Source organism: Antechinus flavipes, chromosome 4 (assembly GCF_016432865.1).
Source record: "Antechinus flavipes isolate AdamAnt ecotype Samford, QLD, Australia chromosome 4, AdamAnt_v2, whole genome shotgun sequence".
Lineage (NCBI taxonomy): Eukaryota > Metazoa > Chordata > Mammalia > Dasyuromorphia > Dasyuridae > Antechinus > Antechinus flavipes.
In genome coordinates, this window is record NC_067401.1 from 67,030,906 (window position 1) to 67,175,084 (window position 144,179).

Genomic DNA, 144,179 nt, shown 5'->3' on the forward strand with positions numbered 1-144,179 from the left:
TCTTTCTTCACTTAATTATTCATGTGGTTCTAAATCTTCTTCACTCCTCTTGAAATAACTGTTGTTGTTGTTGTTTGTCCTTTCTTTCTGAAAAGAACCATGACATCAGGTAGGTAATTCCATGCAAGTAATTTGGATTTACATCAGAGAGTGCTTTGCAAAGTCACCAAGCTCACTTTCTTCATCAGAGCTATCTAGTTCCAGTGGCAAGATATAGATCAGGATGATTAGAAGTTGCCCTGGATGTAGTGAGAGATGTTGACCTTTTTTTTTTTTAAACAGGTCTCAGTTTGATTGAGGAAAAGTCCAATCAGTGATTAAGGCTAGGTAAGAAATGAGGAGGAAATTCTCCAATTCATAAATGATCAAAGCATATGAACAGACAATTTTCAGATGAAGAAATTAAAACCATTTATAGTCATATGAAAAAAAATTCTAAATCACTATTGATCGGTGAAATGCAAGTTAAGACAACTTTGAGATACTATTACACACTTTTCAATTTTGTTAAGATGACAGGAAAAGACAAGAATACATGTTGAAGGAGATGTGGGAAAATGGGAAACTAATATATTATTGGTGGAGTTGTGAAATGATCCAACCATTCTAGAGAACAATTTGGAACTATTCCAAAGGGCTATCAAACTATTCCTTTGATCCAGGAATGTCTCTATTGGGCTTGTATCCCAAAAAGATTATAAAAAAGGGAAAAGGACCCACATGTGCAAAAATGTTTTTGGCAACCCATTTTGTAGTGGCAAGAAACTGGAAACTGAGTGGATGCCCATCAGTTGGCAAATGGCTGTATAAATTATGGTATATGACTATTATAGAATATTATTGTTCTTTAAGAAACGATCAGCAGGATGATGTCAGAAAGGCCTGGAGACACTTACATGAACTGATGCTAAGTGAGCAGAAGCAGGAGATCATTGTACATGGCAACAACAAGGTTATATGATGATCTATTACAATGGACTTGGCTCTTTTAAACTGAGGTGATTCAGGCCAATTCCAATGGTCCTGTGATGGAAAGGTATATTTGTACCAAGAGAGAGGATTGTGATGACAGTATGGATCACAACATACCATTTTCACTCTTTTTGTTTTTGTTTGCTTGCATTTTTCTTTCTCATTTTTTCCCCCTTTTTGTGCAGGATGATGGATGTGGAAACATGTATTGAAGAATTGCATGTGTTTAACATATATAGGAGAGAGGGTGGGGGAAGGGAGGAAAAAATTTGGAATACAAGGTTTTGCAAGGCTGAATGAATTATCTTTGTATAAGTTTTGAAAATAAAAAGCTTTACTAATAAAAAAGAACTAAAAAAAATAAAAGTTTGCACAAAAAAATGAGGCAGGGATCTATTTAACCTATGAAAACCAAAACTAAAATCAAAACAATCTATCTGGGAGGGAAAATTCTCAGGGTTTCTGGCCAAAACAGAAGCTATTTACATCTACTCTGAGCCTATGGTACCTAAACAGTGATGGAGTAGGGACTGGCCTGGGACTTAATTTTGGGCAATCAATGAGACCCAGAGTAATTTGGGCTTAGGCGTGGTCCTAGTCATAAATCCCAAGATATCTTGTTAGCTTTTAGTGGTCAGAATTTACATTCCTTTGGGGCAGAGCAGGTAAGAATATGATGTTCTATGTGGATAGAGAGAAGGGAATGAAAAGAAGAAAGAAAAGGAAAGAAAAAAAATGAAGGAAAAGAATTTTCCCAACTGGCTCAGTGTTGTCTAACTGGCCAGTCCCTATTGGGTCCCCAGGAAGGCAACTCTTCCTCCTGTTCTCAGAGGTTGTTGTTTGTCCTTCATTCTAAAAAAGGATCTTGACATCAGAGAGATAATATAATGACATGCACTTTGGACTATGACCATGAAATAATTGAAATCAATCAGGCAACAAGAATTTGTTGAATACCTACTAGATGCCTGAGGTGGTTAGATGGCTCAATGAATAGAATACTGAGCCTGGAGTCAGGAACACTTGAGTTCAAGTTACTCAGGTACTTATTAGCTTGTGACCTTGAGCAAGTAGTGACTGACCACTTGCCTTAATCCATTGGAGAAGGAAATGGCAAACCACTCCAATATTGTTGCCAGGAAAACTCCATGGACAAAATGGCCCATAGGGTCATCAACAACCATATGCCCAGATGTTGTATTAAGTAATGGGAACATGAAGACAGCAACAAAATCAGAATCCAGACTTCTGGGCAAACTCAAATAAGGCCCAAGGGTCTTATGCTTAAGCGTGATAGATGAGTGTGTGCAAGCATCAGGATGGCATTGTGCCTCAGGAATATTTGGGAACTCATGGCAAGTACAAACCTGACCTGGTAATATTATGTCCAAGGAATCATAGTGTCCAAAAGACTGTCCTCAGAGGAACTCAAGTTGAAATTTGATGGCATTAGTTTTTTTTAATGATTCTAAATTAATCTTGACTATAAAAACAATTTTAATTTAATGTACTTTTGGGCATCTAGATGATGCTTTAATATTTGAAGAGTCCTTTATACATGTTATCTCATTCTTTCATCACAACCTTGTAAAATAATTAGCTACAAATATCTAACCTTATTTTATGGATTAGAAAATCGAAACATTGAATTTAAGGGACTTTCTTAAGGTTATAAAAGTAGTAATTGTCAGAAGTGGGATACAAATGCAGTTTGTTTCTGACTGCTAATCCAGCACCTCAGTGCTTTTGCCATTTTTACACATTTGGTGATAATGATACATCATGATCTCAGATGAATACAAAATTCAGGCAAACCAAAGTCTGGCAAAGTTTTAAAAACTCTATGGTGAAGGTCAATGAATTGGGTTTGCAACTAAAAATGCTAGAAAAGGAACAAATTAAAAACCCTCAGTCAAACACTAAACTTGAAATTCTAAAAATAAAAGGTGAGATCAATAAAATTGAAAGTAAAAAAACTATTGAACTCATTAATAAAACTAAGAGTTGGTTCTATGAAAAAACCAACAAAATAGACAAACCTTTAGTAAATCTGATTAAAAAAAGGAAAGAGGAAAATCAAATTGTTAGTCTTAAAAATGAAAAAGGAGAACTCACCACTAACGAAGAGGAAATTAGAGCAATAATTAGGAGTTACTTTGCCCAACTTTATGCCAATAAATTCGACAACTTAAATGAAATAGAAAAATACCTCCAAAAATATAGCTTGCCCAAACTAACAGAGGAAGAAGTAAATATCCTAAACAGTCCCATCTCAGAAAAAGAAATAGAACAAACTATCAATTAACTCCCTAAGAAAAAATCCCCAGGACCAGATGGATTTACATGTGAATTCTACCAAACATTTAAAGAACAATTAACTCCAATGTTATATAAACTATTTGAAAAAATAGGGATGGAAGGAGTCCTACCAAACTCCTTTTATGACACAGACATGGTACTGATACCTAAACCAGGTAGGCTGAAAATAGAGAAAGAAAATTATAGACTAATCTCCCTAATGAATATTGATGCTAAAATCTTAAATAAAATATTAGCAAAAAGATTACAGAAAATCGTCACCAGGATAATACACTATGACCAAGTAGGATTTATACCAGGAATGCAGGGCTGGTTCAATATTAGGAAAACTATTAGCATAATTGACTATATCAATAACCAAACAAACAAAAACCATATGATCATCTCAATAGATGCAGAAAAAGCATTTGATAAAATCCAACATCCATTCCTAATAAAAACACTTGAGAGCATAGGAATAAATGGACTTTTCCTTAAAATAGTCAGGAGCATATATTTAAAACCATCAGTAAGCATCATATGCAATGGGGAAAAACTGGAACCTTTCCCAGTAAGATCTGGAGTGAAGCAAGGTTGCCCACTATCACCATTATTATTTAATATCGTATTAGAAACACTAGCCTCGGCAATAAGAGTCGAGAAAGATATTAAAGGAATTAGAGTAGGCAATGAACAAACCAAACTATCACTCTTTGCAGATGATATGATGGTATACCTAGAGAACCCCAGAGATTCTACTAAAAAGCTATTGGAAATAATTCATAATTTTAGCAAAGTAGCTGGCTACAAAATAAATCCCCATAAATCCTCAGCATTTTTATACATCACCAACAAAACCCAACAGCAAGAGATACAAAGAGAAATTCCATTCAGAATAACTGTTGATACCATAAAATATTTGGGAATCTATCTACCAAAGGAAAGTCAGGAATTATATGAGCAAAATTATAAAAAAGTCTCCACACAAATAAAGTCAGACTTAAATAATTGGAAAAATATTACGTGCTCTTGGATCGGCTGAGCAAACATAATAAAGATGACAATACTCCCTAAACTAATCTATTTATTTAGTGCTATACCAATCAGACTTCCAAGAAAATATTTTATTGATCTAGAAAAAATAACAACAAAATTCATATGGAACAATAAAAAGTCGAGAATCTCAAGGGAATTAATGAAAAAAAAATCAAATGAAGGTGGCCTAGCTGTACCTGATCTAAAATTATATTATAAAGCAGCAGTCACCAAAACCATTTGGTATTGGCTAAGAAATAGATTAGTGGATCAGTGGAAAAGGCTAGGTTCACAAGACAGAATAGTCAACTATAGCAATCTAGTGTTTGACAAACCCAAAGCCCCTAACTTCTGGGAAAAGAATTCATTATTTGATAAAAACTGCTGGGATAATTGGAAATTAGCATGGCAGAAATTAGGCATGGACCCACACTTAACACCATATACCAAGATAAGATCAAAATGGGTCTATGACCTAGGCATAAAGAACGAGATTATAAATAAATTAGAGGAACATAGAATAGTTTATCTCTCAGACTTGTGGAGGAGAAAGAAATTTGTGACCAAAGATGAATTAGAGACCATTACTGATCACAAAATAGAAAATTTTGATTACATCAAATTAAAAAGCCTTTGTACAAATAAAACTAATGCAAACAAGATTAGAAGGGAAGCAACAAACTGGGAAAACATTTTCACAGTTAAAGGTTCTGATAAAGGCCTCATTTCCAAAATATATAGAGAACTGACTCAAATTTATAAGAAATCAAGCCATTCTCCAATTGATAAATGGTCAAAGGATATGAACAGACAATTTTCAGAGGATGAAATTGAAACTATTACCACTCATATGAAAGAGTGTTCCAAATCATTATTGATCAGAGAAATGCAAATTAAGACAACTCTGAGATACCACTACACACCTGTCAGATTGGCTAAGATGACAGGAAAAAATAATGATGAATGTTGGAGGGGATGCGGGAAAACTGGGACACTAATGCATTGTTGGTGGAGTTGTGAACGAATCCAACCATTCTGGAGAGCAATCTGGAATTATGCCCCAAAAATTATCAAATTGTGCATACCCTTTGATCCAGCAGTGTTTCTATTGGGCTTATATCCCAAAGAAATACTAAAAAAGGGAAAGGGACCTGTATGTGCCAAAATGTTGGTAGCAGCCCTGTTTGTAGTGGCTAGAAACTGGAAAATGAATGGATGCCCATCAATTGGAGAATGGCTGGGTAAATTGTGGTATATGAATGTTATGGAATATTATTGTTCTGTAAGAAATGACCAGCAGGATGAATACAGAGAAGACTGGCGATATTTACATGAACTGATGCTAAGTGAAATGAGCAGAACCAGGAGATCATTATACACTTCGACAACGATATTGTATGAGGACATATTTTGATGGAAGTGGATTTCTTTGACAAAGAGACCTGAGTTTCAATTGATAAATGACGGACAAAAGCAGCTACACCCAAAGAAAGAACACTGGGAAACGAATGTGAACTATCTGCATTTTTGTTTTTCTTCCCAGGTTATTTATACCTTCTGAATCCAATTCTCCCTGTGCAACAAGAGAACTGTTCGGTTCTGCAAACATATATTGTATCTAGGATATACTGCAACATATCCAACATATAAAGGACTGCTTGCCATCTAGGGGAGGGGGTAGAGGGAGGGAGGGAAAAAAAAATCGGAACAGAAACGAGTGTCAATATAAAGTAATTATTAAATAAAAATTTAAAAAAAACCTCTATGGTGGATACAAGTACGTTAATGCACATTACCAATGACATCTTGCACAAGTGAGATTATATTTTTAGCATCATCAAACACATATTATTTTATATATATATATATATACGTATATATATATATATATATATATATATATATATATATATATATATGATGGAAAGTACTAAGATCAAAGGATATCTGAGAACTGTGACATATTAAACATATTAAAAAGGAAGGTCCTCAATGTGCTGACAATAGATCTTCTAGGACATTTGTGTACAAAAATTTCAAAGACTAAGAAAACAAGGATCAATTATAATATTGACTAGTAGAAGGATAACTTCTATTGATAAAGCCATCTATATATCAAAGGACTGAAATAGAAGGAATTAAAAGGTCAATATGAATATTTATATAATAAGACCATTTAGTAATTCACATTTGTGTCTACTTTTTTAGTTGGAATAAAAAAATGTGAGTTTCTAAATTTGTGATCATAACCTCTGGAATCTTAAAATATCATGTAGATGTGCTTCAATTTATATAATTGTTATGTTCATGAAATTTTATTTGTAATTCTAATGATTGCAGGTTGAATGATATTTTCTCACTGACTTATTAGATTTAGATTAGAATAGGCATATTAGAAACATTTTATCTTCATTTATGATTTATATTTAATTACTAATTGCTCTTATTTTGTTTTTTATTTCCTAGGCCTCTCTAGGCTGTTTGTCAAGTAGTTAATGTTCCATAAAGCAACACTTAGACGAATTACGAAATTTCTTATTTAAGAAAGTACTTTGGAAACCTGAAGAATCTTTTTTTTTTGGTAATGTAATAATTTATCCCACACCTTATCTATTCCATAAGTATGGGTTTCCCACATTCAATAAACTGAATTCCAAATAGCATTTTAAAATGGTTACTCATCTGATTTTAAAAACCTATGTTTTAAGAGACTATTTGTTTGTTAAGTGTTCATAATTTGCATGTAAACTGCAAACAATTACTGACCATAGTATATTTTAGAGTCTAATTTCAAAAGTGTAATTAAATAAAATTAATATGATGTTCATAACATACTGTTGTGAATTCCATTCAAATGCAAAAGATACTTTAGTTCTAATAGGTTTTACCATTGCTACAAATGTTTCTATGGCAACTGGTCTCTTTTTATCACTCTAGCAGCAGGTTATAGATCCAGAGGCCACTAGGAAACAAATGAAATATTCATGGATTTCTTACTTAACAGTATCTCCCACTACTTTATTCATTTAAGCTCACATTCTTTTGTAAAATATTATGAAAGAAATAGTTCTTTCTGATTAATCCACATTCTGAGTGTAGTTTGATGATTATATAGACTCTGGGAAGACAGTGTCTTTTCTGTTGTTTATAAAGCATCCTGTGAATTATCAACATATTATAAATAGCAAAGAATGTTTAATGAAATCTTGATGTCTTATAGGACATCTGTATTTTTTTTTAATTAGAGCTTTTTATTTTTCAAAACATATGCATGGATAATTCTTCTACATTAAACCTTATAAAACCTTTTGTTCCAATTTCCCCCCTTCCTTACCCCTTCCCCAGATGGAAAGTAGTTCAATATATATATTAAACATGATAGAAACATGTTAAATCCAATATATGCATACATATTTATATAATTATGCTGCACAAGGAAAATCAAATCAAACCAGAAAAAAATGAGAAAGAAAATATAATGCATTCAAATAACAACAAAAATAGTGAAAATTTTATGTTGTGAACCATACTCAGTTCCCAGAGTCCTCTCTCTGGGTAGTTGGAATTAGTCTGAATCATCTCATTGCTGAAGAGAGCCATGTCCATCAGAATTGATCATCATATAGTCTTGTTGTTGCCATGTATAATGATCTCCTGGTTGTGCTCATTTCACTCAAGCATCACTTCATGGAAGTCTCTCCAGGCCTTTCTGAAATCATACTGCTGATAGTTTCTTATAGAACAATAATATTCCATAACATTCATATACCCTAATTTATTCAGCCATTCTCCAACTGATAGGCATCCACTCAGTTTCCAGTTTCTAGCCACTACAAAAAGAGCTGCCACAAACATTTTAGCACATGTGGGTCCCTTTCCCTCCTTTATGATCTCTTTGGGATATAAGCCCAGTAGAAACACTTCTGGATCAGAGGGTGGCATCTGTTTTTGTGAAATAAGAGGACTACTGAGATAGGAAGATGATCAGTCACTGGATAAACTCAAGTTGAAGGATAGGAAATAAAAGAAAGGGTTGGTTAAGCATTCTTATCAGTTATTTGGCATAAGAAATTCTACCACTTAGGAACAAAGAGGAGAGCTAGAAAGTAGAGGAGGAATGGGGAAAATATATGCTCCTAAGAAGGAATCAGTGAGAAGGTGAAAAAAAGAATTCACCTAGATTCCCCCCTACTTCATCTCTCCCAATGCACACTGCACCCTGTGGCTAGAGGAAAACTTTGTGATTTTCAGAGTATCAGGACCATTTTTATTATTTTCCCATTGAAATCCCAGCATCATTCCTGGGGCATCAGTAGCTGGTGATCATACCTATATCATAAGCTAAGTAGAATTTATGAAAAAAGGTGGATTCAAGCCTGCAAAGAGTCCAGCAAAAATATTGCATCATAGTTAAAGGGTATAGTTTGAAGACTTTAATAAAAGTACTAGGAACTTAATCCTTCATCACATAATAGTTTCTAAGCTTGGAGTACTTCCTCCATCTCTTTCTTTACTGATGGGAGAGTATCACAGAATTTTAGGAGGCTGTTTAGTACAAGTGGTTCTTTCTACATCACCTTATCTAATATACCTTTCCAAAAGTAAATTAAGTTGGGTTGACTAATTGATATCACTGATAATCAATGGAGAGGAAAGCACACCAGTGATGGTTTATGAGCTAATATATCAGAAAAACAACTTTCAATTGCTCAAGATTACAGAGAGCCCTTCACAATGTAGTACTCATGTACTGGGGATCCAACAGTGCAAATGAGAATTAAGAGTACTCCATTGCATGTGCTATTTAACTGTGAAGGCTGCATTTGAATGATCTAAAATCATAAATCTAGAAATGGAAGAAACATCAGAAATTGTCTAATTTCCTTTTTGATAAACAAGGAAGTTGAACCTCACGGAATTTAAATGACTTGTCCAAGTTGGTGCTCTTTGTGAAGGTCAGGGATGGGATTTTAATACACATTCTTTGATTCCAAATGCACCACTCTTCTGTGCTTGCATTAACTGGGTTTTGTGCATTACTCTACATATAGGTGCAATTTTATCCCAGATATGTCTTTTAGATTCTTGACATAATGGGAGGAGTTAAGTAAAAGGAAGGACACATAAAAAATTCTTAGCTCACCAAGGCTGATTAAAAACAAGGTTATTATTCTGGGAGACATGAACTATTTAATTTATAGATGATTGATCTTTTAAGTGTGGCCTTTCCTTTTTGTCATGAATCACCTGAAACTTGCAAAGCAATTAGTCATAGATTATCAAGGAGTTGTGACACAATTATAGTTAAGCTGAGACCCCATTTTTATGACATCTATATTTCTACTTTCACCAAAGGATTTCACAATATCTATATACCTTGAATTTTTAATTGAGGCATTCACTATTCCAGTTGCTGTCTCTTCATAGCTAATTCTCAGTCCAGGGAGCAGCCATAAGTTATCTTCAGGTCAAATTTGAAAGTCAAAATTTGTTTTAAAAGAGTTTGTAGAAGGGCAACAAAGACATATTTCTTATTATTTATTTCTGAATTATAATATTGGAAGAATAGAGGAAGATGAGGAAGACATGACTACATTGGTTGTATACTCTTTCTGTACAAAATATCTCATTGGTATGTACACAAGCCTGCTCATACAATCATTAGTTTTTATTCTCAAGTTGAAGGAGTGAATTGGTTAAATACAACAATATTACCTTGACTTTATTATTTCCCTGGTACATATCTACCAGTAGGTAGATTGCTTCTGGAATACTATATTTCCTTTCAAAACCAAACATGATCTTTTATATATGTTTGAAAATGAATTGGATCTTTTCATTATCCAATATTTACAAGGTAGATGAGTAGATTTCTCATTCCTCTTGAAATTGTTTTCCTATGAGCATCAAGACATTACTGTAATAATCAACAAATAACTAGATGCTGAAGAATTGTGAATATAAACAGCTATAATACCAACATAAACATGTACACTTTGTTTTTATTTTATGTGATAAAAGTCAGATATTTTTGTTCAAATAAAAAAGTTGTGTAATAAATATAAAAATATAAATATATCATGTTTATACATAAAATATGTGCATAAACATATAATAAATAATATTAAAAAAGTATGTAGTATGTGATACTGTCCCTGGAATTTGTAGAAAACAACATGTATATAGTTTTTTTTTTTTAAGTATTTTGGTTTAGGATGCAAGGCTAATTTCTGTGATGTAAGGAGTAGTTGTACAGTGTAATGAGAGAAATTGGAGCTTTATGGGGAGTATGAAGAATAAATTTTCAGTCAGAAGGTAAGCAAAAGTTTATCAGTCCAAAATAAATCAACGTATCACAACGAGAGTGTCTGAAGAAATTGAGACAATATGGATTATTTCTCCCAATTTTCACTCACATTCAGTAGTTGTTTTATTAAAAAGTATGACAATGATACTTCAAGGTTTCTAGGGCTAATGCTGTGGATTATTTTCTTAATATTATGGTAGTACATAATCCCTTCCCCTTCCAAAGTATGCCTCCCATTAACAATCAGCTAGATTAATTAGCTTTTAGCAAAGGCATTTAATATGATAATATAATCAAAACAGTTGATGTGAAACATCCCTCTCATCCACATAAAAAGTTTGGGAGCACATTCTCCTACAAATGTATGCAGGTTCATAGAGAGAATGGAGTGCAAATATATTGAGTTCCTTCAAAGGGCAAATCACAGCTCCTTATATTGCAGATCTGTTGAGTCTGTGGCTGGCATTTTTCCCTTTCTTGAAAAATCACTCTTTCTTAAATTGTCTTCTCTTTCAAGTGATTATCTTCATCTCAGATGAAGACTTTCTCAGATATACTTCACTGATCCCCCAATTTCAATGCTTTTTGGTATAATTATAAGAGTCTGAATCTTCTGCTCCTGAACTTGAAAACTCCTGAGCTTGGAGGTTTTTAGCCTGGGGAATGCCTGAAATGATTTATTTTTTTTAATGGACCAAAACGGTATGACCGATTCCTTCAATTAATCATATTATGCCTTTCTCTACTGAATTAAAGAGTGGACACTATATAGAACAATTTCTTGACCCATTACAAATTAATTATGTGTGATTATATTGTGAGATTTTAAGAACAATTTTTAACATTTATTACTCTCTTGATTGATTCAGCTGAATAGTTAGGCTTTATGTGATTACAACAATATAGGTAAAACTAGAATATCTTCCCCTTTTACATTAGTGCATTTGTTGAATTAAAAGTGTTACTGATGAGCACCATGCTGAAGACTGTTAATACTTATCAGTTAAATGGCAGAATTTCTGTCAATATGAAAGGATGAAAAACCTTTTAATTGACTAAATAGATATCAGAGTGATATTAACTTTCAGAAAGTGAATTTATAATACAAATTTATGGTTTTCTTTTTTTGTAAATGCTATTTTATACATTGCTCATTTAGTTTGATATGATTTTGATGATCAAGTTAACATTTATTAAGGTTATTAAGGCACTGAAAATGGAGTTAAATAGTCCTAAGGAACCTGTCTTTTCTATATTACACAAACAATAATGAAAATATGAAAAAAAATTTCTAGAAAGTTTCAAAAGGAAATTTGAACAACAAAACATGAGAAAAACAACAAAAAAAGTTTCAACAGGATTAATAAGAACATAAAATAATCCAGAAATATTTAAATTAGGGTGCAATTAGCAAGCAAGCATAATTCAGAGAATGCCAAATAAAAGATCTAAAAATTAAGAACAGAAATCACAGTTTCACAGTTAGATGGGACCTTATTGGCTTTATAGTCCTTCCCATATCTCAAAATGAGCTCTTCTACAACATACCCTGTTTTTGCTCAGAGACTCACTTTGAGAGGAAAATAACTGCCTCATGAAGAAAGTCATTGCATTTCTAGAAATCTCTAATAGATGAGATGTTTCATTATTTCAAGCCTAAATTTATTCCTTTACAACTTCTATATATTGCACCTATGTAAGTTCTTTGAAGACACATGATATTACTCCAAATACCAGAAGAAATCTATAATAAGACCCATGTAAACTGCTTTCCCAATGCCCAATCAGAAAGGTAGGGAGGACGGATTTTTAGAGGGAAGTTGACTACTTCTCTCTTTAGAGTTCTATTGTAAGGGTTAGTGTTTTTCTTAGTATCACTCATGAAAGACTGTCTTATATAGTCTCCCTCATGTCAATCAATTAGTTAATATGAATAAGCTTTTCTAAGAAAGAATTTATTTTAGAAAGGGTAATGAGAAGAGAAGTTACAATATCCCTCAAATAGAGGGTATACTCTTATCTTTAGAGGCACATACTATATCCCTAGAGAAAATAGCTCAAATTTAAAAAAAAAAAAAAAAAGGAAGGCAAATGCATAAGGAAAATGTGGAAAGAATGGGGCATCTTAGGACTTTTGGTCCTGGAAGTGCTTTTATTCTCTTGAAAATTCCTCACCAAATTCATTTCAGGCTTAGAATTTTGACGGGCAAATTGCTCTATACCTCAGCTAGGCTGACTCTTTGTAGGATGTGATATTTCATCTGATAGGTGAATCTACTGTTTTACTGAGTCAAGGTCTTTCAACTGTTGCCCAGTGGCCTTAGAATGATCATATTTGCCCACATGGCTGCTGGCAGATATGACTGAGAGGACCTCTGATGATTCTTCAGGCCTTGAAAAGCTCTCAAGATCATAACCTTTAGCCAACAAGCTCTAACTCTAAGTCACTTAAAGACAGAAACTGGCTTTTGAAGTTCCAAGTTGGAATTTATAGCTAGCAGAGAATATCATGTATACTCTCTATCAATCCACCAGGAAGGGTGAATATCTCAATGCTTTAAGGAATAGACCTACACTGGGCAGTCTCTCCATTCCATAGCTCCTCCATCCCTTTTGAATCTTCCCCTAAGATAAAGTCCCCCAGAGCTTTCAACCCAGTTATAATATGCGATGGAACTTGAGCTCTTCCACTCTCCTCTTTGTCCTTCCATGAAAATTCTGCTGCCTATGAATGATCTTCCTAATATGTGTTACCCATAACTGAACATACAGCTGTGGTCTTAATAAGATGAAGTAGACTTCTTAAACTGACCTTTAAAAAAATAAAGGTGAATATTAATATGGTGATATTGGACATTGTAAATGCTGCTATCTGTAATTAATAGTATAAAATATGAAAATTTTGCTGAGTATTTCCTCTGTGTTTTTCTTTAGAACCTTATAAGAATATAGTTCTGAATCTCTAATAGGCTCCTTTCCAAATGAGTTTAGAATTTTTTTTTTTTTTTTTGAGTAAGGCAATTGGGGTTAAGTGACATTCCCAGGGTCATACAGCTAGTAAGTATTGTCTGAGAGTGGATTTAAACTCAAGTGCTCCTGTGTCTTGGGCCAGCACTCTAGCCTCTGTGCCATCTAGATGCCCTCATATTTTTGTTTTTAAAGAACTTTTATCTATGAATCTCCATTTATAGAAATATTTACAGAAAGAGAAAGCTTGGTGTATTGAGAAAAGCTTTGAACTTGGAGATGGTAGACAGGTCAAATCTAGATTTGAAAACACTCACTATTTTTACATTAAAGTAAATGGATCCCTTTCTTCAGGCTTCAGTCTCACTATCTCCAAAATGAATTAATTGTGCTAGAAAATTTTCACGGTCCTCTCTTTTTCCAAGTTTGTAAACCTATGAATTTGTTTCTCTTTCTCATTTCCTTCCTCCTTTTGTATATTTCTTATTCCCTCATTTGTGGATATAAAACAATAAAGTGTTGTCTTAATTCTCCTTAATTAAAGGGAAAGTTAAATTTTCTTATCATTTTACAGCATGTAAATATTGACTTAATTGCTTATTTTTAAAAAATTATATCTATAAACCATCCCTTCTCCTACCTCTTTTAAACGATCACATAAAGATATTGCTGTTCTTTGGTTTCTTCAGATGGAATGATTTAAATTACTCCTTCTTGCTGAAAATACATCTTTTGTATTGATTGTTAAGAATAGTTTTGCAAGATATGCTATTTTGAGGCACACCGTTTACTTTTGCATTGTAAACATCATATTCCAGGTTTTTTCCTTCATTTATAATCGTCAATGAATAATCTTTCATGTTCAAACTTTTTTTCTGTTGCATTTGAACACTGTCCTATTACCTACTTGGAATTGATATAATGCTGAAGCTCTGTATTGTTGTGATGACATTTCTCAATGATTTGTACTTGGAATTCTTTTTTGTCAGTATATATAGATTTTATTGATCTATATTTTGTCTTGTCTCTAATACTTCTGGATAAGTTTCCTGTATGATTTTCTTATATGTGGTATTCAGACTTTGTTTTATAATTTTTCCTGGGAAAATAATCCTTATTTCGATTTCTGAGCCTGCTAATATTTTGCAAACTAGAAAGATTCCCCCTTTTCATGTTTAGAAAACTTTGTGAGAACTTTAATTTTCATCCTTATTTTTCACTTAATAATTTTGTTGAGTTTCAAAACCTTTTAAAACCTCTGGAGGTTTTCTGCCATTCCCTTAAAAATTTCTGGAAAGTTTGATGTGCTATAGTGTTATTTTTCTCTACTGGATGGTTTTGGATTACTTTTTTATTCCACACAATATTTTGTTAATTGCATTAGAATTTTTGAGGGATTGTTTATTCATTTATCTTCAATCTCTCTGCTGTTTTTCTTTGGGAGATTTTTTCATGTCAAATTCTTTCATAGATAAACCATAGATTTAGAAATAGAAGGGAACTTAGTCCAAACCTTTCATTTAGTAGATGAGGTAACTGAGACCCAGAACAATTGTGACAATTTCAAAATTACACAGGTTGTAAGAGTCAGAACTAGAATTTGAGCCTAAATTTTCCAACTCTAAATCTAGTGTTCCTATCACTACACCATCTGGCTTGCTGCTTTCCTCCTCCTGCCATCTTTTTAGTTATTCTTTCACTTTATTTTATCAACTTCTTACTATATCACATCTTTCCTAAGATCTTTTTCTCATTAGCTATTATCTAACAATGACTCCCACTGTATGCTTTATTGTTGATTTTAAAAAATCTTACCATATGACTTTATATATATCCTTGATAATTTTTACCTTAGTACATTTAGTCTATAGTTTTAGCCTTTTGGAAAAAAATTCAGCATATTGCCATTTTTGCTTAACAGAAATACCAGGGATTATTTTCAAGTCTAAACATGCTGCATAATATCTAATGGAAATCCTGTCTATTTCATCCAAAGTATTATCTAGTCCTCCCAGATTTTCTCATATGCAAATATGATAAACATGCCATCTGTGCCTTCATCCAAGTAATTGATAATAAATGTCGAACAGCATACCTCCAAGGACAAATCACTGGAGAATCTATCCCCCTTCAAATTTGATGCAAATGTGATTTGAATCTCTGTCCCTTCAACATATTGATTCATTAATTTGATAATGGATGAGTCTCATTATTCATCTTCTTCTGAATTCACCAAATTACATTATGATTTAGCCAATATCTCTTCATCTTGTCCATAAAAACAACATAAGTCTTTCTCAAATGACTTGTTAAATTCAAGGCATACTCTACATTAGACATCCCCCAATCTACAAGTATGGTAATATTTCTATTAAATAAATTATTCTTCTAAAACTTTTTTCTTAGAAAAACTTTTATGCTTCTTAGTCACCACCTTTTAAAATCAGGGGATTAAATTTTCATGTTCCAAAAGCAGTCCAATAATTGTCCTATTAATAACTTTTGGATTTAAAATCTTAAATATAATGTCTTTTAAATATACATTCTATTGGACTAGATTTATAGGACAATGTATTATATGAGACAAAAGATCTAGTGAACATAAAGTTGGAAAAGGAAGAGCAGAGAGTAGTGTGTGTGTGTGTGTGTGTGTGTGTGTGTGTGTGTGTGTGTGTTGGAGGACGTGTATGGTTTAGTGATTCCCAGATGCTGAATTCTAAGTTCTGGTAGGAGGAATAGAAAGCAACTGGAGTGTAGGTAATATTGTTTAATAGTTTCTGCTATCGGTTAACTAAAGCTGTTGGAAGCAGAGGCAATAAATGTTTGGGTTTTTTTTGGGTGAGCTTAATTTCCTTTAGGTCTAACTTATTTTCAAAAACCTCTTTTAGTTTCTGGATATAGAGATATTTAATGGTTTAGAAGTGTCATGTAACTCTGGTCATCAATTTGTATCAGGTTCAGTAAAATATCTTCACAGATTTACTGTTGGGAGATTACAGAGCAAGCTCAATCCATCTGGTTTTTCTTGTCAGGAGCCAAGTTTAAATGAAATATACTTTGGAAACTCTTTCTATTACTTAATTCCTGCCTGCCTTAACCTTGTGTACACCTGCCAGCATAATGAATTTGGCCTAGTTACATGACTGCAGCCATTTGGCACAGGGCCAACTGATGAAAACAAGTATTTCTGAGCCAATTAAGTCATCAGAGCTCAAATCACTCATCTAGTCATGTTAAACAAATGATTATGTAGCTCACTTGATCCTGAATTTATTAACTCATACTTCACCACAACCTAATGACTTTAGTCAAAGGGAGGATGTCAGTTTAAATCTTCTTCCAGGATACTTGCCTTGGGGACTCTTATAGAATCCTCTCTAGGGCTCCCTCCTCAAACCTGACCTCACCTTGACAATCGGAGTCTCTGTAGAGTATTCTTTACTTCTCAGATTCTAGAGATAACCCTGAGGCTAAGTAGGGAATTTTAGTAGTGATACCCATGAACTCCCATGGGAGTACTCAGTAATGGTTATAAATCAGACTTAATTGACTTTTCTATTTTCTAAGCAGGTAATGACAAGACAGTTATAAAAATAACATATAGTTCTATTACAGGAAGTCATTTATTTTAAAATTATTTTTAAAAATACAATTATTTCTTTATTCTTGTTTTATTCAGTTCAATTTTTAAAATGAAGGAGATGGAATATATGGTCTCCAAGGTCCTTCCTATCTCTAAATACATGTTTCTGTGACTGTTCTACAATATACTAGGTGATTATCCAACTTTCTTTAGACTTCCCGCAAGAGGAACTGAATAAAACAAGAATAAAGAAGTAACTGTATTTTAAAAAACAATTTTAAAATAAATGATTCTATTTTTGATCAGTTCTAATTTTATGTAAGAGTTTTTTTCTGCTTTATAGCAAGCCTATGTTCTCCTCTTCTCAATTTCCACTCAATAATTTCTATTTCTGCCCTCTATGGCCAAGAGTCATCTTCCTGATGACTACCTTTCAAGTATTTGAAGAAAATTTTCATGTACACCTTAAGTCTTCTCTTTTTCAGTCTAAGCATTCCCTGTTCTTTCAACCAATTCTCTAATAGCATGGCCTGAAGACCCCACATGAACCTGGCTACTTCCCTGGCTCCTCTCTCTATGCTCTCTATTTTGTCAATGTCCTTTCTAAAATGTAGTATACAGAACATGCATTCTAAATAATGGGACTAACCCCTGGTCCCTAAAAGCTATGTTTTGTTTAATGTAGTCTAAGATCTCATTAGATTTCTTGGCTGGAATAGCATGGAATTGATTCATCTTGAGCTTATAGACTACAAAAACTTTCAGATCATTCAAAGAAATTGTCATTTAAAGAAAAATGTTCCATTTTATGCTCTGAAGTTGATTTTTTGTGTGTCTTAAATTATATAAATATATAAAGTATAAAGCTTTGCATTAATCTGTATTACAATTTTTAAAAATATATATAATTTTTTATTGACAGAACCCATGCCAGGGTAATTTTTTACAACATTATCCCTTGCACTCGCTTCTGTTCCGATTTTTTCCCTCCCTCCCTTTATCTCCTCCCCCAGATGGCAAGCAGTCCTATACATGTTAAATAGGTCACAATAGATACAATATATGTGTGCAGAACTGAACAGTTCTCTTGTTGCACAGGAAGAATTGGATTCAGAAGGTATAAATAACCTGGGAAGAAAAACAAAAATGCAAACAGTTTACATTTATTTACCAGTGTTCTTTCTTTGAGTATATCTGCTTCTGTCCATCATTGATCAATTGAAACTGAGTTAGATGTTCTCTTTGTCAAAGAAATCCATTTCCATCAGAATACATCCTCATACAGTCATTTCACTCACCATCAGTTCATGTAAGTCTCTCCAAGACTCTCTGTATTCATCTTGCTTGTCATTTCTTACAGAACAATAATATTCCATAACATTCATATGCCACAATTTACCTAACCATTCTCCAATTGATGGGCATCCATTCATTTTTCAGTTTCTAGCCACTACAAACAGGGCTGCCACGAACATTTTGGCACATTCAGGTCCCTTTCCCTTCTTTAGTATCTCTTTGGGGTATAAGCCCAGTAGTAGCACTTCTGGATCAAAGGGTATGCACAGTTTGATAACTTTTGGAGCATAATTCCAGATTGTTCTCCAGAATGGTTGGATTTGTTCACAACTTCACCAACAATGCATCAGTGTCCCAGTTTTCCCGCATCCCCTCCAACATTCATCATTATTTTTTCCTGTCATCTTAGCTAGTCTGACAGGTGTGTAGTGGTATCTCAGAGTTGTCTTAATTTGCATTTCTCTGATCAATAGTGATCTGGAACACTCTTTCATATGAGTGGAAATAGTTTCAATTTCATCATCTGAAAATTGTCTGTTCATATCCTTTGACCATTTATCAATTGGAGAATGGCTTGATTTCTTATATATTAGAGTTAATTCTCTCTAAATTTTGGAAATGAGGCCTTTTTCAGAACCTTTAACTGTGAAAATGTTTTCCCAGTTTGATGCTTCCCTTCTAATCTTGTTTGCATTAGTTTTGTTTGTACAAAAGGCTTTTTAATTTGATATAATCAAACTTTTCTATTTTGTGATCAATAATGGTCTCTACTTCATCTTTGGTCATAAATTTCTTCCTCCTCCACAAGTCTGAGAGATAAACTATCCTATGTTCCTCTAACTTATTTATAATGTCATTCTTTATGTCTAAATCATGGACCCATTTTGATCTTATCTTGGTATAAGATGTTAAGTGTGGGTTCATGCCTAACTTCTGCCCACCAAGAAATGTTTGATTGGTGAAATTGTCATTAGTTGCTATGGGTTCTTTTTCAAGTCTACTAATAAAGACAGTGATAATTTTACTATCATTACATTTATTGAACATTTATATGTCCATATCAGAACATTCCTTCTTGTAGATGAGTAGGAAGGAAGTTTCTGTAGACAGATTTCTCAATATGTCACATATGAATGTTTTTATACATCACTCATCCATCTTAGTATGACTACTATTTAAAAAGGGAAAACTAGCTACAAAATCACATAGTGAAATGAAATTATCAAGGTAATTATTTCAACAGCCATGACAAAAGTAAAAACAAACAAACAAAAATCAAACTAGGGCTAGCATTAGAACCACAGTTTCCTTTTGCTTGGAGATTTAATGACTAGTGAGAAGCTGCTTGATGCAAATTCTATGGCAATGACTTTTCTTCTTTTTATGTTAGTAAAACTTTGTAGGAAAATAATTTGCTTTGCAAGACAGTAAAACAACATTATTAAGTATTTTCTATGTGCTTTGCATGTGAAATGTCTACCATTTCAACTACATTTTCAAGGATATGATGTATACAGTTTTCTTTGCTTTGGCAATTGTTAATGAGGTGTAAAAAGGTCTTCAGTCATCATTGTTTCATTAACAAGAAAATTAGCCAATTCTAACAAACTAAGTTTTCTCTTAAATTTGTGAAGTTGGAGATTAAAATACAGTGAAATTATTCCTTGGATTGGACTCCTTAAAGTGTTATCTTCCCCCAACAGGAATTTATTTTCAATTTCTATTTTCATGACCCAGGTTTAGTATATTAAGAGATATCAGGCATATTAAATGGAGTATCCTGGACATATCTTTTTTCCCCTCTGTCAATTGTATTTATTTCCACCTCAGAGTATTTTTTAAATTTTTATTAAAGCTTTTTATTTACAAAACATATGCATGGGTAATTTTTCAGCATTGACTCTTGCAAAACTTTCTGTTTAAAGTTTTTCCCTCCTTTCCCTGATCACCTTACTGGATATATCTGAAATTCAACAAATAGAAAACTGAACTCATTATCTGTTCCCCCAAGCCCATATTTCCCTAAACTTCCCTATTTTTTGAAAGCATATCATACTCTTAGTCTCTAATATCTGCAATTTCAGTGGTATTGTCAATTTCCCACTTTTACTCATTCCATATATCCAGTCAATTGCTAAGATGCTTGCTATAACAATCCTCACATATGAATTTTTTTTCTTCTATTCACTTAACCCAGGCTTTTATTACCTCTCATCTAGGTAAATCTAGATTAGTTTCTTAATTGGTCTCCTTACCCAAATTTTCCTCCCACTCCTGTTCATCCTGCTACCAAAACAATTTTTCTTAAACATGTATGACCATAAGACAACCCAAATCAAGCAATTCCAGTGGCTTTTAGGATAAAATAAAAAATCCTATGTTTTAAAGCTCTATTTAAAACATATGTTTATTCTCATTGCTTATTAATTTCTCTCTCACTCTGAGATCTATCCTAACTACTTTCCCTATTTCTCATATATACAAGGCATTCCATCTTCCATATTTACAATTGCTTTCCCCCAGGCTTGCAATATACTCCTTTCTTACATCCACTTCATAGAATTCTTTTCTTCCTTGTCCTTGTTCCTTTTGTTCTTTTGTATGAAACTTTTCCTATTGTCCCCGAACTACCTTCTGTTTATTTACTTTATAATATACTTATATATATATGTGCTTATTTTATTTTTCATTATAAAGTAAATTCTTTGTGAGTAATAATTATTTCATTCCTTGTACTCATATCCCTGTCCAGTACCACAAGGCTAATCAGTTGTTCTAAAGGATAAAATGATGTTTAAAGGGTATGGGAGTGGATGTTGTATTGCTTTTGTTCATGTAGGTTACATGTGTCTACACTGATTCCTTTTCATGTGGTTTGTAGGGGAGGAAAGAAAAACAGATATTTCTAGTATTTCATCCTTCCATTTTTCTCCAAGGTATCCAGGGAAGAGAAATGGGAAGTTGGGGCCAGAAGTTTCCCACTCTCTTCTCCTCAGAGAGAAGAAAAACCAGGTTAGAATTATATCTATCTTCTCCTTTAAATATTGTTGGTCAAAGAGAATTAACTTTTAGGTTTAAGGTATACTCCTTTTTATTGTAGTAGGTTTATTTCTTTTTTTAATGCACATTGCTTTATGAATCATGTTGGGAGAGAAAAATCAGAGCAAAAGGGGAAAACCATAGGAGAGAAAAAAAACAGAAAAAAAGAAGTGAACATAGCATTTGTTGATTTACATTCAATCTCCTTAGTTCTTTTTCTGGATGCAAATGGCATTTTCTGTCCAAAATATATTCCAGATTACTTCAGATCTCTGACTTGCTGAGAAGAACCAAAGCTTTTGTAGTTGACTATTACATATTCTTGCTGTTCTTGTGTACAATGTATTTATAGTTCTGCTTGTTTTTTTCAGCATCAGTTCATGTAAATCTTTCCAGTCTTTCTTTAATTAGCTTGTTCATCATTTTTTATAAAACAATAATATTCCATTACTTTCATGTACCACAACTTGTTCAGCCATTCCCCAATTGATGGCATTCACTCTTTTTCCAATTCTTTGCTACCACAAAAAGAGCTGCTACAAACATTTTTGCATATGTGGGTCCTTTCCCCTCCTTTATGATTTCCTTGGGATACAGAACCAGTAATGACATTGCTGGGTCAAAGGGTATGCTCTTTTGGGCATAGTTCCAGATTGCTTTCCAGAATGGTGGGATCATTTCACAATTCCACTTATGATGCATTATTGTCTCAGTTTTCTCACATCCTGTCCAATGTTTATCATTATCTTTTTCCTGTCATCTTAGCCAATCTGACAGATGTATAGTGGTATCTCAGAGTTGTTTTAATTTGTATTTCTTTGATAAATAGTGATTTAGAGCATTTTTTCATAAAAGTATAAAAGGCTTTAATTTCATCCTCTGAAAATTGTTCATAACCTTTGACCATTTATCAATTGGAGAATGATTTATATTCTTATAAATTTGACACAATTCTTTATATATTTTAGAAATAAGACCTGTATCAGAAATACTGACTGTAAAGATTTTTCCCAGGTTTGTACTTTCCTTTTAATCTTGTTTCTGTTGGTTCTGTTTATGCAATTGTAGAGGGTCACAGATAGTGGGAGAACTCTGGGTGAGGTTTAAGACCCTTCAGCCCAGAAGGAACCTGCTGACAATGTCTGGTTTAGCTTCTCATCTCCCCTAAGGGCTCTCTGCCTTCCTGAGAAGTCAGAGGGTGGTGACAGCCTGTGTTATAATTAAAGTGGGTGGCAGAGTCATCACACACAATAGCAAGTTGTTTATGTGGTCCTGCATGCACAGTATATAGTTAGTACATGCACAGTGTGCAATATTTATATAAGGTACTAGGGTATATAAAGCTGAGAGAATTTGGAATAAAAATTCCATGTTTGACCATCCATGTGAGTCCTGCCTCTTCATTCCTCTTCTAAGACCAAGGACTTGGGCTTATATTGAGATCTTTCAGAGAGCTAGTCTGAACACAACAACACAAAACATTTTTAATTTAATATAATCAAAATTTTCCATTTTATTTTTCATAATATTCTCTAGTTCTTCTTTGGTCCTAAATTCTTCCCTTCTCCAAAAATCTTAGAGGCAAATTATTCCTTGTTTTCACAATTTGTTTATGGTGTCATTAAGGTACATTTTTGATATCTAATCCTTAATAGAAAAAGGAAGGACCCAAGATGTATATCCAGTTTATTTATTTAATTTCCTTCTTGCCAAATGTGTTTCATAATGAATAAGTGAGCCCAATATCTAAGTTGATAGCAAAATAGAAAAGAAAAAACATATATTTGAGAATATATACCAAATACAGATTAAATGAATTCTTTCTTTAAGAGTGAGACAGCTCAACTCAATCAAGGGAGAGTCCCATGTCTTACCCAATGTGGATTCTTGTATAGGATAGGGATGTTTTAGAAATTATCAGTTCCTCTTTATGCCAGTTTTTTTCTCCTCCAAAGTCCTAAAGAGGGGTTGGCATGGTGTGTCTTATCTCTCAGTGCCAGAAGCTCAAAGGGCCTGAATCTCTCTTCTCCATAACTCTTGCCAATTTTGCCCACCCCTCATGCAGGTGTGAAGTATTGAATAATTAATCTCCAAGTAGGATAAAGTCTCCTACAATTGATTGTTTGAGCCAATAGATAAAAGTGATCTAGTTTGAGCTAAGAGAACAGGCTTTTTAAAAAAAATATATTCACAAAGACTAAAAAACAAAAGGACCAAAAGGTTCAATTTGTTTATCTTTTTTTTTTTTTTTTTTGGTTTACCATTGTTTGGACAGTCTCCAGACTACCAGTGTCTTTCTTAAACTGTGGTATCCAGTATTTAACATAATACTTCAGATGATTGATGAGAGCAAATATAACAGGACTATAACCTTTCTGTTACTGGAAGCTAAACCACTAAGTACAATTAAAGATCACATTCAATTTTTTAGGCTGCCACATCCCTCTGCTGATTCACATTGAATTTCAGCCTTCTAAAATCCTAAAATCTTACTTAGGATAATGCTAATCTAATCATCTCTTCCATTCTTCTTCTTATTTTTGAAGTTGGTGTTTTGTATCCAAGTGCGATACTTTACATTTATTATTATTATTTTTTAAAGTCTCAGACTTTTTTAATACCAAGAAAGGACAACGAGAACATCAAAATCTATTGTTCCATGTCTACTTTTCCTTTTTAAGAAAAACTTTTTCTTTATGTATTTTTAAAAATATTATAAATACGTTCAGATTGCCTCCACCCCAGAACAGTTTTTTGTATCAATTAAATTTTGTATTTAGATTCAGCTTAATAGTAGCCTATCAAGATAATTTTAGATCTTGACTCTACCATTAATTATATTTAATACATTTCTCAGTTTTGTGTCACTAACAACAAAGCATAATGTTATGCTTCCATTAAGACATTGACAAAAATTATTAATACAGGATCAAACATCGTAGGGGCATTCCACTGGAGACATTCTGCCAAGTTAACTTTAAACCATTAACAGTAGCGCTTTGATTTATCCCATGATCCTCTCAAAGTTTTGTCTACATTTTTGGCTTTCATCAGTACCAATCTCTAGAAGGTATGCTTTCTTGTATAATAATGTCTTTTTTTAAATATAGGAAAGTCTTTTTGGGTGGGGTACTCAATTGTTGGATATATAATTTCTCTAGCTTATTGTGTAACTCACTATGTGGGTTTCTAATTCTAAGTTTATAAAAAAAATCCCATGCAAAGTTGTAAAGGGCTGAAACTCTGAGTTGATGCACTGAGGTTGGACAATCGAGCACTTAAGGCTAATTACCTATTGGACAATACTCTATTAGTATAGGCTTGGAAAATGGCCCTTCCCACTATTCTGTGCTGGTTCAATCTTTTGGTTTATACAGAGAATTGTGGGAATGATTATGGGGTGGAGTAAGACAAGCCAGAGTCACTTTGGTAGTGGAGATGGAAAAGGAAGGTTGCTGAGATCCTGTGTCCAAATAATCTCCAACTACCTTGATGTATTCTGCAAATAATCTCTTTTGTGAGTTAGGAAGAACAATAATCTTAACTACGAGTGATTTTTCTTTCCTTTTTAATATTAACTTTCTTTAGAAACCCTCGAATATTAACTCAACATATCTTAATCACACCTCTTAGAGGCAGTTAGGTGGCATATAGATAGAGTGTTGGTTTGGAGTCAAGAAAATCATATTTCAAAGCCTTTACCAGATATAACCCCAGACAAGTCATGTAAGCTCTACTGGACTCAGTTTACTCATCTATAAAATTAAAGGATTGAACTTAATATACTCTAATATCCCTTCCGATTCTAAATATATAACTACATGTAACATCTGTATTTAAATCTATTTGGTGTCACAGAGGATTTTTTCAGGTGTTAAAAATGAAATAGTCTAGAGATTAATTATTCATTCAGGGGACTGACTGTAAATAAAATGTCACCACTAGACTTATGATTTAAATGACTTTCATGGCTAATGAGTGAAAGAAATTACTTCCTGTTTAGTAATAAATGGATATTCCTCTAATATATCTTAAGTATGAAAGTAGGAAGGATAACTGGAGAATCAAACCAGTGATGAATCAAATAATTGAATGGGATCTATTTTACATTTATTTTCCTGTTAGGCAGAGTCATTCATTAAAGGCTCTTTCCAATGGCTCATTGTAGATTGGAATTATATCTGAAATTTGAAGGCTGTTTAGGATGGAAAAGAATTTAGCAGGCTCTCTCAAACTTTGACACATGGGTCAGAAAAGACTTTTTTTGTCTTGTGAGGAACATAATAGCTTATTTTCAAAATATATGCAAAGATAGTTTTCAACATTTATTCTTGTAAAACATTGTGTTCCAATTTTTTCCTCTTTTTTCTCATCCCTCCTCTAGACAACATGTGCAATGTTTCTATATTAAACATATGCAATTATTCTATACATATTTCCACATATATCATGCTTCACAAGAAAAATCAGATGAAAAAGGATAAAAATGAGAAAGAAAAAAAGCAAGCAAACAACAATAAATACTATGTTGTAATCCATATTCAGTTCCCATAGTCCTCTTTCTGAATGTAGATGGTTCTCTCCATTACAAGTCTATTGGAATTGGCCTGAATTACTTCATTGTTGAAAAGAGCTGTATCCATCAGAGTTGATCACATAATCTTATTGTTGCTAGATAGAATGTTCTTTTGGTTCTACTCACTTCACTTAGCATCAGTTCATATAAGTCTCTCCAGGCCTTTTTGAACCATCCTGCTGATCGTTTCTTATAGAACAATAATATTCATGACATTCATATACCATAACTTATTCAGCCATTCTCCAACTGATGGGCATTCACTCAATTTCCAGTTTTTTGCCACTGCAAAAAGGGCTGCCACAAACATTTTTGCATATGTGCATCTCTTTCCCTTTTTTATGATCTCTTTTGGGATATAGAATCAGTAAAAACACTGCTCAATGAAAGGATATTTCATTTGATAGCTCTTTGCCCATTGTTCCAAATTGCTCTCCAGAATGATTGGATCAGTGTACAACTCCAACAACAATATGTAAGTATCCCAGTTCTCCCACTCTCTTCCTACATGTATTGTATCTTTCCCTGCCATTCTAGTCAATCTGACAGGTATGTAATGGTATCTCAGAGTTGCCTTAATTTGCATTTTTCTAATCAGTAATGATTTAGAGCATTTTTTCATATGATTAGAAATGGTTCTAATTTCTTTGTATGAAAATTGTCTGGAACAGCCTATTTAAGTAGGCTAAACTTATCATTGGGAGATTTTCCATTAAGTGATGAATTTGACCATAGGCACCAATGAAGCCACATTTAGTAAAGGAGGGAAAATTATACCAGTGGGAAGAGTTCTCATCTACTTTGAATAAATAGTGATTAACTTATTATTATATAATAATTTTACATATTTATATAGGTTGATATATAAACAATATAATAATAGGTATAAAATAATAAATACATAATTATATATAAAATTTTATAAAAATAAAACCTTTGAAGTATTGACATAAATACAGTGCCTAACATACAATAGGCATTTTAGTGTTGGTGGAGTTGTGTACATTCTAGAGAGAAATTTGGAATTATGTTCAAACTTTGAATGCCCTTTGATCCATTAGTGCCACTCTTGGGGGCGCACCCCAAAGAAATTTTAAAAAGGAGTAAGGACCTACATATGAAAAACTGTTTGTAGCAATTCTTTTCATGGTAAGAAGGATTTGGAAATTGAGGGGATGGCCATAAATTAGGGAATGAGAGAATAACTTGTGGTATGTAAATATAATGGAATTCTATTTTTTTCTATAAGAAATGATGAGTAGGCAAAGTTCAGAAAAACCTGCAAGGAATTACATTAACTGATGCTGAGTGAAGTAAAAAGAACTAGGAGAATAATGTACAGAGTAATAGGAACATTGTGGGATGATCAATTATAATAAATTTAGCCCTTCTAAGCAACATAATAACCCAGGACAATTTCAATAGAGTTTTGATGGAAAATGTTATCCCCAGAAGAAGAACTATAGAGTTTTTCTGAATACAGATCAAAGCATACTATCTCCATTTTTTTTTCTTTCTGGTATTTTTTTCCTTTTGTTCTGATTTTTCTTTAACAACCTGACTAATGTGGAAATATGTTTAATATGATTGTACATGTATAATCTATATCAGATTACTTGCTGTCTTGGAGAGGGGAAAGATAAAGGGAGAGAGTAAAAAGTTGGAACTCAAAATCTGACAAAATAAATCTTGAAAACTATCTTTACATGTAATTGAAAAAAATTATGATTAGGTTTAAGATCCATATAATGAGCATTCAATAAATTGTTGTTGATTGGATAGGCATTTATTAAGACCATACCATGTGACAATACTCTTACCTCATTTGATTCTAACAAGTGGCCTGTGAAGTAGGTAGTATTATCTCAGTTTTTGCCGCTGAGGATTCTGAAGTAGGATGAGATTAAATTACTTGTTCAGGACCACACAAGTGACTGAGGCCAGATTTGAACTTAGAATTTTTTCATTTTTATATCATTTTTAACACTTCATCCTCTATCTATTAGCTGCCTTAAAGTAAAGCTTTATGACTGGTTTACAAATTAACCTTCACTTTTGTGAGAAGAACCTTGATTTTTTTCCCCTTATAAATGTCCTTTTTTTCTGAAGAAATATGATCGTAGTTAAACTATAATGTTTACAAATGTGAAAGGTAACTAACACTCTCGTCATGGATTCCAGAGACTGATGAATGATCATTTCTGTCTTTCATATTTACAAACAACCTGTATTCTTTCGGGGGACGATTAATCACAGAACAAGACTGTTCCTGAGTTATTATCATTTCATGGACAGATATGTTCTCTACAAATGATCAAAACTGTTTTAAGCATCATTCAATTATGTTGCCATCAATACCTGATTTACTATATGATGATTGTGGAAGAAGAGAGCTTCCCCACTTCTTTAAGAATCATTGATCTTCATTGGTTATAGTCATTGGAAGATAATCATTGGCATTTTGTTATTCACAAAGGACAAAAAGAAGTATGCTAATTTCCTAGTGTGAAATTGTGGGCTAAAAAGCCAGAGAGTAAATTGTAATAATGTAACAAAACTAATTTTCACAGAGAGAGACAATTACAGGGACAGAGAAAAAAGAAGATATTTTTATACTTATTTTATAGAAACTATGAAGTAGAGCAACAAAGCAAAATTGCTATTCTGTATCCACTAGGACAAGGAAAATAGGTCCTTTATACACAATACCTTTTGGTATAATGATTTATGGTAATAGAGAGTTTTGCCTCTCAATAATCAAATCCCCAAATTCTCCAAGAAATACTCCAAGAAAGAATATGAAACCCATTTAACAAATTGATGATATGAATCAAAAACTATATAGTACAGTATATTCCAAATTATATAGCAAGTGGAGCTTCTGGATATCATTTTTCTCTGGCTATTTTCCATTTTTCCATTTTCCTTTCTTCTCAAGGAATTCTTCTCATTCAGGAAATAGAAGGAAAAATTGCTTTCTTTCCAGTTTTACAACTTCCTATTTTCCCAGACTCATCCCCAGCTGTGTTTCTTGCAGTGTTAGCATCTAATGTGTATCACTCTGTTTCTTCCTAAAAGGAGTCATCTGAGGATAGTTTTTTTTTTTTTTTTTAACAGGGAGAGGGTTTCTTTTATGGCTTTTCTTTCTTGTCATTTCCACGTACAGCTATGGGTAAGAGGTTTCTGAATGCCTTTAGTGAACATTCTTATTAGATTTTTTATCGCTTCAGGAACTCCTCCTAAACAATAATTCTCAATAAGTCTTCTTTACCTCCAGAATCATATACATGTTTGTCGACTGCCTTCTGACCAATTGACTTCCCCAGACTGGGGCAACACATCCAGATCATGGGTTATAAACATGCCTATGAAAATTTCTTAAGTGCTAAATGATCTTCCTTCCCAAGAATTTCTTTTGTGAATCTTTCTTAAAGTATTAGGGAAAGGAGATGAGAGGAAAAGTGAACTCAGATTTCTGTATTGACATGTAAAGTCTATAGTCCTTCATTTTTGGGGGGATTGGGGTAGGATACGATCAGGATGAGTAGGGAGGTTATCACAAAGTGGAAAAATATTAAGCCCCCAAAAGATATCACATTAGAAATAATGAGTATAAAAGATAGGCAGTCTTTGAAGATGGCTTCTAATTTGTGGTTCATTTAGAGTCTTGAGTCTTTTAGATCTTTTGATTGTGAATTTGAGTAGTCCACTAGGCCTCTTGGAAAAATATTGTCAACTACTATCTTTTTTTTGCATACATGTTGTCATGAATGGGTGTTTAGAATTTGTATCAGAACTGAAACTTTCCTTAAAAATGTTTTTTTTTCACGTTTACTTTTTTATAAGAGCCAAGGATCCTCAAAATTATTTAACTGAATAAATCTTTGAGATAGTCTAGTCCAATCTCTTCATTATTTTGATGATACCATCTACTAAGAACTAAGTCATAGAGGGGTGGTATTCTACACAGATTGGAGGAGTATCCTCATTGTTTAAAACATGGGAACTTGAAGTACTGAGATAAAAAGAAGTTGAGTCCCAGAAAGAGTAAATATATTATCTAATATTACACAGGAAATAACTAAGAAAGTTGAGATTTGAATCCAGCTCACAGACTGGAGAGAAAGACTCCCTATTTAAATTCTTTGGGTACCTGTACCATCTTATTTTTGTGTTTTTCTCACTAGCATTTATTATAAGATCCAGCACATAGGTGATTAATACATGCTTCTTGATTTTTTTGAATGATCGATTCAGAGAGAAGTATGATAACTATTTTCACGGGTCTGGAGGGTTGTCAAGTGAAAGAGGAGTTGGGGATCCTTTGATTGTCAGAGGGCCAAATGACAAATAGAGGAAGTTCCAAAGAGACAAATTTAGGCTTGATTTTGGGAAAACCACAAATAACAACAATAACAACAACAAACTCCCAATAATTAGAAATAACCATAATATGATATCTCGGGAAACATTGAATCTCCCCTCAATGGATGTCTTTAAGCACAGACTAGATGACTACTTGTGAGATATATTGTAAAAATACTATATTAGTTATTTTTGGATAGTAGTTGAATCAGTTAATCACTGAGTTCCTTTCCAATTCTCAATATGATGATTTTTCAACTACAGTCTAAGCTAATATAAAATATCTCAAAATTAAATTTATCTTGATTCCAGTTCAGTGACCTATATATGTGCTCACATATATAAAACATATATGTGCCTATACTTCTTTTTAAGAAAAATGTATATTACTTGTGAAAATTTGATTAAGATTCATAAAAGTAATAAAATGCTATAATAACATCAAAAGAATCTACATCACATAAAAAGAATACTTCTAGAGAGAAGGGAGAAATCACTGATTTTTAGAAGACTTTTTTTTTTTGTCAGTTGCTATGCTATAGTGGCTTAAGGAGTCGCCTGGTAATGGGGATTGATTGAAATTGTTTAACTCAATATCTAATGCAACCCAATTTTTTCCTTTAAAAAATCCAAACTGGAGGCAGCTAGGTGGTGCAATGGATAGAGCACCAGCCCTAAAGTAAGTAGGCCCTGAGTTCAAATCTAGCCTCAAACACTTAACACTTCCTAGCTGAGTGATCTTGGGCAAGTCACCTAATCCTAATTGCTTCAGGGGAAAAAAAATCAAACTGGAACAAAACTCATCATTTATAAATTTCCTTTTTCTATTCCTCAACTAAAAAATTCCATGTTGGTTCCTACTAAATTTATAGAATTTTATGGTTTATAAATCATCCATTTCAACTGTTTTGCTAGGTGAAGTAAAATAGCATTTTAAAATTTATAGAGCTTTTCAGATGCAACGTTAGGACTAGAACCTGAGTCTCTTGACTTGGGGCCCCAGATTCAAATCTTGACTCTTATGTTTTTATATTCTCTGGATCTGTTTTCTGACTTATAAAATGACTTGATAGCCCACAATTTCTTTCAGCTCTAGATCTGTAATAACTCATCTCGTTTGCTTAATACCAATTCATCTTTTATCCTATTACCCAATTGCTAGTCATATACTTTGTTTTGAATTAAAAAATGACTAATTTTCAGTGAGGAATTTCAATATTTATTTCTATGATATTAACACAATAAACTCACAATAGCATCAATTTGTATTTAAAATACATTTATACCAATTTACAAACTTCTTTTCATTCTGGAAAACATTGCATAACATTTTATTAAACACAATACTATATGTATATATATATATTTTATTTAAAAACATAATTAATTTTCTTTATTCAATACTTTTTTCTCATTAAAGCACAATCTAATGAAGGAAGACACACTCCCTTCAATAAATAAGACAAATTGAACACTGAGAAGAGATGCCACCTGTTGGTTTGAATCATTTAAATTAAGGTCCCAGTGGAATGTAAACAAAGGTTATTTTATTTTGTACAAAAGACATCTTATCAAATATACATGCAGAGGTCTGAATTCTAATTAATATCTTATTATATTTCTTTAATACTCATATAATTTGATAAATTATTATTAAAAACTGTAGCCTTTGGCACTTTGAGTACAAAATAATATATCAATATTTATTTAAAGAAAAAAAAACCTCTCCAATGATTACATAAGTACTTTAAAATCTTCTGTTAAGAAATAGGAAAGTTTAGGAAATATTATTCTGCACCTGAAATAATGCAGTTATTTTTTAGAGTACTAAAATCAACCCACCTTCCACCCTTTTACAAGCTGTCAGAAGCTGGGTGGTGTGGGAGAGGGGAGGGAGAAAGGCAACATTTCACTCCCACTCTGAGGACTAAATTATCAGAAAGGACCTTGTTTAGTTTTTTTTTTTTTTTTTTTATTGCCATTTTCCCCAGTTCTGCTCTCTTCACCATAGCATCACTGTCTCTGGGTTTTCAGCTTTCTCAGCTTACATCCCCCTCTTTCTGTTTTGAGGCTGCTAATGATTGAAGCTGTCATTCTCCTTAAACAAACAAATCTTGCCTGCCCATTTCACTAGGTCACGGAATGAAGTCAAAGCCAGTAGGCCTTTTTCCAGAGACCATCACCAAGCCAGTGTATTTGAATCCTTAGGAAGTGAATAAAAAACATTTGATATTAAACACTGAGAACCAAATGGTCACTCATACTTTTTAAAAAAATTGTAAATTCTTATTTGGAAAGTTTTAAAAATCAGTTTATTTCTTTAAGATATATCTCTGTGGATGGGATTAATATCCCTGGATGCAGGCTTACGACTTCATGGTTGGAAAAGGGACATTGATGGGTTATTTCCTTTACAAGCAGCCCCCACATATGCTATGTCCACTCCCAGATTATTAGACCAATCTAAAGGAACATTCTCAAATATATTAAACTGGCCAGTTCATTTCCATTTTTTTTAAGATCCTGGCTTTTCAGAGTATAAGGTAAAATTTTATTTCAAAGAAGAAATACAAAAACCAACTGTTGTGGCATAAGCTAATTTCTTAAAGAATCCCAGTGTGTTCTAAACTGAAGAATTTGGAACTAAGTTGTATTTTAGTTTGGGGGGGCTATATGGACTGGATGCCAAGCAAAGCAGGTAGGATAGTTACTTCTAAGAATTGTCTTGAATCATTGCTATTTGGTTGTTGGCAACTACCAAGGACCAAGTTTGGGTTTGGTTACCATGGTTTCTAAGATTATTTTAGCATATCTCATTCCAGAATAATGTTGACAATGCTTCAGTTTTTAGAAGAAATCATGAGAAGAACCAAAAAGCTGACAAGACAAGAGAAGAAAGTCATGAAAATGTCAAATATGTTTGTGTTCCTTAAAAAAAAAACCCTTGGGGGGAAAATGTTCAAAACAATCATACAAGTTTACCCACTAAGAAGCAGGGTCTTCATTAGTAGCACCTGTATTTAGATGAAGTTGAGCAGCAATGAAACTGTGCAGAAGAAAGGTTGGTCATGACATCTCAGTGAAATGCCTTTGTAGAAAGCACAATGTCAAAGAAAAAAGACACACGACCTTCTCGACCATTTAATGTGACAGATCCACTACAAGGAAGCAAGGAGGGTTTCCTATTCTACGACAATGCAGCTAGCATCCTCATCATAAAGCAGTATTTCTCTACAAGGAACTGCACACCAACATGTCACAGACCAATAACAGTTTAAATGGTCAAATATGTTCACATTAGAACAGCACCACCTGGTATCAAATGTGGGGTGAAGAATAGGTGAAGTCAATATATAATAATGACATTTACATCTATCTATCTCTATATATACATATACATGTACATATATTCTTGATCCCAGGTGTAAATATAAAGCCCCTCCCCCCCAAGTTGGCACATTCACAGATAAAATGTCTTTTTAAAAATTATTACTTGATGTTTCTGGGTCTGGAGAAACACATTATAAGAAAATGCTTCACATTGGTTAGGTTCTTGCATTGTGCTTTGTTCCCCCCTCCCCCATCAAAAGAAATACAAAAGCCCATGCAAACGATAGTTCCTTGCCCTTTATCAAACGGTGGGCTGAAGATGAATGACTTGGCGCAGTGAGTGGTTTGTTCTGTACCAGCTCAAAAAATACATCTAGAACACTAGTGATATTGACACGTGATCTTCCTGGAGTGGACCTGCTTAAAGCAATGGTCAGCAATGATCGTCACTCAGTCTTTGTAAGCTCGCGTTGGGGAGGTCCCCTTATAGAAGATATTCCGAGTATTTTCTGGGCTGTTGCTTCTTTCAGGAATTAAGATGATGTTACCTTTTCTCCTCAATGTGGAATCACGACTTGAGGAGATGGACAATGTCTCAGAGCCAATTTCACTTCCTTCTACTGGAGTGACGCGGATGGTTGTGATTCCGTGATGATGGTGCTCATTGCTGTCAATGTTGCTTCTCTTCCGATCTCCAGACCCAAAACTGTCTTTTAAGGACTCACAGCTCTCAGAGTCTCTGTTGAGGTCATTGAGCTCGTAGGTTTGACGAAGACTGCCTTTTTCAGGGGCTTTCCATTTCCAAGATCCACTCCCTTCTCCTTCTGAAGAGGGGATCTGGATGATTGGTCGATTGTTTTCAGGATGGGCTTCAACTCTCACAATCCCACCAGGTTCATGATCTGTCAAGGTTTTATATCGGATAGATCCAGTGCAGGTGACTGTGCTACCTTCAGTGTTCTTTGGACTACTCTGAAGGACTCCTTGTTGCTTTGACATGGCGATGACCTGCATAATCCGAGGTTGACTGTTGCTCCGGCTACAAGCAACACTCTTCTCAGCAGCTTTCAGCCACTTGGCTCTGGCAGAGCTAGTTTTAGGAGAAGTGTTGATGTTTTCTTGGGTCTCTTCAGGAATGTGCACCAGCTGCGATGAACCAGGTCGAGATTGAATAGACACCCTTGGTCCACCAGGCATACTATTGTTACATACTGGAACGTTGCCAGGCTGAATTTTCAGGTACTGATTTCCAGGTCCATGGTGGTCTCCATTAACCCCTACTCTTGATGGTTCAGAGCTTGACCTCATTTCTATAGATCTTGGTGGAGACTGGCCAGGTTCAGGCTCTAGGACTTGCAGGGATAATTTTCGACTTTCATTCTTGCTCTTCCATTGGGTGAGAAGCTGCTTTGATCGGGCCGAATCCATGGAGGCATGAATTGATGCATTTCTTCTCACAGGATCTTCCACTGATGGGGTATTAGCTCTGGGTAATGTGTTACTGAATGTCACCATATTTTCCTTCCCCATGGGGCTTCTTGGGGTGATGATCTCCACATCAGCATTTGCCCTTTTGAGGTTTGTCAGTGAACTTGCATCTCTTGGGTTGCGGTTTAGGATTGCTTCAGTATGAGCAATCCCATCACTATTGCTACCATTTTTACCAGATAATGCTCGGCTAGGATCTTGGTTGAGGTCAGTCAGAGATCTGAGGCCATCTCTATGCTGAAACATACTTTCTTCACTTGGCAGGAAGTTTCCTACAGCGTACAATCCCTAAAATCAAGACAAAACAATCAGAAATATAAAATTATTTTAGATATTGTATTATTTCTGCTGAAGCAAATAGATAAGATAGATACTTTCTATGGCACTTCCAAGACAAATACTGCTATATCAAAACCAAGGCAAATTTGTTGTCAACTTGTTAAGTATCACTAAACAAGTTAATATATTATGTTTTTCTTTTCTTTTAGAAATATGCAGTACTTCATTAATAATCTTTTCTTTTCTGAAAAATAATCTAAACTTCTATAATGCACATACCGTGTATCTGATATTCAAGGTATGCTTTGAGGAAATAAGGAAAAAAATGAAATTATCCTGACCCTCAATAAATTTGTAATTGATTGGCAGAGACAATATGCACTATATATATATGTATATGCATATATATATGTATATGAGGGAACATGTGTAAATTACTTTCTGTACCATATACATATGTGTATGTATATATTACATATATACAAATAATACATATATAGATATATATAGCATACATAGATATATATCACTATATAGATGCTAGCTACTACTATTATTGCTATTATATGCACATATAAAATACAGGTCAAATAAATATTAAAAAAATTGAGGAGAGGGACTAGCTGATAGAGGAATCAGGGAAATCCCCTCCTTCCTCCAATCCAGATTGGATTGGAGCTGAAGTTTATAGAAAACTTTTGAAGATTCAAACAGTTGAAAGTGAGAAACCACAAATTTCAGGCATGGATAATCATATGTCTTTTTTTTTTTTTTTTGAAAAAAAAAGTATGTTTTTTGTAGCTGCTACCTTAAAAAACTGTCATTTTTCTAATTGCTTTCTTTGCAAACTTCTTAACCTAAATTTAAAGCCCTTGCACAATCTGCCTCCAACTTAACTTGCCAATCTCATATAATTTTACTCCTTTTCACATATTTTTCATAGCTAAGTAGCTTATCCCCTAAAATATAATTGTAGTTGAGAAGCACTAAATTTCATCCTGCCCTAGATACTTATTAGCCTTGTGATCCTAAGCAAGTCATTTACTCGTCTTATGCTACAGGTCCCTCATCTGTAAAATAAAGAGAATAATAACATACAGTTTACAGTATTGTTAGGGAGATCAAATGAAACAATGAATGTTAAGTGCTTTGAAAACACTAAACTATTATATATATGTTAGCTTTCTCAGACTGCTTGTCTTACCAGTTATTTCAGATTCAACATTCTGTATTCCACTGTTATGCAATCTCACAAGATATCCCTTATTGCTATAATGTACACCTCACCTTCACTTTCATCCTCTCCTCTTCCCCAACCTCCTCAACTGTTGACTTTGTCCAATTTAGTAAACATTTAACAACTTGTTGAATTTAGTTGAATTGGGGGAAGTATTTTATCCAGTGGCTCTTTAAATGGCTTAAATATGTTTTGTACATCCCCTTTGCAACTATAATCTTATAATGAAAAATGGATTTTGGAAATAGAGCAGATCATTAAAAAGACCTAATCTACTTGACTTCAGAACACCTTGGTTTAGTGCTTACATTCCCTAGCACTTAGCAAAGTACTTGGTGCATAGTAATTGTTTTAAAAAGGCTTCCTTATTGATTGATTTGGAATTGTAAGTGACACATAACAACATTTATTGAGTAGATTTTCTGTGTATAGAAATGAGCTAGTTGTTCTGGAGACATACAACTAAATATATAACTTGGATATCACTTGCTTGGCATTCAGGTCATACAACTACCATTAGTAAGAGACAATTTGTTCAGAATTTTTTTAAACTTAGATCACACAGAGGTTTCCCAAGAACCAGCAAATGTCACATTAGATGAGTTTTATGTTTCTTCTCTGAAGTAATATTTTTCTTCAGTTGTCAAAAGAACAATGAATAAATAATTTCTTTCTGATTCAGTCAAGGACCCAAGACAAACTTGGTTGTAGGGGAAAAGCAGCCTTAAGATGCCAGAGAGTATGGCAGAAAGCATATGGTCCTGAAATAAGAGATTTTCTTTCAAATTCATTTTTATAACCTCAGGCAAGTTATTTTACCTCTCTGCGCTACCTCCATTTCCTTACTTGTTAGATGATAGATAATGATCTTTGAGATTCTTTCTAGCTAGAGATCTATAATCCTTTGAGAATAAAGAGATGACTCTTCAAATTTTGGTTTGATCAATCCTTTCTTCAGGATTTGTTCCCTATCTATATAGTATCATTGTGAAAGTATAGTTTATGCTTTTTAAATTCATAGATTTTCCACCTAATTAACTTATCAATTTAACTTTTAATATTGTTTAATAATTCAAAGAAAAATATCAGTCCTCTAAGACATTGCCTAAGTAAGAAATCATAAAACTGATGGTGAGAGGAAGTGCAATTAGTAAGTTGGTCAATAAACATTTATTAATTACCTATTATGCACTATGGTTAAATGATGAAGATACAATGAAAGACCAAAATCAATACATGTTACAAAGAGATTACAGTCTAATTGGAGAGACAACATGGGAGCTATACTAGCTTCTCTCAGATGTTGATATTGAAAGCTTCTAACCAAATGATGTCCATATATATAGATAGGAATGAAAGAAAACAAAACTATACCATTTCAGATAGGGAGGTGTGATGGTAGTACCTAGATTTGAAATATGTGTGAAGGGATGACTTAGGTTGTAGAAGTATACTTTAGATTCTTTGAAAATTTTCATACCTATCACTCTGGATTAGAGTTTCTTAAATTTATTTTTGTGGGTCTGTATTATAGTCTGTTTGACAATATGATGAAGTCCATAAATCCCTTCCAGAAAAAGTTTTTAAATGGATAAAATAAGAGATGTAGAATTTCAAAGAAAACCAATTATATTTAATTATAATTACCAAAATTAAAAAGAAAGCAAACCTCACAGATTCCAATTTAAGAAACCCTACTTTAGGTAAGAATTTTTAAAAGTACTTTTCAGCATCCCTGTTGTAACCATATGCTATATTTTCCTTGGTTGTAGCCTTTCCACATTTTTTTGCTTTTGCTTTAATGTAAAAATACATATATATTCAAATTAGACTTCTGTGTAATGCTGAGAAAGTCCTATAACCTTTCATTGCCTGAGGTAGCTCTCTAAGACTATAATTTGCTAAGAAAATGCTGAACAACATCATTAGAAAGAATTTCCTGATCTGGCTGGTCCACAAGCCTATAAACTATAGTTATAGCCATAATGTCTCTATTTCCACACTTCACAAACAGCCAAACAAATGCCTAAAGGTCACATTTGTAATCAAATGCATTTTATTATTCTGAGTTTTTCCCCTTGAAGGAAGGTGGGTGAGGTTATGGATAGCATGCTAGATTTCAAGTCAAAACTCTGAAGTTATGAAAAAAAAAACACCTTGAAAAATCAATACCTGAGATCAAATCACAATCACATTTCCTAACTGTGTATATGCTGAACAAGAAGACATGGCAAAAGATTTTCATAGTCATCTCAGAATTCAATTAAATCATAAATCATAAGAAATTGAATACTGTTGAAACTACCTCATATTTTCCTTCTTTTTTGGTAAGGACTTTATTAATAGATATAAATAGAAGAAACATTTATTAAACAATTGCTATATCTCAAACACCATAGATATACTATATAATAAGAGATTATTTACCAAGTATAGAGCAATTCCTCCTCCAATTAAAAAGCCACAATAGACATCGACCGGGTGGTTCTTATACTGTGTTATCCTTGTTAGACCACAGATGATGCCACAGATGATAAATGAAAACACCAGGAGAGGTTTCAGGAGCTTAGAAGAATCAGTTAATGTAGAATTGAAGTACATCTTAAAAGAGAAAAAGTGATTGGATTCAGCTGACTGAGCATAGTGATTTTATTTTATTCTAAAACATTCTCACTGTTTCAAAGTCAGAACCCAAACTGGTCATTGTGACACCATTGTAACAACTTTGACTTTTGGGGAAGGGAAGGTGAAGTAGAAAGTTGAGGCAATTGTCTTTAGAGCAGAAGCAGTTTATCATACTGGACCTGAAGTCAAGAAGATCTGGTTTCAAATCCTGCTTTAAGACTTACAAGCTACCTTTGTGCAAATTATTTTCCTGCTTAGATTCAGTTTCTCCTCTATAGAACATCACTCAAAACAAGCAGTAATACAGATAATTACCTTTCCAGGAACTTTCTCACAGGGACAGCAACTTAAATGAGATAATACATGCACAGTCATCTACTACAAAATGCCAAATAATGAATTCCAAGTGAGAAAAAAATACTCATTTGTCCCAGTTATACAGATATGCCATGCCAGATTATTATTATTATTATTCAACACATGAACTGTCATGAAATGGAATTCAGTTTTAAAAGTATATCAAAAGAAACATTATTATGTATGTAGAATAACTATGATTTCACAATAACAGAAAATGTTTCAAATACTTGGCATTTCATGGCACTGATGATCTGACAGTAATCCTTTTACACTGTAAAAGTTCTCTGTGATTTTATTTCATGGCTATATGCTATAGACAATACCTAATAGAGAGGGAACTTGTCTCTCACTTTTTTTGTAGTACACCTAATAAACACAGTCTTTGAAAACTCCTTCTATCTCTTACTAATATGTTGGTAACTGTGTTCATTTTATAGATTATTTTGCTGTTGTTCAGGAGTTTCAGTTATGTCCAACTCCTTATGACCCATTTGGGGTTTTCTTGGTAAAGATTTTGGAGTCTTTTACCATTTTCTTCTCCAGCTCATTTTACAGTTGAGTAAACTGAAGCCAACAGAGTTAAGTGACTTGCCTAGGGTCACACTGCTAAAAAAAAAGCTTCTAAGCCTGGATTTGATCTCATACCTTCCTGATTCCAAGCCTATAGCTCCATCCATTGTGCCATCTAGCTGCCCTCATGTAGGTCATGAAATAGCTTTTATTAATAGCAGTATGAAACCAAATAGACATTGTAGATGATATTTTATACTATATAACACAGGATTAGAGGAGAGGCCTGTGATTTCATGGTAAGGAAAATTTCCCTAACAATATGAGTTGCAGTTTTACTGCAAATTAATAGTTTTGAAGTATCACCTAGACTAGAATTGAACTTCTTAAATTATGGATCACAACTCCATATGACTTCCCATAACTGAATGTAGGGGTCACAATGATGTTATCAGCAAATTTTGATTTTTATACCTATTCTACTACTTATATGTAAACATTTTTCTGGTGAAAAGGATTGACAAGTGGAAGAAGTTAAGCCCTGTACCAGAGCAATGAGAAGCTAAATGCATTGCCTATATGTACCACATACTATATGTGTTAAAGGCAAAATCAGAATCAAATTTTTCCTATCTTCAAGGCTAGCTCTCTTATATTGTATAACATAATGGAAAGCAATTATAGATTTTTTTTAACACATATATTATTCAACACATGGACTAAGTTGTGGAATAGAATTCAGTTTTAAAGGTATGTCAAAGGAAACATTACTGCTACATATGTAGAATAACTATATTATAATTGTATCTTTCATAGTAACAGAAAACGTTTTAAAGGCTTGATGTTTCAAAATACTGATGATCAGGCAGTAATCTTTTGCATTGTCAAAAATTCCCTGTGATTTTATTTCATGGCTATAGATGAAGACAATCCCTTGTAGATAGTGAACTTTTCTCTCACTTTTCTTAATACACATAGTAAAGAAATGACATAATTACTTACTGAAATGTACACAGCTGCAAAGGCTGCTAGGGTGGCATGTTGAGAAGGGAATGACTTTCTGCCAAAGAAAGACAGTTAAATTATGATACCCTTTAATTCAAATATACAGTTATTTTTCATCTTAAAAGACACAGGGTGGTGAAAGTCAGTCTTAAAAGCCATAAACTAATAATCAATAACTTTAATTTCAATTATGTTTTCTGATGAGAAAATAAAATAAAATTGTGTTGATAAAAATAAATGCTGATAATCATCTTTGATTTGAAAGATAAAATTTTTTCTTGTTACATAAAGTTTGGAAGTGCCAGTAAAGTAATTAATATGATTGATCAAGAAATGTATGTAATATATATTTACATGCTATTAGTTAATAATTAGAAAGCTGAAACTTGTGACATTGTATCATTGAGAATATATTGAAATTATTTTCATTTTAGATAAATGTTTCTAAAAATTGAGTTTTATAAAACATCCTATAATACATCCAAAATTATAATTTTCTATGAAATAATAAAATAATTTTCTCTCCTTATAATTAAAGATCTAAACGCTAGTATTTTATTTCTCAGATATCCCCCAATTTACATCAGAGTAAAGCTGAATGTTATTATCCTGTTTGTCAATACTTGCCATAACAGGAATTTTGGAACATTCTAACATGAGGAAAAAAAAAACAAAACAAAACCTTGAAATGATAAGGGATAGCTAGAGGAAAAAAGATTCAAAAAATTGATTTTTAAAAACATAGATTAGGTGGATCATGAAATTACAAAACCACCATCCTAACTCCCTAGAATGATAAAAGAAATTCTCATGTAATAGGAATAAGACTTTAAGAGTATTGGGGAAAGTCTGGCCTTAAATTTTGATAAAGAAAAGAACAAAGATCTGTGAAATGGGCACATCTTAAAAGCAAATATATGCATCATGATGGAAACTAGGCAATCTAATCCCTTCTGAAAAGGTTTTAGTGAGCTTACACAAAGTATATATATATATATACACACACACACATATAGTATTTATACTATCAATGTCTTGATATTTGTATAACCTTCAGCATAAATTTTATTCTTAAATTTATGATTTAAATTTGCTGGATAAAAAAAGAACTATCCAAGAATTGTTATTGCTATTGCTATCCTCTGATCCTTTTCTTTCATTTTAACCTTGTTTTTGAAATTTTATTTGATTTTATTAAAAAAAAAAACAAATCTTGATTTGCCTGGCAATAGTATTTATTTGGTATCATCAAAGATTTTTGGTGCAGTTTCCCAAGAGAAGATCTTAAAGGTCCCCTGGATTTATTCAAATGTGGCCTATTAATTTTCAGACTACTGATCTCTCTTCTTCTGTACTTTATCTCAAGAGATCTGAGGTCCTTGTTAGATAACCCTCTCAAAGTGATTTCTTAATGCGATGTGACAGCTAGAAAAAGTCAATGGGATTCACCATTGAGAGGTAGGTAGAGTTTCCAGACATGTGGAGATGACGTCTCTGTATTCTTTTCTGTTCAGAACATATTTATTTAGATTTACAGAATTCAGTCCTGAGTGTTACCATTTAAGAAAGACATTGATAAGATGGACAAGGCCTAGAGGAGGAAAATCAGACTGGAGAATCAGTGGAGTGACAAAGAGAACCAAGGAACAAAAGAAGCATGATAACTTTTTTTCAATTGTAATCCTCCATTGAAATCTGCAACCCTGCTGCCTTCTCCCTTTCCCAATCCCAGTCATGTAGATACAAAATATTTCTCAAGAATCCTATTGGTTGCTGGGATTATGAACATATGTGATGAATTCTGGAATTGTTCACAGGCACTGGGTGGGAGGGGGAGGGAGAATAAAAAGAAATGAGTTCAAAACCATGGCTTTTTTCCCATCTTAGGAATATATGGGGAAGTGCTAGGGCTCAGGATTTCTCCCCCCCAAATTTTTGGTTCAGAGATAATTTGATGAATACATGTTATAACTGGTTCCAAGAACAAATACCGTAGTTTTAAAAGGACTTACTTCGGGGAGATTGCCCCTTCAGAGACATTACTAGCTTCACCCTCCATCTCCTACTTTCCTATAACTCTTCTTAGGGAGGAAATCATTTGGCTAGATGCCCCTTTTCAAGGCTTTATTCAAGAAAACTGTGCCTGCCTTTGCCATCTTAGCATTGACTGTGATATATCCAATGGACTAGTCTAGCCAGCAGTAATTTAGTCATCAAGCTCTTATTAAATGGGCCAGTATTTCCCACTCTTCTTTCTTTCTGGCTATTCTTTCTTTATTGTTGGATTGTTTGTCTTTGAGATCTCATCTAGGCAAAGAAAATTGGAAGAAAAAGTCTGGAACCAGAGCAAGAGGAATGTTTAGGCCACTCATCCTCATCTTTTTCTCCTACCCCAGGAGGAATCTTGATTGCAATATCTGAATAATTGGTTCTCCCAGAAAACATAAACTTTGTGAAGCTAGCTGGGACTGCTTCTTAAGCCAGGATAAAGTGAAAAACTGGGAAAAACAAATAAATGAAAAGCAGAGAAAGGGCAAGATCCATGACTTAAACCTTTATTTTCCTAAACTATACATGTATAGTTATAGATATAAATAAAACCTATATATCTTTTGTTTTCAAAGGGAATCAGGTATATTATGGGTGATGTCTTGACTTTGCATGTGAATTAGATTTAAGTGAGGCAGAGTTGCACAAAGTCACCAGCCTTGCTCTCTTCCGATCACAGAAGTTCAGTGGCAAGAAAAAAGTTGAGATAACTGATACTGGTCGGGGATATAGATGACCTTAGCATCTTTGATGGACAATTAATCTCCAAGAGCTCCATAACACCTGCTTCAGCTGCCTTCATGGATATTGGAAAAATTGTTCTCATCCGCTCATTCTGTTGGGGATAGTCTTCCCATGTAGGGAGTAGACACCCCCCTAACTCACTAATGGATTTGAAGCCTATCAGTTACTCTCAATCTGGTCTGTTCTGTACACTGAAATGGTTTTACTGGGTTGTGGCTGCTGTGCATGTTGCACCTTCTTGGAGTCACAGATGAAATTTAGGTGTCAAGTGGACAACAAAGGTATATGAGTAGCCCTGAAAAAGGCTCAGCAAGTCTTCATAACAAAATTGTTAGTCCTCCCTGAATGCTCCATACACCTTACTATATGGGTAGTCCATATCTATAGTGTATACATATGGAGTTGGTATTAATGGTCTATATGTAGTAATATATACATCTATGTATAGACATATAACTACATATGTGTGTGAATGTGTGTGTTTGTACATACTTGCATAAGGGGAAATTGGAGAGGAGTGATGAGAAGAGAGAGAGAGAGAGAGAGAGAGAGAGAGAGAGAGGTCTATGCTGTGTTTTCCAAGGTTCCTCTGCTCCTGGTACCTAATCCTGTTATAATAGACTTTACCCATCATTCTGATGGTATGTTCAAAATGCTAGATGAGAAAATGAAAACTGGTCCTTGGCACTCAATTTCCCACTTGTTTTTTTTTGTTTGTTTGTTTGTTTTTTATTTAAGTATTTGAAGATTTATTCATGGAGAAGTCATGGAAGCTCTATTTAGCTCCAAGGAGCAGCATCAGAAACAATGAAAAAAAGTATCAAAAGGGGCAAATTCAGTTTAATGGCATGAAAAAACACTTTCCTCTCATATTCCCATGGAAGGGATTTTAGAGAAGCTATCTAAAATGATACCATGACTAATTTGAGGATTTTGTTTTTAGTATAGACATTCATAGTTAACTAAATTGACCAAAGATACTAAGACTTATTTTCAAAGATGTTTTTTAAAAAAGGGAATCTCCACAAGTAATCCCACTGCTACATGGGTTCACTTACAAGGCTCACATGGAGAAAGATGAGGAATGTTTTTGATTAGCAATAGAAATAGATACACAAAGATAAAGATTCTTCCCAATGGCATTTTCAATATAAGAGGATAGTAAAATGAAGAGGGAAGGGGATGAAGGACTTTAACAGCAAATACATACATTCTTTGGAAATAAATTTACTCAGAATGATTTGCTGAGTAGAAATATGTGAATCACTAAAAAAAAAAGTTATTTGAAACAAATTTTCTGAAGACAGTAATTATGCTCTTGATTTTTATAAGAACAGAGAAAGTATGAAAAATAAATATGGTCAGAGGGAAATGGCAGAAAAATGATTAACTAGTCAAGGAGAGAGACATTGAGAACTTTAACATAAATAATGAATCATCTTTGAACAAAATGCTTGATAAAAGAAAGTTACTAAGTTATCAATGGAGGAACTAGTAAACTCAGTAAGCTGTTTATTGCTTTAGGAGAAATTTATGAATGTGATGCCAGAAATATCAAAACAACTTCTGGGACATGATGAATGTAAAATAAAAGTCATTCATAATTTCATCAGAATACCTCTAGAAAAAAAAACCATCATTTAAGTTCCAGAGTTCCTACCTAAGAATTCTGACTATAACTCCAGAAGTTATTAGATAGCAAGAGATTTCTGATAGACTATAAAAACAATGAATATAAAAAAAAAAACACAAACACATTCTTAAGTTTTAAAAGAGAAGAGATGGATTGTCAAACTTGACCATGTCGTCTACTAGCCTGCCCCAGGGGGAAAAACATCATAAAAGTCTCAAGAAATAGCAGCAAATAAAATTTTATGAGACCATGGTTCAATAAAAAAGATATATGCTCCTAAAATATATTTAGAGTATTTAGAGAAGATAACTTAAAAATTGGGAAAGAATAAAATAGGAGACATGGACTGTTCAGATTTTGAAAATGAGTCTTTAACCAATAGAATTTCATAAACACAAACACATTATAAATTAAATAGAAGAAAATAATAGAATAGTCTTCGGTGGTATCAGCAAGAGAACCCTGCATGGAATTAATTTTTAAAAAGTTAAAAACAAAAAGAGCCTTGCAAATAACTAGAGGAATTCCCAAGTGGAATGGGCCATGAGGGCAGATATTAGATTTCTCTATAACTGGATGTCTTCAGTCAAAGCTGATTTGTAAGTATGGCTTGAATTAGGTGTTTACTGAGGATTCTTCTAGCTCAAAAATTCTACAATTCTGTGAAATAGTCACCAAGGGCAAATAACTATTTATGTCACATAATATCAAAGAATGAGCATGATTAAGTTTTACTAGCTAGATATGCTCTAGTGGGACCATAAAATACTAACCATCCCATGGAGATGTTTTTCTCCTGACTTTATATATTGATAATGTAGGACACAATTTGTGAAATATCAAAGTTGTGTAACTTACAGAGCTCCATAGATTCATTCTCCTTCTAAAGTAGAATGGGTCACCTTATTTAAGACAAACTGCTATCATGGAGGGTCATAGACCTTTAAGTATGAGCTACCATTGATTTTAAACTATCTCATTAGGCAAATTATATCAGCCAAATCAAACCATGGAATAGGATGATGTGACTCACTGAATGATTTCCAAAGACTGGGAATGAGCCAACAAAAACTGTAAGGATTGTGATCTTTGATTGTTGGATTCTGTTCTTGTAATTCAATGACTATTGGAATCTCTGAGTAAAAGAAATGCAAAGCATCACACTAAATAATATAAATTAGTGTGTTTAAAATAAAATATTAAACATATGTATATGTTTAATATTTTATTTTAAACACACTAATATATATTATATAGCTATATATATATACATATATATATATATACATATACACACACATATATATATATATATATACAGAGAGAGAGAGAGAGAGAGAAAGAGAGAGAGCGCAAGCGCTCTTCTTTAGATCTCAACGTTTCTAACCTTCCACTGTTAATGACTGTGAGGTCAGATCCTGAGCAGATGTCTTCTACAATGTAGGAATTTTCTTTGCAAGATACATTCAGAGATGTGTAATTTGGCTTGCATACAGTCAGAAAATATGGTGCTTGGTATCCTGTTGATAGTTGTATGATATCAGTGATAAGAGCGGTAGAACAAAGTCCAAATACATGAACCCCTGTAAAGAAAAAGAAAACACAAAATAAAGACTTAGCTGCTCAGTGCTTATCTTGCTCCTTTATTATTTATCATGTTTAATAATATTTAAAAATGATCCCCAAATTGCTTGTAATACATAATATAAATATTTACTCTAAGGTAGTCATTTATCTTGGGATTATTTATTTCAGTAACTATCCTCTTTAGAAAATTCTTAATTTTGCAGTGCAGCTAATTAAAAGTATAGAAGCTCAATTAATCCTCTTGAAGTCTATCAATATTAGTGATTTTGCTATAATATCAAGGGGTTTGTGCAGGTTCCAGGATATTACCAATGACATAAAAAGATGTTCTCAAGAATGTTCATAGCCAGAAAAGAAGATGATCAGATAATGCAATACAAACAACAAATAACAGATGGTTGTTTGGGTTATGCCTTCAATCTTGTCAATACTTGCAATTGTTCCTTTTCTATATTCATGAATTGTGAAATAACTTTATCTGACCATAATTTTTGGTCATTCTAATCTTTCCTCTGCCTTGATAGTCAACTTTGTTCTTTGTCCTCACTGTGATCTCTAATTACTTTATCTCACAATTTCTTTTTAGGCCATGATCATCCCTGCACTGACTATTTTCTCCTCCCTTCCCCACCAGGATTTATTGATGAACCAGTTCAACTGTGTTCTGGTCATGTCCCTTGTGCCCTTTTCTCATCACCAATCTTTCCTTGTCTGGCTTCAGTCTTAAATAATGCCAAACATCTACTACTCATTCATTGCTACTCATTTTACTCATTTACTATTGAATCAAGCTGGAGAAAATCATGAAGTTGTGCTGGACTGAGTCTACTACAAATTTATGTTATATAATCTTAACTGGATCCTTACTATATAACAAGGCATTTATTTTACATGTCACTAATCAATTCACTATTCTAATTATCACAGTGTCTTTTCATTTCTACCCAACCTTCTCACAGCTTCCCCTCCCTTATTCCATCCACCATATCAACTGAGAATCTTGGTTATATTTCATTGAAAAAAATTGAGGCCATCTATCAAGAACTCCCTCTTTTTTTTTCTTTTTTCTTAGGTCTGTTAGGTCTCTCCCTCCTTTTCCTACTCATTTTACTTCAATAAGATGCTTTCTTTCTTTTATCATCTCCTTTTTCACTCCATCTCACATGAAGAGGTAGTCCATCTCAAGATAAATGCTTCTAGATGCAAAAATGATCTCATTCTAATCCTGTTTTCTTAACAGATTGAATTTCTCTATCATCCTTACTCTCATTGATCTTCAATCTCTTCCTGTCTACTGGCTATTTCTTTTCTGCTTATTAAGCACCCTCTTACATTCTCAAAAAACTTCAGACCTTTATGTTATTCATGAACTATTATTCTATATCTCTCCTCTCTTTCACAGCTAAACTTCTTGAGAACCATAATAGATACCCCCATTTCCTTTTTTCATACACTTTTTTTTAACTCTCAGAAATCTAGCTTCCAACCTCTTCATTTAATACAACTAGTCTCTCTAAAGCTGCCATTGATCTCTCAATTGCCAGATTTCATGACCTTTACCTTCATCCTTTTTGATTTCTTTTTAGAATTTTGGCATTTTGAATCACCTTTTTCTCCTTCATAATCTTTTCTCTAGGATTTTGTGGTACTTCTGTAGCCTATCTGACTGCTTCTTCTCATTTTCCTGTAGTGTTTTCTTCTCTAAAATACAATTATTCTCTGGGAGCAGATATCTTAGGGGGCTTCTGGAGGCAGCCTTTGTTTCAGTTCAGAGTAATAATCACCTCAAATGCAGCCAGAAGTTAAAGTCCAAACCTTTATTGTTTCCTTTCCAAGTCTTGTGTCCTTCCTTGGGCCCAGTTAGCTTTCTTAGAAGCCTATCTCTCTTCTTGGTTCTGAGAGCTCTTGCTGCTAGTCCTTTGTCTCTTCCAGCTTCAGCCTCTAATTCCTTCAAATCCAAAGCCTCCAGGCAGCACAAAGGTAGAAGTTGGAAAGAATCTTGATTCCTCCTCTGAGAGTGGGCTTGTGGGCTTCTAACTTGTGAATCTCCCGAAGTCTCTCTTGGGCTTGTGGGAGCTCCTCCTTATATATGCTCTCTAAAGGTGTGAATTCTAATGTGTAAACTAATGTGTGAACTCTTATGTGTGAACTCTCTTAAAGGTATGAACTCTAAAGGTATGAACTAAGTACATAAGCATTGTCTCTGTCAATTCCAGTGACTTAGTACCTTGTTTCAAGTTCTGGCCCATAACATTTTCCTTTACTGGATCTTTATCCTGGGTTCTGTATTGATCCATCCTTTTTTCTAATTTTATATGCTTTTCCTTGATCTCACCAGCTCCCACAGATTCAACTTTCCTGTTATATTGGTGATTATGTTGTATCTACTTAGCTAATCTTAACTTCATTCTTGACTTTTAGTCCTGCATCTCAAACTACCTATTGGACATCTCAAACTAGATATCCTGTAGACATCTTGAACTAAATATGTCTAAAACTGAATCTGTTATCTCTGCCCTCCCTCTTCCTAAACTCCTGATCACTGTTTAGGACACCACCGATTTCCAGTCATTCAAATTCTCAATCTAGGCATGTTCTTTGACTGTTATCTTCTCTTACCTCTTATGATCAATCAGTTCCAAAATCCTTTCAATTTTGCCTTTACAACATCTTTCATATATGTTGCCTTCTCTGCTCTGACACTGCCACTGTCCTAGTGCAGACCTTCATCACTTCATCCCTGGAAGATTGTAATGGCCTTCTTGTTAGCTTCCTGCCTCAAGTCTCTCTCATTGTACTCTCTAGGAAGAGTCTCCCTAGAGCAAGAGGAGTTCCTGAGTTATTCACCCTATATCTAGGTCATTCCCATATATCTGCCCACTTTTCTATTGCATTTAAAGCTATGTCAAATTAAGTCAATAATCTATAAAATAAGATAATTGGACTAGATAACCTTTAATATTTCTTTTTAAGCTAGAATCTTAAGATCCTTTGACTCCGAAATTTGATCATAATTTCCAGTTTTACTCAAACATTTCTGATTCTGATTTCTTCGTCTTTAGGATTTATACTGCTGCATGATTCCTTTCTATGAGAACAGGTCATGACTTTTAAGTCTCATTCCATTTGACTAGCCTAGCTCTGGATTGGATCCCCTTCTGTAAAGTCCTTGCCCTGTGGTCTCCCATATCTGAGTACTGATGGAATATGAAATGGAGAAGCTCCAGGAATGCTAAAAATTGGGTATTCTAGGAAGATTCTCCCTAGAGCAAGAAGAATTACTGAGTTACTCACCTCATCTTTGGGTTTTTCCCAGGTTATCTGCCCACTTCTCTACTGCATTTTAAACTTATGAAAAGTCAAATTTACAAATCTCTACTAATGCTTACTATGTATAGTGGTACTGTGTTAAGCACTGACATTAAGAGATATTTTTTCTTTTAGAAAAAAACAATTCAATTCTAGGTATCATATCTGCTCTTCCTAGTTTCTGACCTTTTGAAATATTTTTCTGTTCTCTTTCTACTAGCTTAAGTGCCTTCCTCAGGATTGCAAATCTCCTAATACAATGTATAACTGAATTTTTTTTTTCTTTTTTTTTTGTTTGGGAGGTGGAAGAGGGTGGAAGTGAGTCATGTTGAATAAATAATGTATTAAGAAGAATGCCTTGGTAGTGTAAAAGTGACGCATTTAATTTGGTATTTCATAGAAAAGGAACTTTTTCCTGACTATTTTAGAGATAAAATAGGTAACTTGGTAGTTATTTATTATTACTATTATTATCTTACATTTACATAGTGCTTAAGGTTTGCAAAATGCTTTGCATATATTATTCAATTTTATTAAGTTTTTATTGACCAAAGTAAATCATATAATCCCATCATGTTATACTATCTTTTATATTCACAGCCTTGCTACACAGAAATGCCAGCAGCATTGTTCACACAGTATTAGGGGCTTCTTAAACCAATCTAACTGCCTAAAGGTTCTAATTTCATTGCTTCTTAGGTCATTGCTTACTTAGACTTAGACTAAGTATTTTAGTCAAATTGGCTAAGGTTTATCCAATCAGTAGCAAATCCAGATGATAAAGGCTAATTCTTTGGAAAGGAACAATCCTTTCCTCCAATGAGCGGCAACTACCAAATAATGTTAAGGCAAAAAGTACTCGAAAGTTATTACCTGTGAATCTTGCTAATAGGGAAAATGGAAACTGTAAATATTACATTTTAAGTGCTAGCTCTAGGATTTTGAGTTAACTAATGGCTTCTTGCTCAAGAACTATCTTAGACTTGAAATTATACAACTTAATTATAGCTTCAAAAACTTAGAATCTGTAATTAAATAAAACATTTCTCTTTGAAAAAGCATTCCTTTTTTTTTTTTACAGTTAGTTCTCTAACCTACCAACAAATCTGACGGCTCTTCTAAGGAAAGAGTTGAAGTTGCAGCCTCCTGCATTTATATTGGGCTCCATTCCAATCCCATTTCTCCTTTTGGAAAGGCAACAGTAGAGAATTCCTTCTCCTACCATTATCTGCAATGACAAAAGGGCGTTCATAGTGAATTTAACAATTACAAATGAATTCAATAGGGCATGAAGAGAGTAGATATAATTTAACAGGGTAAAATGTAAAATGTTGCTGGCTAAAATGTACTTGCATTTAAAAGCTTTCAATTGGTAAGCAATTTTCCCTGAGTACCTGAACCCAGGGAGAAAGAAGAGGGTGAATGGGGTCATCACAAATAGCATTAGGAGATTTTGGATTCCTACTTAATGGTCAAGAGTTTAAGGTACATCTTGGCATTTGCCAGAGGTGGAAACACTCAGCCTTTGGCCTCTTGCCCAGCAACACCCTGTGGTGTCTAATTGATAAATTGCAGCATGATGTAGGCTGCCCTACAACTGTTAGAGTCTTGGCATTTTATCACTATTACTATGAAAAAAAAAGATGAGTGAGAGCTAGATGATGCAAGTTCTCTATTAGTTAGATTGGCAACATTTTACAAACTGGTTAATGCAATGAACCAGATGGTCATTCTAACTCCTGGTGCCACTTCAAATCTTTGTCTTGTCTTTTAATTTTTGTTTTGCCTTCTCTTTTATTACAATTATGGGAGAGAAATTTCCAGTCCAGCAATGCTTGCTTCCTAACTAGGTAATCTAATCGTGACACAGATGTAGAAGAAGTAGGACAATATTTGGAACTGAGTTATATTTGAGGATTTTTTTTCCTATAGAGCTGTAATATGGAATTTTTTACCTTATTGAGGAAGAAGGTATGTGGTGATGTCAGAGAGACAGTCTGACCATAGTCAGAAGGTGTAGCTTGTAATCCAGATAATATGTCCTTTACCATGAAAGGTTAGAGGAAAAGCATCCCATTTGAGGGTTACCAAGATAATGGAACCCACATGTAATTTGTAGAGATAAGGTAAAAGTATAGATAATATCTTTAAAGTCAGTTCTCTTACTTCTTTGATTCTCTTATAGTAATTATAGGCATAATATTAGCATAATACATTACTTGAAAGTGATATAAATATCAGTGTGTATAGGAATGAAGAAAAAAAAGGATATGATGACATATTTGCTTGCTAGATTTGTAGCATTATTCTAGTTTATCAGTGTTACTTCCCTTTTACCAAATATTATCTGGACCTTTCATTTCATCAGTATGGGGCACAGCTGTTGCAGAAATCACCTCCACTGATTTAAGTCAGCAATGAGTTCATAAATTCTTAGAGAACATCATAGTTATAATGATGGATTGGAAGCTTGGAGTTAGAAATACTTGGGTTCAAGTCCTACCTCAGACACACTATAGGTCTGTGACCATGCATAAGGCCTTTTAACTTCTCAGTATATTTCAACACAGCATGCTAAAAACTAGTATAGGTATAGGTATATTATCTATATTATCTTGTTTTATTATATTATCTTATATTATCTATATAAGGACCCAAGTTTTATATTTTGCTTCATTCTAAAACAAATTGAGTACTTCCTTGTCCTGTTTTTTAGGAGGAGAATGATATGGTTAATATTTACTTGACTTTCTTCTTCACTTGATCTTGATCTAGAAGCCATGGCATAAACTTTGCAAATTATTTCAGTTGCTTTAGTATAAACCCCTCTTTGGGGATGAGCAGTGCTTGCCAGTTTATTTTCTAATGCTACTGATATGTCCCCCTTAGTAAAATTGTTGTTGTTGTTTATCTTTCATTCTCAAAGTGGACCATGACACCAGGAAGGTGTTATTATGACTTGCAAGTAATTTGGTTTTAAGTGAGGGACAGCTCTGCAGAGGTCACCAACTTTAATATCTCCTCCAGAACCACCTGAGTCCAGTGGCAATATATAGATCAGGATAAATGGCAATGGCCCCTCAGTGAGATAACAGCAGGACTGTAGTGTGTTTCCAGGATTATGATTTAATAACAAAAAAGGGATTAATTGCCACTTGCCATATGAAAGTGAAAAGCATTTAATTTCCAATAAGGAGAGCAGCAGAGCAAAATTGCTGTCATGGAAAATATCTATATCTTGGTTTTGGTGGGATATTAAACAGTGACTACCTTTAAGGGAGCTATTGTGCTAAATTTCTTCTGTAAAGCAGGGTTGCAGTTTTTGAATATGGCTTCTGTTACTGCCACAGCAAGGAGAACTTTCCCTTTCCAAATGCTTTGTGAACAATTATTATAATATCTCCTGGGTTTCAAATTGCAATGAGGTCTCAGCAAACTTGAACATACTTATGGTCCGGCGTTCTGATTATATAAGCTTCTAAAGCTAAGATTATCACCACAGGAGCTATAGACAAATCCAGACAAGGTTTGCTTTTTTTCTGAATAACAAAGGGATTAATTATGCTGAGACATGCAAAAATAAAGATTTGCTAAAGAATGTATCTCTCTTTCCTATATGAATTCAAGGGGAGAAAAAAAAACCTATATGGTGAGCACAACCTTGCTAAGATTTTTTTTTTTTGAGATTGCTATCCTCTTTGGATCTAAACACATCTGTTCCCCTTCCTCCTTCTTCTCCACCCCATACTTGACTCTGAACTTATTTTTTTCTCCCTTTAGATTATACTTTGGTGGGGGGGGGCAGAAATCTAATGGTTGAGAGTAACAAAGAATAAAGGGAAACATGCTAGTTATAAGATCTGAATCTGATTTAGTGTGTCACTAAAGAATTGCATGTTATTAGTCAGTTATAGAATCATGCATTTAGAGCTGAAAGGGATTTTAGGAACCAATAAGTGCAACCCTTAAATTATAGATAGGAAATTGAGTCACAGAAAGGTTAAATATTTTGTCCAGGGTTATATAGTTATTAAATGTCGAGACAGGATTTGAAATCATGTCTTCTTTTAGGTACAGTTCTCTATTCTCTTTACTACTTTGATTTTTTTATTTAACTTCTCTGAGCCTCAGTTTACTTATTTATATAATAGTGATGATAATAGCAATTGATATTCATATAACACTTTTAAATTTTGCAACATGAAGCAGAATAGCATAGTTGGAAGTAAGCCTCCAAATCAGAAAGATATGGCTACAAGTTGTATTCTATCTTAGGCAATGGCTCTGTGAATATAGAAAATCATTTAAGTTTCAGGGATTCAGGCAGGTCTTTAAAACTATAAATTGCATAGTTATTTCCAATATGCAGTGGTAGAGAGAATTGCCCCATTGGGAGTTCCCTAAACCAATTAAATCACAAGTCTTTCCTAAAAAATTGCAAAATTCGCATACATCTGAAAGTCAATAAACTCTCAGAACAATTTTGTAAGGTAGTTACTACAATTGCTGGTAACTTTGGTTAGCCTTTATGTAAATTCTTTATGTAGATTTAGTTAATGTGGAATGAGCTAAGAAGTATGTAGCTTAGAAAAGGGGGTCATTGCAGAGGACCTATGCAACAAATTATCTCAGGCAAGCATTCTAATTCCCAGGATTGTTTTGGGGATAAAATAATATTTTAAATACTTAGCACAGTTGCTGACACAAAGTAGGTACTATAAAAATACTAGCTATTGTTAGTTATTATTATCTTATTGTGACTTTGTGATTCTGAGTGGCTCAAGAGCAATTTCTTAATCTGAGCACCATACTTTAAAAAAAAAATACTTTGGTGGGGCAGCTAGGTGTTACAGCCGTGAAGTCAGGAGGACCTGAGTTCAAATTTGACCTCACACACTAGACTTCCGAGCTGTGTGACTCTGGGCAAATCACTTAACCCCAATTGCCTCAGCAAAAAACAAACAAACAAACAAAAACTTTGATAACTATTTCAATATAATTTATTTTTTCTCTAACCTCATCTATCTTATTTTATACATTTTAAACCATCATTCTTGCAAAAATGGTTGAATGAACTATGCTATATATGAAAGTAATGGAATACTGTTAAGCTATAATAAATAATAAAAAGGTTTAATTTTTAGAAAAGGTTTAATTTTCTTTCTACCCAGGAAGACTTGCAAGAAATGATGCGGAGTAGAGTGAGCAGAACTAGAAGAACAATTTCTGCAATAATAATAATATTGAAAAAAATCACCTTCTATAGGCTTAGAAACTCTGATAATCAGATAATAAACTATGATTCCAGAAATAGGCAGCTCAAAACCTGACAGAGAGTGATGAACTTGGAGTGCAGATTGATACTTTTTCTTTTTTTGTTGTTTTTGGTCATGTACAATGCAGGTATTTGTCTTACTTTACATATTTCTAAATAATGTCTTCTCTACTGGGAGATGGAGGTGGAAAGGGTTGAAGGTAGACCTTCATTTAAATGATATTTATTTAAAACAAAAAAAAATCATTCTGAGAATGGGTCTATAGACAACCAAACTGCCAAGAGGTTCATGACCCTCAAAAGGTTAAGAACCCTCTCAAGGATTAGAATACCTCAATTACTTCTTCCCACAAATTTCAATTTAAAGCTAATTCAAAGAAGTGTGATTCACAAGGGCAACAATTCGGTGTTGAAATTACAAGCCTAATTAAAATACTAAGGCATATAAGCAAAGTTAAGAGAAGAAGCAATGACATCAGCTGTACTGAGAAAGTTCTCCCTCTCAGCTACATCAATGGCAGTTGTGGTAGAAGAAGAATTGTGAATGTTCACAAAACCAAATCTTTAAATTCTCAAAATGTGAGATGGTAATTACAGCAACGTTAAGCTCATTTAAAAAAAAATCTCATTTTTTTTTTACTTATTTAAATTAAAAGCAATATTGGCACTTTAGCCTCGGGGGGTGATTTTTATTTTGTTAAATGTTAAAAGTACTTTCTATCTCTCAAATGTTAAAGGTCTATTAGAGAGTTTGAGAAAAGAGACACGGGATTCTGTGCATAATAGTACATACCTGTAATTGCTGCTATTGGGAAGGCTGAGGTAAGTGAATTACTGGAAATCAGGAATTCATATTGGAGCAGGGTTAAGGCAGATTGGATATATAACACAAATCTGGCACCAGAAATTGGGGAATTATGAAAGGCATATAAGAGTGAAGTACCTGAACCACATAAGGAGAGACACACTGACCTACATTAGAAAAACGAAGTAGTTTTCAGCTTCTATGATGATCATTAGTAGGACTGACTTGTGAATGGTTGTGCTTCCAACAAAGGTGAGATTGGAAGACCCAGTTTCAGAAAAATAAAAGAGGCAAGAAAATATTTTATTATTCTGGGCCACAGTAATCTCTTTAAAAGTGGATGTTTGCATATGTGTACAGATACAAGCCCATGTGGTATCTATGCATATAAATGCACTTTTTTGAATGTAGTCTGAACTACTTTCAAATACAATGTTATTGTTCTAATCACCTCCACTCATTGTAGTGGGAGTAACATTAATTTGGGAAGCCTTTTGAGATCTTCTGAATATGAGAAGTATAATGGAAAATTAAATTCCAATTTCAGCTCTTGATTCTATTAGTAAAGTCCAAAAGGCTCTGTATAATGTATTTTCATTACTCAAAATGTATTATATCTATTTAGCATTAAGGGAAAGAGTTATGAAGAAAAGCCTATGCTAAATATTGGCTATAGAAACATTCTATTCTGAAATCTTTGTTTCTAAAAATGAAGACTCCTAAAACCCCTAGACTCTTGGAGCTAGAAAGAATCTTAGAAACTGCCTAGCCCAACCAACTTTCTTATCCAAACAAAAAATCCCTTCCACAAAGTCACTGACAAGGGATCATCAAATCCATATGCTTAAAAACTTTCATTAACAAGCAACTCATTAGATTCTAAAGATAGTTGTGATGATCTGATGACATTATAAGTAGATCATTTTGAAAACTCTAAGTACAAATTAGTATTAAGCTTCTTGAACATAGGGCACTTTTTCCCTTATTGTCTTTTTACTCCAAATATTTAGCCCAGTATGCCAGATGTATAGTTTTACTTGAGGAAATTCCTTCCTCCAAGGCAGATCAGCAATTTTTCAACAGCCTAACGTCTTTGGGAGGGCTCTGGATCATTGAGAGATTAGGTGACTTTCCCTTAGTCACACAGTCAGAAGCTGTTAGCTAAACTTTATTCCAAGTTTTTATGGCTTAAAGAAAACCTGGCTCTCTATGCAGTTTGCTACAATGCCTTTCTCCTTCCATGTAAGACACTGTCAAACTGAATTAAATGGAATGGAATAGAAAGTATTCCATTCCATTTTTGGATTGTCCTAATTACTAGAAAGATTTTCTTTTGAGATGAACTGTATTCTGGTACCTGTACCACATATATCGAATTTTCTTCCCTTCCATTCCCTCACTTTTATTTCCTTTCTTTTGTGTTGCCTTCTCCCATTTATAAAATAAGGTGAATCTTTCAGGAGAGACTATCTTATCTGTGTGTTTGGCTGTGTGTGTCCCCAGAGTTTATCACAGCACCTGAAAATACTAAGAATTTAATATTAATTCAATCAATCTATCAATCATCTGCTTACCTCTTTACTCTTTAGAGCTACTTCAAATAAGTTTAATACTTTTTACATGAAATTCCCTTAAATATTTGAGGATAAATAAATCATATCCTCTTTAAGTTTTTTTTTTTCCCTTCCAACTAAATCCTATTCATTCTTTGAAGTCTGGTTCAAGTCTTTTCTTATGGTCTTTCCTGATTGCTCCAGGCCACATTGATCTTCTTTAGAGACCCCATGGCATTATTTTGTTGATATGTATATATATTCATTGATTTTTCTCATAATTTTTTATTTCATCAACAAAGAAGAAAATCCTTCATTAGATGAATGATACTTATCTTCTTGTTCTTAGGAGTATACCTTGCTGACAATAAATATAACTTTTCCCCAGGAGGAAGCTGTTTCAAAAATGGTAACGGGAGTAAGTCAATTCATAAGTGATTTTTATTAAAAACCTGGTTTAAATATAACTTTAATTAACTGAGTCAGTATCTACTGACTTTAATGAGAACTAAGGAGGCCAAGAAGGAAAATGCTTTTTGCGATGTGAATGTAAATTATTTATCCTTGAAACTCAAATTTCTTTACTGCTAGGTGCTTTGTATATACAAATTGGTGATCTTTATCAAATTCTTATAGATGCTATTGAAGAATAGCCACTATAAGCTCTGCCTGTGTTTGTTGATCTGAGATGCACTGAAAAGTTAAGTCTATTGCCCAGGGTCACATATTTAGTACAAGTCTGAAGCTAGATTTGAACTCATGAGGATGAGTTTCTTGATTCCAGGCTTGCCACTCTATTCATTGCCCTTGTCCTAAAGTTAAAACTGTCTAAAAATAAAATGGATTGCTCCACTGAGTTATCTTTCACTGGAATTCTTCATGTAGAAATTAGATGGAAAACACTTTGGGAATATTATTGGTTGGATACATACTTTTGATGGGATTCATATTTCACAAGTTTTCAGTCATCTTTTTTCCAACCCTGGAATTCTGTGCCTGAAAGAATATAATTGGAAGTCTTTTCAAGGTAACATTTAAGGAAGTCCCAGTCCTGCCAAGTTTTGTAATCAGTGTTCTAAGCTTCAAATGCTATGAGAAATGATATAGCACTTGAGGAGTTAGTGTGGAATCTTGGACCTAGGAGATCTTGGATGTAACCTCAGGTACTTTAATGTGACCCAAGAAAATTCATTTGATTTCCCAGAAACTCAGTTTGCTTATTTTTAAAATGCAGATGATAACATTGGTAGTACCTACCTCAGTACTCATGATGAGGAAAGAAAGATAATATTAAAACACTAAAAATGGGACGTGTTATTATTAAACGAAAATGAAATAGGCTTTGAAAGACTGGGAAACATTTTCCAAACTGAATTATTCTGTGAACTAAAAGCAACCCTCTCTAATGAAATTCAACAACTTTTTTCAAAGAGGGAGAACAATGAATTTGCTAAAGTGTTTTTAGAATGTATGATTAGACAGTTCTTGTGAAAGCAAATTATAATTTGTCCCCTTTCAGTAAAGTGCATTTGGTAGCACCATTAAAACTTACTTAACCTTTCCATGCCTGATGCAATGATAAGCAGTATTTAGGCAGGTTGCTTGCTTTTTGGGGAAGGGAAAAGCTAAGGAAACGGTGGAGGAAAAATTGAGAACCCAGAATCTTTTGAAAATGAATATTGAAAACTATTACATGTAATTGGAAAAGTAAAATATTATTGAATAAAAAATGAATCACTAAAAAGCAGTATATAGAAATACAATATTTGTGATCTTGAGAGTCATTTTTAAAAAAGTGCTTCTATCTAGGACTGTTTTTATTCTTGTAGATAGCTCCCCAATATGCATCAGTAAATGTACAATTTATCCTCTGAGAAAATAGTTGCTAGGGGCATTGAGAAGTTTACTTAAGGGATTTGTCCAGAGTTTTATGGGCAGACTATTTCAAAAGTGGAGATTTGAATCCTGGACTTCCTGATTCTGAGGTTAGTTCTCAAACCACTACGGCAACCAACTTCTTTAAAAAAATTCTTATAATCATAAATAAGAGGCAGGTAGGTGATATAGTGGATAGAAGGCTAGACTTGGAATCAGGAAAAACTGCCAAATCATTTCTTTTTGCCTCATTTCCTCATCTTTAAAATAAGAATAACAGTAGCATCTATGTCAGAAGGATCAAATGAGATAACATGAAAAGAACTTTGCAAGATTTAAAGTGCTAGAAAAGTTAAATAGGATTAGGATGCTGTTGCTGCTGCTGTTCATTTTGTTTCATTTTTAAGAACCAAGCATAGATGGAGTGGAAATGACAAGGAAAACATCGCATCTTCTTACCGTAATTGCAGGTCCAGCAAAAGCTAAGCTAAGCAACATGAGGAATGGGATAGCTTCCTGGGTGGGCTCGATGTAGGGCATGCTGAGACTCCGGTCATAGCAGCTGAATCCCGAGTGCACCGGCTTGAAGACATCTGTGAGCTCCAGGAAGTAGAGACTGACCACAGAGGAAGCCAAGATGGGCAGCTGTGAAGGCAGGGAAAAAACTCACTTCATTCAGGTGAATTTTCGCTTTAATTCAGAGAACATGGAAAGTCAGTGGGCAGGAAAAAGGCCTATGGAGAGAGCTTTCTTTATTCATCTGCAGATCGTTTTACAGAGAGAACCTGTGTACATTTATTCTATACATAAGTGAGGATATTTAATCAAGGGGCTGAGCTTGAAGTCAGGAAGATTTCAAGGTAAATCCACTATTTAGTAGCTGTAGGGCTCTGGGGCTTAATTTCTGCCTCTCAGTTTTCTCAACTGTAAATCGGATATTATAATATACAGGGTTGTTATATAGAGAAAATATTTATAAAGTACTTAGCACACAGTAGGCACTTAATAAATGACTCCTACCTCCTTTTCTCCCTCTCTTCCTTCTTCTCTCCCTCCTATGCTTACTCCTTCTCTCCCTCTCTCCCTCCTTCCCTCCCTTCCTTCCTTCCTTCCTCTCTCCCTCCTTCCCTTCCTTCCTTCCTTCCTTCCTTCCTTCCTTCCTTCCTTCCTTCCTTCCTTCCTTCCTTCCTTCCTTCCTTCCTTCCTTCCTTCCTTCCTTCCTTCCTTCCTTCCCTCCTTTCTTCCTTCTAGCAAGGCAATTAGATAGGTAATATAGTGTTGGAGAAAGAGGGATTTGCTTGTTCATCCAATTTCTGTGACTGTACAAACTGCCCCTAATATCTTCAATGTCTAGCTCATGAGCCATTATTATTTCTCAATTACCTTAATCATTTAAAAAATTTCTTTGTTAAATTTTTTTTATAATTATGAATTTGAGAACTCCAAATAAACATGGACATCTTCATGAAAAAAGAGCAGAACAAGAAGATTGTAATGAAACAATGGATTTATATTATACAGTTTTTTAAAGCATATATTTATTTAGCACATGATTTGTAATTTCCCTAACCTGAAACTTTCCTTTTGAAATTCCTTATGTTTTCTTTTTCTTAAAAACATTTATTATTTAATTCTTAACTTATTAGTTTATTATTTTTATTTATAGAAATTATATTTAAATAAATATATAATGTATTTATATAATATATATAAAATAAATACATCAAATTTCTAAATAAATAAAGAAAACATAAAAGATATATATATTTAAATTATTCCTTAAAAATTATTACCACTTTTTTTTTTCTTTCTGGTATCATTATCAGTATCCCACTTACTCTGGATAATCCTCTTATTCCACCAAAAAAAAATAATTTTCATGCAACAATTTAGGATAGTCATGAAAAACAAATCAACACATAGTTTATGTCTGAAAATACTTGTCTTGTTCTATATCTGTCAATAAATGTGCATTCAAGAGATGCAGTATATTATGTGAAGAACAGCAGGATGTCAGTATTCTTAGATTGCATGAGATGTGGAGAATAGTAAAATGTAAGAATACTGGAAAGATAGAAAGGGGCCATATTATGAAGAATTTTGGAGGCCAGACAGAAGATTTTACATTTGATCTAGAAAGATGATGAGATGTCTCTTGAATTTATTGACTCTGTTTACATATCTGTTTGTTTGGAGGAAGAGGAGGTGTTTGACATAATCATGCCTGAGATTTAGGAGGTTCACTTTGATAATTGGATGGAAGATAGACTGAATTAGGAAAGTACTTGAAACAGAATGGTCAGAATATTACTATACCCAAAAGACTATTGTAATAAACTAGGGATCTGGTGAGGAGGGCCTGGATCAGGGTAATAGCAGGGTCAGAAGAGCAAAAGAGACATACACAGGAGATGATACAAAGAATTAATAAGAATAAGACAACAGCTTAGATGTGGAATGTTGGAAAGTGTGAAGAGTTGAGGATGAACTCAGGTTGTAAGTTAGGTGACAGCTCTTAGAGGAAGAAGATATTTTCAAATAGCAGGATCTTGTAAATGCCAAATTTCAATTCCTCCCATATCCTGGAATTGCTGAATTATATAACATAAAAAAGATTGATTTAAGGTGTTGTCATATGTGGAGGGCAGTAGCTTTTATATAACCAAAGAGGATATTTTTGGCTTCTTTTTGTGTCAATTCACTGTTGGAAGTGAAAATTCTACCTAGTAGAAGAAATTCAAATTCCTGACTCTTTACAACATTTTGGAAGATACCATGCTTCAAAATAGTTCTCCTGAAAAGTTCTTATACACTGAATTCTGAAAGATTTCCTTTCTTTCATAAAAAAGATTATTCTTCATTTAAGATATCTGGCAGCAGAGGGAGGTTATTTCATTCTCCATCTATTTTCTTTTCATTTATAATTTTCTTAATTTCCAAAAAAGGGAATATAGATTGTAGTAAAAATGTCCTGCAAAATGACTGAGGAACATTTTCTACTAAGAAGGACTTAGGACATAACAAAATCTGACTGAATTTATCTGAGCAATTATGAAAAGATTGAACCATAATATTCAGGGAGTGATTCTTTTTTTTAAAATAGACTAATTTGAACTAGCTCACCAAACGTTGAAAATATAATTAAGTTCAATTAGCAGGCTTTGACAAACTACCAAATGCATGGCAATATACCATCATTCAAATTATGAAAATAAGTACAAATCTGTATACACAGAGGCCAAAAGAAATGAGAATGAGTCAAATAAAAATTGGATATCAAGTTAAATGATTATATGCAGGCACAGTCATAATCATGTACCTCTGTCACCTATGAGCCTGGAACTTGATCAGGCTTCCAGGGGGAAGAGGGTAACATTTAAAGCTTTTATATTAGATATGTGAAGTTATTGATTCTGATGCACATTTTCATCATAGTTTTTCTTTTTTGGCTCAACTATCTCCAAACTTGTAGGTAATAGGAAAGCATATCTTTCACTGACAAGACAGTAAGTAGGAGATAGGACAAAAAATGTGGAAAAGGAAGAAATATACCCATCATTCCTTTTCTATCCCACATCCCTTGAAGGATTTTCTAACTAACAAAACACCTTAGACACCAAACAAATGAAAACATCCAAATAATCAGTCCTACCTCCCTTTAAGTTAGTATCCTACCAGAGTCTATCATATTCTGTTCTCTCAAATAATGCCTTTGCATCAACAAGGTGCCATGCAATAGTGTCATTCAATCATTAAGTTCAAGCATTGGTTCCATTTTTAAAGTATCCTGACTGAATGCATCTCTGACCTCAACAGAAAAGTCACTTTATTCATCCAAGAAATGACTCCAGCTATTCTCTTCTTGTCTCTGAAGACCAGATGATACCCCACCTCCCATGAAATGTGGATAGTTTTTCCTCTCAAACTCTTCATTTGTATCTAAGTAAATTTATGCACTTTTCTTTGTACTCAGTAGTTGTTATAGATATCTTCTGAATTGAGGTGACTGCCCACAGATAGTCCCTTGAATTCTTCACAATTCAAAGCATATGTGTTGGGAACACATGCTATTATACTAGTGAGATTAGAGGCAGTGAGTGGAAATGGGAATGTTTGATAAGAATGTACTTAGAAATTGTGGGTGGTGGATCCAGGAATCAGTATATAATTTCTTAGAGAAAAATAAAATTTTGATTTCCTGAGTAATTTTAGAAAATTCTACAAGAAGTTATTTGTGCTTCTTATTAATTCAACAAACATTTCAACACCCTAGAACTATGTAGAAAAGAGCAGAGATGTTGTAACCTGGAATTTTTATTCTACTCTTAAATTATAAGAATGGGGTATTTCCAGGAAATAGTGAAATTGTTACAATTCACTAAGTTGGAATTTTAAAAATTTGGACTTTTTCAGATATCTGATTCTTTTCCATGAGCCAAAGAGTGATACTATAGATAGTATCCTTGGAATTGGGGAGAACTGAGTTCAAATTTTGTCTCTGGCACTATCTGTCATGACAGGCAAGTCATTGAACCACTTTTGGCCACAGTTTCCTCATCATGAAAATTATAATTGCAATAACTATATCACAAGGGATTTATGAAGTTCAAGTAGTTTAACATATGCAAAGTGCTTTAAAAAATTAAAGCAATATATAAATGTCAGTTATTATTATTATTCTTATTTCCATATTGAAGAAGATGTAGTAACAGTCCTTATTAGGTATTCTAGATTTCCTAGGCAATATCAATATGGATAATAATAAGTTATTTTAAGTCACATTTCAGTGTACATATGAAGTTGGGTTGTATTATTTAGTAAAATATACCTCATTTAATTGGGATAATCAGTTCCTACACATAATAAATAAATGCTTGTTGAGCAGTGAATAGAATGGGATGATATGGCTAACTAAGAGATCAAAATAATCATAATTTAACATCTTCTGAATGTTTCTGTTTGCCTTTTTATTTTAATTTCAATAAAGTATACAAATCATGACTCAGCTTAGCAGATTTACATGCCAGAACTATATCTTAGGAACATCTCATATAAATCTTATTTTTTTTCTTATAACATAGCACCACAGGTACATCAGAATTGGATTTGTTTGGTTTAGTTTCCTCAGAGAAAACAGGAATTTTATTTGAGTCTCTCTCTCTCTCTCTCTTCATCAAAAAAATAAATAAATAACGCACTCAGTTCCCATAGGATAATAATGTATTACACAAATCAATGTTTTAGTTCATCTGATTAAAAATACAAAGGGACTCATGTTCAAAACTACTCTCATTCCATGTTGGTGAACCATCTTTCTTAGAGATAAGACTAAGTATTCCTCTCAATTTATATTACTACTATATCCAGATTACAAGGCAAAAAAAAAAATACTCAAGAGTTTGTAGCAAGTCAATTTCTGTAGTGAGCGCCACCTGTGCTAGGGACCTTTATAACATCCTAACTTATGTTTTGAGTTTCTGTCACAGATTTCATCATTTAAATAACCTAAATCCAAGACACATAAAAGCAAAGTTCTAACTCCCCTCTATATACTTTAAAATACAGTGACATTAGTAGCCTTATTATTTCTTAAGCGTGACAATCCATCTCCCAACTCTGGGCATTTTCAAGGCTCTATCAATACCATGCTTGGAATTCTGTGCCTCTCATTTCTATCTCCATGGTTTCCTTCAAGTCAAATCTTCAAGTTTCCTTCATGGTTTATCAAGTTAAAGTCCCACTTTCTTTAAGAAATCTTTCCCAATTGCTCTTAAATCCAGTGCCTTCCCTTGGAGATTGCCTTTAAATTTGCTTATATGCACACATATATGTATACACACACACACATATATAACTGTGCATATGCGTATATAATGTATATGTTGTCCATCCCTATTAGAGTGTGAGTTGCTTTGTCAACTTTATTTGTGTTTCCAGCACTTTGCATTCTCTGTCTTTAAGCACATAGTAAGTGCTTAAAAAATGCTTATTGACTTGACTTGACTTGGTTTCACTTACCAGAAACTCAAGCAAGAGCTAGGTAATCATTTGTTGACCTATATTGGAGGAGGGACTTTTGTCCAGATATAGAGCAACCTTGATTTTGTTCCAACTTTGTGATCTTGTGAAATGGTTTTAATTTTATGAGCTCCAGTTTTCTCATCTATAAAATAGGGATAAAAATATTTGTATCTGTCTCACAGAGACATGATGATGAATTGTGATGAATCATTCATGATGATGAATTTTTATAAAGCATTATATATAAACTATTATTAAGCTATTATTAATAAGAAAAAATTCGAAGCCAGATTAATGATCTATATACGTCAAAGCAATAGAAACTTCATTTTCTATTTATTATACAGAAGTGAATTGTGAGAGCAAAATTATGAGATTGAGGTAATAAACTGACATTATAGATGGAGTGTTAATCCTGGTGTCAGGAAGACCTGAATTCAAATTTTGCCTCAGACATTTACTGTATGAACCTGCATCAACTTCATTCAATCTCAGTTTTTTATATATATAAAAGGGGGATGATAATAGCACTTAAATTCTAGGGTTGTGAGGACCAAAAGAGATTATATATAGATATATTTATATATATGATATGCATATGTATCATATATATAGTATTTTGCAAACCTTCAGTAATACATAAATACTAGCTGAACATTTGATCATTAGAAAGACACTGTTTATAAGAAATGATGAGTAAATGCTTTTAGAGAAAAGACTGGAAAGATTTACAATACCTGATGCAAAATAAAGTGATTAGAACCAGGAGAATATTGTATATAGTAATGCATTATTGTATAATGATCAAATGTGAATCTATTCTCAACAAAACATGATCTAGGACAATTCCAAAGCATATATGATGAAAAATGCTAACCACTTTGAGAGAAAGAACTGATGGAGTCTGAATGAAGATCAAAGCATACCGTTTAAAAACTTCATTTTTCTTTTCTTTTTTGAGGGGGGCTGCCTACAATTTCTTTTCATCATTACTAAGATGGAAATATGCTTTGCATAATTTCATATATATATTATATATAAGCTATATCAGATTGCTTACTATCTTAGGGAAGAGGTATAGGAGAAAGGAAAGGAGAGAATTTGAATTCAAATTAAAAAATGTAAAAGTGTTTTTACATGTAATCAAAATATGTATGTATATGTACAGACATATCATATCTTTGATTTTAAGAAAAGAAAGTTTTCAAAAAGAAAAAAATAACAAAATAACAGCTCTAAAGTCAATACTTAAGAAAATAAGAATACAATTATTAGGAAAGGAAACAAAAATTTATAAATATGTATGTAACAGTGTAAACATGGAAAAAAAGTTCTATTCCATAGTCCTTTTGTGGTACATCAGTGTTTCTCAGATTGTACCAGGCCAGCAGAATATAAAGCTCTGGCAGATCTTTACCAGTTAGAAATCATTTAAGAATAAGCTTAGGAAGAATGTGTGTGTGTGTGTGTGTGTGTGTGTGTGTTGTATGTCTGAAGACAAGCTTAGTTATATGTACAGTCTTATTATTATGTTAGTTACTGAGTAATATATAATTTTTGACCACAAAAAATCAGGAAGATTGTCAACAAATGCATCAAGGATTTCAGGACTTATGGTGGTTTCAGTACTCACACTGGTGAAATTGTAAATCTGCTAAAGTGTGATTTTTTCTGACCAAAATTGAAGAAAAGTCTTAAATGCAAGATGAATTTGACCTTCAGTAATTCATTTTATTTAATGTACTTTGGTCTGTACTTTTAATCTATCTATGCTTGTAAAGCTCTGATGACTTACTCAGATAGTACAATAAATGTAAACAATAAAGTGCCTATTCTGTGCCAGTAATGGCCTTTAATTTATCCCTGCAAAGTTTGTTTTGATATGCCCCACTTGATTCTTTCCATTAGAATTTTATTTTGAAATATTTTGTTAATATTTTGCTTCTGGGCATACATATTTCCACTACCAAAATACACATAAACTACATCCCCTTTTTCTGATGACTAGGTAGTACAGTGGGCAATGATAATTTTCATTTATATGGTGCTTTACATTTTATAATAATACTTTAGATCTCTATAATAATAATCTAAATTCTCTCATTTGATTTTTTATATAATTCAGTGAATTTGGGATTGCATATGACACTATGCTCTTTTTCTCAATGTCAACACCAAAGAATCTTTTGTTATTTCATCAGTATGTTTGCATTCTAAATGGACATATGGATATGTATAAACATGTCCATAGCATTATATAATATGTGATTTAGAAAGGATTTTGGAGGTCATTCAGTCTAAACTCTTCCTTTCAAAAATGAGCAAATTGAGGTCTGAGAATGCTGGAATTTTTTCAAGATCATACTCATGATAAGTTACAGAGTAAGAATTGATCCCAAGGCCTCTAACTCTTAATTTATGTAAGTAGTATGTAATACTATGTAGTCTTTTTGATTTGTGGTTGGAAGAAAGGGTTTACTTTCTGCATCTGCCACTTGTGACTATGAAAAAATCATGTCACCCCTCTGAGCTTTGACTCTTCATCTGGAAAATGGGCCAATAATTCAAAAAATATCTCATAGAGTTGTTCTGAGGCTTAAATGGCATAATCTATGAAAAGTACTCCACCACTTTAAAAGAATAATATAAATGTCAGTAGGAGAGGAACTAGTATTGGACCTGTGATTCCACTGGCATAGGAAACTCCTACATGAGAAATTTTCTCTACTGATAAAGATTGGCATGTGGTAATTTATAGCTAGTTACCTAGGGCACTGAGAAATTATGTGACTTGCCTAGGATCACCATAGCCAGTATGTATCAGAGGTATTCATCAATCCAAGTCTCTGATTCTAAGATTGGATCTCGCTCTAATTGTGTGACATTGCCTCTCATCAATAACACTAATTATTTTTAGTTTCATTATAACACAACTGTTTTTTCCCCATTTTTCTTTGTCTCTTATTCATGATAAAGGCTTTTTCATCTAAATGTTTATCACCACTAACAGTGTTTTAAACACAGTAGGTACTCAGAAAAATGTCACATGGAAATGAAGTAGGAGAATCAAAATTCATAGAGGTCTTATGATGTTAAAAAATGCCCAATGTTGTTTTTGCTTGCTGTGAAGTCTCTACCTTTATAGAAGAAGCATGACACATTTTAATGAAATTTCAGAATTAAATTACCTTGGTGTTGACATAATCCTGTTAGACAGAGAATGATCTTCAAGCAAGCAAAAATGGCATGTGGTTATGTGCATTCACATATTCTCAGGGATTGTATAAAAGGAATTGGCATGGTACTGTCAAAGTCACCAGAGAAGAAGGAAATTGTGAAATCTGCCAAAGTATTCATCTGGGAGATTGGAATAAACTAATAAATGCCATAATATAAACTATAATATAAACACCAGAAGCAAAATATTAACAAAATATTTCAAAATAAAATTCTAATGGAAAGAATCAAGTGGGGCATATCAAAACAAACTTTGCAGGGATAAATTAAGGGCCATTACTGCTAAAATAACTATTGAGGATCCACTCTGAGTGTTAAATTTTTCTTCTCATCTCAATTTCCCATTTCCATTCCACTATTAATCCCCATTGGCAATGCACCCTAAGAGAAACTGAGCACCAAGCATAGCTGTGAAGTTGGAAGAAAACTTAAAAGCTTTCTAGTTGAATTATTTCATTTTATAGGTAAGAAATTACAATTCTGGAGAATCAAATGACTCATCCAAGGTTATATGGATATTGTATGGCTAAGTGTTGAACCTGTGTCTTTTGTCTCCAAACACATTGCACTTGTATAAGGTATAAGGTTATAAGGTATAAGTTCATATGTCACTGCAGAGAAGGTAACATTGAGGGAAAGGTGAAGAAGTTCCTTTAATTTTCCCAGGCTAGGAAGATGTAACACTATAGACAATAATTCTAATGTGGCCTCTCTGATGTAAATTGTTATTAAGAGTTTTCCTAATTTTTTTGTGAAGGCAGTTAGGTAGCCAGTGGATAGTGCCTGAAATCAAGAAGACTCATCTTTGAGAATTAAAATCTGGCCTCAGGAATTATTAGCTGGGGGACCTAGGGCGAATCAATTAATTCTGTTTGCCTCAGTTTAACCATATGTAAAATGAGTTGGAGAAAAAAATAGCAAATCAGTATCTTTGCCAAGAAAACCCCAAATGGAGTCATAAAGTGTCAGACATGACTGATATGACTCAATAAGAACAACAGTTACAAAATTTTGTTGAAATAAACTTTAAAAAATAACTTCTTTCCAGAATATATCTAGGCCCATGTCCTTCACTTGTAAAATTTGTAATGAACAAGATCACTTGCTTAAAAATTGAATTTCTCTTATCAGAGATAAAAAATACCATTAAAATGAAAATGTTTGAATTGTCCATCTATAGTTGCAGAAAAAACTTCAACTAAACAGAGACTTAAAGCTCAGAATATTGGATTAAAAATCTTATGTTCAAACAGATGTTGAATAAAGAAGAACAGGAAGAAATCCTATGTAGTAACAGCAACATTGTGCAATGATCAACTGTAACAGACTTAGCGCTTCTCAGCAACACAGTGATCCAAGGGAATTTCAAGATCTGTGCTAGAAAATACCATCTACATTCAGAGAAAGAATTGATGGAATCTGAATGCAGGTGAAAACCCACTATTTTTGCTTTTTTTTTTTTAACTTTCTCAGACTTTCTGGTTTTTGTTCTCATTCTTCTTTCACAATGTGACAAATGTGGATCTATGATTAATATAATTATACATGTATAACCTATATCAGATTGCTTTCTGTCTTGGTGGAGGAGATGGGAAAAATTTGGAATTCAGAATTTTGTAAAAGTGAATGTTGAAAATTATCTTTACATATTATTGTGAAAAAATAAAATACTAGTAAGTAGGGAAAATAAAAATCTCATGTTCAACAAATCAAATCCCTGGGCCTCAGAAATAAATATAACTTTTTACATGTCGATCTAAGAAATTTTACATTGATACAATGTACCTATTATACTGCCCATAGTCTATCAACAATCAACAGATATTTACTTAGTCTGTTTTTATAATAGCTTTTTATTTTAAAAAATATGTATAAAAATAGTTTTCAACATTCACCTTTGCAAAACCTTGAGTTCCAAATTTTGCTTTCTCCTTCTTCCTTTTCCTCTCTTCCCCTAAATAGCAAGTAATCCAATATAGGTTAAACTTGTGCAATTTTTCTAAATATATTTCCACATTTATCATATTGCACAAGAAAAATCATTTCAAAAAGGGAAAAAAGTGAGGAAAAAAAGCTAGCAGACAACAATAACAACAAAATGAGTGAAAATAGTATGTTGTGTTCTACATTCAGTCCTTAATCTTCTCTCTGAATCCAGATGACTTTCTCCATCATAGGAGCATGGAACTATCCTGAATCACCTTGCTGTTGAAGAGAGCCATGACTATCAGAGTTAATCATTGCTATAATCTTGCTCTTAACTATGTACAATGTTCTCCTGGTTCTGCTCACTTTATTTAGCATCAGTTCACCTAAATCTCTCCAGGCCTCTGTAAAATCATCCTCCTGACTGTTTCTTACAGAACAATAATATGCCATAATATTTATATACCATAACTTATTTAGCCATTCTTCAAGTTGCTCAGTTTCTAGTTCCTTGTCACTACAAAAAGAAACTGCTACAAACATTTTCACATGATCTCTTTTGGATACAGACCCAGGAGAGACATTGTTGGATCAAAGGGTATGCAGAGTTTGTAGTTCTTTGAGCATAGTTTCAAATTACTCCAGAAGGGTTGGATTATTTTACTCTACCAACAGTGTATTAGCACCAGTTTTCCCACATTTCATTCATCATTTTCCACATCTCTACATTATTATTTGCTATCATCTTAGCCAATCTTAGAGGTGTGTAATGGTACCTCAGAGTTGTCTTAATTTTCATTTCTCTAATCATTAGTGATATAGAGCATTTTTTTTCATATGACTAAAAATGGCTTTAATTTCTTCATCTGAAAATTGTCTGTTTCTGTCTTTTGACTATTTATCAATTGGAGAATGGCTTGTATTCTTATAAATTTGAGTCAGTTCTCTATGTATTTTACAAATGAGGTCTTTATCAGAAACCTTAGATGTAAAAACTTTTTACCAGCTTTCTGCTTCTCTTCTAATCTTGTCTGCATTGGTTTTGTTTGTGCAAAATCTTTTAAATTTAATATAATCAAAATTACTCGTTTTGCATTTTATAATGTTCTCTAGTTTTTTTTTAGGCCATAAATTCCTTCCTTCTCCAAAGATCCGAGAGATAGGTTATTCCTTGTTCTCCTAATTTGCTTATAGTATCACCATTTGTGTCTAAATCATGAACCCATTTCAAGTTTATCTTGGTATATGATGTTAGGTGTTGATCAATAACTCATTTCTGCTATACTATTTTATAATTTTCCCAGCAATTTTTGTCAAATAGTGAGTTCTTATCCCCCAAACTGGAGTCTTTGGATTTATCAAATATTAGATTACTATAGTCATTGGCTATTAAGTCTTGTAAACTTAACCTATTCCATCAATCCATTACTTTATTTCTTAGCCAGTACCATATGGTTTTGATTGCTGCTTTACAATATAGTTTTAGGTCTGGTAGCTAGACCACCTTTTTTGCATTTTTCATTAATTGCCTTGAAATTCTTGACTTTTTTTTCTTCCAAATCAATTTTGTTATTATTTTTAACTCTATAAAATAATTTCTTGGCAGTTTGATTGGTATGGCACTGAATAAGTATGCTAATTTAAATAGAATTGTCATTTTTGTTATATTAGCTCAGCCTACCTATGAGCACTTGATAGTGTTCTAGTAGTTTACGTCTAATTTTATTTGTATGAAAAACATTTTGTAATTGTGTTCATATAGTTATTGGGTTTGTATTCTTGGGTAGAATCCCACATATTTTATATTATCTAAAGTTATTTTAAATAGAATTTCTCTTTCTATCTTTACTGCTGGACTTTGTTGGCAACATATAGAAATGCAGATGACTTATGTGGGTTTATTTTATATCCTGCAACTTTGCTAAAGTTGTTAATTGTTTCTAGTAGTTTTTTTGTTCATTGTCTAGAATTCTATAAGGATACCATTATATCATCTATAAAGTGATAACTTTGTTTCATCATTGTCTACTCTAATTCTTTCCATTTATTTTTCTTCTTATTGCTAAAACTAACACATCTAATACAATATTGGATTATATTTACTTAATCTAATCTGTTTAAGGCTCTGTGCTAAATTCTAGAAATACTGACAAAGGGAAAAACTATCTTTGTCCCCAGGGAACTTACATTCTAATGGGGAGGTGAAATGTAAATAAATATATAAAAGATGTAAGAAGAAGATGTAAGATGTAAATAAATAAATATATAAAAGATATAAGGAGAAGAAGTTGCTGACTCATCATTTACCACTCAAACTCAAATTCAAGAAGAATTCATTACTTTTCCATTGTTTACAGAGCCCTCTGCCAGGCCAGGGAAATAGCTAAATTTCAATATAACATGGAACTTAGATTTTAATATCAAGATTAAACACAAACTGAATAAATAATGAAGAATAAGTGCACTGAATTACATGATAAATCACATTATAGATGTCTAAAATACAGTGTAACATCAGCTCCTGAAAGTAATCACTACTTATCAGGAAAGAAGTCATGTCATATGACATTTAATTGGGATTTTAAAAAAGGATTTCACCACATGAAGGGGACAAGGAAGATGTTATATATATATATATATATATATATATATATATATATATAATATATATATATATACATATGTATATATATGTATATATATATATTACAAATTATAATTCATCTTTAGATAGTTTAATTAAATTTAAATACAACTTTAAACAGTTATTTTATTATCTTCATTTTACAGATGAAGAAAGTAAGGGTGAGAGAAATTAAGTGACCCAGCTAGATTCACACAATTGTTGTTCATCCTTCATTTTTGATGGGGACTAATGACATTAAGAGGGGGATGTTTTGATTTGCCTGTGGATTGGGGCTAAATGAGGCACTTCTATGCAAAGTCATTAGTCTCACTCGCTCTTCCAGAGGTATTGGAATCCAATGACAAAGAAAAAAGTGAAGATGACTGATGATAGCCCAGGGGTCACAAAGCTAATCAGCATCTGAAGCAGTATTTAAACTGAAGTTTTTCCACTTCCAAATTTTCTTGTCCACTCTACCACCTTGGTGCCTAGATGTATGAAAAAGGTAGGTAGTGCTATTCCCTTCACCATGCTGAGCTTCTTTTCTAAAGAAGGAAGTTATTCTGATTTTGTGTTTGCTGGTGTTTATTTTCAATTCACTTCTATCCTGACTAAATAATTAACTTTCAAGATACAGGAAGCTTCAAGTCAGTGTGTGTGTGTGTGTGTGTGTGTGTGTATTATTGTACTAAGCTTTGGCAGAAATGATGTTTATCATGTATTTCTGTAATTAACATTATTCACAGTAAACTATTAAAAATAAAACTCCACTGTGCAAGCTTCATTATATATTTCTACCACAAGCAAGATGCTTCCTAATTTGGGTTCCTAGCATTCTCATGATTCTTGTTAACATCAGGGAACACAAAAGACTCTAATTGGTCCTAAAAATAGCATTGGTAATTAATAGGTAATAGCTAGTAGGCATAATATGTATGTTAGGTCTAATGGGGGAAGAAAAATCTGTGCTCTTATCTCTTTATGCCAGGAAAACGAACTACATTTACTACATCAAAAAGACTAAAAAAAAAAAATCAAACATTGATCTAATAATGAAATCTAAAATTTAAAGTAAGTTGGTTCATATGATTATAATAGACCATATTATACATGTAATAATAACTGATGTTGCTTTTGCATTATATTTTATACTATATTTGCAAAAAAAAAAAACCCTTTCTATTCACTATCTCATTTGGATTTTTACAAGAGATATGTGAAATAGGTAATCCGGGCATTGATATTAATGTTTTATAAATGAGTTAATGGAGGTCTAGAGATCTTCAAATTTGTCTTTGGTCACTTGTCTAAAGTTGAATTTTATAAAAGTATAATAATTCATTTTCTAAAAAAAATTGATAACCATATCTCAATATAATTGATTTCTTTTATAATTCTACATTTTTATGCATTTAAAAACCTTCTGAGAAGGGTTTTTTGGTTTTGCCAGACTTCCAAAGGGGATATATATGACAGTCAAAGAGTTAAGAATCCCTGTTGTTGTTCTGGCTTTATGTGACCCTATTGTTTCGTCCATGAAGTTTTTCTTAGTAAAGATACTGGAGTGATTTGGCATTTTGTTCTCTATGTCACCATTTTACAGATATAGAGCTAAGGTAAATAGGAATAAAGTCACTTGCTCAGGATCACACAACTAGTAAGTGTCTGAGGCCAGATTTCAACTTAGATCTTCCTAAATTCAGACTGGGTGATCTATTCACCATATCACCTAGCTGCCTGGCTTATAATAACATTAATCTCATAACTGTTAATCATTACTTCAGATATTATGATCAAATAATAGCACAGCTTGTTATCAAGTATTTAGAAGGATATCATATGAAAGAAGAATAATAATTATTCCATGTAATTCCAGAGAGCAGAACCAACAACCTACAAAAGAAAGCAGGTTTTAACTCAATATGCAGAATACCTTCTCAACAATAAGAATTTTCTTTTAGAACATATATAGAACAAGGAACATTTTTTCTTTCACCATTGTATCACTACATCTTAACTCACTTCAAAGAACCTATTAGTCACTTAATAAATGCTTGATGGATTTAGTGATTGAAAATGACATGGACTATCACATTGGATAGCAAGGTCCCCATCACTGAAGGTATTCAAGTAGAAGCTAGATGTACTTGTCAAATATGCTGTAGAAGATGATTACTTCATCAAACAAGGAATAGCAAAGATGGTTGTTTAAGTCTCTTCCAACCTGAGCTTTTCTGATTCTAACCTTCCTTGATTTTTCCATACCACAACTCAAAATATTTTCTCCATCTTTACATTTTCCTAGAGCCATATTTGAAGGTCTTCCTTGTCTCTATCATTTCCTCCATCATACACTTTTTGTATTATACTTGTCTTGTATTTATACCGTATCCTTCTGTCCCTCCCCAATAAAATCTATTTATTGAGAGCAAAGATTGTACCATTTATTATTTTTCTTTTGTATCCTTGGTCCCTAGCATTGTACATGTTTTATAAATATTGTTGAATAAATGATAATCAGATATAAAATAGATACTTTCTTTTAAATAAGAATTATCTTTGTTAGAGGAAAGACTTTCCCCCCCCCCCATGTTTTCTCCCCTTCTTTGTAACTTCAGCATTATTCTGGGCATATAGTAGGTACTTCAGAAATTCTAGCTGGCTGATTAACTGTACTGATGAATGCAACCTGAGACACACTGTCTATTTAATTTGTAAATGATAGTAATCTTTAAATCCTTTCTTCATATGGAATTTTTTTTCAATGAGCACACAGAAATGATTCATTTACCATGGTAATGTGGTGTATGTATAACATGAAAGCCTCATTTGAACTCAGTTTCAACATAATTTCTTATCACACATTCCACAAAGATTTTAGGAAGTAAAAATGGATAAATTTACCTACTTACAAAAATTCCATTTGAAAGAAACCTTACAGATAGTCTACTTCAACCCTTTTACTCATCTTCATTTTGCAGATGAAGATATTGTGGGCCACGGAAGTTCAGTAACTAGCCAAAATTGATACAAGTCAAAGGTTAAAATGCTGCAATGGGAATTTGGAGCCAGATCCTCTGTTTTTAAATTTCAAACTCTTTTCGTTGAATAGTGCTACTCAGATTAACCAGCACTATACCTTTTTTCCTCCTTCAATTTGTGCCATGGTACTTTAGGTGGAAATCACTTTTTCTATTAAGTCAGCAACCATATATTAAACATCAACACTGTGTTTAGTTCTGTTTTAATTTTTTCAGACAATTTTCATATTTTAAATTTAATTCATACACCAAGTGGCTACTCTGATAATAAGAAATTATATTTTACAGATATTCACATAAAGATAATGTGGCACCCTATCAGTGAACTCAATGTAATGAAGGACAGGAGCATAAGTAGTTATGACATAAAGGAGAATATAATATGTGCAAAGGTTAAATACTATAAGAATGCTGAAGAGGATGGTGGTGTAGTCTTGGATAGTTTCATGGAAATATGGATATCTTAGTTGAGCCCTTAATGAAGGGATAATAAACTAGATGGATTTTGGGATAGAAGAGAGATGGAATCGATCCCATTCTGGATACAGAAGAGAGCCTAAGCAAAGGCATAGAGATAGTAGATGATTAGGTAAGAACAGAAGATAAGAAATATATTAGTTTGGCTGGATTGTAGAATATGGGAAGTGGAAGTGAGTTACAAAGACAAATATCATAGGACCAGATTGTGAAAGATCTTTAATATAAGAATCAGAATTAAAATTGTTATTTGGAAATCAATGTATTAATCATTGATGGCTATTAAGTGGAAAAATAACATGATCAGAGTGGCAAAACAAAAAAAGTTATTCAATGTAAGAGAGGAATTCTTTTTCTTTTTATTTACAAGATATATGAATGGGTAATTTTTCAGCATTGACCCTTGCAAAATCTTCTGTTTCAACTTTTCTCCTCCTTCCCCCTCCCCTTCCCTAGATGGCAGGTAGACCAATACATGTTAAATATGTTGAAGTATATGTTAAATAAAATATGTGTATACATATTCATACAGTTATTTTGCTGCACACTAAAAATCAGACTTAGAAATAAGGCAAAAATAACCTAAAAAGAAAATCAAAAAATGCAAGTGGACAAAAACAGAGGGAGTGGAAATGCTATGTTGTGGTTCATACTCATTTCCCTTAGCTCTTTCACTGGATGTAGCTGGTTCTCTTCATTATTGAACAAATGGAACCGATTTGGTTCATCTCATTCTTGAAAAGAGCCATGTCCATCAGAATTGATCATCATGTAGTATTGTTGAAATATATAATAATTTCCTGGTCCTGCTCATTTCACTCAGCATCAGTTCATGTAAGTCTCAAAGAGAGGAATTAATAACAAAATAGCCATTAGGTCAGATGTGATAGGAAGAACATAAAATATGAATATAAGGATTCCTTTGTAGCCTTGAGAGCCCAGGAGAGGTCAGATGACATGAATTTTCAGTAGATCCATTTATTATGATTTGATCATTTCCAGGAACTTGGAAATAAAAATGCCTCTTTCTATCTCTGCAACAGCTTCATAAATAGACAAAAGAGATGCTATTGGCTTGGTTTTATAGGTGAGAACACTGAAATTCAGGTTAAGTGAATCCACAAAGTGATTTCTAACTCTTTGTCTCATGTTCCTTCCACTTTTTTTAGGTCCAGACAAATGGCAGTATCCTATGTGGAAATTCTCTCCACCAAAGCAAATAGACAATGATGCTGCTGCAATTTATTTTTTTATGTGCTATCTGCCATCCTGAGAGTTTAAAATCATTCAGTCAAGGGCACACACAGTAAGAGACAAACTCAAGCTTTCTGACTAAAAATTCTGCTTCTTAGAATAAGGTTAGCCTTTTGCTATTTGATTAACATGTGAAAGATTGTGATTTGGCCATCTTGAATTAGTTCTGAAAAAGTTCAGCTCTCCTGAAACAGAGAAGCTATTCTTTTTTTTTTTTTTTTGAGTTCTGTTATGTCTTTTATTCAGCATATATATATGTATGTATGTATATATATTTATTATAGCTTTTTATTTACAAGATATATGCATAGATAATTTTTCAGCATTGACAGTTGCAAATCCTTTTGTTCCAACTTTTCCCTCCTTCCCCCCATCCCTTCCCCCAGATGGCAGGTTGACCAAAACATGTTAAATATGTTAAAGTATAAATTAAATACAATATATGTATACATGTCCAAACAGTTATTTTGCTGTACAAAAAGAGTTAGACTTTGAAATAGTGTACAATTAACCTGTGAAGGAAATAAAAAATGCAGGCAGACAAAAATAGAGGCATTGGGAATTCTATGTAGTGATTCATAGTCGTCTCCCAGAATTCTTTCCCTGGATGTTGCTGGTTCAGTTCATTAATGCTCTATTGGAACTGATTTGGTTCATTACATTGTTGAAAAGGGCCACGTCCATCAGAATTGATCATCATATAGTATTGTTGTTGAAGTATATAATGATCTCCTGCTCATTTCATTCAACATCAGTTCATGTAAGTCTCTCCTGGCCTTTCTGAAATCATCCTGCTGGTCATTTCTTACAGAACAATAATATTCCATAATATTTATATACCACAATTTATTCAGCCATTCTCCAATTGATGGGCATCCACTCAGTTTCCAGTTTCTGGCCATTACAAAGAGGGTTGCCACAAATATTCTTGCACATACAGGTCCCTTTCCCCAGAGAAGCTATTCTTAACTGGTAGAGGCATTTGTCTTTGAAGCCTCCTCAGTATGTTTTTTATGATACTTCTGAACACCCAATATGCCCTTCATGGCAGTGTCATGTAGCAGATAGGGAGTCGGTTTAGGAGCTAGGAAGATAAGAGCCCAACTTCTTGTTCTGAGATTTACTCTATGTGACTGCACAAGTTCTTTATCAGCACTGTATATATCGCTCTAAAATTATAAATTGCAGAGAAAGGATCAATTTTCATTAGAAGAGAGAATTTCTCATTTGAGATCTTTCTATGCTAATGAAATTACAGGTCCAGTCCTTATCCTAAATATTTAATGGTCAGAATTAGATTTTTTTCCACAAAAACTTCTGAAAAGTGGAAATCGTGAAAAAACCCTACCAAAATAGAAAGTCTCCAGAACAATATCAATAACTAGGTTTATATTGAAATAAATAGGCTGATGGATGAAGAGGTCAAACAGATAATAATTATCTTTTTCTTTGGAGGGTCAAGCAAAAATGAAACATTAACCTGACAAAGTTTCAATTCAAAATATAAACATTTTTCCTAGGATTTTAATCCTATATTCTATCTAGCGCTGTCACTCTAGGTATCTGTCTCTGCATTTTTTGTCTATATAGCTATCTGTGTCTTGTCTCTCTGTCCCTCTTGGTCTCTCTGTCTGTCTTTCTCCCTCTCTTTTTCTCTCTCTATCTCTGTCTCTGTCTCTTGGCTTAATATGGAAATTTTTGTTTTTCATTAAGAGTGCATTACTCTATCTAGGATATACTGCAACATATCCAACATATAAAGGACTGCTTGCCATCTAGGGGAGGGGGTGGAGGGAGGGAGGGGAAAAAAATTGGAACAGAAACGAGTGCAAAGGATAATGTTGTAAAAAAAAATTACCCTGGCATGGATTCTGTCAATATAAAGTAATTATTAAATAAAAATTAAAAAAAAAAGAGTGCATTACTCTGAAGACATAAGTCTCCAGTGATTCAGATACTCCATGGATCTTAAACATGGAGCAGCCAAGATTAAGAGAGAAGGCACATGGATTGATGAAACCTTTTGTAGCTCAGCGATCCAGCAAACAAAATAAAGTGTTTCATAGAGCATTCATCAAAAAGCCAGCATGCTTGAAAATGTCCTCATCTTTGAAAAAAAGAAAAATGTTCATGATTACTAGTAATGGTTTGCTCCCAGGTAATGTTTCTATGCTACTTCCATTAATTGAGTAACAGAAATGTGAATGCAAAAGGCCTTACAGTGACAGTGAGACCTCAGCTATATCTCACCCTTCACTAGAAAACAGAATTCATTATGAATGGATCTGTCTTGGACTTTATCCAAGAATACTTAAGTTTTGAAGTACTAGCAATACCTTATTAAAAAGTAATCTGCCCTCTAGCATAGTCCATAGCAATGACTCTAAAAATGGATTTATATTCTGGAAGGGCTTCATGTAGCCTGTATTCAGTAAAGGGCTTGATAAAATATCATTCCTGATTTCGAAGAGTTCACCATGTTGGGGGGATGTCTTCTTCTTTCCATAAGAAAGTGAATTCCTTGAGGATAGGTACTATATTTTATCCAAACTTTGTTTCTGCCTTATCCACTCCAAGTGCAATGCTCTTTTTATAGTAAGTGATTAACACTTTTTTTGGCATATTACTAACATATTTATTTGATGTTTATTTCTTTTTCTTCTAACTCAATTAATTTTCTTGACTAAAAAAGTAATTTTCTCTTCTTAAATTTTTTCTGTATAATAGCCAATTTCTTTCTTAATCCACAACCCTATTCTAGAACGCACATTTATAATTTATTAAAATAGTGACTAAAGTCTGGGAGGATACAGGAGGTTGGTATGAAGAAGATATAGATAAGTATATCTTAATATCAGTGAATAATATGTCTCCCCCTTGGTATCTAGGTGGTTCACTGAATGGAATGTTGGACTTGGAGCCCAGCTAGTAGTACAATCCTGGAAACTTTCATTCTGAGTTCAGATATCATCTCAGACACTTACTAACTGAATCATCCTAAGTAAGTCTTTTAAATTCTTTCGGCCTCAGTTTTTTCAAAATTAAATGGTAATAGTATGGTAAAATATGGTAAAAAAAAATTGGTAACATAATAGTACCTGAAATCTCAGGGGTGTTGTTCACAACACCAAATGACATAACATTTATAAAATGCTTAGAACAATGTTTGACACATAGTAGCTACTTAATAAATGTTTCCTTCTTTTCAAGTACATAGTAATGATTTTAATCATTTTGTTGAACATATGAACTCAATTTTTATGATTTCCAAATCTGTCATGAATCTTGGTTTCCTCCTAGTTTCTATCAACTAAAGAGCAAGTCAGAAGTATTTGGCCTGGTTGCTTAATAAAGTTTTATACATTTAAATAAAATGAAAGCTACTTAAATATGGGAGAGTATGGAAGTATGAGTCACTACTTAAATAAATTATTAAAAGTAGAAACAACTACCATAAGAATTAAATCTAGAAGGAAGAAGAGAATTGGAATTTTGCCTCTTTTGTTTATTAGTTGTCTGATTTTGTGCAAGGCAGTTTAACTTTCTGGATCTCAGTTTCCTCCTTCTGGATCTTATGAACCCCAAAGACTAGATTATTAGTAATAATAAATCAATAATATATTTCACATTTATAGGAATCATATTTTAAACTTATCATGTAATTCTGGTACAATAAATATTATTTCCAATTTTCAATGAATCTTTGGGCTAAATCCTAAAACTTCATTTTATCAGAGTACAGAGTTTGAAGTCTGACTTTCCCCTGATTATTGGTATTATTACATATGCTGATCAACTAATCAATAAGCTTTTATTAACATCTTTTTATATACTAGGTCTATGGGGAAAGCAATTAAAAATAATCCTTACCCTCAAGGATATTATATCCTCTCATGGGAGATATCACAACAAATATAGATATATGCAAATATACAAAACAATTATAAGATAACCACTTTTGATTTATTGATTAAAGCAAGCTGTCTGGGCTTTCTGTTTTGAGATGTTTGAATTTGCCAATCTAATTAGAAAGCTATTGCAATAGTCTTATGATAGTTTTGCATCATCGAAGTTTATGAACATGAACTAAAATGGGACTATGTGATATAAAGAAGGAGGTTTGTAAGATATGCTTTTTGGGCTAGAAACAATAAGATTTTGGCAACATTGGCTTTATGGAGTTAATAAAAGGGAGGCCTGTAGATACTATGACTGCTCACTTGAATGAATAGAAGGATGTTGCTATCTGCATCTGAGAAAAGGCATATATTTGAAGATCAAAATGAAATATTTTATGTTGGAAACTCCAAAGTACTTCTGACAATTTAGGGATTTTGAATAAGAGATTTATCAAATATGTAAGAGTCTCAACAACTACTATCCCACATTATAGTTCATTTTCTGTTTTCTTAAGCTTTCTTTCCCAAAACTGACTCATCTTCTCTAAGCCTGCCCTTTTCCCATTTCTTTAATCTTAATTTGATCCTCTCTTCTTTTCCCTCTGGTACCATGAAAGACTCTTCTGGTTGCTTCTCTTGGCTTCACCTGTTTCCATTTTCTGCTTTATTTGCTATCCCACCCCCTCACTCTACCCACCTCAATTCTACAACACATTTCAAGATACAATCAGTACCTTCCAAAAATTAGTATCTTTTCAGGTATATAGCCATTATCTGTTTTGCAAACTCAATACAGAATGAAGCCAGTTAACTTAATTAGACCATGGTGCTAGTAAAATCCAAGGCCAGATTCCCATAAGAGACATTTAACTTTACTAAGCAAATAGCTGTATTCCATTGCCCTCATATTGTACCTTTACCTAAACAAATGATCTTGATCATAAAAAAGGTCAATACATTAGTGATAAGATCAGAATCAGTATCTCCATTTTCTGGCTTGGGTTTCAAAATTCTTCCCTCTATAATCCCATCATTTATTTTAATATCATTTTAATATCTCTTTTTTCCAACTTTAAAGAAAAAATCAAAATAGGGAAGAACTGGATGAGATAGACATTATTACACATTGGCTTAGTTGATGGAGCTAAAGTAGAAGATACTTCTTAAGAAATTTAGTGGTTTGGCAATTAGAACACATTCAATAAATTTGTTTTGATTAATTAATAATGAATAAAACCTTGGTCTTAAAGTCATGAAACCTACATTCAAATTCTATTTCTGATACTAGTTACATGAACATTTAACAAATCATTCAACTTCCCTACACCTAAGTTTCCTCATCTGTAAAATGGAGATAATAATATTTATAGTATTTGCCTTGTAGAGGTGTGTGAAGATTAAATAAAATAATGTATGTGAGGTATGATAAAAGTATCAGCTAGTATTATTTCCTAACAGCAAAGAGTACATTTTCTATTCTTGATTCTATGATCTGTAGACAAAACCATGAACCTTTATTTAGGTTTGGAATCCAAGATTTCATGATTGGCAGGAACCTCAGCTGATATCTCATCCATATCTGAACAGGAATAGTTCTCTCTCTGTAGTCTCCTTGTTTTGTAAGGACTTAAAGTCCATTATTTCCTCCATTTTCTTTTTTATTTGCTTCAAAGGCTGCTGAAGCCTGTGACATTTGACAAAGGATAAAAGAAATATTTTTTGGGATCAGATCCTGAATAGAATGCTTATTTTGTAGAAACTTCTTTATGCTATATGAATGAAGGGCAAAATAATTAAGGGCCATTATACTAGAGCAAACTTAAAACATTAAATGATTGTATGTTTATTATTAATCTTAAAATCATAGAAAAGAGAGAATCTTAGGATACATTTTGTAGTGAAGGGGTAGAATATTTGTTTTTAAAGAAAAGCCAGTAAAATGAATGTAGCTAAAATTTAGAAAGTTTCATAGAATTTGGGAAAACCGTCTTTGTAGTAAATTTCCATCATAAAGATCTTTTAACATTTTTAACATATTTAGGGAACTGATTTAAATTTAAATTTAAAGGAATAAGAGCTATTCCCTGATTAATAAATGGTCAAAAGATACAGACAAGCAATTTTCAGAGGAAGAAATCCAAGTAATCAAATGCTATGTGAAAAAAAAGTGCTCCAAATCACTATTAATTAGAGAAATATAAATGAAAGACCATCTACCTCACACTCATTAGATTGGCAAAGCTGACAAAAAAGGGAAAATGGACAATGTGGAAAAACATGAGAAAGCAATCATTTTAATGTATTCTTGGTGGAATTGCAAGTCAGCCCAGCCATTCTAGAAAACAGTTTGGATCTACATGGAAAAATTCCCCCAAATGTGCATATCTTTTCATCCAGTGTTACAGGTATATTCATGAAAGAAAAAAGATAAGAATTCATATGTGAAAAATTATGTAAGTAGATCTTTTTTGTGGTATTAAAGGTTCTTATTCAATAGAGAATAGCTGAACAAATTATGATGTACCAATGTGATGGAATATAATGACAATATAGGAAGCTATGTGTTGCAAAGAGAAAAGTAGGTGGCTCAGTGGATGGAAAGCTGGGCCTGAAACCAGGAAAACTTGATTTCAAATCCAGCCTCATATATTTATTAGTGGTGTGAACCTGGGCAAATCACTTAAGCTTTCTTTGCTTTCATACTGGAAAATGGCAAACCACTCCAGTGTCTACTTTGAAAATCCAATGGGCAGCATGGTCCATGGGGTCATTAAGAGTTGCATACAATGAACAACTCAACAACAACAACTTGTTGCAATAGATAGCATATGGAGTTAACAAGTAGACCTGGAATAAACCTGAAACCAAGACCAGAGTTCAAATGTAGCCTGAGGGACTTACTAGATATATGACCATGAACTAGTTACTTAATCTCTATTCAACTAAGTTTCCTCATTTGTAAAATGGGAATGTTAATAATAGGGTTGTTGTGAGGATCAAATAAGATAACATTTGTAAAATATTTATTTGATTGTAGATATTATATAAATGCTAGCTACTATTTTTGTTATCATTGCTATTTATATTGTTATTTAGCACTTTCTTCCTTAATTTTTATCTGTAAAAATGGGAATAATAATAATAATAGAATCTCAAATCTCAGTTTTTTGAAGATAAAATAAGATTATATTTGAAAAGTTTTAAAAACTTTAAAACACTAAATATATGTTAGCTAGATTATTATTGTTACTATTGCTGCTGCTGCTACTGCTGCTGCTACTACTACTACTATTACTATTATTACCACTACTACTACTACTACTACTACTATGAGTGCTAGCACTACCACCACCACCACTGTTGTACCATAAGAAATTATGAAAAGGATGTTTTTAGAGAAACCTTAATAGACTTGCAAAAGTTGATATAAAGTGTCATGTACAGAACCAAGAGAAAAATTCATACGCCAACAATGCCATTTTGATGACAACTTGGAAACTCTAATAAATGAAAGGGCTAATCAAGATCCTAGAAGATTCATAATGAAACATATACTCCATCTTCAGAAAATGTGCAATGGATTCATATTGCAGAATGATACATATATTTTTGGACATTGTCAATGAGTGAATTTGTTTTATTTAACTATGCATATTTGTTTCAAAGGATTTGTTCTTTTTTTCCCCTTCCAAATGTGGGTGGGAAAGTGGGAGGGAGGGAAGATTTTTTTTAAATTAAAAATTACTTTTAAAAAAAGAAAAGAAAAAGAATTTTCAGCTTTAATCTTCATAAAAATGAATGATATGATAAAAAAGAGACAGTGTTACATCATGGATAAAAACAAAAAATGACTAGAAAGGAAAAGGATCTGTATTAAAGTTTGACTCTGACACATACATATCCTGTCTTTGTTCCTTGGAAAATCATTTAAACTTTTAATGCCACATGGAAATTCTTTAAGACCGCACCATTTATAACAGCTGATAATTAACATCTGTAGAGGAAATTTCCTTACCAAGCAATTTCTATAGCATTGAAATTACAGGTTCCCACAAAAAATCACACATATTTATCAGTCATAGCAATATGACTTCTTGGAACATATGTGTGTATGTGTGTATATATACATATATATGTATATACACACACACATACATATATATATACACATATTTAATCTAACACATATATATTTATACATATACAATGTCTCAAAATCCTAGTGCAGTTTTAAGTTTTAATGGTTACTATTAACATTTTAATAGTGCAATTAATAATTTAAAAGCTTAAAATTTTATTCATACTTTTTGGAGACCAAGGTTTGCAAAAGGCCTCATATACATCATTATATTTAATCATCACAGTATTATTATGTTCCCTGTTTTACAGACAAGTTAATTGAGGGTCAGAGAGGTTTAATGATTTGCCCATTATCATATAGCTAATAAGCATCCAATTTTAGATTTGAACCTGGCTCTTTTTAAACTCCTAGTGCACCATTCTTTCCCCTTTACTTCATGGACTCTCAGTCTTTAGAATATAAATTTCATAAACAGCTACTCTTATTAAGTATATTAATAGTTTCTGGTGGACAGAACTTTCAATTTATTCACTCCATAAAAAAATTGAGTTCCTATTATGTTCAAGGCTTTGTGCTAAGTGCATCAGGAAATATTAGAAGGGAAGAAACATTAAGAATCTGCTATGTAGTAGGTACTATACTAAGCTGTTTTTTACAAATCTTATCTCATTTGATCTTACTACAATCCAATGACATAGGTACTATTGTTTTTTTCATTTTACAACCAAGATATACAGACTTAAGTGAATTGCCTAGGGTCACAAAACCAGTAGGTATCTAAGGCTAAATTTGATCCAAAGTCTTCCTGACTCTGGGCCCAAAGCACTATCTACTGAGCCACCTAGCTCCTGTTCCCTCCTGATCTTCTGGGAACTAACAGTCTGGTAGTTGCACAAAGAAATAAGGTTCAATGATACTTAATGAAGTGAGCAGAACCAGGAGAACCTTATACACAGAAACAACAAAATTATGTGATGATCAACTGTAATGGATTTGTCTCTTCTCAGCAATGTTCAATTCAAGACAATTTCAATAGACTTGGGATGGAAAAATGCAATCTGCATCCAGAAAGAGAACTATGGAGACTGAATGTGGATTGAAGTACAGTTTTTTCACCTTTTTTATTTGTTTGCTTTTTCTTTCTCATGTCCCCCCACTTCTGATTTTTCTTGTACAATGGAATGAATATGGAAATATGCTTTAAAGGATTGTATATATTTAACATATGAGATTGCTTGTAATCTTCGGAAAGGGGAGAGGTAAGGAAGAGAGGAAGAAACATTTGCAACACAAAGTCCTACAAAAATGAATGTTGAAAACTATCTTTATATGTATTGGAAAAATAAAATACTATTAGGAAAAAAGAGAAATAGAGTTCAAGGTAGATATGAGAGAGAGAGAGAGAAAGAGAGAGAGAGAGAGAGAGAGAGAGAGAGAGAGAGAGAGAGAGAGAGAGAGAGAGAGAGAGAGAAAAGACAGAGAGAGACAGAGACAGACAGAGAGAGAGACAGAGAGAGAGAAAGAGAGAAGAGACAGAGAGAGACAGAGACAGAGACACACAGAGAGAGACAGAGAGAGACAGAGACAGAGAGAGAGAGAGAAAGAGAGGAGAAGAAGGAGAGAGGGAGAGAGGACAGAAAGAGAAAGAGAAAAGAGAGACAGAAGACAAAAGAGAGAATGAAAACTGACCTATTTACCATCTTTGATGTGTTTGTCTGAAGACATGTTGAATCTTAAGAAGGTGTTTTAGAAACCAACAAAACAAAAACAAAACAGTTATTCTCCTACCATCCCACCCCACATTTTTCTAGGTAAGGAAATTAATGCCCAGAGAGTTGAAATGACTGCCCAAGTTCACATATGCAATAAGTAGCAGGGAAAGTGAAGGTTCAAACTGATCTTTTCTGATTCTAAATTCAGTACCCTTTCTGTTATGCCACAGTATATCCTAGAGTGAGGGAGCCCGAGTTCAAATTTTAATCCTGACATATTATCTTGTGACACTGAGAAAGTCACTTCACACTCCTGTGCCTCAGTTTCCTCAACTAGTAATTGAAGGGGATTAGATGCCCATTGAGGTCTCTTCAGTCTTACCTAAGAACCTTAGTCACTTTGATCCTTACATCATACTTGGACAGGAAAAGAAGTTACTTCACCATTGTATATATCTCTTCAGAGAGGGACTCCATCATCCCTACTCCTGGAGTGTAGTTCATGTCCTTTAAAGGAAAGACTTGAGATCTACTCATCTTTCAAGGAGATTTATGTACTAAGGATGAACTCAGACAACCCTCTATCCAATTGGCTTCCTAAGATTAATTAATCATGTATCAACCTCTGTGGAGAGGGGATAGGGTTGAATTTTCTTGCCATCAACTGGTTTAGACTTAATCTATGCTTCTTTTTGTCCACATTTTGGGAAATCACGATACTTGGTTTCTATCTTGATACCTTGAAGAACAATTTCAAACCATGTGAGGCACCATGTGAGGAAAGGACTTAAATTAAGATTCTTACCAATTTTCACATGAAATGTCTTTTTTCCTATTTTCCTTAGGTTATTTTTTAAAATCTTGATCAAGGCTGAAGAAAAGTAAAGTGGTTGACATTTTTAATAAGGATTATAGGATCAAGGGTGTAAAGTTGGAAAGAACTTCATAGGTCATCTTGTTCCATTTCCCTAAGATTAGAGACAAGAAAACTTAGGCTCAGAATTTTAAATGATCTTTACTTGCCCAAGGTGAAAAGGTAGTAAGTGTCTGGGTAGATACTTCAGATTCAGTGCTCTTTCCATCATATCACATGAGAAATAAAAGTTATTTTTATTTTGTATTTTTAAATCATTAAACCTTGGGGAAATTAACTTTGTCAAAGCATCATTAGTCTCAAAAATTTGCCTTCCTTTTTAATCTATGATAATTCACCCTCAAAAGGAAAAAAATGAATGCTATTTTCATTGTATAGAAATTCTATAATATTCTAAAAGAGTTCATTTTTATAAAGAATTGTATAACCTACAGAACTTTCTTTATAATACCTGTGGGATAGAACCCACAAATATTATGTTCCCAATTTTAGGCAAAGTTAAACTGAGGCAAAGAAAAATGGGAAAAAAACTGTTCAAAGAAATTCAATTAATAAGATGTAGAGCCAAGGCTTGAAGCCATGTTTCCCAACTTGGGCTCACTGTACTACAGCACAACTCTAAAGGATTTTCCTCTATATGCTTTTAGTGTGAGAATATATATTCTGTTGCCATCTACAGAATTACATCTTATCTTCAAATTTTGTAGCTTTCATGTATGAAGCTGACTCATCTATATAGACATAATGCATAGCACTGGCTTCTATATCTCTTGATATCTGAATGTCCTTAAAAATAAAACATTTTCTAGCATTGACTGATATTAAATATTTAATCTAGAATATTTAATATTCTAGAGCTAACAGAGGGCATCAGAAAATACCAAGATGAATATATTAAACACTAGCTTACTTTTTGGACATTTCTAAACACATTCAAATATATGGGGAAAGAAGGATATTTTAAGATATTATTATTGATTGTCAAAGCAAAATAACTCCTTAAATATATGAGATACTAACATGATGTTCATTGCATTTGAGTGTCAGAAGTAATGGATTTAGATATTCTGAGTATTTTCACTTTTGGTATACATTCATTAGAAGTACACTTCTTAGAAGCTTTTGGCAAGCACATGAAAATATTTTATAAGACATTTCCCTATTCTTCTTGTTCATCTCTCACTTTTTTTCTAATGACAGTACCATTTCTGAAGTATTTAGCTAATATATCCACATTAAAGTTTGAGCTTACTGTTCTAAATCAGCTTCAGTTATATCTCCTCGTGGGAGTATCAGAATCATTCTATTGTTTCTTAATCCTGGACAAAATATAATAAATACTAAGGGAAAAACTATCAACCTTTAATGTGAGATGAAAATTATATTAGTATAATATGTAGGGATTTTGGAACTTAAGCTAAGGAATAATAAAATATCTTCTGATAGTATCTGATGCAATCTATTTTTAATCTCATTTCCCCCATCATGTATGGCCATCAAGCTGATGAGGTTTAGTAGCAAAGTGCTGCATTTGTAGTCAGAAGATGTGGGTTCAAATCCTAGCTCTGCCACCTGTGTAACTTTGGGCAATTCAGTTCCCCTCTAGGCCTCAGCTTTCTAGCCTGTGAAATGAGGGGCTGAGGAATCTAAAATTCCTCTCAGCTGTATAGCTATACATTTTTGACAAGGCTTTTTGATATTCAACCAAACCAAGTAAATAGGACTAACAAATTTTCGAGGGGGTGTGAGGTGGTGATAGAGTCGAAGTGAATAAGGTGAATTAGATATGCCTGAATTGATGATTCATTCCTTTATTAGCTACAAATTATACAAACCACCAAAATAATGATGTTTTTGTTTGTCACTTCCAAAACAAACTTCAGTGCATACTATCAGTTGCAAAAAAGTCTGAAATCATCCCTCAGCTTCAAGGGAGTAATCATTCCTGATGTCTTGTATTTTTAAATGTAAAGCCTCCATGTTGGGCTAGATAGCCAAAGAAAGAAATTAATAATACAGGCACGTTTATTAACATTTCTTTAAATTACCTGAGCTTGGATTACATAGAAGGTATTTTCCATTTTTTTATCTTTTCTCTCCAAAGAGTTAATCCAACAAGTCTTTTTGCCTGCACCAATTCTTAGCTATGATTTAATAAACCTTTTGCTCAAACATGTCTTCCTATTGCAATGAACCACAGTGCATGGAATCCCCTTAGCTGTCAGTCTCTCAAAACCTTCTATAAATTATTCCTCCTCTAAATTCTGCATTTTTCCAAGTGAAAAGTTAATTTCAAATCCTCCTACATGTCAACTGCTCTTCCATATAGCTTTTACTCTCTCTAGAATAAATATGCATATATCAATCATTCAAAAATCAGCTGATGTAAATTATTAGCACCATTTTCTTTATCGGAAAGGGGCAGTGGATTATTACCCAGATGGTGCAGACCCAATTTTAGAAGTAGACGTGAGCACCATCTTAATCAGGACATAAGGAAAGCTTAAAACAACAACAACAACAACAACAACATAGACGATCCAAATAAATCTGATACTATGCATTATTCAGCTACTGTACCCAAATGGTACATACCTACTAACCCTTATGTACCCGCAATTCTGACTAGAGGAAAATAGGGTCTTCTAGAATCCTAGATGCCTAGTGAGTGGACGGAATGTACTTGAAATACTGGTATACTGACAGCTAGGAGGCATAGGCAACGCTCTCAACAGACATGATCACCAACTGACTTAGCGGCTCTCTCACGACCCAGAGAAGTCTCCACTCACACAGGTATCCCTCCCATACAGGCCACCTCGGCTCATACAACCGTGGAATCGAACACTCCCGGGTGTGCAGACATAGATATCCAGACTCTTACATAGAAATGAGAACGGAGGTAAACTCGCCCAGGCTAAACCAGGCATCTGGTGGGGTGAGGGGGGCGGGGAGGCTCAAGCAGCCTTGCTTTCAGCCAGAGTGTACTTCAGCGCTGCGCTGTCCAAGTGCTGAATTCTATGGGCAGCTCTGCAATACGCTCTCTCCCTGGGCTGGAGATCCCCCCGAGTCTGGGGCCCTTCACTCACCTCCACGAAATAAAAGCAAGGTAGTAAGGTGACGCTGTCCTTGGTCACTTTGTTCTTTGGCCTTTCCTTGGCCGACATGCCTGCCTTGGGCAAGGGTCGGGGGTCTTCTCCAGGGGGCGCCGAGCTGGAGGCACTTCCGAGGAGAGCCGCCGCCGCTGCTGCCTCTTTCAGCCGCCAGCGCCCGGCGCTGATGTCACATTCCCCCTGGACGCTTTGGGAGTCAGCGCGCTGCATGCATGCAGCAGCTTCCTCTCACCTCTCCCCACCCCCTCTTTGCAGCACTGCTGCCACAGTGCTGTCAGTTTCGAGCTGCAGGGTCCTTTCTGACCCCTTCACTCTGTTCCCCAATCAACTGCCCCCTTTTGCTTCTCCTCTAGCACTTCCCGCCACCCATCTAACCTCCAAAGCTGTTGCTACAATGGCTCCTTCCCCTTCTCCCAGCTTCCCTCTCCCTCAGCTCTCTCCAGCTCTAGCGATGCCAAAGCGCTTTACAGCATTTCTGAGGCTTGACGTCAAGAAGCCTACTACTCCCAGAAAAAGGAGGGGAAGGACCCTGGTTTTTCTGCAGTAATAGAGCTGAGGGTTCTGAAGCCTATTCTCTTCTGAAGAATCAACATCTGTCACTCTAGGAACTCTGTACTTGGCACATTGAGCCTCAGAGGAAGAAAACTGCCTTGTCCTAATTCTCTTTCCCCAAAATTAAATCATGATTTCCATTCCTAGAAAAAACCCCAAGAAATAATTATATTGGTCCCATCCACTACCCTCTTAATTAAATGCCTCTGTTGGGTGTCCATTACAGCATGGTCTAGTATTTATCATAAAGTAGTTCATTTTACGCAATGTCCAGTCTCGTGCAGACATGGATTCTTGATTTGTGCAGAAGACAATGGTACTGGTCCTAGTACTGCTGCTGGTGATGGTGATGATGGTGAAGGAGGTTTTGAAGGAAGGTATAGAAAACTAGATGATGACCATCATTGGGGTATCAAAGTTCTTGTTTCGTACCTCTTCAGTTAATGCTTTAGTGACAAGTCAAAGAAATTTACCATAAAATAAAAGATTAAATTCTTCAACTTGTTAAGGACCATGTCTGGGTGAAGGGGCAGGTCAATTCTCTGAGAGCTTCCGCAACTGTGGATTGTGACTCTTGAGGGAGTTGTGGGGCAGCCTTTACTGACACAGGTGTTGCTTGTGGACTGGGAATGAAATAAATTGGAGGCAAAGGGAAGATGAGAGAGGTTCAGACAACATAACTGCCTCTCAGTCTCCTTGTATCATCATCATCATCATCATCATCATAATAATCATCATCATCCTCTCACAGGAAGAGATCCATTCGATAGGATTGAATTAGCCCTCCAATAGCCACTGGCAGGTGGCTCCTGTATTTCAATATCAACTCTTGGCTGAAAATGTCCAATGTTCTAGAAGAAAATATTCTATGTAAAATATTTATGACAATTATTTTGTGGTGGAAAAAAAACAAACAAACTTGGAAATTAAGAGGATACCCATCAATTAAGAAACAGAAGTATTTTTATTGGTAGACATTTTGGTAGACATTCAGTAGTCTGTTATCTGTTTGTGGAATTTGTCAAGAATCTTTGTTTTTTTTCATGAAACATGGTAAGTGTTGCTTTTTGTTAACATCTCTATTTAACAAATTGTTAAAGGAAAATGTGGAATCTCTTAATGAATAATTATGGAAAGCTTAAAATTTTATTATCAAGGAGGAGTAGAAAAAAAAGTCGCTTATGTTTCCTCTCATTATCAGAGTGATACGTATGTTTTGGACAAATTGCAGTCCCATATTACCAGAAGATGCCATTATCTTGAAATAACAACATTAAAAATGAGAGAGCATTTCTTTGCCTTGTTTAACTTATTTATCACTTTACCATCTTTATTATCAATACTATCACAAGTTAAGATCTTTTCTGTTTCAAAGCCTATTTTCAGTTCTTTAACTTAGGTATTCCAGGGGCATATCACAAAATTAACTTGGCCAACTGTTGAGTTTCTTCTTCCTTAAGGGAGAAGAGGGGATATCTTTTTTTTTTCCTGAGGCAATTGGAGTTAAGTGACTTGCCCAGAGTCACATAGTCAGGAAGTGTTAAATGTCTGAGGCCAGAATTGAATTTAGTTCTTCCTGACTTCAGGGCTGATGCTCTAACTACTACATCAACTAGCTGTCCCCAAGAGGGAATATCAACTTTTTTCTGTCCCGTAGGTCCTTCTAAATTAGACAAATAAATTAACAAGCATTTATTAGGTGCCTACTGTATTGCAGACATGTGTTAAGTATTGGGGATATAAAGATAAAAATAAAATAGTCCTTATCATCAAGGAGATTGCATTTTAATAGGAGAGACAGCATATAAATCTCCTCAATTAAATTATATTAAATTCTTCAATTAACAAATGATGTAAAAATATGAACAGAAGGTTCTCAAGAAAAGAACCAAGGTGAGCAACAGGTATATAATAATGCTGCAAATTTCTAACAGTGAGATAAATACAAATAAAAGTAATTCTGAGGTTCTATTTCATACCCATTGGTAATATGATAAATGACAAAATTTTTCAAAAATGATAAAAAATGAAAATGGCAGATGTCAGTAGGACTGTGAGGAAAGAAGCACATTGTTCTGTTTTGTGGGCCTGAGAATGGACACGATTATTCTTGGAAGCAACATGGAATTAAACACACACACACACACACACACACACACACACACACACAAATTTCTAAACAATGCATGTCCTTTGACAAAGCTATACAATAGTAGGCCTACACCCCAAAGAGATTAAAGAAAGTAGGAACAAGAAAGAAACAGAAACAGAAAGAAGAAATATCTATGTAAAAGTGTTTATAGCAATTATTTTGTGATGGAAAAAAAAAACTTAGAAACTAAGAGGATACCCATGAATTAGGCAGTGGCTTAACAAACCATAGCATATAGATGTGAGAATACTATTATGCTATCAGAAATGAAATAGAACTTCCCTTCACTGCTGGGCCACTAAATCTGGCCTTCTACTCTTTCATCCGATGATCTTGACTCTTTCCTTCTTTTCCTCCTATACTCAGAGGATGTTGGACCTCCACATTAACTTCAATTCATTTCATTAAGATTCTCCAGTGGGTAGTTCCATTTTTTTCTGTTGCCACTTTTTGAGGTTTTAAGAATAAAACAAATTTCCAAATTTCCTGACCATCAAGGTACTCCTAATAATGAGACAAGTGAAGCTACCTTTGCCTACCCATTCAGGTTGAATCAGGCTTCACTTAATGCAATACTGAAGTCTCAATGTAATATAACTTGGAGCAATTGTTTTTATAGGAGATTTTTTTTCTGTTCAGTTCTGTGATACATTTGTAGCCTTTGTCTTCCTACACTGTATTGTTGCACTGGTACTTTACATCAGAAGAGTCAAAAATCCACTTTATCAACTTCCTGATTACTCTTATTGCTACTTTCTTGTGGTTGTTGAACATTTGAGCCTTGGCTAAGGCTCTGACAGACATTAAAGTGACCACAGATGAAAAATCTTTTTGGTTAGATTGACTCTTGCAAGAAGATAAACTGCTACTATGCCTTTGTAAGCTATATGCATTATCTGAATATATCAGTGATCTTTGGTTTTCTGAACAAGATACTTTAGGAATGAAATGCTTGATTTGTATATAAGGAGACCCCTTGCACAGTCAATCAAATGTTTCTATTCAGTGCAAAAACAGTTGCACCCCCTACAGGAATGTAAGGAGAGAACTACACTGTGTAAAATAAGAATCCATTCTACAATGCATTTTTAAAGACGGTGCAATTTGTTCCTAATAAAAGTAATAGCTAGTTTTTATATGAATGTATGTCTTAGATACAAATTCTGGATGCAAATGTTTCAATTTGTAGATTCAAAGATCTAGGGATTTATTATAAAATTGTAGAAGTAAAAATTAATGTGCAGTTTCTTCACTATTTTTTGCATAGCAAAAGTGTTTACCCCTTAGGCCTTAACACATGTATCTATTCAGGAAGGGTATATATTATTCTATTTTTAAAAAGGAAGAAACTGCATTTGAATTATACACTACTGTAAATTTTTACAATTCATATGCCTTAAGACTAGTTTTGATTTTTAAATGGCTTATAACATCATAAATATAATATAGCAAAAAGTGTTTAGTTCAGAATTTAAATCTAAATATTAAACAAAATTCCTGAATAAAGATGTGGATTTTAATATAAATGACCTTCAATACTTTACAGTGGTAGAATTTTTTTTTTTTTTTAGAGAATGGGGATTGGAAATTTCAGCATATCTAAATGTTCTTTGATGTAGTTAGTATAATAATTCTATAGTTCAGGGTACTTATATCATGCTGGTTGGTTTCACAAGTAAGCATATTCTAAATATGGTTCACCTAGACACTTTGAAAACTGCAGGCATATTCTTATTAATATTTGTCCTCTTTCTTACTTATATCAGAGAACCCAAAAAAGATGGAGTAGAACATTTTCCAGTCTAAGACAACTTAGAAGATCAACAGGAAAGGTCTGTTGATCCAGGGTGGGAACCTTACACACAATCTCAATGCAGGCTGATCCAGTGTAGCCTGGGCTTGGCCCAAGCTTCAGCCCTCACATTAGCAAAGCAGGACCTCTAAATAAGTGGCAGTACTGGAAGCATCTAGACCTTTCAGCCCCGAGATGCCAAAATAGACTTGTGAGGCCAGCAGAAAAAGTCTGTGGCAATAAAGTGGGAGTCCAGTGTGCAATCCCAATGTAAGCTACACTAGTGCAGCCCCAGTCCCAATCCTGGTCCCAGCTCCCACTAAGCAGGACTCTGTTACTTTGGCACATTAGGTCTTCCAACTATAATAGGGCAAGGACATTCCTAACAGTTCTAGGGTTGAAAAGAGCAATTGCAGTTAGATCTTTAGAAGAATCTCTGAAATAATCTTGGGACAGTGCATCCTCCACTCTGGAAACAGAGCCTTACTTTAACAAAGAGTTAAAAGCAGAGAATAGGATAGGAAAATGCGCAGACAACAGAAAAAATTTCTGAACATTGATAGTTACTATGATTTCAAGGAAGATCAAAACACACACTCAGGAAATGATAACAAAGCCAAAGCTCTCCTACATCCAAAGCCTCCATGAAAAATAAGAATTCGTCTCAGGCTATGAAAGAACTCAAAAAGGATTTTGAAAATCAAATAAGAGAGACAGAGAAAAAAATAGGAAGAGAAGAGAGTGGTACAAAAGGAAATACAAAAAAAAAACCTAATGAAAAGAATGCCTAAAAAAGCAAAATTGGCTAAGTGGGAAGGAAGGTACAAAAGCTCACTGAGGAAAATAATTCCTCAAAAATTGGAATTGAGCAAATGGAAGCTAATGACTTTATGAGTAATCTAGATACAATAAAGCAAAACCAAAAGAATTTTAAAAAATAGAAAAAATGTGAAATATCTCAATAGAAAAACAACTGACTTGGAAAATAGATCCAGTTGAGATATTTAGAATTATTGGCCTAACTGAAAGTCATGAAAGAACCTGGACATCATCTTTCAAGAAGTGATCAAGGAAAACTGCCCTGATATTGTAGAACCAGAGGATAAAATAGAAACTGGAAGAATCTACTTATCACCCTCTGAAAGAGATCCCAAATGAAAACTCCCAGGAATATTATATATAGTCAAATTCCTGATCTCCCAGATCAATGAGAAAATGTTAAAAGCATTCAGAAAGCAACAATACGAGTATATTGGAGTCACACTCAGGACAACACAAGATTTAGCATTTTCTATATTAAAGGACTAGAGGACTTGGAATATGATATTCCATAATGTAATGGAGTAAAGGAGCTAGGATCATAACCAATAATCACCTGGCCAGCAAAACTTAGTATAATCCTTCAGGGTAAAAGGTGAAAATTCAATGAAGAAGAAGATTTTCAAGTATTTGTGATGAAAAGACTAGAGCTGAATAGAAAATTTGATTTTTTATGTTTTCTATACAGGGCTCTAAAGAAGCATAAGCTAGTAATCAGGAAAGTGATCATAAGGGACTTAACAAGGTTTATCTGTTTACATTTCTTCATGGGAGGATGATACTTGTAACTCATTAGAACTTTCTCATTATTATGGCAGTTAGAAGAAGTATATATAGATAGAAGGCACAGGTGTGAGTTGATTATGAAAGGATAATATTTAAAAAGATTAAATTAAGGGTTGAACAAGGAATATATTTGGAGAAAAAAAAGGAAGAAGTGGAATGATGTAAATTATCTGCCATAAAAAGAGGCCAAAAAAAAGCTTTTCACAGGGAGGAGAAGGGGAGTGAACCTTACTCTCATCAAAATTGACTCAAATAGGAAGTAACATGCACATAAGTATGGGTACAGAAATATGTCTTATCCTTCAGGAAAATAGGAGGGGAAAGGGATATAGAAAGGTGAGGGAAGGTGACAAAAGAAAGAGCATATTGGGAAAGGGAGTGGTTAGTAGCTAAATACTTTTGAGGAGTTACAGGATAAGGGAGAATATAATAAATAGGGGGAAATGTAGCTAGCAATAATAACTGCAGAAAGAATTTTGAAGCCACATTTCTTTGATAAGACCTCATTTCTCAAACATAAAGGGAACTGAGTCAAATTTATAAAAATATAAGAGCCATGCCCCAGTGATAAATGATTAAAAAATCTGAACTTTGCCCAAAGGACTATAAATTTGACTTAACAAAACCACCAATTAGGTATGAATCCCAAAATAATTTTTTTTAAAAGCAAAGACCTATATGTACAATTTCATAGCCATTCTCAGGACAAAAGATTGAAAATTGATTGGGAAATGGCTGAATAATTTGTGGTGTTGTGATTACAATTCGATATTATTGTTCTGTGGGAAAGGAAACTTGTAAAGTCCTCCATGAACTCAAGCAAAGTAAAATGTACTGTTTACAAAGTAATAATGTTCAAGGATGATCAGGTATGAATGATTTTTCTATCCTTAGAACTACTCTGAAGGACTTATGATGAAAAAAAATCTGTCCCTCAAAATCTCCCTCAAATTCCCATTCTTTATCATTTAAAAAAGAGCTACTCATTAAAAAAAATATATCATTACTATTGTTTAGGAATGGTCCTTCCCTTTTAATTTCCCTTCCTTGCTTCTTCCAGTTCCTTGTTTCCCTGTTAAGTGAAATTTATTTCTCTATTTATCTCCTACTCTCTGTCTCTGTCTCTTTCCCTCTCTTTCTCTCTCTCTCCTTTTCCTTCTTGTGACCAATTCAGATCACAGTGAAGTTCGTGTCATCTATTCCCTTCATCTTTCCTTTTTGTTTATATAGATGTGTACTTGCTGCACCTTGATTGAGCAAATATTTCCTAATCTTTCTTTCTATTCAATCCAGGTGTATTCTTCTCTTTTTCCATTTTTAAGTTCATAAAGACATATCAGAACTGCTCCCAGGCCTTTTCTAATTGGAGTCTCTCCTGATCGTGTTTAAGATTCAGAGAGGAAGCATATATCACATTTAAAATATAAGCAGTATATAATTTAGTCCTTTGTCATTTTGTTTATCTTCATTTTTATGTTTGAACTTCAAAATTTCTTTTTAAAAAGAATATTTTATTTCCCCCTAACTATATGGTAAAACAATTTTAACATTCTTAATTTTTTTGAATTCAATATCCTTTCCCTCCCTCCTTTTTTTGCCCCTCTCTCAAATGGTAAGATGATATAGTTTATACATGTGCAATCATGTAAAAGTATTTCCGTATTAGTCATTTTGTGAAAAAAGCTTGAATCAAAGGAAAAATAAAGTGAAAATATTGTACTTCAAACAATATTCAGACATCATTGGTTTTTTTCTCTACAGGAACATTTTTCATTATGAATCCTTTGGGATTGTCTTTCATTATTGTGTTGCTAAGTATAACTATGTGTTCACAGTTCATTATACAATATTGTTGTTACTGTGCACAATGTTCTGGTTCTGATTATTTCATTATGATTTAGTTTATGTAAATCTTCCCAGATTTTTCTGAAATCAATCATCTTATTATTATATCTTATAATTATAATATTTTATATCTTGAAATTATGTAACACAAATTGTTCTACTATCTCCCAATTGATGGACATTTCAATTTCCAATTCTTTGCCACCACAGCAAAAGAACTATTATAAATACCTTATAAATTGTCCTACCATCCCATTTTAAAAATCTCTTTGGGATATAGATTGAGTAGTGGTATTGCTGGATCAAAGGACATACCCTTTGGGTATAGTTCCAAATTGCTCTCCAGAATGATTGGATCATAAACTTTAGAGTATATGTGAAGTTCTGGTCTTTTAATTAGGAATGCTAAGAAGTAGTTTATTTCCTTAAAGATGTATCTTTTTCCTTTTTAGCATCATACTCAATTTTGTTCAGTTATTCTTTGCTGTTTCTCAATATTCTTTGTCTTCTGGAATATCATTTTCCAAGATTTCCACTTTTTTATAGTAGTGGCTGCTAAATTATGTATAATCTTGATTGTGTTTCCTCAATATTTATTTTCTAGCTGCTTGCTTCTTTGACTTGGAAGCTCTGAATATTGGCTGTGATATTGCTGATACATTTCATTTTGGTGTTTCTCTTAGGAAGTAGATTCCTTTCATGTCCTCTTTGCCCTCCAGTACTAAAACTTCTCAAATCTTAAGGATTGAATCTGGTGTGTTTTCTAGATTTATTTTGAGGCATTTTTTGGAAGGGAATTCATTTCGTTGCTTATCACTACATCATCTTGATTCTGCCATATTAGCAATCAGTCTAGCTCTTTATTTTGTAGATGTGGAAATTGAGGTTTATTAAAGTAAAATGACTAACATTATATAACTAAATAATAGTTGAGAAAAAAACTAGAATTACTAGTGTGTTGGTAAATGTTTTACAACTGGCTTTCCAAAAAATGTGTTTATGATCAATTTTAAAATATATTTTAAAATTTTAACAACTTTTTAAAATTTTTGAGCTCCAAGTTCTCTTCTATCTATACCACCCATTGAGAAGGTAAGCAATATGATATCAATCATACTTGTGATTTATAGTGGCTCTTTTTGTAGTGTCTAAGAATTGGAAATTAAGAGGATTCCCATTAATTAGAAAATGGCCAAATTGTGGTATATGATTGTGACGAAATGTTATTATGCTATAAAGAAATGATAAGCAGGAAGATTTCAGAAAAACTGCAAAATACTTAAATGGAGTGAAGTGAGAAGGACAAGAAGAACTTTGTACACAGTTAATAGCAATATTGTATCATCAACAACTATGAATAATAGCCATTTTTCAGCAATGCAATGGTCCAAACAAATCCCAAGCAACTCAGATGAATAATGCTATCTATTTCCAGAGAAAGAACTTATTGTATCTCAATACAAACCAAAATATGATATTTTTACTTTCTCTCTATTTTTTTCAGTTTGAATTTTCTTCCACAAAATCTTACAACAAATAATGGTTCCTTAGTGATATAACGATTGGCTTATACTCACTATGATGAATTCATTTAATTGTAAAAGAGTATATAAACTGGAGGCAAACTCAGCCACAAAGGAAAGGACTTGACCAGCCTCATGGTGGCTCTCCTACCTTCATCATTTCTCCACTAAAACCAAAGACTCGGGCTGGTCCTGAGATTCTCCAAAGAGCTAGTCTGGACACTATATTTTAATCCACTCTGGTGTGGGGACACTAGAAAGCAATGGTACATTTGTCACCCCAACTTGGGGGCTCTAGAAAGCAAAGCATTATATTGAGATGTGCAGACAACTGACTGGCTAATTGGCTAAGATTGCTGACGCAGACTGTGAGATTGAAGGAAACAGTAAAGACTTTGGACTTTATCCCTTACTATTCTCAGGGTGATTATTCTGCTGAGACCAAGACTGGTCTGAAGGCCCTTCAGAAAGCTAGATGGAACATTACAATATGGAAATATTTTACATGATTGCACATGTATATTCTATATGTTTGCTTATTGCCTGAGTAAGAGGCTAAAGGAGAAATGATCAGGTAGAATTTTGAATTCAAAACTTAAAAACAATTCTGTTTTTATACGTAATTGGGGAAGTAAAATATTATTATTAAAAAATTGCACATGTAAAATCATGCAAAACCTATGCCTATATTACCCATGTTGAAAAAAATAAAAAGAAAGAAATATAAAGGAAGTGAAAAAAAAAAACCGATGCTTCAATGTATACTCAGAATCCACCATTTAGAAGTAGATAGTATTTTCATTGTGGGGTCTTTGAAATTGTTTAGATTACTGAATTAATTAGGATAACAGTCTTTCATGCTTGATCATCATGACAATATTGCTAATATTTTGTATAATATTCCATTGATTTTGCTCACTTAACTGTGCATCAGTTCATATAAATCTTCAGTTTTTTCTAAAAATCATCCTGCTCATCATTTTTATGACACAAAAACATACCTAAAGGACAATACAATTCCTTCATGATTATATACCACAATTTGTTCAGCCATTGCCAAACTTATGTATGGATATCCCTCAATTTCCAATACTTTGGCACTACAAAAAAGATTTGCTATAAATATTTTTGCACATATAGGTCCTTTTTGCTTTTCTTTAATCTCTTTGGGATACAGACATAATAGTGATATTTTTCGGTTAAAGGATATACTCAGTTAAAGGATAAAACTTTTGAGGAAAGTTCTAAATTGTTCTACATTATGATTAAAGCTATTCACAATTCTACCAATAGTGTCTCAGTTTTTTTGACATCACTTACAGAATTTGTTACTTTCTTTGTATTGTGTTAATCAACATGATAGATGACATCTCAGAGTTGTATTTTTTCATGTGACTATTGATTGCTTTGTGTGTGTATATGTGTAAAACATTTGACTCAGTTCTTTATAGATTTGAGAACAACTTGTAAACTTTCCCCCACTTTCTTGCTTTCCTTTAAATTTTGGTTGCATTGGTTTTGTGTAAATCCTTTCTAATTTCATGTATTCAAAAGAAGCCATTTTATTTCTTATAATGCTTTCTGTCTCCTGTTGGGTTGTAAATTCTTTCCTTATCCATTGATCTGGCAGATTAAATTTTCCATGTTCCCCTAATTTTCTTATTATATCAACCTTCATGTACTGTAAGATTTCTTTCCTTCACATTTCCTCTCCATCGATTCCCATGTTATTTTTGACTTTTTCTTCTTCCAAATGAATTGTTGAAATTTTTTTTGTTGGCTCTATAAAATATATTTTTGGTAATTTGATTGGTATGGCAGTGAAGAAGTAAATTTTTGTCATTTAAAATTGTCATTTTTTTCATATTACTTACATGCAACAAACATTTCTCCAATTGTTTAGATCTATCTTTATAAAGTACGGGCTAGTTCCCTGGAGGGCCTCACTATCAGCCAGAGCCAGAATAAATCGAAGTCCTTGGTCTTTAGGGGGAGAAGTGAAGGAGGCAGGCAAGCTGCCATTTGGTTTGCCAAAGATGCATCCTGCATTCTGGAGCCTGGAGTCTCCAGCTTCTCTCCTACTCGTCCTGCCGCCAAATGATTCTGACTTCTCTCTCCCAGCTCTCCAATTCTTACCTATGATTATCTCAACACCAAACATTCAGCAAACACCAACGATGAGGAAAGCCATCCCATCACCATCTCATCTAAATATATAGAGCCATTATCTCACACTGAATAGGTAATTAGCCTTAAGTGCTCAGTTGTCTGATTCAAGCATACCTTTTTGGAGTTTCAGCCCTCTACATAGCTTTATTTATGTAAAAAGTGTTTTGGAATTTCATTAATATAGTCCCTGAGTTTTCTTGGCAGATAGATGCCCAAGCATTTTATAATGTATATCTGCACTAATTTTAATTTTCCATAGAATCCAGATTCTATGCTGTTTGGCACATATTTGTTTAATTTTGATATTACTTCATTGTTTATGGTGTCTTTCAACAATATGTAATTTCCCTCCTTATTTCTATTAATTAGATTTATTTTTGCTTTTCCTTTTTCTGAGAACATGATACCCTGTCTTTTTTTCATACTTCAGTTGAAAAATATCTGATCCTGTTCCAGCCCTTTATTTTAATTATATTTCTCTCTTTGTCAAGTGTGTTTCTTGTAAACAACATATTGTTGGATTCTAGTTTCTAAATTCTACTATTAGTTTTCATTTTATGGGTGAATTCATCTCTTTCCCATTCCAAATATAATTACTAATTGTGCATTTCTCTTCATTGCATTTTTTTCTGTTTTAGGCTTTTGTTTCTTTTTTTACTCTGTATTCATTCAAAAATGTGTTTTCCTTCTGACCATTACATCTCTTAATCTGTTCCTGTTTTATCACTCACACCTCTTTTCCTTTATTTCCTTCTCCTTCCTGTAATATCCTCTCTTTGAATTAATTCAGACATGAGTGAGATTTACATATTGCCTGACCATCATTTTCCCTCCACTAGTACAGCTCTTCCTTAAAGATGTCTCTGATATAATTTCCCCTATTTTTTGTCTCCCTTCCTCCTTCTTCCAATGCATCCCTCCTTTTCACTCATGCATTTTTAAAGAGATCCTCCCAACATAATTGACGCACTTCCATGTCCTCTCTGTGTATTCCTTCTAATTTTCCCAATAATGATAAAAAATTTTAGGGGTTATATATAGAAATACAGTGTAACATTATTTATTGTCTTATGATTTCACTTTTATTTTTACCTTTTGATCCTGTATATGAAGGTCAAATATCTTTTTAAAACATCTTTTAAAAATATATATTGTTTGAAAGCCTTCTGGTTCATTAAATACCAATTTTCTTTCTTGAAGTATTATACTCAGTTCCATTGGATAAGTGACTCTTGTTTGTAATTCTTTTCCTTTTATCCTCTAAAATATTATATTCTAAACCCACTGCTCCTTTAATGTGGTAGCTGCCAAATCTTATGTGATTTTGGATGAACCTCCATGATATTTGAATTGTTTCTTTATGAATATTTGAAGTTTTTTTTTTTTCTGGGAGCTCTACAGTTTGACTATAGCACTCTTGGAGAAGGGGGGGTCTTTATTTTGAAATTTCTTTCAAGAAGTGATCTGTGTTTTTTTCAGAGAAGTTTTCCTTGAAAATTTCTTGAAATATGATATCTATGTTCTTTCTTCAATCATGGCTTTCCATAGCAGTCCAATTGTGCTTGTATTTCTCATTTTCTATACATCACCAACAAAACCCAACAGCAAGAGATACAAAGAGAAATTCCATTCAGAATAACTGTTGATACCATAAAATATTTGGGAATCTATCTACCAAAGGAAAGTCAGGAATTATATGAGCAAAATTATAAAAAAGTCTCCACACAAATAAAGTCAGACTTAAATAATTGGAAAAATATTAAGTGCTCTTGGATCGGCCGAGCGAACATAATAAAGATGACAATACTCCCTAAACTAATCTATTTATTTAGTGCTATACCAATCAGACTTCCAAGAAAATATTTTATTGATCTAGAAAAAATAACAACAAAATTCATATGGAACAATAAAAAGTCGAGAATCTCAAGGGAATTAATGAAAAAAAAATCAAATGAAGGTGGCCTAGCTGTACCTGATCTAAAATTATATTATAAAGCAGCAGTCACCAAAACCATTTGGTATTGGCTAAGAAATAGATTAGTGGATCAGTGGAAAAGGCTAGGTTCACAAGACAGAATAGTCAACTATAGCAATCTAGTGTTTGACAAACCCAAAGCCCCTAACTTCTGGGAAAAGATTTCATTATTTGATAAAAACTGCTGGGATAATTGGAAATTAGTATGGCAGAAATTAGGCATGGACCCACACTTAACACCATATACCAAGATAAGATCAAAATGGGTCTATGACCTAGGCATAAAGAACGAGATTATAAATAAATTAGAGGAACATAGAATAGTTTATCTCTCAGACTTGTGGAGGAGAAAGAAATTTGTGACCAAAGATGAACTAGAGACCATTACTGATCACAAAATAGAAAATTTTGATTACATCAAATTAAAAAGCCTTTGTACAAATAAAACTAATGCAAACAAGATTAGAAGGGAAGCAACAAACTGGGAAAACATTTTCACAGTTAAAGGTTCTGATAAAGGCCTCATTTCCAAAATATATAGAGAACTGACTCAAATTTATAAGAAATCAAGCCATTCTCCAATTGATAAATGGTCAAAGGATATGAACAGACAATTTTCAGAGGATGAAATTGAAACTATTACCACTCACATGAAAGAGTGTTCCAAATCATTATTGATCAGAGAAATGCAAATTAAGACAACTCTGAGATACCACTACACACCTGTCAGATTGGCTAAGATGACAGGAAAAAATAATGATGAATGTTGGAGGGGATGCGGGAAAACTGGGACACTAATGCATTGTTGGTGGAGTTGTGAACGAATCCAACCATTCTGGAGAGCAATCTGGAATTATGCCCCAAAAATTATCAAAGTGTGCATACCCTTTGATCCAGCAGTGTTTCTATTGGGCTTATATCCCAAAGAAATACTAAAGAAGGGAAAGGGACCTGTATATGCCAAAATGTTTGTAGCAGCCCTGTTTGTAGTGGCTAGAAACTGGAAAATGAATGGATGCCCATCAATTGGAGAATGGCTGGGTAAATTGTGGTATATGAATGTTATGGAATATTGTTCTGTAAGAAATGACCAGCAGGATGAATACAGAGAGGACTGGCGAGACTTACATGAACTGATGCTAAGTGAAATGAGCAGAACCAGGAGATCATTATACACTTCGACAACGATATTGTATGAGGACATATTTTGATGGAAGTGGATTTCTTTGACAAAGAGACCTGAGTTTCAATTGATAAATGACGGACAAAAGCAGCTACACCCAAAGAAAGAACACTGGGAAATGAATGTGAACTATCTGCATTTTTGTTTTTCTTCCTGGGTTATTTATACCTTCTGAATCCAATTCTCCCTATGCAACAAGAGAACTGTTTGGTTCTGCAAACATATATTGTATCTAGGATATACTGCAACATATCCAACATATAAAGGACTGCTTGCCATCTAGGGGAGGGGGTGGAGGGAGGGAGGGAAAAAAAAATCGGAACAGAAACGAGTGTCAATATAAAGTAATTATTAAATAAATATTAAATTTAAAAAAAAATAAAAAAAATATTTCTCATTTTCTTCCATTTTAAACTCTTTTAATTGCTTCAGTGTTTTTTATGTCTCATGGAGTTATTAACTTCTAATTTTGTGAGCTTTTGTATACGTCTTTTCATTTGGCTAATTCTACTTTTTAATTTTACTTTTTGAAGCTTTGTATTTCTTTGTCCATTTGACTATGTTTTATGTTTTTGTTTTTAATGTTTTTTTGTCAACATTTTTTATTTCTTTAAGCAAGCTATTTATTGTCTTTTCATAATTTCCTTGCATCACTCATTTATGTATTTTTTCCTCTATTACTTTTATTCAATTTTAAAAATTACTTTTAGTTCTTTTAGGAATTCTTTATAGGCATGTATAATATTTACATTTGATGCAGAGGCCTTATTTATAGCTGCGTTGACACTTTATCCTCTTTCCAAATTTGTGTCTTTATCTTCCCTTTTACCACAGTAGCTTTTTATGGTGAGATTTTAAAAAATTCATTATTATTTTTATTGTTGTCATTATGCATTTTCATAGGCTATGATCAGTGCTCTTTTGAGATCAGAAGTGATACTGTTCCCCAGGGATCCTTCTGACTTCTTGTGACTGTAAATGAAACTGCTTCTTAAGGTCCCTATTCTCTTAGGACAGTGAGTGCTCCTTTTTGCCTTGGAACTGTGACTAGGAAGTAGATATATATGTTCAATCTAGCACAGAGGTTCCCTTTAAGTTGTTTCTGAGCAGTTGCCTGCTCCCTTTTCCATTTCTGGTTTGAGAGCTCTTGAAGCTGCTAATGCTGTTCTTGCCTTTGCTCTTGTTGTTGCCACTATGGGCTCTGGACTAGCCTTTAGCCCAGATTCAATAACCTCTCCTTTTGACCTTCTAAATTACCTCAGACTGGAAAATTTTTTCAACTTGATTTTTTATTGGCTTTACCATTCCAGTACTTGATTTGAAATTTTATTTAAAATTTGTTTGAAAATAATTGAGAATTCTGCTGTTTATTCTACCATCTTATCTCTACCCTTGGAAGTTAGTGTATAATATACTTTTAAGTTTAATTTGTATTATTAACATTTTTCTTTATCATTTTTAAAGTCTAGATACTCCACAAAACAATAAATCAAGCCTTGGTTTATAGGCATTTACTGATTTTCAAGGTGTAAATGCTCAAATGGATAATTAAACAATGGTGCCTCCTTAACCTCTATAAGCAGGCTCTAACATATCCCTTACAAGAATTAAATATCTTGACTTATTTCAGTTATGTTTCTGTTAAGTTACAATGCCTTATAGACATCAAACAAGAGGGAATGAGGATGACTTCAGTTTTCTAATGATATAAGCAATAATCTAAAAAGTATATTGCTTTACTCTCAATGAAACAATTTCCCATCAGTGTTTTTCAGAGCATAGTATAGAAATTCTGCAGACTTTTCCATGACATTAATGAAAATGGCTCATCCTACATCAATTATCAAGTCTAGGAAGAGTTTGTAACTTAAATAAACATGAATAGTTGGAATAAAAGATCTGCATTTGAATCCCGACTTTTTATACATTTCCTCTGTAATCTTGGTCAAATAAATACATACCTCTTGGGCTCCCTTTTCCTCATCTTTAAAATGAGAAGGTGAGATAAGAAACTTCTGAGATCTCTTTTTCTACAAATCTCTCGAGATGAGATGATCCAAGTTCACAGCATCTTTTTTTTTTCATTATTTTTTTACATTGATGCCAAAATGACCTTCTTAGTGTGCAGGTATCATTATGTAACTTCTCTAATTAAAAACCTTCAATAGTTCTTTATTACTTATAGATTAAATTGCAAACACCTTAGTCTGACACTTAAATCTTCCACAATTTGACTCCAATTTACTTTTCTGACTTTAATAATTTCATTCAATTTTCTTACTGAGATTTCTGCCATTAAAATGATAAGTGGGAGTTTTTGGCACTTTGGGATAAATTTTACTGTTATGGGAAATAACAGTATTTCCTTTGGATTTACAAATAACCTTTTATGTTTCCATTACCACATTACCACATCTAGTGGACCAAAAGGTGCTTGGTTAATATACCTATTTGGATAGTGGGTGTCACCATCCATAGAGAAGGAAGAGATGAGGAACTTTTTATTCATTTACTGTTAGTGAGCAGCTTCCATGTTCTCTGATCCTTCAGTGGATGGACCCTTGTCACCATAGAAAGTAGCCATACCCCATGATATTTTCCATGGAGGAGGAGGCTAACCCCAATTTAGAAACTCTGAGGCAAAGGCCAGAAAGTCCTATGTTTGTCATGGCTCTCTTTTACAAGGTTCTATTAGCTACTCTCTCACTTCGTCCTAGCATTCTCCTATTTTTATGTATGTATGTATTTATAATCCCCACCCCTGAAACATACTCTAATCTCATCTATGTTTATTGGAATCTTTTCTCATTATGACCCAATTAATGTTACAATTCTGTCATGCAATTCTTACAAATAAAAATATTCCCTTCCCTCTCAAATTGTCCTAGAGCCCTCTGTAATTCTCCCCTAAACATGTCACATTATCTGGTATCATTTTTAAGTGAAAATATCTATATTTTCTCTTCTTTATGGTTTCATAAGTTCCTTGTGGGAAGGCACTGTCATTTTTAAAAATGTTTCTATCTCTAGCACTTGGTATAGTGCTTTACTCATAGTAAATATTTGTTTTATTGAATTGTTAATGATGGTACCTTGTAAAGGCTTTAGTGAACACTGGATTGAACATAATTGGTTTGCAGCTCCTTAAAAAGAAGCCACATTAGGAATCCTTTCCTATACCTGTCCCCTCTCAAGAAGGATTTAACATTTCCAGTCTGGGGTTTGTTCCTACATATTCAAAAGGTAATGGTGCCAACTTGAAGCATAGCACAGTGATATTTCACAAGATAAAGTACTTCACAGCCCAAATAAACTCAAGAAAACAATATGCCTGAAAAAATGCATTTGACATAATCATTAAAACTGTCAGATTTCTGTGATAAGCAAGAAACACTTTTTTTTGCTTTTATTTGTTTTGTGTGATCACAGATGAATATAAACAACTTCTCTTCTTTGACAATATATGTTTCTCCTTTCAAGGGATTTTCAAATTACAACATTGAAAACATGAAAATAATAGCATGTTTGCTCATGTTCCCACTACTATGACAACCCACCATCCCAAATATTGAGGAATTAGAACAAGAGTTTTTCTTCCCTCTTACATTAAAAGTTTTGTGAAATAAAATGACCTAGATTCAGCCTGATTAATAGAAAGAATAAAGGCCTGAGAGTCAAGAAATTTGTATTCTAGTCTTTTCTTAGTGTGTGACCCTTGATATGTCACTTACATGAACTGAGATTTGATTTCTATATTTGTAAAATAAGAAATTTGAACTAGATGACCTCAAAGATATTTCCAATCTGAAAGTCCTATGATTTTATAGTATATTTTCTGAAGAAAAAACTATTAAAATGAGATTTCCTGACTAGTGATTTAATTTAATTGGGTACAAATTAAATGAATTCATTAGAAGTATCAAAATGTCAAATGTAATTTGTTCTTCAAAAATCATTTTCTCTTTCTTAGACTCATTGATTTTTCTCCATTTTGGCTTTTGATATTACAAGGCAACAGTGGAACCATGAACTCCATTATTTTATTCAATACCCCAAAATAATTAATTTCCATTCATACTCATAAACTGTTGAATAATGAATAAAAAACCATGGAATAAAGTTATTTCTCTGTATCAGGTATCCATGATTTCAACAAAGTGGGCACTCCTTCCATACATACAGGAAACAAAAGAGACTAAAATCATATATATATATATATACATATATATATATACATATACATAAAATTCAGTACCTTTTGTTCTGCTATCATATTTGTCCCTTGTTACAATATTCTTGCTACGTTACTAATTGTAGTTAGTAAATTGGACCTGTGCTATAGGAGTGCCCCAGTCACCAAAACAGAAAAGCTTCCCAAAATCTTTTATATGCTTGCCGGTTTACAAATAGCTTTTCTAGGCATTGAATCACACATTATCTCATACATTAACCTGTAAACAGACTACTATGCTGGGACTCTAGAGAGATACGAAGTTTAGATAAGATCTCTCCTGTCTTAATGGTCCTTACTGTCTGGAGGTGGAATTGGGTATATGTCTTATATCTGTTTGTTTTTTTTTTTCTATTTCCATTGCTGTCACCCAAATGCATACATTTGTCACCTCATGTCTATACTACACACACTATATACAGTTGATCTTCTAGTTGGCTTCCTTTACTATAGAATTTTCTTCCTAATGGAAAAGTCCATGTAATATTTGAATTCCAGAGCTATTACTCCTTATTGGCCTTGTGAGCTGAAGCAAATCATTTTACTTATGCTTTCCTCAGTTTCCTCAACTGTAAAATGGGAATAGTAACAACCCCTACATTTCTAGGTTGTTATTAGAATCAAACAAGATAATATTTGTATAGCACTTAGCACAGTGTTGGCCACATAGAGGGTTTTTTTTTTAATGTTTATTTCCTTTGCTCTTCCCCTTCAGTGGGTTCCTATTTCCTTTCATATTAAGTCTTTCAGATTGAGCCCATCCTAGGGATATAATTAAATATAGCAGGTGCAATATATTTCTCTCTGCTTTTCCTAGTTGAGTGACTACACAGAATGACTGGTATATATTAGAAAGGATGTATAACAATGTAAAACTGAAGAATACACAGGAAAAAGAAACCAGAAGTGGGAGACCAGTGGCACTATGAAAAAAGTATGACTTTGCATGCTTTGTCCCTTTTTCACTTGCCAAAAAAGGAACTAAAAGTTTACAGAACTTTAAAAATCCATGCTTCTCTTGTTTGATAAAGGGCCCCTGAGAGAAGTAGAAAGATAAAGAGAAATAGAAAAAAAGTATAACCTACCGACATCCCCAAGAAACTCAGAGCAACCTATAGATACTGTACTTGCTGGGCATTCTGTAATAGGTATTTCTATCATAGTGACTCTGGGATTTTATACACATTTTATATTGAAAACAAGAAGATAATACTTTTCTTCTATTTTTTCTCTCCTCCTGCATTGGAGTTGAGACTCCCCAGAGCCTTCATTGCAAGGCAGCTGGAGGGGTATAGTTGAAATAGCACTGGAATCAGGAAGACATATGTTCAAAATCTGTACCAATCATATTAGCTGTATGAATCTGGAAAATTACTTAACCTCTGTTTCTTGGTTCTTTCACTTAGAAAATGGGGATAACAATACATATATCCCAAGATACTTGTGAGGATAAAATTTTTAAAAAATTGTAAAATTTTAATTACAAATCCTTAAAAAAAACTCTATAAATACTCATGATCTTTAATATCCTGTTTATATTAATGCATCTATCTATGTGTTTTAGGACCATAGTTAAGAAATATGTCCACAATAAAGAGTGATAGTATAAGCAAATTAGAAGAACAAAGGATAGTCTAGATGTGGAGAGAAAGAAGGAATTTGTGGCTAGAAAAAGAACTAAAGTACATTCTGAAATGCTAAATGGATAGTTTTGATTATATTAAGTTAAAAGTTTTTTTTTTACAAAAAAGACCAATGTAGAGAAGATTAGAAGGAAAGAGGTAAACTGGGGGGAAATTTTACATCCAAAGGTTTTAATAAAGGCCTCATTTCTAAATTATATAGAGAATTGAGGCAAATTTATAAGAATATAATACATTCTCCAATTAAGAAATGATCAAAGGATATATAAAGAGATAATTTTCAGATGGAAAAATTAAAAGTATTTTATGAAATCATATGAAAAAATGCTCTAAATCACTATTGGTCAGACAAATACAAATTAAGACAACACACCTCTCAGATTGATTAAGATGACAGGAAAAGATATTGATGGATGTTGGAGGGATTGTGGGAAAACTGATTGGTGGAGTTGTGAACTGAGCTAACCATTCTGGTGAGCAAAACTATGAAACTATGCCCAAAGGGTTATCAAACTGTGCATACTCTTTGATCCAGCAGTGTCTTTACTGAGCCTATGTTCCAAAAAGATCATCAAAAATGGAAAAGGTCCCACTTGTGCAAAATATTTGTAACAGCCCTTTTTGTAGTGGCAAGGAACTGGAAGTTGCGTGGTTGCTCATTAGTTGGAAAATGACTGAATAAATTATATGAATGTTATGGAATAGTATTGTTAAGAAATAATCATGGGGCAGCTAGATGGAACAGTTGATCAAGCACCAACCCTGAAGTCAGGAGGACCTGAGTTCAAGTCTAGTCTCAGACACTTAACACTTCCTAGCTGTATGACCCTGGGCAAATCACTTAACTCCAATTGACTCAGGAAAAAAAAGAAAAAGAAAAAAAAAAAGAAATTATCAGTAGGATGCATTCAGAAAGGCTTGGAGAGACTTACATGATGCTAAGTGAAGTGAGTAGAACCAAGAAAACATTGTACACAACAACAACAGGATTATATAATGATCAATTCTGATGGATGTGTGGCTCTTTTCAAGAGTGGGATGATTTGGGCCATGTACTTGTAATGAAGAGAACCATCTGCACCCAGAGAGTACTGTGGGGACTGAGTGTGGATCACACAACATAGTATTTTCACTCTTTTTGTTGTTGTCTGCTTGCATTTTGTTTTCTTTCTCATTTTTTCTCCATTTTGATCTGATTTTTCTTGTGCAGTATGATAATTGTGGAAAGATATATAGGAGAATTGCACATTTGACATATGTTGGATTGATTACCATCTGGGGAAGAGGATGGAGAGAAGGAAGGGAGAAAAAATGTTTTTTGCAGGGATGAATGTTGAGAACTATCTATGCACATGTTTTGAAAATAACAAGCTTTAATTTTTTTGTTGTTGTTGTTGTTGCTGAGACAACTGGGGTTAAGTGATTTGCCCAGAGTCACACAGCTTGCAAGTGTTAAGTGTCTGAAATAAGATTTGGACTCAGGTCCTCCTGATTTCAGGCCTGATACTCTATCCACTGTGCCACCTAGCAGCCCCTAACAAGCTTTAAATTAAAAAAAAAGAATTATGTCAGTGTATAATGGTTGTTTTGATGGATTTGTATGTATATGCTGAACTAAAAATTTCCTGATAGTCCATATACTTTCAGGCTATTATTAAATATATTTCATTATCTCTTGAGCAAAATCCTCATCTAATTCAAGGGCAGTCAGCCAATCAAATGATCAATTATACACAGATTTAATGTATCCAAGTTATTGGCTGGGAAAGGAGTGAACAATCATAATCCAAAAATTTCATCCTTATTCTTAATAAATTTTAGAGAAATGTATTTATAGAGTTTTAAAAGAGAGTAGTGCCCTTAGCAAGGTTATTTCTCATTCCAAAGAATGTTTTTTCTTTTAAAAGAATAATAACAACTAACATTTATATATTCCTTACAATGTGATAGGAATTGTGCAAAGCAGTTTACCATGATAATCTTTGAGATTTACAACAATCCAGCAAGGTTGATACTGTTATTATCTTCCTTTTAAAGCTGAGTTAACAGATGCAAAAAGAAGTAAGTGACTGGCTCAGAATCTCACAGCTAGTGTCTGAGACCAGATTAGAATTTAGGAAGAGGAGTCTTCCTGATTCCAGGTCCAGCAATCTATGAAATGAATCACCTAGTTGTCCTTTCTGAATGTACAATTCAATATTAATGAGATTGTACAGCTTGTATTTATTTGACTTGTTTTAAATATTAATTTAATAAATATTTAAATATGGGGTAGTATACTAAGTTCCTAGTAAGTTATTTTTCTGAGAGAATCCAAATGAAATTACACTCAATTTAATGTCTCATGATAATAAGTGAGTACAGTTAAATGATTTTACAAATGCTGATAGTACAAAAAGTATTTTGGTATTCATTGTCTTAGGTTAGCTAAAAATAAATGTTTACAATTAAGGTAAGATTAAGGAGTTTTTACATTCAAATTAATAAAAGTATTTTGACTAGTATTTCTTTTATATTTATTACATAGCAAATGTTATTTTGCCATTCTTATGTGCAATTTGCTAATTTAGGGAATGTCTACACATCCAATGGATGGGAATGAAGTAGTCTACAACATCTAGAATCTAGAAATTCAAGGGTATTCACTCTCAGTTGGCCATTTTTATAGGGCCATAGGATAATAGACTTGGACCTGGAAGGGAACTCAAAGGTCATTCTATCCAATCAATTCATTTTAAAGGTGTTGAAAGTGAGACCTAAAGAATAAAGTAACTTTCCCATGGTCCAACACCCTCAGCCACTTGACATAACTGAATAACAGAAAGATGGAATTTTTCTAACTTTTTTTGCTTCACTTGATGTTTATGATTAAAGGGCCATTAAAGATAGTTATTAGGAAATTTTGATTTAGTTATGTGTGTGAATTAAAGACATTTTGCTAAAAAAGAGTTTTTAAAGTAGTTTTTTACTCCACTAAAGAATTTTTAAAAATAATCGACAAATAGTTCTCTCTAGTCTTTTTCCTTTAGTAAAATGCCTAAAAATGGTTGGAGCAGTTATATGGACCAATGGAATAAGTGCTTTTTCTGGAATTAGGAAAACTTGAATTTAAATCTTGTATTAGCCGTATCATCCATAGAAAACCACTTAACCATGTTTGCCTCAGCTTCTTTTTCTGTAAAATGAGCTGGAGAAGAAAATGTCAGACCCACTCCAGAATCTTTGCCAGAAAATCCACAAATAAAGTCATGAGAAGTTGAATACCAGAAAAATGAACAAAAATAAATAAAAAAGATTAAGAATAAAAACTAAATCCTGGGGAAATGGAATAAGGGTGAGTCATTATCTTTCAAGTACTGATAATTACTAAATAATAGAAAAATTTTAAAATATCCTGCATTATGGAGTAAATGAATGAATGAGGGAATAAATGAAAGAAAAACATGCATTAACTATTTGTGAAAATTACTGCGATGAGACTTGAGGATACAAACACAGAGAAAATCTATAAAAGAAGTTTTCATTTTAATGAGAGGAAACAACAGATTAGGGCAACAGTGGTCATGAAAAGATGTTTTGATCATAGGGATAAAAAGTAGAGTCACTGGGAGATTTAATTGTCACATTCTTTCTAGAAGTATTGATAGTATTAATTTGATTATACTGTAGTTTTCGGAATAAGAAATGGAAAATACAAGGGAAAAAAAGTATGATATAGTTAACGGCAAGACGATGACTAGGAAATGCATGGCTTAGATGGTCCGGCCTGGCACTAACTAGTTATAGTTGACTTTGTTAATTGCACTCATTTATTCATTCATCAATTCAGAGAGTTCAAATCATGTTAGTATCTTTAAAACTAAGTTGCCAGATATGATGTCTGAAAATCACATAATCCACAGAGTTATGTGGACCATAACCAGCAGATAGCTTGGGTGGATGATTAAATAGAAGGTGAAGCATGATCTGATCATGAAAGTTACTCAGATGGTGAAAGACTGAGAGGAAAGTGAAATTTCTATTCATCAGTTCCACAAATAACTTTGACTTGGAAGTGAAATATAATGAATGTAATGATCTAAGTAAGGTGTATAAATCATATTAAGTTTTCTATATGATCTAATGCACATCTATAATTTTCAAGAAATTATATGCAGGTTCTGTAACAGGGGAAATAAATTGCTAAGTCTTGTTAAACATAGAATACAAAGAAACATTATTAAAAAACAAACAAATCAAAAAGAAGCAGCCATTTATTTTATCAGACAATTCTAATCTCAGAAACTTCTTAGTTAGACTGAATTGTAAACACAGTTTGTAGTTTGTAAACTATTTGTAGTTTTTATCTATTCATCCTAGGTTTGTGATAATAATAATAACTAATATTTCTATAATACTTGACTTGCAAAGCACTTTAGTCATATTACCAACAATCCTAAAAGGTAAGAGCTACCGTTCTCATTTTGCAGACAGGAGAACTGAGATTGAGGTACAATAAATGACTTGTCCAGGATAACAGACCTACCATCTGTGACAGTGTTTGAATCCAGATTTTCCTGATTTTGAATCCAACATTATGAAATTTAGAACAATGCAATTTACCTAGAGCTTTTATCTAATTTATCTAAATGAATACAAGCTTAGCCTGTGCCTTGTTAATGAATGCTTATTGACTTAATGACAAGTTTTGGGTATCTCAGAAGTCTTAGTGCATTAATTTTTCATAACTTATCACTGAGACTTAGATGACATTTTGTATTTCAGGACAGTTCTCATTATCTGGTAAATATTACCTTCTTCAGGTCAAAATTCTGTTTGCTCAACTATTTTTCATATGAAACAACTTCAAAAACCACAAAAAAATCTAATTACTTTTCTCTGAACAAGCAATAACTTATCCTTCTTAATATGTTTATACATCTGAACATATATAATGCCACATGTGATTTTACCATACAGAGGAGAAAGGGACTCTTTCAATTGAATACTTCATTTTCATTCATCTAGTTAAAAATTGAAACAGATTTTTGGCAGCTGTGTCATATTCTTGACTCATATTGCATTTGGAATTCAATGATGCTATGAATTTTTCATGTAAGGTGTTGCCACTCAATATCAATACCATTTATCTTGGATTTGTCCAATGTATTTTTGAACAACTTATCTAAATACACATAGCTAGATTTTATATATATATATATACACACACACACACACATTGTGTGTATATTCTTAAACTCAATTTGTTGGTTTTATCTCATAATGCTAGTCTACCAAGATTTTAATAATCTCAACTCTACCATTAAGATGCATCAGCTTTCCCTCCATGATTTATGGCATTTGTAATTCTAATAAAAATTATACCAATTCATTTGAAATTCTTCTTAATAATTAGCATGTGGGGGCAGCTAGGTGGCACAGTGGATAGAACACCAGCCCTGAAGTCAGGAGGACCTGGGTTCAAATTTGGGTTCAGATACTTTACTCTTCCTGGCTGTATGATCCTGGGCAAGTCACTTAACCCCAATTGCCTCATCAAAAAAAAATTAGTATGTGCATGACTTTACACTAGATCCTGAAAGTACAAAGGTGAAAAAGGGTTTTGCATCAATAGGTTTTAATTCAAATTGGAAAATGAGCACAGTATACACATAATTGCAATAGAAGTTAAAATTAGTTACAGATGGTAGAAATCATAAAGAGATTCATGAGATTTTTAACAGGAAAAAATTTAAGGGAGTCCATATCAGATATGTGAGACATCATAGACAAATGATTAGAGATAGAAAAAGGAGATTTGAGGAGAATGTGTTAAATGTAAAAGAAGGTGGGATATAGTAAGTTTGGAAGAAGTAGAATGCAGAAGATATTGAGGGCCAAGTTAATATTTTCTCTTATATGGAATTGGGAGTCACTGAAAGTTTTTGAGCTATCAATTCATAAATTTTCATTGTTGTTGTTTGTCCTTAATTCTCAAAGAGGAACATGACATCACAGGTGATGCTGTGATGTATAAGTGAATTGGTTTTAAATAAAGGTGGGCTGTGTAAAGTCACCATCCTTCAAAGCCATCTGGATTTAGGTTAAAATACAATCAGGATAACTAGAGATAGCCCTTATCAGCTCATATAGTTAGAACTGAGCATTAGAATTGTTTTTGGCAATTTGGATGGATTAAACAGTGAGTGAAAACATGACTCAACACAAACTGTATTAGTTCTTCCATCAAACAGCCTGGATTTTGGCCCTTTTCCACACTGATGAGTTCTTTCCCAATAGTCCATTTTGGGGAAACCTCAGGCGTGCCAACCTTCATTTCTTTTCTACTTCTTTTTGCTTCTCTGTTCTTAACTACCAATGTCCCTGCGTGGGAATACTTTTACTTCTCTCTTATGTGTTGTCTTCTTCCATTAGAATATAAGCTCCTTGAGGGCAGGAACTGTATTTTTGCTTGTTTTTATATGCTCAGCACTTAACACAGTGTCCAACTCATAGTAAGAATTTAATGCATCCTTTTTGACTGAACAACTTCCTTAGGCTTTAGTTTTCTCATCTGCAAAATAAGGAGTTTGTACTAAATATCTTCTGATGTCCTTTCCAATTTTATTTCCATGATACTAATATGAAAACCAGAAAGATCAATTTGGAAGTCATTTTACAAGTCCAGGCAAAAGGTGATGAAGATCTGAACTAGATTTTAGAAATCTAGTAGTAGAAATATATGTAGATGGAATGGAATGAATTTCAGGGATATTGTTGTCATTGAATCATTAGTATTTTATAAGTTTTTGAACAGGAGTTGGGATGAGGAACAACCAAAGACGATTTCAAATTTTCAAGCTGTAGTGGGTAGAAGGATGATGGTGCTGTCAACAGAAATATGTTTTCATTTAAATTATTCACAAATGTGAGGAATCATATCGGTCAGAATGCCAAATGACATCATAATTTTGATTTGAAATGAATGGGAGGTTAGTGTGCTCTGTAATTCTATAATGTCATTAAAGATGTCCCTGCAAAGAAAGGGAAATTTAGATGAAGCTCATCAACTGACCAAGTTATATTTCCCATGTAATGGAATACTATAGGAAATATTTCTACAAGAAATGATGAGAAAATAGATTTCAGAAAAACCTTACACGAACTGATGCTGAGTGAAATGAGCAGAACCAAGAGAACATTGTACACTGGAACAGCAAGATTGTGTGAAGATCAACTATAATAGACTTAGCTCTTCTCAGCAATATAGGGATCTAAAATAATTTCAATAGACTTGTGACCATACATGTGTACAAACAAAACAATGGAAACTAAATGCAAATTGAAGCACACCCTTTTGTTTTGATTCTTCATTCACAAGACTAATATGGAAATGTTTAATATGATTGTTATATCTATATATAACTTATATCAGATTGTTTGCAGATGTTGGAGTGGGGGAGGAGGAAAGGAAGGGATAAGAAAAATGAGGAGGAAAGGAAGGGATGAGAAAAATTTGGAACTACAAATCTTACAAAAATGAATGTTGAAAACTATCTTCACATGTAAAATACTATTAAGTGATAAAAGGACAAAAGATGTCTCTCTATGTTGACAACATTCTATTATGACTTTGACAAATCATGAGAACTGGAATATTATGGTCTTATCATAACTTTTTATATAAGTACAATTGATTGATTTCAATAAAGAAATCCATATGCAAGGTTGTACATTAAGTGTTTTTGGGGGGATCCAAAAATATAACACCCTGATTAAAGAAAATGCTCTTCAAGTAAAAATGAATTCTCTGGATGAATTCTTGTCAAAGAACATGATAGTCAGAAAATCTGGGTTCAAGATTGTGGTCAAGCCATTTAGGCTGCTGAGTCTCAGCTAATTTATAGAATAGTGGATTTAGGACAGATGGCTTCTCAGGTTCATGATCCTATGACTCTTTCTGGAAGTTGTAGAGGGTATTGGTATGTAGCTCAGGTTAGATTACATTCTGTTTCAATGCTAAGATTATCTTATTCTATGACATACTCCTTTAAAGATATGGAGGGGAGAGCGAAGAATTGTGCCAGGTTCCATTCCCTGCCTCTAACATGCTGCCATAATAAATCTCTGAAGCAAAGTACCGTATATGACTAGAATATACTTATTTATTATCCTACTGCCAAAAGAGAGAGATACATGAACTAACTCTGGTTTCATCAGAATGGAGAATTCTTGGTGTGGGAATATCATCTTCAGAAGGTAAATTGTAAACTTTTGTGACTTAGAATAAAGGTCCTGTGCACATGGAGATAACGACCTTTACATAGTCATTTGTCTATTAAGTATTAGGGAATATAATTTGAGCTCAGAATTCTATCTACTGTCATATTGCCTCAAATTTACCAGAACAACTTCCAAAAATATCTGTACGGTGTGTTAGGGCACTGGGTCTCAAGAAGATTTGATTTCAAATATGGCTCCAGACATTTACTAGTTAATTAATCTGTGGCTCAGTTTATTCAACTATAAAATGGGGTTAATAATAGCATGTCATTGTTTAGTCCTGTCTGACTTACTGATCCCATGTGGTGTTTTCTAGGCAAAGATATTGACTATCTTTCTTTGGATCATTTTAAAGATGAAAAAACTGAGACAAACAGGTTTAAGTGACTTGTACCATGTAGTCAATAATTATCTGAGGTCAGATTTGAGCTCAGGTCTTCCTGAATCGTAATGCTAGATCACTGTGCCACATACCTGCTCAAAAATTGTTAAGATTAAATGAGATAACTATTTCTAATTCTAGTACCTTCCACATAATAGATGCCTAATAAATGTTTATTTCCTTCTTCCTTACATTTAGAACAGACTGGTGAATAACTTTTCATTTATGTTTATTCAACCATCCTTTTAAAGGGACATAGCATCATAATCATAACCTGTATTGAGAATGAGACAGATGGCATTTTGTTTTCTCGAGTCTAAGCAAGTCCCATGGTAAACTGTCTGAGAAATACAATCACTGAGCAGAAAATAGCTCTGGTTGACAAAAACTAATTCATAGGATTGTTGTGAGGAATATCTTTTGTGAACCTTAACATTCTGTAGAAATATAAGCTGTTATTATTAGAGAAAATGGCAAAGATAATAGCTCCTTTCTCAAGGAATATTGTGAAGATTAAATGAGATAAAATTTGTAAAGCACTTTGCAAACTTTAAAATTCAATACAAATGCTAGCTATGACATTATTACTATTATTATCATTATTATGCAAAATCAATTAACTAGCAAGTATTTATTAAGTGCCTACTATGTGCCAGACACTGAGTTAGGTGTGAAGTATATAAGTGCTAAGTTTGAATTGTGAAGTTTATACTCTAATGAAGGAAGGACAAAAGTAAATATATAAAGTATAAATATTAATTGAATCAATCCAAATATATTGAAAATTATGAAATATAAAGTAGTTTGAGATAGAGGAAAATAGTATCATCTAGGTAGTGAGAACAGAATTTGTAAAGAAGAGAATAATTCTTTATTTTCACTTTAGTTTGATTTTTATCACTCTATAAGTTACTGTTTATTGCTTATTTTTATATTTTGATAGAGCATAACTAGTATTAGGCAAACTTAGCTTTGACTTAATGTGCTAAAAATGTAAAGGTTCTTGACAATGTTCTTTTTTCAGTGTAGAAAGAACTGATCTTGGCACAAAATAAAGATAAACCATTAGGTAAAATAAAAAGATACCAAAAGACTTTAGAGATATGATGAATTCCTGTACTAGGATGGTACTTATGTGAGTGGAGAGAAGCAGAAACTCCCCCCCCCCCCATCCTTCATCAAGGTATACTTTGACTCCTGCAGGATGTTGGGGGCTGAAAACTGACTACTCTGCTCTCCTCAGAGAGAAGGAGTAAAAGGCTAGAATTATATATTTTTGTTCCCTTAAATAGTGTAAGTCTAGGCAAAGTAATCATAAGGTATGAACTTCATTTCTGATGACTATTCTTTAACTGGGAAGGAGGGCCCCAAGTTATTTATCCAAGATTTGATTCTCTTCCCACTACATGTCAATTTCACAAGCAGCACACATATAAATAACAAATAAACTCATTTATGCAAGTTGATAATAAGCTGATTTATCCAGATACTAAATAGAAGTCACATAAATTATACATTTAAAATTATATACTAGACAATACAGAGAGTGAATGATTTTTCCCTTTGGGCATGAGATAACTCAGATCAACTGAGAGAGTCTCAGATCTCACTCAAGAAGAAATTCACCGAAATCTTTCATATAGAAAGTTGGCAATATGGACATAAAAAAAAATTTCAGTTCATCTTTATGTTGTTTCTTTCCAAAATTTTTCCTCTCCTTCAGGGACCTGAAGACAGACTTAAATGCTGTATTTTCTTTCTTAAAAATGGAAGCCAGAAGACTCTGGAACTCTCTTTTCTCTAGCTTTCATCAACTACACCCTCCCCTTATATAAGCATGAATGTATGTGTGTATGTATATATGTATATGAAGAGAGGAACTAAAAAGTCAAAGATAATTCCACGCTTAGGAACCTGTGTGACTGAAAGGGTGGTGGTACCCTAGGAAAAAAATTAAAAAGGAAAGATAGGAAGAGAGTTGGACTTAGCATATATGATTATCATTCTCTTTAGAACACGTTGAATTTAAAATACTTATGTTTCCCTAGAAAACCACATTAAGCCAAGCCTCTGAACAGAGTCTGATGGAATGAAACCATTCTTCAGCTCAAGATAAAATGAAAAAACTTCAACAAAGGTCATTCTCAGTGGGATGAAAAGAATATTCCAGATAGATTCTGGGAAAACCAGTGAGAGGATCTTAATTATAGCAAATCAGCAAATAAGACCCTCAGTCCTGGCTTAGTAGAGGATCAAACCAGTGGGGGCAATTTCCAGTCCCAGTCCAGAAGGCAAACTTTGGGAAACCAGCATGTTTCCTGAATAGAGCAGGCAAATCTACCCCCTGCAAACACAAAGGGCCCTTTGCTTGAAACTAAGGCTCAGAAGAAACACAGGAAGCTTGGGATAGCACCTTTTTTACTCCAGGTGCAGAGCTCTATTTTAAAAGTTTTAAAAAAGAGGAAATACCAAAAGAAAACAAAAGAAAATGAGCAAGAAACAGAAAAAGATCCCTGACCATAGGAAGGTACTATGGTGACAAGGTGGACCAAAACTCAGATGAGGACAAAATGTCTACAAAAGAAGACTCAAAGAGTTATATAAATTGGTCTCAAGCCCAAAGAATCTTCTTAGAGGTGCTCATAAAGGATTTTAAAAGGCAAATAGAAAAGATAGAAGAAAAATGAAAAAGAAATGAGAAATATGCATGAAAGAGAAAAGGAAAGAAAAAACTTAAGAAAACAACTGCTTAAACAGTAGAATTAACCAAATGGAAAAAGAGATACAAAACTAACTGAAGAAAATTACACATTAAAACTAGGACAGAACAAATGTAGGCTAATGGCTTTGTAAGACAGCAGGAATCAGTCAAACTAAAAAGAATGAAAAAAAAAATAGAAGAAAATATGAAACACTTCATTGGCAAAACAGCCGAACTGTGAAGTCTGGGCTAGCTCCCTGGAGGCTTCAGGATCAGCCAGAGTCAGGATAAGCAAAAGTCCTTGGTCTTTAGGGGAGTAGTGAAGAAGATGCACAAAACTGCCAGGAGTTTTGCCAAGAATCCTTCCTTGATTCTAGAGTCCAAAATCTCCACACTTTTCTCCTGTTTGTCCTGAGGCCAAGTGAAATTCTCTGCCTTAACTGTGAGAAGAGAAATTCCAAACATATGCTAATAGAGTTATTGTCCAATAGGTAATTAGCCTTAAGTGCTCCGTTGTCTGATTCAAGCACACCTTTTAATAGTTTCAGCCCTTTATGCAGACCTAAAAAATAGATCAAAAGAGACAATTTAAAAATTAATGGCCTACTTCAAGGCCATGACCAAAAAAAAGAGCCTAGATAGCATTCTATGAGAGATCATTAAGGAAAACTATCCCAGTATTCTAGAAACAGGGAAGGAAATGCTCATTGAATGAATCCATTGATCACTTCTGGAAAGAAATCCCACAAGGAAAACTGAGAGGAACATTGTTGTGAAAATTCCAAAATTATAGTCTGAAGGAAAAATACTGGAAGTTGCCAGACAAAAACAATTGAAATATCAAGGAGTCAGGATTGCAACAGTAAGAATTGCCCAGGATCTGGCAGCTTCTACATTAAAAGACAAGAGGACTTGTAATACCATTTTTCGTGAAGACAAAGGACCTGGGGTTACCACCCAAAATTAACTACCCACAGAGACTCAGCATTATCTTCCAAGACAATGAAGTAAGAAACTTTCAATCATTTGTTTTGAAAAAAAGAGAAAAAAAAAAAAAAACAGAACTGAACTGAACAGAAAATTTAACCTACAAACAAGGAGACAAGAGAACCATAAAAAGGTAAATAGGGAAAATCTATGAATCTATGTATCTGTCTAGATATAGATAATTTATATCTCTATATATTTAAAGGTTAAACTGTTTATATCTCTAGATGGGAAAACAATATCTGTAACTTTTGAGAACTATTTCTATCAGTGGGCAGAAAGTGGTGGCCATCATATAGACTGAGGTTGTGGTTGTGAATGGTCCTGATGTGATTATATCAAAGAAAAAAAAAACATTAAGGGGTGAAAAAAGGTCTAGAGGAAAGGGGAATTATAATAGGTCAATTAGTTCACATGAAGAGGGGCAAAAGACCTACTACAATCCAGGGAAAGAAAAGAGGGAAATGAGCATTATCTGAAGGTTGATCTCATCAGTTTTGGCTCTAAGATGGAATAACTTAATTAGTAAGTTAGGCAAAGAAATTAACATAACTCTATACATAAGTAGGAGGAGAAAGATGAAAAGAAAACAGAGGGCCAGGATAGAAGGGAGGGCAGAAATACTAGGGGAAAAGGTAAGAGAAGAGGGGAAGGATTGCTAGAATATAAGATAATGGTTGGAGTGGTTTAAAAATACATTACTAATAGAAGTGGGGAGAATTATAAGAGATAATGTGGTGGATGGGGTGAGAAAAAAACAATAAGAGAAAGGGGAGTGATAACAGGAGATAAGGTAGTAGGTGGTATGGTCAAAAAACACACATGACTAAGGACAGGATGGAAAGAGAGAACAAAAGTATATATAGGGGAGAAAATAGGATGGAGGGAAATACAAAGCTGGTAATCATAACTGTGAATGTGAATGGGATGAACTCTCCCATAAAAATGGAAGCAAATATCAGAGATGATTAAAAAACAGAATCCTACAATATGTTATTTACAAGAAACAAATTTGACACAGAGAGACACAGAGTAAAGGTAAAAGGCTGGAACAGAATTTATTCTGCTTCAAATGAAGTAAAAAAAAAAAAGCAGAGGTAGCAATTCTGATCTCAGATAAAGAAAAAGTAAAAATAATCTTATTAAAAGAAGTAAGGAAGGAAAATACATCTTGATAAAAGGTACAGTAAATAATGAAGTAGAGGTATATACACCAAATGGTAGAATAGGCAAATTCCTAGAGAAAATTTTAAACCAGTTACAGGAAGAAATAGACAGTAAAACCAATCCAGTTGGGGACCTCAACCTTCCTGTCTCAGATTCAGACAAATATAACCACAAAATAAACAAGAAAGAAATTAGGGACATTAATATGATCCTAGAAAACCTAGATATGATAGACCTCTGGAGGAAATTAAATAAAGACAGAAAGAATACACCTGTTTCTTGGTAGTACATGGCACCTACACAAAAATTGAGCGTGTATTAGGACATAAAAACCTTACAATCAAATGCCAAAGGGCAGAAATAGTAAAATGCTTCCTTTTCAGACCACAATGCAATAAAAATTATATTCAATAAATGTGCAGGGGAAGATCAACTAAGAACCAATTGAAAATTAAATAATCTAATTATAAAAATTCTTTTAAAAATTATTCTTAAAAAATTCAAACAAACCGCAGAAACAATCCTTAATTTCATTGAAGAAAATGACAGTAACATGACAACTTTCCAAAACCTATGCGATGCAGCTAAAGCAGTTCTTAGGGCAAATTATATATGTCTATTTACATAAAGAAATTACAGAGATCAACGAATTAGTAATGAAACTTTTATAAAAAAGTTAGAAAAAGAACAAATTAAAACCTCCAATTAAATATCAAATTAGAAATTTTGAAGCTCAAAGGATAGATTATTAAAGTAGAGACAAGAAAACTATTGAACTAATAAATAAAATTAAGAATTGGTTTTATGAAAAAAAGCTAACAAAATTAACCTTTAGTTAATTTGATCAGAAAAAGGAAAGAAAAAACTAAATCATCAGCTTCAAAAATGAAAAGGGGTGAAATTACCACCAATGACAAAGTTTCAGGATATAAAATACACCCACACAAATATATATTACTGACAAAGCCTATCAGCAAGACAAAGAAAGAGAAATTCTGTGAAATCCGGGCTAGGTCCCTGGAGACCTCAGGATCAGCCAGAGTCATGATAAGCAAAAGTCCTTAGTCTTTAGAGGGAGAAGTGAAGGAGATGGACAAAACTGTCAGGAGTTTTGCCAAGGATCCCTCCTTGGTTCTAGAGTCCAGAATCTCCACACTTTTCTCCTCTCTGTCCTGCAGCCAAATGAAGTTCTCTCACCTCTCTCATTCTACCCCCTAATCCTTACCTACAATTCTCTTAACCCTAAACATTGAGCCATCATTAACTGAGAGAAGAGAAATTCCAAAATATGCTAATAGAGTTATTGTCCAATAGGCAATTAGCCTTAAGTGCTCCTTGTCTGATCCAAGCACACCTTTTAAGAGTTTCAGCCCTTTACAAAATTCCATTTAAAATTACTATAGATAAAATACTTGGGGGTCTACCTGCCAAAAGAAATCAAGAATTCATAAACACAATTACAAAACACTTCTCACATACAAAAAATCAGATCTAAACAATTGGAAAAAGATCAATTGTTCATGACTAGGCTGAGCTAATATAATAAAATTTTAATTCTGCTTAAAGTAATGCTTGTTCAGTGCCATACCAGTTCAAATTGCCAAAACATTGTTTTATAGAATTAGAAAAAAATAATAACAGTATTCATCTGGAAGAACATAAGGTCAAGAATATCAATGGAATTAATGAAAAAAATTACAAGGGATGGTGGCTTAGCAGTACCAAATATAACACTATTATTATAAAGCAGAAGTACTGGTATTTGGTACTGGCTAAGAAATAGATGAGTGGATCAGTGAAATACATTAGATACCTATGACATAATAATTAAAGCCTATAGCAATCTAGTATTTGATAAGTCCCCCAACTCCAACTTATGGAATAAGTTATTTGACTATTTGACAAAAATTACCTGGAAAACTGGAAAATAATGTCAGTAACTCAGCATACATCTACATTTCACACACCATACCAAATTAAGGTTGAAATTGATATATAATTTGGACATAAAAGATGATATCATAAAAAAATTAGAAGAACAAGGGATAATTCACCTACCAGATCTTTGGACAAGGGAAGAATTTATGACTTAAGAAGAACTAGAGAACATTATGAAAGGCACAAGGGACAACTTTGATTACATTAAATTAAAAAATTTTTGCACAAACAAAACCAACAGAAATAAGATTAAAAGGGAAGCACAAAGTTGGGAAAAATCTTTACAGAAATTATTTCTGATAAAGGTCTCATTTCTAAAATATATAAAGAACTATGTCAAATTTATATGAATCTAAGTCATTCCCCAATTGACAAGTGGTCAAAGGATATGAAAAGACAATTTTCATATAATGAAATTAAAGCCATTTATAATAATATGAAAAAATGCTCTAAATCAATATTGATTAGAGAAATGCAGATTAAAACAACTCTGAGGTATCATCTCACACCTCACAGATTGGCTAAGATGACAGGAAAATATAATGATAAATGATGAAGGGGATGTGGGAAAACTGGCACACATGCATTGTTGGTAGAGTTGTGAAATGATCCAACCATTCTTGGGAACAATCTGGAACTATACTCAGCAGGATATAGAACTGTGCATATTCTTTTGACCCAGCATGCCATTACTGGATCTGTTTCCCAAGGAAATCATAAAGGAGAGAAAAGGAACCATATGTGCAAAAATGTTTGTAGCAACTCTTTCTGTGGTAACAAAGAATTTGAAAAGGAGTAATGGTCATCAATTGGGGAATGGCTGAATGTGTTGTGGTACGTGAAGGTATTGGAATATTATTATTCTATTAAAAATGATGAGCAAGCTGATATAGAATGGCCTGAAAAAATTTACATGGACTGATGCTGAGCAAAACAAGTAGAACCAGGAATATATTGTACACCATAACAGCAAGAATGTGTGATGATCAACTATGAAAGGCTTGGTTCTTCTCAGTGGTTCAGTGATCCAAAACAATCCCAATAAACTTTGGACAGAAAATTCCATCTGCCTCCAGAAAAAGAACTAAAGAGACTGAATATAAATCAACATATGCTATGTTTACTTCTTTTTTCTGTTTGTTTTTTTTTTAATTTCTCCCATTGGTTTTCCCTTTTGCTCTGATTTTTCTCTCCCAATATGATTTATAAAGCAATGTTTATTAAACATAAACTTACTAGAATAAAAAAGAACAATAACATACTCATAAGGCATATAGCTGGAAATTTGTAGCTGTCAGTTGGTGAAACAGGACTCGAAATCAGAAGAAATGTGAACATTGGATGTATAGATTTGGGAGTCATTTGCATAGATATGTTAATTTTGCTTATGAGATATGGAAAACACTTAAAGAGAGAAAACAGAAAGCCTAAGACAGAATTCTGAGGTATATATACAGAAGATATGAGACATAAATGATGATCCACCAATTGAAACTTAAATGTATCAATCAGACAGGTAGGAGGAGAACCAAGAAAATCACAATATGGCAACCTAAGAGAAAAGAAAATCTTAGAAGAGTAAGTGGTTGACAGTTCCAGATGATGCAAAAATCAGGAAGGATGAGACTTGAGAAATAGATATTGAATCTGGTAAACAAGAGATTTTCAATTGAATTATAGGGTCCAAAGCCATATCATAAGGTGTTTAAAAAATAATGGGGAGTCAGAAAGCATAAGTAACGATTAGAGTCTTTTTAGGAGTTTGACTGCAAAGTAGATGATAGATATAGGAACATGGCTTGAGAAGAATAATTTAAGAGAAAACAGAGTCAAATGAAGAGTTTAATTGGTTTATAGGTTGCAAAGGAGTAAGTAATGGACAAAGAGAGATAGAACATTAGAGAACAAGAATGGCTACACCATGTTACAAACTCCTGCATTAGACAGAAGAACGTGGGTTTAAGAAGAAGAAGGATTGGTTTAAGTAAGGAGAAACAAGAGTGGAGCAAAGAGAAAAAGGAAGGAATGACATTTGAGAGGTGTGAGTTCTAGAGTTAGAGAAGAAGGAATTCTTAATGTGACCCTTGATTTCCCACTAAAGTATAGAAAATATATGATAAGAGGGAGGAGATATAGGTTTAGGTAATCTATCAGGTTAGTCTATAAACATTTTCATATAGCAGTGAGATTCCAGATTGTAGGGGATCTAGACAGGATAGTGTGTGATTTCCTTCAGTGAGTTTTAGCAGCATGACAACACAAGTGGAGAAGATAGGTCATGGTGATACCTTAGATCTAGAGGTTAGAAAGGCTTGTATGACTAAAGGACAAGGTTGTAAACCAGGGTTTCTTAACTATTTTGTGTCATGGATCTATTGTGTCCATGGATCTGGTAAAGACTTTGGATAAAGCCTTTGGACCTTAGAATAATATATCTAAAATACTTGCATGAAATGATAGATTTAGCATTAGTAGAGATTAGAATAGAGATTAGTAAAAATAAACATGTATTTTTTCCCATTCAGATTAAAATTGGATTCTTTCCATGGATTCCAAGTTAAAAAACTTGCTGTAAAACATTTGAAAGTAGAGAACAGTGCATAATTGAATTGATTAAGTATAAGGTCAAGGTTATGAAGGAGTGAAAGGAAAGGTTATGTAGGAGTGAGATAGTTAAAAAAAAAAAGCTTAAAAAAGGAAAAGTAGGAGAAAGTGGAATCACTAAAGGGCAGAATGAATAGAAAGAAAAGGTTTTGTATGGGAGAAGCAGAGGAAGTTAAAAACAACAAATGACTAGAGTCTGACAGGCACAGTAATACACTTTTGGTACATACATGAATAGTTCTGGAATTGGAATGTCTCTTTCCCCAACCCCAGCCTGTTTATAGAGGATTGACAATCTATTAGTTGCCTCACTAATCAGCATGCCCTTGGTGTGCATGTTGATGTGATTTTCTCTTATAAGGGAATAGTTTGGGAGCTCTGAACACTAGAATAGAAGATAGCTTAAATCAGGAGGAGAAAAGAAAAGAAATGCATTTAAAGATATTGACAACAATGTTTGACTTTCCTCAATAAGACTTTGGACTGGATTCATTAAAGATCCTTTGATCGCCTTGCCTTTTGAACTCAGAGGCCATGCTTTTGAGTTTTAAGCCTTTTATCTGAGGAAGTTCCTATTCAGAGTAATGAATGTTTTCCTTAGCCCTCTATTTCAGATCGCCTCTAGCCATTCTTCATTTTACTCCTTACTCTCATCTTTTTGCTAATCCCCTAGACCAAAAAACAGGTTCTATAAGATTTCCTCCTCTAATTTTTCCATTCCCAACTCTTCAGTTCTGAAACCATAATCAAATCAACTTGCCCTTGCTCCTAGAATGGATATCATAATTTCTTCACATTCTTGTGACTTTCCATAACAAAGTACTCCTCCCTGGCCAACTCTATGTGTTTTGGATCCGTCTATTGGAATGTAAACTCCTTAGAGGTCAGCACAGTACCTTGTGTATAGTAGAGATTTAATAAATATTTAATGGGACTGGAAAAACACTCACATATCCCTTCTTTTTCCAGAAGGCTAAAGGAGAAATAGGTTGAAATTGTAAGATGGAAAATAGAGGTTTTCTGACAGGAAAAAATCCAAACAATTCAATTTGTCTAAAAATGGAATCAACTTCCCAAAAATGTGGTACAGCCTCCATCTTTAGAGGATTTTCAGGCAAAAGCAACATAACTACTTATTTAATATGCAATATTAGGGATTTCCTTTTTGTATGGGCATTACCTGGTCAATATAATTTCACAGTATTAAATTTATTAATTTTTTAAATTTATAATATTGTAGTAATTGTTTGTTTCTATATCTATAATTACTATTTTCCAGGCTTTATTTACCTGTTCATATAAGTCTTTTCCATGCTTTTGGATATTTATCTTATTCATTATTTCTTCCAGTGTAGAAAAATCTGTTACATTCACATACCATAATTTGTTTAAGCATTTTCCAATGGATGGACATTTATTTTGGTTCCATTTTTTGCTACTGTAAAAAAAAACCTATTTACTTTTCATAAATTAAATGTCATTTAAAGCTGAAGAGATCATTAATGCTGAAAGAAAATGGGGGATAAGAAAAAAACTGGATGCTGTTTGTAAAATCATGTGGTAAAAATTATAAGAAACAACCACTAGTTAAATGAACATTTGAAAAATGCCAGTTCCAAGAAGATATGATGTGGGTCAATCTGCTCTAGTTACATTTATATTTTTCTTGAATAATTAAGGTGATAGTTATTTCCAAAATCTATTTCAAATCAGATGGAACAAATCAATTTGGAGGTTTCAAAAGCAGAGATCAGACACTTTAACTCTGATTTAGAAGTACTTCTTCTTAGCCTTTCAATTTCAATTTTTCTAATCAATGTTCTGAGTTAGAATCAACTATAGGTACTATTTCAAAGCACTGTCCTGAACAATTTCTTTAGATGATGGTTAATAAGTAGGGTATACTGACTGATGCCAATGTCAGTATAGCAAATATAGCAGCAATATTTAGGGATTGTCATTGCTGTGTGATTTTAGTTAGAACCTTATCCTCTCTTACTGGGTACACAGACTAGCCATTAGTGCCTATGTGCATGAAGACACAAAATCATAGAATGTTATCTGAAAAGATCCTCAGAGATTGTCTGGTCCCCTAGTAATATTTCAGCCTGCTAGTCATTGAACCAAAATGATATACTGAGAGCATAAGAAGTTGAATAAATATTGTATGACACTCTTAAATCTTGTTTTCTGCCACTTTAATATCATTTTTCTGAGAGCAGACAGAGACCTTTATGTATTTGCATCATTAGGGAATGAGACCCATTAGGTATGTCTGTCTATTTCAGAGATGACTGTAGGCAAAAAAAAATCTCCATCACCTTACTTGGCTGAAGATTTTAAAGATGAACTTGTCTACACCTACCTAGGTTCAAATTCTCTTAATAGACCTATGCTAAAAAGTCTCCTCCTGTAAATAGTAGCTATTGGAGGCTCTGCTTATTTTGTATAACTGTTAACCACTCATCCTACAGTGAGACATTAGAAATAGGCTTCTAGTGCAATTCATCTATTGCTCCACTTATACAGATGAGAGAATTGAAGCTTATAGAAATTACTCATAGTCACATAGCTAGTTAATAGCATCCAAATTAGAGCTAAGATGTTAAGAATGAAGGCTTGGATTTATAACATAACATAATTTAAAATAAGTTGACCTCAGAATCATGAGGATCTAGATTCAAATTCTGTCAGGTATTTAAAGGGACTGCAAAGGAGAAGAAACATTAGACTTGTTCCAGTTTGGCCTTAGAGGATAGATTAGGTGATTATGTGAAAAAGCCAAAAAAGGAAAATTTAAATTTGTTAGTGTTTGAAAAAACACTAACAAGTTATCAAAAATGGAATGGGTTGCCAAGAAACGCCTTAGGTTTTCAAACAGAGGCTACTTGTCAAGGATATAACAATGGAAATTTCTTTCATATATGCGTTAGACTAGTGGAACTCCTTTCTAACTCTCAAATTCAAATTGTTCTTCATGGCCCTTAAAATCTCATTGAAATTGAAACCTATGATCATATGATTCATATACCATATGAAAAATGATCATATCATATAAGGTACTTCTCTCATATAATTCTACATTATATTTTAGAAAGGTTGGATCAATTAGCAGTTGCACTAGCTGTAGGTTAGTGCTGAGCATATCTGTCTTTATTTGAAGACCTCTATTAAAGGCAACTCATTAATTCTAAAGGCAGCTCATTCTACTTTTGATTAGTTCTAATGGTTAGAATGTTTTCCCTTGCAAAAAGTCTAGACTTACTATGCTGGATTTTCACATGTGGAAGAGAGATTAGAATTATTCTGAGATACAGTCTGTCAATTTTGGAGAAACAGTATGGAAACCAATTGACAAGAGGAGAGAGTTTATGATGAAGAGCTAGGAGAAAAGAGCAAATAGGGAAAGTGTATAGTTGATGGCAAGTTTTGATTGCCATGCTGACAACTTTGAACTTGAATTGTAAAGGAAAGGGCTTAACTTCTTTTTCAATCAATCAATAGACAAATAGAACATTTATTAAACATTTATTCAGTTATGTTAGTCATATCTGATTCTTTGTGACCCTGTTTGGAGTTTTCCTGGCAAAAATACTAGAGTGCTTTGCCAGTTCTTTCTCCTATTTATTTTATATATGAAGAAATTGAGGCAAATAGGGATAAATGGTTTGTTCACAGTCATACAATTACTAAGTGTCTGAGCCTGGATTTGAAATCAAGTCTTCCTGATTCCAGGGCCAGAACTCTAACCATTGAGCCACTTAGTTGATTCTATTAAACAGTTATTATGTGCCAATTATTTTGTTACCTTCTGCAGGTTACCATTACCATTCACTTCCTAAGTCAAGAGGCTGGCGCCTTCCTTTCTAGGTTTTTGTTATTTAGTTATTTCAGTAGTGTCTGCCTCTTTGGGACTCCACTTGGAGTTTTCTTGGAAATGGTTTTTTACAGTGCTTCTTATTTTGTATTTATTTTGTATATACCTTGTATAATCCCATTTGAAGTTGTCTCTTCCATCAGAATGTAAAAACTTTAAAAGAAGGACTCTTCATTACTTTGTATCTTCAGTATTTTGCATAATATAAGTATAAATACTTTACACCTGGTAAGGACTTAATAAATGTTTGTTGAATAGTTGAATTGTGTCTATTTTCCTACTTCATCTTTCCACTAAAATTGCTCTCCATTACAGTTAGGCCATCTTTCATTTTCAAGAAAAGAGAGAGTGGTCAACTGTTAAATTGGACTGAAAAGTTAGAAAACATGAAGACTGATAATAGTCTATAGAATTTTTTCCAGAAGGTGATATTAGAATCTTTAGAAAACAATTTTAGTAGAATGATGGGGACAAGAAGACAGATGGTGGGTGATTATGAAGGAATTGCTAGTGAGAAAATGGACATAATGGATTAGATCATGCATGTCATTCAAGAAATTTAACTTAGACATAGGAGAGAAATAGGGTGCTATTTTGAAGTGGCTACAAGGATAAATGAAGAATTATTTAACTATTCAACAACTAAAACCATAAATTAATGAACAAAACAAATATTTCATAAATGCTCGATCATCTCTTTCTTTTCTCTGTCTCTCTCTTTCTCTGTCTTTCTTTGTTTCTTTTTATCTTTGTATCTGTGTCTCTGTCCCTGTCTGCCTATCTGTCTCTTTTTCTCTCTCAGTGGAAGTGAGAGATTTCAAAATCTCTGGAAAGATCTTTTGGAAAGTAGAAGGAAGAGTGCCAATGGTGAGGATAAAATTCAAGATGATGGAAGTGAAGGAACAAGGATGGCTGTCATATGGTGTTATAAGGTTTGCAAAATAGGCTATATTCACTAATAATAGTGAAATAGATACTATGGATATTATCTCCATTTTACAAATGAGGAAATTGAAGATGAGAGATCTTAAATTATTTGCCTTTTTTTTTAAAAAAAGGACTACTCTGGGCCCAGTACTTAAAAGTCAGATATGTTGTATTACCCCACTCCCCCATGTTTTCCACCATGCTTACCAAAGTTTGGTTGTGTCTAATATTTCTATAATTGACTCGTTTCCATAAATGATGTTTCCCCAATTTTAGGGATATCCTGCATCCCAATTCCACTTAGCTACTTAATATTCAGCTTAGCTTTTATAAAAGAATATTTACTTTGAAGATTTATCGAGAACAAATTTTAAAACACCCCTCAACATATGAAGGGCTATAATCCTCCCTTAAAAACCTCAATCGATGGGAAGAGGAAAGAAGTTCATTTATTGCTTAATAAAAATAAGCTCTGTATATTATTTCCTGTATAGCATCCGTCCCACCATGTTCCAAGTTCTAGGCCTTTTTGGGCTTGTGTGGCTTCTAGAACTTTGCTGCTAGCCTACCAAAAACAATCAGCATGGAATGCTGCCTCTAAAGTTTTCATGACTCCAGTTTTCAGGTCTGGATATTCTACTGCCTCCTCCCATAGAACTGAAAAAGACAAATGGAAGAGACCAAAGTCCATGTCCATTTTTCAGAGCCACAGGGTCTAAAGTTTATAGCATGGGATGTGGATAAATAGAATTCAACTCAGATCTTCCTAACTCCAATCTACCATTCTATCATTGCTCTCAGGCTCCTTTGCTAAATCGTCATCCTTCTCCTGTCCTCTAAGACTAGGGTTCACTCAAAGTTTAGATCCTGGGTGCTATTGTCTCATTACATTCTCTTTCTCTAGGATGGGGGTCAGGCACGGTCCTAAGTACAGAGAATACAAATAGAAGCAAAAAAGTTCCTGCTTTCTTACATTCTCATGAAAGAAAATAATATATAAGAGGAAAAAGCCATAGAAAAGGAAAAAAGTCATCATAGACCTGGGCCTTTTATTGAAATGAAGGTTATATTATTCTATACAATTTGGAACTATGTCCAAAGGGCATAAAACTGTGTATACCTTTGATTCAGCTGTTTCTGTTCTGGGCACAAATACCAAAGAGATGATAAAAGAGGGAAAAAAAAGCCATAGGCGCAAAAATGTTTGTAGCAGCCCTTTTTGTAGTGGCAAGAAACTAGAAATTGAATAGATGATTGGGGAATGGCTAAATAACTTATGGTATATGATTGTAATAAATATCATTGTTCTATAAGAAATGATGAGCAGGCTGGTTTCAGAAAAGCCTGGAAAGACATGTGAATTGATGCTAAGTAAAGTGAGCAGAACCAAGAGAATGTTGTATACAGTAACAATAAGATTAGGTGATGATCAATTGTGATGTATTTAGTTCTTTTCAACAATGAGGTGATTCAGGACAATTCTAATAGACTTGGGATGGAAAGTGCTATCTGCATTCAGAGAGAGAATTACGGAGACTGAATGTAGATCAAAGCATAGTATTTTCATTTTTATTGTTTGCTTGCTTTTTCTTTGTTGTGGTTTTTACTCTTTTGGTTTTGTTGTGCAGCATGATGAATTGCATGTTCAACACATTTTGCTATCTTAGAGAGGGGGGTAGGAGAAGGGAGAGAAAAAAATTTGGAACACAAGATTTTGCAAAGGTGAATGTTGGAAACTGTCTTTGCATGTGTTTGGAAAAATAAAATTCCATTGAAAAACAAAGATAAAATGGAGGTTATGTAAATAATTGACTAATAAGAATAAGGAATCACAGGTATGTAGGGTGGAGAGTTTTCCAAGGTGAGAAGGCTATAGGACTATTTTTTTCAGTTATTGATGTTTTTAGTTTCTCTTTTATCTTCAAAACTTAGCAGTCAGAGTGCACAGTAAATGATTAGTAGATGCTTATTTACTGTCTTCCAATTGTAAAATAATGTAATTTTGCAACTCAAGTGAGTCAGTTGTCATTGAAGGGTAATTGGTAGTAGGCATATATATTAATATGTTGTAGGCCATGCCATATCAATTATGGGATTTTATCCAACTGATGTTTACTCATATATCAACACAAAATATGCCAAAAACTTAATATGTATCTGTTGAATAGAGTGATCAGCAAATTAACAGAGATGGAATGCAGTGATGCAATATACCATTTCTAAATCTGATGGTTCCTTAGCTTGTTCTTACTGGTAAGATTTTTAAAAAATTATTTTTAAACCACTTCAAAATGGTATTAACAATTCAACAAATTAGTCTTGGTAGAAAAAAGTAAGCACAGGCACAAACACAATCTGTTAGTTTCAATAAACATTTTTTTGCATGTTTGAACAGCATATAATGAGGACACTGAACTGCCATAAGCTCATTCTGTTATTTTGAAAAGTTATGCTGGGAATAGTTAGACTTTTGTTCTAATTTGTAGTCCTAATTTACTTCTCTCAGATGAACACTGATTAGTAATAACAGGCATCTTGATTCAATGAAAAGTCATTAGGCTTCAAGATCTGGATTTTATTACTGAGTCAACCATATTAGCTGCATAATCTGGAAAAAATTCTTTCTCTTCTGAGAGCCTTTGTTTACTCATCTGTATAATGGAGAATAATAATGCTATCTACCTTGCAGCATTGTGAGAATTTCTATATCATATATGCCAGGCACATATTTCCATAGTTTTAAAGGGCTATATGAACAAAAGCTGTTACTTAGTTATAGCATTTACAAGTATGTTCTTTGAAATCATTTCTAAAGGTTCAGCAATTTAACAAAATCAAGTTATTATTGAGGAATTTCATGGTTATTATCACTGGGAAATAAAAGCTATGGAAATAAAAATTCATTCAATCACATAAAATAATAGTATTTGTTTTGCTTGATTGCAGATTATCTTCATTTTAAAGATTCTTTTTTTAAAAAAAACAATCTTTTGTATTAAAGCTTTTTATTTTCAAAACACATGGGTAGATAATTTTTCAACATTCACCCTTGCAAAAAAAATTTTGTTCCAAAATTTTTTTCTCCCTCCCCTTTCTCCCCTCCCCTAGACAGCAAGTAATACAATATATGTTAAACATGGGCCATTCTTCTATACACATTTCCACAATATCATGCTGCACAAGAAAAATCAGATCAAAAAAGAAAAAATGAGAAAGAAAACAAAATGCAGGCAAACAACAATTAAAAATTGAAAATACTATGTTGTGAACCACACTCAGTTCCTACAGTCCTCTGGGTGCAGATGACTCTCTTCATGACAAGACCATTGGAAGTGGCTTAAATCACCTTGCTATTGAAAAGAGCCACATTCGTTAGAATTGATCATTGTATAATCTTCTTGTTGCTGTGTACAATGTTCTCTTGGTTCTACTCACTTCACTTAGCATCAGTTCCTGTAAGTTTTTCCAAGCCTCTTTGAAATTATCCTGGTGATTGTTTCTTTTAGAAAAATAATATTCCATAATATTCATATACCATAACTTATTCAGTTATTTTCCAGCTAAACTCCAAATTCACTTAGTTTCCAGTCTCTTGCAATTACAAAAATGGCTGTTACAAACATTTTTGCACATGTGAGTTTTTTCCCCTTTTTATGATCTCTTTGGGATACAGCCCCATTAGAGACATTGTTGGATCAAAGGATATGAAGAGTTTGATTGCCTTTTAGGCACAGTTCCAAATTGTTCTCCAGTTTGGTTGAATCAGTTCTATTGTGTCCATTTTTATGGGACCATTTTCCCTTTTAATACAAGGGTTACAATTTTTAGCAGTATTTGTAGCTTACAGCAAGGGATGCTCCCTGAATAACACAGCTGAGGTAGACTGTCTAGTGGAAATTCATATGATTTCCATGAACTGAAACAGAAATGAAATTTCTACCTTAAAATAGTAAAGATCATTTCAATGTAGCGTAAGTCAGGTAGGTTACTATCTACCTTAATAGCCCATTTTAGTAAATTGGTCATTTCTGGGGCTGTCTTCTATACTCAAGAAATATAGGTTAGGATTTCAAGCAAAAATTTCTAGTAAAATATTCTTTATTTTATTTTTACTATTCTTATGTAGTATATCTGCAGATTGCAAGGCCTGGTAGCAAATTTAGGATATTGCAATTGACTTTACTGAAATAAAGAATCTTTTATGTAATCATTACCTTTGTGAAATCAGCTGTTTTTATATAATCAGTACTCTAAGGAAGGGTCTTACTTATATGGTTATATATAATGCAATAATGTCATTTTTAAAAATGAATGAAAAGTCAGTTTTCATAGCCAAATGAGATCTATGAAATATTGTAATTCTTGTGGTATAATGTAATAGGACAAATATGGGGACTTGGAGCCAAGAAGTTCACAGATGGAATCCTCCCTCTCACATCTACTGGTTGTGTGACCTTTGACAAATCACTGTATCTCTGAATCTCAGTTTCAACATCTAAAAAATGGGGATATTTACGTCTACTTTGCAGAGTTGTAACAAAACTTAAATGAGATAATACATGTAAAGCACTTTGTGAATTTTAATGCTTTATATAAATGGCAGTGATTATTATTCCTATGGGGATTTAAAGGAATAGATGAGTTTATAATATAAGACAAATCGACCAATAATAGGTTCAGTGTTGGTCCTCTGTGGAAATATGAAGAAAAATTTACCACAGGCATTTTTTTCTATTTCCTATCCCTATACAGTACTTCTGCCAACTCAAGCACTTCACCCACTCAGGATATGTTAGTCTTTGGCAGATTTTTATACAGTAATTCACATTAAGATGTGAATGACTGTTTCTCCTTCCAGGACTATTTGCCTTTAGACAAAAGACTATATAGAGGGCAATGCTTAACTTAAATGAATTAATCTTTACTAATTGATTTTTAGGCACTATAACATATAATTGGAAGATATATATTTTGGGAAAGGGGCTAGATAGTTCTAAAATCAGACTTTTAATTAATGATTTGTCCCTGAATACACATGTGACTAAGGCAGCCTGAGGGACAATATGTTTTTCTACCCAAAAGACTATTTGTTATTTGCATTGGGAACTTCTTTTTTTTTTTTTAATTTTTAAATTTAATTTTATTTAATAATAACTTTGTATTGACAGAATCCATGCCAGGATAATTTTTACACAGCATTATCCCTTGCAATCACTTATGTTTCGTTTTTTCCCCTTCCTCCCTCCTCCCCTCCCCCCCAAGATGGCAAGCAGTCCTATATATGTTAAATATGTTGCAGTATATCCTAGATACAATATATGTTTGCAGAACCGAACAGTTCTCCCGATGCACAGGGAGAATTGGATTCAGAAGGTAAAAATACCTCAGGAAGAAAATCAAAAATCAAATAGTTCACATTCATTTCCCAGTACTCCTTCTTTGGGTGTAGCTGTTTCTGTCCATCATTTATCCAATGAAACTCAGTTAAGTCTCTTTGTCAGAGAAATGCATTGGAAACTTCTAAATTGATGCCCTGAGCTAGATACCTTCTTTCACTCTATCTCCCTTTTATATGTTGTCTTCTTCATTAGAATGAAAGCCCTTTTCTGCTTGTATGTATCTAGCACATAAATATTTAATAAATGCACATTGACAGATCTTTTTTCCCTTATGTAACAATATCCCATTTTAATTTATTATGCAGTTTTAGAAATAACATAAAGTAAACCTTCATTTAACAAACATTTATCATATGCTTATAATAAATAAAGTAGAAGGCAAATTGAAAAGCTGGCTTTGAAGCTGAAAAAACCTAAGTTTGACTTTTGCCTCTTGCTGATTGATTATATGACTCTGGAAAAATCACTTTGCTTTTTCAGTGTCCCAAGCAATTCTCAAAAACTCTTAGGTTGCAGATTTGTTACAGATATATTTGTAGATTTGTAGATGGAATTTCCTCATTGGAAATTCCTTATACCATTAAAATCACTGCTCAGTGTTCCTTCCTACACTTTCCCCCAGAAAACTTTCTGTACTTTGTGCAGGGTGCTCAGGAGGACTAGCAACTCTGATACGAGAGTTTGACAAGCCCTTTTCAAGGTTATCTCTTTTCAAGATACTTTTGGTGTCACCCTGATTCACCCAGTTCTCACCTGTGGTTCCAAGAAATTATAGCATGTTTGTGAAGCAGCAGTCATCAAAACCATTTGGTATTGGCTAAGAAATAGAGTGGTGAATAGATTAGATATACTTGACACAATAATCAAAGCCTATAGCAATCTAGTGTTTGATAAATCCCCAAACTTCAGCTTCTGGAATAGGAACTCATTACTTGACAAAAATTGTTGGGATAACTGGAAAATAATATGTCAGTAACTTGGCATAGACCTACATGTCATATCCCATACCAAATTAAGGTCAAAATGAACATATAATCTTTGGAGGGAGGAATTTATGACCAAAGAAGAACTAGAGAACATTAGGAAAAACACAATGGACAACTTTAATTATATTAAATTAAAGTTTTTACACAAACAAAATCAAGAGAAAAAAATTAAAAGGGAAACACAAAGCTGGAAAAAATCTTTACAGCCAATATTTCTGATAACGGTCTCATTTCTAAAATATAGAAAGAATTCAAATTTATAAAAATACAAGTCATTCCCCACTTGATAAATGGTCAAAGGATATGAACAGACAATTTTCAGATGAAGAAATTAAAAGCATCTATAGTTATATGAAAAAATGCTCTAAATCAGTATTTATTAGAGAAATGCAAATTAAAACAACTCTGAGGTACCACCTCATACCTCTCAGATTGGCTTAGATGACAGAAAAAGATAATGATAAATGCTGGAGAGGATGTGAGAAATCTGAGACACTAATGTATTGTTGGTGGAGTTGTGAAATTATCCCTCCATTGTGGGGAACAAGCTGGAACTCTTCCCAACAGGCTATAAAATTGTGCATACCCTTTGACCCAGCAGTGCCATTACTGGGTCTGTATCCCAAGGAAATCATAAAGGAAGGAAAATGTTTCTGTACAAAAATGTTTGTAGCAATTCTTTTTGTGGTAGCAAAGAATTGGAAAATGAATAGATGCATATTAATTGGGGAATGGCTGAACAAGTTGTGGCATATGAAGGTAATGGAATATTATTGTTCTATAAAAATGATAAACAAGATGACTTTAGAAAGGCCTATAAATATTTATATTAACTGATGCTAAGCAAAACAAGCAGAACCAGGAATACATTGTACACAATACCTGCAAGAATTTGCTATAATAAACTATGAAAGATTTGGTTTTACTCAGTGGTTCAGTGATGTAAAGCAATCCCAATAGACTTTGGACAGAAAATCTGCATCCAGAAAAACAAAACCAAAAACTAAGGAGACTGAATGTAAATTAATACATGTTAATGTGTACTTCTTTTTTCTGTTTTTTATCTCTCCCATGGTTTTTTCTTTTTGCTCTGATTTTTCTCTCCCAATATGATTCATAAAGCAATGTGTGTTAAAATAAGTTAATTCAAAAAAGAAAAAGAAAAAAAAACAAACAAAAAAAGAAATTATAGTATGTGCAGTGGACACAATCAAGTAAACCAACTTGGCAAACATGATAAACTACTTTGAGGGTAATCAACAGACCTCATAGTTGTTGGTGAATTAAGGAGGTGTTTACCCCGTGCATGTGAAAACTGAGAATGAATGAAAGGAAAAGAATAATTTGTTCCAATAGCCATATTGTGGAGTGCCTAAACTTCAGGAATTTCAGACACCATCCACTGCATTCAGAGCCATCATCAGTCATCTTGATTTTTGCCCTTCTATTGGAATTCAATATTTCAGGAAGAGAGAATGAGACTGATGACTTTGTGTAATTCTGCTTCACTTAAATCCAATTCACATGCTAGTTAAGACATCACCCCAAGATGTCATTGGTCCTCCTCAAAAGATGTTTTTGATTTTAAAAACACACAAAAATATCATATCCAGCAAAATTATCTATAATTTTCAATGGGAAAAAAATGAACCTTCAACAAACTTGCACATTTTCAGGATTTTCTATCAATCAAACCCAAACTTAATAGAAAATTTAGTATATTAGAGTCAGTATGAAAGATGAGTTTTAAGGAATTTAACATGGATAAATGTTTATATTTTATATATATATATATGTGTATGCATATACATATATACATATATATGTATACACTATATGTTTAAGATTCACATCAACAATAAAGTAGCTTAAAGGAAAGATTGTCAGAGTTAAGGTAAAATAGTAATCATGTTACA

The 144,179-nt window shown here is 33.4% G+C and overlaps 1 protein-coding gene and 1 pseudogene across 1 annotated transcript; one reads left to right on the forward strand and one right to left on the reverse strand.

The window, feature by feature from the left end:
* Window positions 1-31,634: 31,634 nt before the first annotated feature.
* Window positions 31,635-92,807, reverse strand: PLPPR4 (phospholipid phosphatase related 4). Its single transcript, XM_051993274.1, has 7 exons — window positions 92,340-92,807; window positions 60,562-60,747; window positions 51,693-51,822; window positions 47,086-47,281; window positions 41,270-41,327; window positions 39,200-39,373; window positions 31,635-35,544 (listed from the first exon to the last, which is right to left on the reverse strand). The coding sequence occupies exons 1-7, from the start codon at window positions 92,571-92,573 to the stop codon at window positions 34,219-34,221; spliced, it is 2,304 nt and encodes a 767-aa protein (XP_051849234.1). The 5' UTR covers window positions 92,574-92,807; the 3' UTR covers window positions 31,635-34,218.
* Window positions 92,576-96,107, forward strand: LOC127561259 (synaptophysin-like protein 1; annotated as a pseudogene).
* Window positions 96,108-144,179: the final 48,072 nt, after the last annotated feature.

Bases quoted from the DNA above. Each gene is read 5' to 3' on its own strand.
- PLPPR4 (XM_051993274.1), bottom strand. From the start codon at position 92,573: ATGCAGCGCGCTGACTCCCAAAGCGTCCAGGGGGAATGTGACATCAGC. The intron at 47,282-51,692 runs GTAGGTTAGAGA...TTTTCTTTACAG, and splicing joins AAGAGCCGTCAGATTTGTTG to GGGTTCATGTATTTGGACTT. The intron at 41,328-47,085 runs GTTAGAAACGTT...TTTCTTTGGCAG, and splicing joins ACAGTCATTAACAGTGGAAG to AAAGTCATTCCCTTCTCAAC.